This window comes from Pseudophryne corroboree, chromosome 3, assembly GCF_028390025.1.
Source record: "Pseudophryne corroboree isolate aPseCor3 chromosome 3, aPseCor3.hap2, whole genome shotgun sequence".
Lineage (NCBI taxonomy): Eukaryota > Metazoa > Chordata > Amphibia > Anura > Myobatrachidae > Pseudophryne > Pseudophryne corroboree.
The window spans coordinates 783,613,619-783,757,797 of NC_086446.1; positions in this window are offsets into that span (position 1 = coordinate 783,613,619).

A 144,179-nucleotide genomic window follows, 5' to 3' on the forward strand; every position below is an offset into this window, starting at 1 on the left:
CCACTGCTGTACCTACCTCTGTGTCGTCACTCGTCGTCCATAAGTATACTATCCATCCATCTACATTGTATACCTGTGGTTGCTTTTTTCTTTATACTAGTAGTACTAGTTTAGCAGTCTACTGACAGTGTCCACCAGGTCCATTATACTGTATATAGCAGTACGGTAGGCCACTGCTGTACCTACCTCTGTGTCGTCACTCGTCGTCCATAAGTATACTATCCATCCATCTACATTGTATACCTGTGGTGGCTTTTTTTTTTTATACTAGTAGTACTAGTTTAGCAGTCTGCTGACAGTGTCCACCAGGTCCATTATACTGTATAAAGCAGTACGGTAGGCCACTGCTGTACCTACCTCTGTGTCGTCAGTCACTCTTCATCCATTAATAATAAGTATACTATCCATCCATCTACATTGTATACCTGTGGTGGCTTTTTTTTTTATACTAGTTTAGCAGTTTGCTGACAGTGTCCACCAGGTTCATTTATTATACTGTATATAGCAGTACGGTAGGCCACTGCTGTACCTACCTCTGTGTCATCACTCGTCGTCCATAAGTATACTATCCATCCATCTACATTGTATACCTGTGGTGCCTTTTTTTCTTTATACTAGTAGTACTAGTTTAGCAGTCTGCTGACAGTGTCCACCAGGTCCATTATACTGTATATAGCAGTACGGTAGGCCACTGCTGTACCTACCTTTGTGTCGTCACTCGTCGTCCATAAGTATACTACCATCCATCTACATTGTATACCTGTGGTGGCTTTTTTTTATACTAGTAGTACTAGTTTAGCAGTCTGCTGACAGTGTCCACCAGATCCATTATACTGTATATAGCAGTACGGTAGGCCACTGCTGTACCTACCTCTGTGTCGTCAGTCACTCGTCATTCATTAATAATAATAAGTATACTATCCATCTACATTGTATACCTGTGGTGGCTTTTTTTATTTATACTAGTTTAGCAGTTTGCTGACAGTGTCCACCAGGTCCATTTATTATACTGTATATAGCAGTACGGTAGGCCACTGCTGTACCTACCTCTGTGTCGTCACTCGTCGTCCATAAGTATACTATCCATCCATCTACATTGTATACCTGTGGTGGCTTTTTTTTTTATACTAGTAGTACTAGTTTAGCAGTCTGCTGACAGTGTCCACCAGGTCCATTATACTGTATATAGCAGTACGGTAGGCCACTGCTGTACCTACCTCTGTGTCGTCACTCGTCGTCCATAAGTATACTATCCATCCATCAACATTGTATACCTGTGGTGGCTTTTTTTTTTATACTAGTAGTACTAGTTTAGCAGTCTGCTGACAGTGTCCACCAGGTCCATTATACTGTATATAGCAGTACGGTAGGCCACTGCTGTACCTACCTCTGTGTCGTCAGTCACTCGTCATCCATTAATAATAATAAGTATACTATCCATCCATCTACATTGTATACCTGTGGTGGCTTTTTTTCTTTATACTAGTTTAGCAGTTTGCTGACAGTGTCCACCAGGTCCATTTATTATACTGTATATAGCAGTACGGTAGGCCACTGCTGTACCTACCTCTGTGTCGTCACTCGTCGTCCATAAGTATACTATCCATCCATCTACATTGTATACCTGTGGTGGCTTTTTTCTTTATACTAGTAGTACTAGTTTAGCAGTCTACTGACAGTGTCCACCAGGTCCATTATACTGTATATAGCAGTACGGTAGGCCACTGCTGTACCTACCTCTGTGTCGTCACTCATCGTCCATAAGTATACTATCCATCCATCTACATTGTATACCTGTGGTGGCTTTTTTTTTTATACTAGTAGTACTAGTTTAGCAGTCTGCTGACAGTGTCCACCAGGTCCATTATACTGTATAAAGCAGTACGGTAGGCCACTGCTGTACCTACCTCTGTGTCGTCAGTCACTCTGCATCCATTAATAATAATAAGTATACTATCCATCCATCTACATTGTATACCTGTGGTGGCTTTTTTTTTTATACTAGTTTAGCAGTTTGCTGACAGTGTCCACCAGGTTCATTTATTATACTGTATATAGCAGTACGGTAGGCCACTGCTGTACCTACCTCTGTGTCATCACTCGTCGTCCATAAGTATACTATCCATCCATCTACATTGTATACCTGTGGTGCCTTTTTTTCTTTATACTAGTAGTACTAGTTTAGCAGTCTGCTGACAGTGTCCACCAGGTCCATTATACTGTATATAGCAGTACGGTAGGCCACTGCTGTACCTACCTTTGTGTCGTCACTCGTCGTCCATAAGTATACTACCATCCATCTACATTGTATACCTGTGGTGGCTTTTTTTTATACTAGTAGTACTAGTTTAGCAGTCTGCTGACAGTGTCCACCAGATCCATTATACTGTATATAGCAGTACGGTAGGCCACTGCTGTACCTACCTCTGTGTCGTCAGTCACTCGTCATTCATTAATAATAATAAGTATACTATCCATCTACATTGTATACCTGTGGTGGCTTTTTTTATTTATACTAGTTTAGCAGTTTGCTGACAGTGTCCACCAGGTCCATTTATTATACTGTATATAGCAGTACGGTAGGCCACTGCTGTACCTACCTCTGTGTCGTCACTCGTCGTCCATAAGTATACTATCCATCCATCTACATTGTATACCTGTGGTGGCTTTTTTTTTTATACTAGTAGTACTAGTTTAGCAGTCTGCTGACAGTGTCCACCAGGTCCATTATACTGTATATAGCAGTACGGTAGGCCACTGCTGTACCTACCTCTGTGTCGTCACTCGTCGTCCATAAGTATACTATCCATCCATCAACATTGTATACCTGTGGTGGCTTTTTTTTTTATACTAGTAGTACTAGTTTAGCAGTCTGCTGACAGTGTCCACCAGGTCCATTATACTGTATATAGCAGTACGGTAGGCCACTGCTGTACCTACCTCTGTGTCATCAGTCACTTGTCATCCATTAATAATAATAAGTATACTATCCATCCATCTACATTGTATACCTGTGGTGGCTTTTTTTCTTTATACTAGTTTAGCAGTTTGCTGAGAGTGTCCACCAGGTCCATTTATTATACTGTATATAGCAGTACGGTAGGCCACTGCTGTACCTACCTCTGTGTCGTCACTCGTCGTCCATAAGTATACTATCCATCCATCTACATTGTATACCTGTGGTGGCTTTTTTCTTTATACTAGTAGTACTAGTTTAGCAGTCTACTGACAGTGTCCACCAGGTCCATTATACTGTATATAGCAGTACGGTAGGCCACTGCTGTACCTACCTCTGTGTCGTCACTCATCGTCCATAAGTATACTATCCATCCATCTACATTGTATACCTGTGGTGGCTTTTTTTTTTTATACTAGTAGTACTAGTTTAGCAGTCTGCTGACAGTGTCCACCAGGTCCATTATACTGTATAAAGCAGTACGGTAGGCCACTGCTGTACCTACCTCTGTGTCGTCAGTCACTCTGCATCCATTAATAATAATAAGTATACTATCCATCCATCTACATTGTATACCTGTGGTGGCTTTTTTTTTTATACTAGTTTAGCAGTTTGCTGACAGTGTCCACCAGGTTCATTTATTATACTGTATATAGCAGTACGGTAGGCCACTGCTGTACCTACCTCTGTGTCATCACTCGTCGTCCATAAGTATACTATCCATCCATCTACATTGTATACCTGTGGTGCCTTTTTTTCTTTATACTAGTAGTACTAGTTTAGCAGTCTGCTGACAGTGTCCACCAGGTCCATTATACTGTATATAGCAGTACGGTAGGCCACTGCTGTACCTACCTTTGTGTCGTCACTCGTCGTCCATAAGTATACTACCATCCATCTACATTGTATACCTGTGGTGGCTTTTTTTTATACTAGTAGTACTAGTTTAGCAGTCTGCTGACAGTGTCCACCAGATCCATTATACTGTATATAGCAGTACGGTAGGCCACTGCTGTACCTACCTCTGTGTCGTCAGTCACTCGTCATTCATTAATAATAATAAGTATACTATCCATCTACATTGTATACCTGTGGTGGCTTTTTTTATTTATACTAGTTTAGCAGTTTGCTGACAGTGTCCACCAGGTCCATTTATTATACTGTATATAGCAGTACGGTAGGCCACTGCTGTACCTACCTCTGTGTCGTCACTCGTCGTCCATAAGTATACTATCCATCCATCTACATTGTATACCTGTGTGTTAGGGTCTCCTGCCCTGTGCTGCCACGTCGTCATGGCAACCGGGAGACAAGTGCTAGTGGAGTAACCTGAGCGCAGCTGATACTCCGGTTCGGGTCTTTTGCTGTGCAGTGGTTATAGGCTCTGTGCACGGCAGGGGATCCGGTGCTGGTTTTTGTGCTCACAGTCTGTGAGGTCTGAGTGGGGCGTGGACAGCACCTGCTTTATAAGGCCTCTTTTCAGGGTAAGCAGATGCTGCTGAATCTCTGTTGGTTAGTCAGTTCATGAAAGTTAGCCAGTACTGTGTAGCTTTGTATTTGTTTGTTGCTTACTGCAAATAGGCCTGGGGATTTGGTATTACACTCTGCCAATCCAGACCTAGCAGTAAGACTGGAGTCAGTCGTTTAGCTTGCTGGGGTTCTGTTATTACTCTGTGAACTTAGCAAGTTTGCGGCTGTATTCTAACACTTGCCTGTCTAATCCTGTCTCACTGTGCTAGGTGTCAGGGGTCAGTTTAGTGGCAGTAAGCTTAAACCTGTGCACTGCAAGTGAGAATCAGGATTGTGGAGGCTCTCCTTGTGTCTATCATTCCATCTCTGACCAAGGAGTTTACTGCCACACCCGTTGGTAACCCTTTAGGGTTTTGCTGTTGCCCTTAGCAACAGCATTTCGGGTTCTCTACGTATTAAAACACAACATCTTGCTTTTTACATCTGGGCAGTTCTAGTGCAAGGGAGATACCCAGTTCCTTAGCCTCTGGGCTTCTCTGTTCGCTGTGTGTGTGTTTTGTTGCCCTATCGCCTTCTGTGTACGTTGTGTCATGTTCCCCAGTTTGTCTGTGGGTCCATTTGTTTTGCATGGCGGTTCAGGCACCAGTGCATTCCTGCGGACACTGGAGTGCATGGCAGTTCTGACACTAGTACTTTCCTGCAGGCACTGGTGTGCATAACATATTCAGCAGCCTAATACTCCTGTTGAAATTTTGTGGGAATATGGAGCATACCCCTCAAAATACGTTGCAACAGGTGGTCGATCAGGTGCAGGTCCTGACTCGGCAATTTAATGATTTGTCCATTAAAATGCACACCTCCCAGGCTGCTGGCGGAGCTCCCGCAGCAGCAGCACCTGCAGGGGTTAAGGAGCCGAAAGTGAATCTCCCGGATCGTTTTTTTGGAGATCGCTCGCAGTTCTTTTGTTTCAAGGAGAGCTGCAAGCTATACTTCCGGCTTAGGCCTCAGTCTTCTGGGTCGGAGATTCAGCGGGTGGGCATAGTGATTTCCTTGCTACAAGGAGACCCACAGGTCTGGGCATATGGGTTGCAGCCTGACTGTCCGTCGCTTAAAAGTGTTGATGCTTTTTTTACGGCACTGGGCATGTTGTATGATGACCCTGACAAGACGGCCTCAGCCGAGGCTCAGATTTCGATCCTTAAGCAAGGGCGAAGGCCAGTTGAGGTTTACTGTACGGAGTTTCGGAGGTTGGCCCATGATACCCAGTGTAATGACCCAGCCCTGAGACACCAGTACCGAAGAGGTCTTTCTAACCAGATAAAGGACCAACTGGTACAATATCCCTTGCCTGATAGCTTGGATCAGCTCATGCAGTTATCCATCCGGGTGGATAGACGGCTGAGAGAGCGTAGGCTTGAAAGGGAGACTGAGATTTCCTTCCTTCCCAAGGGAACCTCAGACTCTGAGGAATTTTCTGAGGAGCCTATGCAGATTGGGGCTACCCGCCTCTCCTCGCGTGAGAAGACGCGGAGGAGACAGCAGGGGTTGTGTTTGCACTGTGGGAATAAAGGTCATGTGGTAGTATCATGCCCAGAAAAGCCGGAAAACTTCAGGGCCTGAGGGTGATGGGAAATATCCTGTCAGGCCAGAAGTCAGAATTTCCCAAGAAGACTTTTATCATTCCGGTGACCTTGAAGATCCTCGGTCAAACTGTCAAGACTGAGGCCTTTGTGGACAGTGGGGCCGACGGGGTTTTTATGGACCGCCAATTCGCCCTAAAACACTCTGTTCCCTTAGTACCCTTGGCATCGGAATTTGAGATTTGTGGGTTAAACGGGGAACCATTATCCCAAGGTAAAATTACCTCTTGCACTAGCCAGATTTCTTTGTTTATTGGAGCCACACACTCTGAAAAATTGTCCTTTTATGTGACTGTCTGTACTTTTGCCCCATTGGTGTTGGGGTTACCCTGGTTAAGGGCCCACAATCCTCAATTTGACTGGGTCTCTGGGGAGATTCTTAGTTGGGGTACTGATTGTTTCAGGAGTTGCTTGAGCCTTCCAGTCAGGCTCTCGCAGCTAAGTTTGCCAGGATTGCCAGGGTGTTATGCAGATTTTGCGGACGTGTTCTCCAAAAAAGTTGCAGAGGTACTACCTCCCCATCGCCCCTATGACTGTGCCATTGATTTGTTGCCAAATGCTAAGCTTCCCAAGAGCAGGTTGTACTCCCTGTCACGTCCTGAGACTCAGGCTATGGCAGAGTACATTCAGGAGAACTTGCCTAAGGGATTTATCAGACCTTCACAGTCTCCAGTTGGGTCGGGGTTCTTCATCGTGGGTAAAAAGGACGGTTCGTTGCGACCCTGCATCGACTTCAGGGAATTGAACCGTATCACGATTAAAAACTCATACCCACTGCCTCTCATTTCGGTCTTGTTTGACCAGCTTCGTACTGCCACCATTTTTTCTAAGATTGACCTACGCGGTGCGTACAATCTAATCCGAATAAGAGAGGGGGATGAATGGAAGACTGCCTTTAATACCCACTCAGGGCATTATGAATATTTGGTGATGCCTTTTGGGCTCTGTAATGCCCCGGCAGTCTTCCAGGATTTCATGAATGATGTGCTCAGGGAATATTTGGATAGATTCTTAGTTGTATACTTAGATGACATCCTAATCTTCTCCCATTCCCTGGAGGAACATCGGAAGCATGTACGCTTAGTCCTCCAGAAACTCAGAGACCACCGGCTTGGGGCGAAGCTGGAGAAGTGCGAATTTGAAGTTCAGCAAATCGCATTTCTAGGATATATTATCTCCCCAGAAGGTTTCCAAATGGAGGGTTCCAAGGTACAGGCAGTCCTGGATTGGGTGCAGCCCACTAGTTTGAAGGCGCTTCAGCGTTTCCTGGGCTTTGCGAATTTTTATAGACGATTTATCGCTGGATTTTCGTCTATAGTGGCGCCCTTGGTGGCACTCACTAAGAAAGGGGCGGATGTTGCTCACTGGTCTTGTGAGGCTAAAGCGGCTTTTGCCCGTCTCAAAAGGGCATTTGTTTCGGCCAAGGTGCTGCGACACCCAGATCCAGAGCGTCCTTTTGTGGTGGAGGTGGATGCCTCTGAGATGGGTATTGGGGCAGTGCTTTCTCAGATGGGAGTGTCTGATAATCGCCTTCATCCCTGTGCTTACTTTTCCCGTAAATTTTCGCCTGCCGAGATGAATTATGACGTGGGTAACCGGGAATTGTTGGCTATTAAGGATGCACTCGAGGAGTGGAGACACTGGCTTGAGGGGGCTAAGTTTGTGGTCTCAATTCTCACTGACCATAAGAATCTGGCATATTTAGAGTCAGCGAAGCGTCTCAATGCCAGGCAGGCACGATGGGCTTTGTTTTTTGCTCGCTTTAATTTTTTGATAACATATCGCCCTGGGTCAAAAAACATCAAGGCTGATGCGCTCTCGCGGAGTTTTGCTCCAATCCAGGAGACCACCGAGGAGCCGTTGCCCATTGTTTCCCCATCATGTATTAAAGTGGGCATTACCCAGGACCTCTTATCATTAGTCCTTAGAGCACAGGAGCAGGCTCCTCCAGACCTTCCGGTAGGTCTTTTGTTTGTGCCTCCTAGGTTAAGACAGCGAGTGTTCCTGGAATTCCATGCCAAGAAGTCGGCAGGTCACCCGGGTATTGCCAGAACTCGGGAGTTGCTATCTAGGGCGGTGTGGTGGCCCTCGGTGGCTAAGGATGTGGATCAGTGGGTTCGGGCATGTGACATCTGTGCCCGAAATAAGACTCCTAGAGGGGTTCCTGTTGGCCCATTACATCCACTCTCTATCCCATCTAAGCCATGGACCCACATTTCAATGGATTTTGTGGTGGACTTGCCCAAATCCTCGGGGATGACAGCCATCTGGGTTGTCGTTGACAGGTTTTCGAAGATGGCGCACTTCGTTCCACTGGTTGGGCTGCCATCAGCCAGACGCCTGTCTGAATTATTTATGCTGCATGTTGTGCGTCTCCACGGGTTGCCACTTGATGTGGTCTCTGACCGCGGATCCCAGTTTGTGGCCAAATTCTGGAGGGCATTTTGTTCCGATCTCCAGATTTCTGTCAGCTTGTCGTCAGGCTACCATCCGCAGTCTAATGGGCAGACTGAAAGGGTGAACCAGTCCTTGGAGCAGTTCCTCAGGTGTTATGTCTCCAAGTGTCAGACTGACTGGGTTGCTCATCTGTCCATGGCGGAGTTTGCCTATAACAACGCGGCTCACTCTGCTACAGGGATCTCTCCCTTCCTTTGTGTGTATGGGCATCATCCTAAGGCCAATTCTTTTGACCCCCTGGACTCCACGCCTGGTGGTTCCTCTGTGGTTTCGGTCCTTAGAGGTATTTGGCGGAAAGTGAAGAAAGCCCTTGTATCTGTGTCATTAGTGACCAAAAGGGTTTTTGATAAGCGGAAAAGACCCTGCAGCTTCAAATTAGGAGACTTCGTCTAGTTGTCTACCAAGAATTTGAAGTTGAGACAGCCATCTCATAAGTTAGGGCCCCGGTTCATCGGCCCTTATAAGATCACCAGGGTTATCAATCCGGTGGCATTTCAGTTAGATCTGCCCCGTTCTTTGGGTATCAATAAAACATTTCATTGTTCCCTTTTAAAACGGGCGATTAGTAATCCTTCTTCCAGTGGAAGACCTTCCCCTCTTCTGATACGTGGCCAGAGGGAGTTTGTTGTTGAAAGGATTCTTGACTCCAAGGTGGTTCGGGGTCGGCTGTCATTTTTGGTGCACTGGAAGGGGTATGGCCCGGAGGAGCGGTCGTGGGTGCGCAGTTGTGATCTTCATGCCCCCAGACTGATACGCTCTTTCTTCTCGCAGTTCCCCGATAAACCCGGTGGTAGGGGTTCTTTGACCCCTCGTCAGAGGGGGGGTACTGTTAGGGTCTCCTGCCCTGTGATGCCACGTCGTCATGGCAACCGGGAGACAAGTGCTAGTGGAGTAACCTGAGCGCAGCTGATACTCCGGTTCGGGTCTTTTGCTGTGCAGTGGTTATAGGCTCTGTGCACGGCAGGGGATCCGGTGCTGGTTTTTGTGCTCACAGTCTGTGAGGTCTGAGTGGGGCGTGGACAGCACCTGCTTTATAAGGCCTCTTTTCAGGGTAAGCAGATGCTGCTGAATCTCTGTTGGTTAGTCAGTTCATGAAAGTTAGCCAGTACTGTGTAGCTTTGTATTTGTTTGTTGCTTACTGCAAATAGGCCTGGGGATTTGGTATTACACTCTGCCAATCCAGACCTAGCAGTAAGACTGGAGTCAGTCGTTTAGCTTGCTGGGGTTCTGTTATTACTCTGTGAACTTAGCAAGTTTGCGGCTGTATTCTAACACTTGCCTGTCTAATCCTGTCTCACTGTGCTAGGTGTCAGGGGTCAGTTTAGTGGCAGTAAGCTTAAACCTGTGCACTGCAAGTGAGAATCAGGATTGTGGAGGCTCTCCTTGTGTCTATCATTCCATCTCTGACCAAGGAGTTTACTGCCACACCCGTTGGTAACCCTTTAGGGTTTTGCTGTTGCCCTTAGCAACAGCATTTCGGGTTCTCTACGTATTAAAACACAACATCTTGCTTTTTACATCTGGGCAGTTCTAGTGCAAGGGAGATACCCAGTTCCTTAGCCTCTGGGCTTCTCTGTTCGCTGTGTGTGTGTTTTGTTGCCCTATCGCCTTCTGTGTACGTTGTGTCATGTTCCCCAGTTTGTCTGTGGGTCCATTTGTTTTGCATGGTGGTTCAGGCACCAGTGCATTCCTGCGGACACTGGAGTGCATGGCAGTTCTGACACTAGTACTTTCCTGCAGGCACTGGTGTGCATAACACTGTGGTGGCTTTTTTTTTTATACTAGTAGTACTAGTTTAGCAGTCTGCTGACAGTGTCCACCAGGTCCATTATACTGTATATAGCAGTACGGTAGGCCACTGCTGTACCTACCTCTGTGTCTTCAGTCACTCGTCATCCATTAATAATAATAAGTATACTATCCATCCATCTACATTGTATACCTGTGGTGGCTTTTTTTCTTTATACTAGTTTAGCAGTTTGCTGACAGTGTCCACCAGGTCCATTTATTATACTGTATATAGCAGTACGGTAGGCCACTGCTGTACCTACCTCTGTGTCGTCACTCATCGTCCATAAGTATACTACCATCCATCTACATTGTATACCTGTGGTGGCTTTTTTTTTATACTAGTAGTACTAGTTTAGCAGTCTGCTGACAGTGTCCACCAGGTCCATTATACTGTATATAGCAGTACGGTAGGCCACTGCTGTACCTACCTCTGTGTCGTCAGTCACTCGTCATCCATTAATAATAATAAGTATACTATCCATCCATCTACATTGTATACCTGTGGTGGCTTTTTTTCTTTATAATAGTTTAGCAGTTTGCTGACAGTGTCCACCAGGTCCATTTATTATACTGTATATAGCAGTACGGTAGGCCACTGCTGTACCTACCTCTGTGTCGTCACTCGTCGTCCATAAGTATACTATCCATCCATCTACATTGTATACCTGTGGTGCCTTTTTTTCTTTATACTAGTAGTACTAGTTTAGCAGTCTGCTGACAGTGTCCACCAGGTCCATTATACTGTATATAGCAGTATGGTAGGCCACTGCTGTACCTACCTCTGTGTCGTCACTTGTCGTCCATAAGTATACTATCCATCCATCTACATTGTATACCTGTGGTGGCTTTTTTTTATACTAGTAGTACTAGTTTAGCAGTCTGCTGACAGTGTCCACCAGGTCCATTATACTGTATATAGCAGTACGGTAGGCCACTGCTGTACCTACCTCTGTATCGACAGTCACTCGTCATCCATTAATAATGATAAGTATACTATCCATCCATCTAAATTGTATACCTGTGGTGGCTTTTTTTCTTTATACTAGTTTAGCAGTTTGCTGACAGTGTCCACCAGGTCCATTTATTATACTGTATATAGCAGTACGGTAGGCCACTGCTGTACCTACCTCTGTGTCGTCACTCGTCGTCCATAAGTATACTATCCATCCATCTACATTGTATACCTGTGGTGCCTTTCTTTCTTAATACTAGTAGTACTAGTTTAGCAGTCTGCTGACAGTGTCCACCAGGTCCATTATACTGTATATAGCAGTACGGTAGGCCACTGCTGTACCTACCTCTGTGTCGTCACTCGTCGTCCATAAGTATACTACCATCCATCTACATTGTATACCTGTGGTGGCTTTTTTTTATACTAGTAGTACTAGTTTAGCAGTCTGCTGACAGTGTCCACCAGGTCCATTATACTGTATATAGCAGTACGGTAGGCCACTGCTGTACCTACCTCTGTGTCGTCAGTCACTCGTCATCCATTAATAATAATAAATATACTATCCATCCATCTACATTGTATACCTGTGGTGGCTTTTTTTCTTTATACTAGTTTAGCAATTTGCTGACAGTGTCCACCAGGTCCATTTATTATACTGTATATAGCAGTACGGTAGGCCACTGCTGTACCTACCTCTGTGTCGTCACTCGTCGTCCATAAGTATACTATCCATCCATCTACATTGTATACCTGTGGTGCCTTTTTTTCTTTATACTAGCTTAGCAGTTTGCTGACAGTGTCCACCAGGTCCATTTATTATACTGTATATAGCAGTATGGTAGGCCACTGCTGTACCTACCTCTGTGTCGTCACTCGTCGTCCATAAGTATACTATCCATCCATCTACATTGTATACCTGTGGTGCCTTTTTTTCTTTATACTAGTAGTACTAGTTTAGCAGTCTGCTGACAGTGGTCCACCAGGTCCATTATACTGTATATAGCAGTACGGTAGGCCACTGCTGTACCTACCTCTGTGTTGTCACTCGTCGTCCATAAGTATACTATCCATCCATCTACATTGTATACCTGTGGTGCCTTTTAGTTGTGCGCATTAAAATATGGAGAACATAAATGTGGAGGTTAAAAAAATAGGGAAAGATCAAGATCCACTTCCACCTCGTGCTGAAGCTGCTGCCACTAGTCATGGCCGAGACGATGAAATGCCATCAACGTCGTCTGCCAAGGCCGATGCCCAATGTCATAGTACAGAGCATGTAAAATCCAAAACACAGAAGATCAGTAAAATGACCCAAAAATCAAAATTAAAAGCGTGAGAGGAGAAGCGTAAACTTGCCAATATGCCATTTACGACACGGAGTGGCAAGGAACGGCTGAGGCCCTGGCCTATATTCTAGAGATGAGCGCCTGAAATTTTTCGGGTTTTGTGTTTTGGTTTTAGGTTCGGTTCCGCGGCCGTGTTTTGGGTTCGACCGCGTTTTGGCAAAACCTCACCGAATTTTTTTTGTCGGATTCGGGTGTGTTTTGGATTCGGGTGTTTTTTTCAAAAAACCCTAAAAAACAGCTTAAATCATAGAATTTGGGGGTCATTTTGATCCCAAAGTATTATTAACCTCAAAAACCATAATTTCCACTCATTTTCAGTCTATTCTGAATACCTCACACCTCACAATATTATTTTTAGTCCTAAAATTTGCACCGAGGTCGCTGTGTGAGTAAGATAAGCGACCCTAGTGGCCGACACAAACACCGGGCCCATCTAGGAGTGGCACTGCAGTGTCACGCAGGATGTCCCTTCCAAAAAACCCTCCCCAAACAGCACATGACGCAAAGAAAAAAAGAGGCGCAATGAGGTAGCTGACTGTGTGAGTAAGATAAGCGACCCTAGTGGCTGACACAAACACCGGGCCCATCTAGGAGTGGCACTGCAGTGTCACGCAGGATGTCCCTTCCAAAAAACCCTCCCCAAACAGCACATGACGCAAAGAAAAAAAGAGGCGCAATGAGGTAGCTGACTGTGTGAGTAAGATAAGTGACCCTAGTGGCCGACACAAACACCGGGCCCATCTAGGAGTGGCACTGCAGTGTCACGCAGGATGTCCCTTCCAAAAAACCCTCCCCAAACAGCACATGATGCAAAGAAAAAAAGAGGCGCAATGAGGTAGCTGACTGTGTGAGTAAGATAAGCGACCCTAGTGGCTGACACAAACACCGGGCCCATCTAGGAGTGGCACTGCAGTGTCACGCAGGATGTCCCTTCCAAAAAACCCTCCCCAAACAGCACATGACGCAAAGAAAAAAAGAGGCGCAATGAGGTAGCTGACTGTGTGAGTAAGATAAGCGACCCTAGTGGCCGACACAAACACCGGGCCCATCTAGGAGTGGCACTGCAGTGTCACGCAGGATGTCCCTTCCAAAAAACCCTCCCCAAACAGCACATGACGCAAAGAAAAAAAGAGGCGCAATGAGGTAGCTGACTGTGTGAGTAAGATAAGCGACCCTAGTGGCCGACACAAACACCGGGCCCATCTAGGAGTGGCACTGCAGTGTCACGCAGGATGTCCCTTCCAAAAAACCCTCCCCAAACAGCACATGACGCAAAGAAAAAAAGAACCGCAATGAGGTAGCTGACTGTGTGAGTAAGATAAGCGACCCTAGTGGCCGACACAAACACCGGGCCCATCTAGGAGTGGCACTGCAGTGTCACGCAGGATGACCCTTCCAAAAAACCCTCCCCAAACAGCACATGACGCAAAGAAAAAGAAAAGAAAAAAGAGGTGCAAGATGGAATTGTCCTTGGGCCCTCCCACCCACCCTTATGTTGTATAAACAGGACATGCACACTTTAACCAACCCATCATTTCAGTGACAGGGTCTGCCACACGACTGTGACTGATATGACGGGTTGGTTTGGACCCCCCCCAAAAAAGAAGCAATTAATCTCTCCTTGCACAAACTGGCTCTACAGAGGCAAGATGTCCACCTCATCATCATCCTCCGATATATCACCGTGTACATCCCCCTCCTCACAGATTATCAATTCGTCCCCACTGGAATCCACCATCTCAGCTCCCTGTGTACTTTGTGGAGGCAATTGCTGCTGGTCAATGTCTCCGCGGAGGAATTGATTATAATTCATTTTAATGAACATCATCTTCTCCACATTTTCTGGATGTAACCTCGTACGCCGATTGCTGACAAGGTGAGCGGCGGCACTAAACACTCTTTCGGAGTACACACTTGTGGGAGGGCAACTTAGGTAGAATAAAGCCAGTTTGTGCAAGGGCCTCCAAATTGCCTCTTTTTCCTGCCAGTATAAGTACGGACTGTGTGACGTGCCTACTTGGATGCGGTCACTCATATAATCCTCCACCATTCTTTCAATGTTGAGAGAATCATATGCAGTGACAGTAGACGACATGTCCGTAATCGTTGTCAGGTCCTTCAGTCCGGACCAGATGTCAGCATCAGCAGTCGCTCCAGACTGCCCTGCATCACCGCCAGCGGGTGGGCTCGGAATTCTGAGCCTTTTCCTCGCACCCCCAGTTGCGGGAGAATGTGAAGGAGGAGATGTTGACAGGTCGCGTTCCGCTTGACTTGACAATTTTCTCACCAGCAGGTCTTTCAACCCCAGCAGACTTGTGTCTGCCGGAAAGAGAGATCCAAGGTAGGCTTTAAATCTAGGATCGAGCACGGTGGCCAAAATGTAGTGCTCTGATTTCAACAGATTGACCACCCGTGAATCCTTGTTAAGCGAATTAAGGGCTCCATCCACAAGTCCCACATGCCTAGCGGAATCGCTCCGTGTTAGCTCCTCCTTCAATGTCTCCAGCTTCTTCTGCAAAAGCCTGATGAGGGGAATGACCTGACTCAGGCTGGCAGTGTCTGAACTGACTTCACGTGTGGCAAGTTCAAAGGGCATCAGAACCTTGCAGAACGTTGAAATCATTCTCCACTGCGCTTGAGACAGGTGCATTCCACCTCCTATATCGTGCTCAATTGTATAGGCTTGAATGGCCTTTTGCTGCTCCTCCAACCTCTGAAGCATATAGAGGGTTGAATTCCACCTCGTTACCACTTCTTGCTTCAGATGATGGCAGGGCAGGTCCAGTAGTTTTTGGTGGTGCTCCAGTCTTCTGTACGTGGTGCCTGTACGCCGAAAGTGTCCCGCAATTCTTCTGGCCACCGACAGCATCTCTTGCACGCCCCTGTCGTTTTTAAAAAAATTCTGCACCACCAAATTCAAGGTATGTGCAAAACATGGGACGTGCTGGAATTTGCCCATATTTAATGCACACACAATATTGCTGGCGTTGTCCGATGCCACAAATCCACAGGAGAGTCCAATTGGGGTAAGCCATTCCGCGATGATCTTCCTCAGTTGCCGTAAGAGGTTTTCAGCTGTGTGCGTATTCTGGAAAGCGGTGATACAAAGCGTAGCCTGCCTAGGAAAGAGTTGGCGTTTGCGAGATGCTGCTACTGGTGCCGACGCTGCTGTTCTTGCGGCGGGAGTCCATACATCTACCCAGTGGGCTGTCACAGTCATATAGTCCTGACCATGCCCTGCTCCACTTGTCCACATGTCCGTGGTTAAGTGGACATTGGGTCCAGCTGCATTTTTTAGGACACTGGTGAGTCTTTTTCTGAGGTCCGTGTACATTTTCGGTATCGCCTGCCTAGAGAAGTGGAACCTAGGTGGTATTTGGTAACGGGGGCACACTGCCTCAATAAATTGTCTAGTTCCCTGTGAACTAACGGCGGATACCGGACGCACGTCTAACACCAACATAGTTGTCAAGGCCTCAGTTATCCGCTTTGCAGCAGGATGACTGCTGTGATATTTCATCTTCCTCGCAAAGGACTGTTGAACAGTCAATTGCTTACTGGAAGTAGTACAAGTGGGCTTACGACTTCCCCTCTGGGATGACCATCGACTCCCAGCAGCAACAACAGCAGCGCCAGCAGCAGTAGGCGTTACACGCAAGGATGCATCGGAGGAATCCCAGGCAGGAGAGGACTCGTCAGAATTGCCAGTGACATGGCCTGCAGGACTATTGGCATTCCTGGGGAAGGAGGAAATTGACACTGAGGGAGTTGGTGGGGTGGTTTGCGTGAGCTTGGTTACAAGAGGAAGGGATTTACTGGTCAGTGGACTGCTTCCGCTGTCACCCAAAGTTTTTGAACTTGTCACTGACTTATTATGAATGCGCTGCAGGTGACGTATAAGGGAGGATGTTCCGAGGTGGTTAACGTCCTTACCCCTACTTATTACAGCTTGACAAAGGGAACACACGGCTTGACACCTGTTGTCCGCATTTCTGTTGAAATAGTTCCACACCGAAGAGCTGATTTTTTTGGTATTTTCACCAGGCATGTCAACGGCCATATTCCTCCCACGGACAACAGGTGTCTCCCCGGGTGCCTGACTTAAACAAACCACCTCACCATCAGAATCCTCCTGGTCAATTTCCTCCCCAGCGCCAGCAACACCCATATCCTCCTCATCCTGGTGTACTTCAACACTGACATCTTCAATCTGACTATCAGGAACTGGACTGCGGGTGCTCCTTCCAGCACTTGCAGGGGGCGTGCAAATGGTGGAAGGCGCATGCTCTTCACGTCCAGTGTTGGGAAGGTCAGGCATCGCAACCGACACAATTGGACTCTCCTTGTGGATTTGGGATTTCGAAGAACGCACAGTTCTTTGCGGTGCTACTGCTTTTGCCAGCTTGAGTCTTTTCATTTTTCTAGCGAGAGGCTGAGTGCCTCCATCCTCATGTGAAGCTGAACCACTAGCCATGAACATAGGCCAGGGCCTCAGCCGTTCCTTGCCACTCCGTGTGGTAAATGGCATATTGGCAAGTTTACGCTTCTCCTCCGACAATTTTATTTTAGGTTTTGGAGTCCTTTTTTTACTGATATTTGGTGTTTTGGATTTGACATGCTCTGTACTATGACATTGGGCATCGGCCTTGGCAGACGACGTTGCTGGCATTTCATCGTCTCGGCCATGACTAGTGGCAGCAGCTTCAGCACGAGGTGGAAGTGGATCTTGATCTTTCCCTAATTTTGGAACCTCAACATTTTTGTTCTCCATATTTTAATAGGCACAACTAAAAGGCACCTCAGGTAAACAATGGAGATGGATGGATACTAGTATACAATTATGAATGGACTGCCGAGTGCCGACACAGAGGTAGCTACAGCCGTGGACTACCGTACTGTACTGTGTCTGCTGCTAATATAGACTGGATGATAATGAGATGTAGTATGTATGTATAAAGAAGAAAGAAAAAAAAACCACGGGTAGGTGGTATACAATTATGGATGGACTGCCGAGTGCCGACACAGAGGTAGCTACAGCCGTGGACTACCGTACTGTACTGTGTCTGCTGCTAATATAGACTGGTTGATAATGAGATGTAGTATGTATAAAGAAGAAAGAAAAAAAAACCACGGGTAGGTGGTATACAATTATGGATGGACTGCCAAGTGCCGACACAGAGGTAGCTACAGCCGTGGACTACCGTACTGTACTGTGTCTGCTGCTAATATAGACTGGATGATAATGAGATGTAGTATGTATGTATAAAGAAGAAAGAAAAAAAACCACGGGTAGGTGGTATACAATTATGGACGGACTGCCGAGTGCCGACACAGAGGTAGCTACAGCCGTGGACTACCGTACTGTACTGTGTCTGCTGCTAATATAGACTGGATGATAATGAGATGTAGTATGTATAAAGAAGAAAGAAAAAAAAACCACGGGTAGGTGGTATACAATTATGGATGGACTGCCGAGTGCCGACACAGAGGTAGCTACAGCCGTGGATTACCGTACTGTACTGTGTCTGCTGCTAATATAGACTGGTTGATAATGAGATGTAGTATGTATGTATAAAGAAGAAAGAAAAAAAAACCACGGGTAGGTGGTATACAATTATGGACGGACTGCCGAGTGCCGACACAGAGGTAGCTACAGCCGTGGACTACCGTACTGTACTGTGTCTGCTGCTAATATAGACTGGATGATAATGAGATGTAGTATGTATAAAGAAGAAAGAAAAAAAAACCACGGGTAGGTGGTATACAATTATGGACGGACTGCCGAGTGCCGACACAGAGGTAGCTACAGCCGTGGACTACCGTACTGTACTGTGTCTGCTGCTAATATAGACTGGATGATAATGAGATGTAGTATGTATAAAGAAGAAAGAAAAAAAAACCACGGGTAGGTGGTATACAATTATGGATGGACTGCCGAGTGCCGACACAGAGGTAGCTACAGCCGTGAACTACCGTACTGTGTCTGCTGCGACTGGATGATAAATAATGATATAAAAAATATATATATATCACTACTGCAGCCGGACAGGTATATATTATATAATGACGGACCTGCTGGACACTGTCTGTCAGCAGAATGAGTTTTTTATAGAATAAAAAAAAAAACACCACACAAGTCACACAACGAGTGTTTAACTTTTTCAGGCAATCACAATATAGTATACTATACTGGTGGTCAGTGTGGTCAGGTCACTGGTCAGTCACACTGGCAGTGGCACTCCTGCCTGCAGCAAAAGTGTGCACTGTTTAATTTTAATAATATGTATGTACTCCTGGCTCCTGCTATAACCTATAACTGCTCCCCAGTCTCCCCCACAATTAAGCTGTGTGAGCACAGTCAGATATTATACATAGATGATGCAGCACACTGGGCTGAGCACAGATATGGTATGTGACTGAGTCACTGTGTATCGTTTTTTTCAGGTAGAGAACGGATTATATTAAATAAAACTGCACTGGTGGTCACTGGTCAGTGGTCAGTCACTAGTAAACTCTGCACTCTCTAGTACTCCTAAGCTCCAGTAAATCAAGTGTCTCTGTCTCAATCTCACTCTCTCTCTTCTAATCTAAATGGAGAGGACGCCAGCCACGTCCTCTCCCTATCAATCTCAATGCACGTGTGAAAATGGCGGCGACGCGCGGCTCCTTATATAGAATCCGAGTCTCGCGATAGAATCCGAGCCTCGCGAGAATCCGACAGCGTCATGATGACGTTCGGGCGCGCTCGGGTTAACCGAGCAAGGCGGGAAGATCCGAGTCGCTCGGACCCGTGTAAAAAAACATGAAGTTCGGGCGGGTTCGGATTCCGAGGAACCGAACCCGCTCATCTCTACTATATTCATGGCTAGTGGTTCAGCTTCACATGAGGATGGAAGCACTCATCCTCTCGCTAGAAAAAAGAAAAGACTTAAGCTGGCAAAAGCACAGCAAAGAACTGTGCGTTCTTCGAAATCACAAATCCCCAAGGAGAGTCCAATTGTGTCGGTTGCGATGCCTGACCTTCCCAACACTGGACGGGAAGAGCTTGCGCCTTCCACCATTTGCATGCCCCCTGCAAGTGCTGGAAGGAGCACCCGCAGTACAGTTCCTGATAGTCAAATTGAAGATGTCAGTGTTGAAGTACACCAGGACGAGGATATGGGTGTTGCTGGCGCTGGGGAGGAAATTGACAAGGAGGATTCCAATGGTGAGGTGGTTTGTTTAAGTCAGGCACCCGGGGAGACGCCTGTTGTCCGTGGGAGGAATATGGCCATTGACATGCCTGGTCAAAATACAAAAAAAATCAGCTCTTCGGTGTGGAATTATTTCAACAGAAATGCGGACAACAGGTGTCAAGCCGTGTGTTGCCTTTGTCAAGCTGTAATAAGTAGGGGTAAGGACGTTAACCACCTCGGAACATCCTCCCTTATACGTCACCTGCAGCGCATTCATCATAAGTCAGTGACAAGTTCAAAAACTTTGGGCAACAGCGGAAGCAGTCCACTGACCAGTAAATCCCTTCCTCTTGTAACCAAGCTCTTGCAAACCACACCACCAACTCCCTCAGTGTCAATTTCCTCCTTACCCAGGAAAGCCAATAGTCCTGCAGGCCATGTCACTGGCAAGTCTGACGAGTCCTCTCCTGCCTGGGATTCCTCCGATGCATCCTTGAGTGTAACGCCTACTGCTGCTGGCGCTGCTGTTGTTGCTGCTGGGAGTCGATCGTCATCCCAGAGGGGAAGTCGGAAAGACCACTTGTACTACTTCCAGTAAGCAATTGACTGTACAACAGTCCTTTGCGAGGAAGATGAAATATCACAGCAGTCATCCTGCTGCAAAGCGGATAACTGAGGCCTTGGCAGCCTGGGCGGTGAGAAACGTGGTTCCGGTATCCATCGTTAATTCAGAGCCAACTATAGACTTGATTGAGGTACTGTGTCCCCGGTACCAAATACCATCTAGGTTCCATTTCTCTAGGCAGGCGATACCGAAAATGTACACAGACCTCAGAAAAAGACTCACCAGTGTCCTAAAAAAAGCAGTTGTACCCAATGTCCACTTAACCACGGACATGTGGAGCAGGGCAGACTCAGGACTATATGACTGTGACAGCCCACTGGGTAGATGTATTACCTCCCGCTGCAAGAACAGCGGCGGTGGCACCAGTAGCAGCATCTCGCAAATGCCAACTCGTTCCTAGGCAGGCTACGCTTTGTATCACCGCTTTCCAGAATACGCACACAGCTGAAAACCTCTTACGGCAACTGAGCAAGATCATCGCAGAATGGCTTACCCCAATTGGACTCTCCTGGGGATTTGTGACATCGGACAACGCCAGCAATATTGTGCGTGCATTACATCTGGGCAAATTCCAGCACGTCCCATGTTTTGCACATACCTTGAATTTGGTTGTGCAGAATTATTTAAAAAACGACAGGGGCGTGCAAGAGATGCTGTCGGTGGCCCGAAGAATTGCGGGCCACTTTCGGCGTTCAGGCACCGCGTACAGAAGACTGGAGCACCACCAAAAATACCTGAACCTGCCCTGCCATCATCTGAAGCAAGAGGTGGTAACGAGGTGGAATTCAACCCTCTATATGCTTCAGAGGATGGAGGAGCAGCAAAAGGCCATTCAAGCCTATACATCTGGCCACGATATAGGCAAAGGAGGTGGAATGCACCTGTCTCAAGCGCAGTGGAGAATGATTTCAACGTTGTGCAAGGTTCTGCAACCCTTTGAACTTGCCACACGTGAAGTCAGTTCAGACACTGCCAGCCTGAGTCAGGTCATTCCCCTCATCAGGCTTTTGCAGATGAAGCTGGAGACATTGAAGGAGGAGCTAAAACAGAGCGATTCCGCTAGGCATGTGGGACTTGTGGATGGAGCCCTTCATTCGCTACCAGGATTCACGGGTGGTCAATCTGTTGAAATCAGAGCACTACATTTTGGCCACCGTGCTCGATCCTAGATTTAAAACCTACGTTGTATCTCTCTTTCCGGCAGACACAAGTCTGCTGGGGTTGAAAGACCTGCTGGTGAGAAAATTGTCAAGTCAAGCGGAACGCGACCTGTCAACATCTCCTCCTTCACATTCTCCCGCAACTGGGGGTGCGAGGAAAAGGCTAAGAATTCCGAGCCCACCCGCTGGCGGTGATGCAGGGCAGTCTGGAGCGAGTGCTGACATCTGGTCTGGACTGAAGGACCTGGCAACGATTACTGACATGTCGTCTACTGTCACTGCATATGATTCTCTCACCATTGAAAGAATGGTGGAGGATTATATGAGTGACCACATCCAAGTAGGCACGTCAGACAGTCCGTACGTATACTGGCAGGAAAAAGAGGCAATTTGAAGGCCCTTGCAGAAACTGGCTTTATTCTACCTAAGTTGCCCTCCCTCCAGTGTGTACTCCGAAAGAGTGTTTAGTGCAGCCGCTCACCTTGTCAGCAATTGGCGTACAAGGTTACTTCCAGAAAATGTGGAGAAGATGATGTTCATTAAAATGAATTATAATCAATTCCTCCGTGGAGACATTCACCAGCAGCAATTGCCTCCAGAAAGTACACGGGGACCTGAGATGGTGGATTCCAGTGGGGACGAATTAATAATCTGTGAGGAGGGGGATGTACACAGTGAAAGGGGTGATGAATCGGAGGATGAGGAGGAGGTGGACATCTTGCCTCTGTAGAGCCAGTTTGTGCAAGGAGAGATTGATTGCTTCTTTTTTGGTGGGGGCCCAAACCAACCAATCATTTCAGTCACAGTCGTGTGGCAGACCCTGTCACTGAAATGATGGGTTCGTTAAAGTGTGCATGTCCTGTTTATACAACATAAGGGTGGGTGAGAGGGCCCAAGGACAATTCCATCTTGCACCTCTTTTTTCTTTCATTTTCCTTTGCATCATGTGCTGTTTGGGGAGTATTTTTTTGAAGGGCCATCCTGCGTGACACTGCAGTACCACTCCTAGATGGGCCAGATGTTTGTGTCGGCCACTTGAGTCGCTTATCTTAGTCACACAGCTACCTCATTGCGCCTCTTTTTTTCTTTGCATCATATGCTGTTTGGGGAGTATTTTTTTTGAAGTGCCATCCTGCGTGACACTGCAGTGCCACTCCTAGATGGGCCAGGTGTTTGTGTCGGCCACTTGTGTCGCTTAGCTTAGTCACACAGCGACCTTGGTGCGCCTCTTTTTTTCTTTGCATCATGTGCTGTTTGGGGAGTATTTTTTTGAAGTGCCATCCTGTCTGACACTGCAGTGCCACTCCTAGAAGGGCCAGGTGTTTGTGTCGGCCACTTGGGTCGCTTAGCTTAGTCACACAGCTACCTCATTGCGCCTCCTTTTTTCTTTGCATCATGTGCTGTTTGGGGACAATTTTTTTGAAGGGCCATCCTGTCTGACACTGCAGTGCCACTCCTAGATGGGCCAGGTGTTTGTGTCGGCCACTTGGGTCGCTTAGCTTAGCCATCCGGCGACCTCGGTGCAAATTTTAGGACTAAAAATAATATTGTGAGATGTGAGGTGTTCAGAATAGACTGAAAATGAGTGGAAATTATGGTTATTGATGTTAATAATACTTTGGGATCAAAATGACCCCCAAATTCTATGATTTAAGCTGTTTTTGAGGGTTTTTTGAAAAAAACACCCGAATCCAAAACACACCCGAATCCGACAAAAAATTTTCGGTGAGGTTTTGCAAAAACGCGTCCGAATCCAAAACACGGCCGCGGAACCGAACCCAAAACCAAAACACAAAACCCGAAAAATTTCCGGTGCACATCACTAGTGTGTGTGTGTGTGTGTGTGTGTGTGGTGTGCATATGTGTGTGTATACTAGGGTTCCGGTACGAATGGCCGACCATGTTATGGTCGACAGTCATTAGGTCGACCACTATTGGTCGACATTGACATGGTCGACATGGACACATGGTTGACACACAAAAATGGTCGACACATGAAAGGTCGACACATGAAAAGGTCGACATGAGTTTTTTTTTACTTTTTTGTGTCGTTTTTTGCGTAAAGTGACTGGGAACCCCAATTAGTGCACCGCGTCCCCTCGCATGGCTCGCTTCGCTCGCCATGCTTCGGGCATGGTGCCTTCGCTCCGCTACCGCTTCGCTCGGCAAAGATTACCGTTCCAATCGTAGTCCACGTGGATCGTAAAGTATGGAAAAGTTCCCCAAAAGAAAAAAAAGTTAAAAAACTCATGTTGACCTTTTCATGTGTCGACCTTTCATGTGTCGACCATGTCAATGTCGACCAATAGTGGTCGACCTAATGACTGTCGACCATAACATGGTCGACCATGTGAACGGATACCGTATACTAGGTGTGTGTTTTTGTTTTATTGTCCAGTCGGTTACTTGTCAGCATGTCCTCATAAAAACACAACAACACAATGTTCTTAGCTCCAGAGGAATGTAATGATTTGAAGCAAATAAACAAGCTAAATTTGGCCAAGGACGAGAGAGGAAGTGTTATGTTACAATTATAATTCTCATTATTATTGTCCTTTATTTATAGGGCACTGCACGGAGACCGCAGCGCTGTGCAAAGTGTATACAAAAGTATACGACTGACATAAAAGGTCACAAAACAACAACACACAGCCCGGGATGAATTTGTACCTCCGATTGATGGAAGCAGTGGTCAGGTTTAGGGCCACAGAGAATGAATCATTGTAAATAACAAATAAGACAATTAAAGCAGCATGCTGTGGAAATACAAGGTTCACAGCGCTCGGAGTATATATAAACTACTTAAGGCTTCTGAAGCCGGCTTGTACCTCTTATAAAAAACATCTTTATTAACCATTATAACAACTTAACTCTAATAACTCTACTGGTTGTAAAGTTGGAACTGATGGTATATAATTCCAAATGGTAAAGGACGCAGAGTGCCAGCCCAGAAATGCCACCTGATGATGACATCATTGCGCCTTAAGAACTGTCCGTTGCCAGTTCTTAAGCCTGCCGGTAATTATTAGCTTTCAGACACTTTAGTATTCTCTGTGTTTGGTGTGCTCCATCTTTTGGCCTCTGTTGTGTGGATTTGTTTGTATATGTTTTTATAATAAAATGTGTTACACTATGGCCCTCATTCCGAGTTGTTCGCTCGCTAGCTGCTTTTAGCAGCCGTGCAAACGCTAAGCCGCCGCCCTCTGGGAGTGTATCTTAGCTTAGTAGAAGTGCGAACGAAAGGATCGCAGAGCGGCTACAAAATAATTTTGTGCAGCTCCAGACCTACTCCTAGCTTGCCATCACTGCAGACTATTTAGTTCCTGTTTTGACGTCACGAACACGCCCTGCGTTCGGCCAGCCACGCCTGCGTTTCACCAGTCACGCCTGCGTTTTTATCTGGCACGCCTGCGTTTTTTCACTCACTCCCTGAAAACAGTCAGTTGACACCCAGAAACACCCACTTCCTGTCAATCACTCTGCGGTCAGCAGTGCGACTGAAAAGCTTCGCTAGGCCTTGTGTGAAACGACATCATTCGTTGTAATAGTACGACGCGTGTGCGCATTGTGCCGCATACGCATGCGCAGAACTGCTGTTTTTTTTGTCTAATCGCTGCGCGGCAAACGAAAGCACCTAACGATCAACTCGGAATGACCACCTCTACTACTTCTGTTTCCTTTACATATATTATGGAAACCCTGCATGATCATTCTGCATAATGAAGTGCAGGTCTATCCACTTAAGAAAATTGTGAAAATATGAAATTGGATTTCTGCCATCCTAACAAACCACCCAGGGATGTATTAATCTCTCTTTTTATTTCAAATATACATGGTTGCACATGAATAGCCCCTTTATCCACACGATGCACCACCATAAGACATAAGACATTACCATTTGTTTCTTTATACTGTATGTGTTCATTTTAGAGGTGTGGGGATCTCCTCAGGGATACTGAAGTTAATAGGCAGCCACTCAGGTTGCACAACTCATCAATTAATCCAGTTTTTATCTGTTTATTCAATTTAGGAATTTATCTAATTTTTTCCCCTCACAATACAGAAGTGTTCCTATTGATATCTTTTAGTAGAAGACCCTATGTAAAAAGGAAGAAAGTACAACGCGATTGCAAGTGAGAGAAGAGCTTTAAGACCCCTCCCTTGTAATTAAAACCTGCAGACAAGGGGGAGGGGGTATATTTCTACAAGATGCAGAGGACTAAGGAAGCAGTAATGGCAGGTACACACCTGAACGACTCGCAAACAGGCAATGTCATTTCCCTTGAACTCACCGGCAGCTCCCCAGCGGTCCTTGACAAACGATAGAGTGCAATACACAAAAGGTAGATCTCAAAGATTTTGCAAAAGATTTAGGAGTGGCAACATCCAGGAGCATGCTGTCGTTAACGACAAAGATACGACAAACAACCGATGGGACCGCGCATCGGATCGTTATCATTAGTAAAAACTGCATAATAATAAGGGAAGAATCTGGTTATTTGATTCCTATACTCATAGTCATACCCACTTATTATCACCTCTCCAAAATTCACAAATTACTTGATACACCCCCACGACGTATTATTTTTTCTAATGTTGGGTCCCTCACTGCTCATTTGTCACTTTTTTTATTACTTTTTGCAAGCCTGCGCAACCTCATTATGGGGTAGATTTATTAAGCTCGGTGAAGTGATAAAGTGGAAGGTGATAAAGGACCAGCCAATCAGATCCTAACTGCCATGTCAACGGCTGGGGTTGAAAAATGACAGTTAGGATTTGATTGGCTGGTCCTTTATCACATTCCAGTTTATCCCTTCACCGAGCTTAATAAATCTGCCCCACTGTTCCTATATTAAAGAAACAACTTTTTTTTAATCAAATATCTAAAATTCAATGGAAAAATGAATATTGTTTTGTGACAAGTGATGTCCAATCTCTATATTCCGCATAAGAGAGGACTTTTAACTGGAATGGTTTCTGACAGATTCTGAGGAAATGTCTGAGGGGTTGTACATGAATCTATTTATTTTATTCTTTCACACACTTACACTGGTAATTGTACTTTACAATCCACTAGTTGTGTGCATAAACAGTCAATTCCTTTCCTTGATATTTCCCTTTCTGTGGAGAATAATCAGATTATCACCAAAACCTTCAGAAAGGAGGTTGCTAATTAAAAAATTTTTACATTATGAGAGTTTGCATCTGTCAAAGTTGGAAAAATATCATGCTACACGCTGCCATATATTCACCCCATGCGCTTGCCCGCTGCACGTACACATTCTCTCCCGTGCGTGCGCATATTCGCAGTTGCGTGACGGCGCCTCCTCGGCCATGCGCTCGAGCGCATGGTATGTGCATTTACGGTAGAGTTTGTGTGCGTCTAGCGGGCGCCTCAATTGTTACATAATAAATTCAAATAGTATGTTTTATAGGTAATGTTCCCCTCAATAATAACAGTAAGTTTGTTTAATGTAACTGGTCGCTGGACAGAGGAATTCCTCTTTGCATGGTACGAAGGGTCAGACAGGGTTTGAGCAGTTGTGTTTGGTACCTAACTAAAGAACATTTTATTAGAAACAATCCGGTGCTGGTTAGGTAAAGATTAATCGCTCCTGCGTATAGTTATGTCTATTAGTAGTTTCTGGACATTTACTATATTTGCGGTTCATTATCCATGCGGCGGGAATTCTGAGATTCCCTCCCACCTGAGCAGTTTGATATAGTCACAGCCCACCTGTTCAAACTAACCTATGACCTTTTGTTATGGTGCGAGGAGACATTCCTGTGTCCAATGAACAATGAGATTATAGGTCCCTTTGTAGTATACTGTACGCAGTGTATATAAGGACAGCCAGCCTGGCCAGCTCAGTCTTCTCTCCACAAACGGTTTTCATCATTGACTAACTCGGAGCTGGTACCAGCACTGCGCAGCGATCATTCCCCAGTGTGTGTAAGTTATTCTCTGTGACCAACTTATTCCCTGTTTGTATTTGCCATATTCTCTCTCTCTGTTATTGTATAAGATTGTGACGCTATTGTATATTTATGTGTAGTTATTCTGCTTAGATATTGATGTTAGCCTGTAGTGTATGAACTGTTAACTGTTTTCCCCTTTTTACATAGCTAGATATTGTTAGTAAAGGTGATGGAACCTTAGCAAGGTATCGTGTGTTTATTACAGTGCAGAGGGTAATCGGAGCATCTCAATCGCTCAAACAGCTTTCACATTAACAAGGTTAAGCAGCGTTATATCGCTACAGTATTTCAGTAGTAAGGTTTACAGTACAAACTCAATCTTTCACTGTTTTGCATACAAGGTTTACTGAGTGTCATCCCGTGAGCGTCTGCGCCGCTCGTGTTCCCCTCGTGGTCACGAGCGTACGCTGCGCTAGTAGCGTAGCATTACGGTAGTCGGCCGCCTATAGCGTGCTCGACACCAAGCGTTAAGCTGTGAGCGAGCGTGCCGCATGTGCGTCTCGACCACGGATAAGCGTCTGCTACGCTAAGTGCGTACCCTTACGGTACTCCATACGCCAATTGCGTACTGAATCTCTTACCAGTATATAGTGAAGGTTATAAGGTAATAAATCGGCATTATCAATTGGAGCCTCGTCCGTCCTCCACATATCCGCACTAGCGAACACAGACTTTATCTGTCAGCAAGGGCGGGAAGGCAGTATCCCTTCGTATCCGTATTGGTGGTGAGGGATACAGTAGTGCTGGCTAGATAAGCGTCTGTTTCGCTACGCTGTAGGAGTGCTGGTGGAATCCGGAACCGGAAGGTAAGAACAGTACGCTATTGTCTTTTAAAAACTGTTTTATTTCTGTTTGGTACACATTGCGTACGCAACACATGCACACACCTGCATTTTCTTTTCATTTGTGTATTTTCACACCTCACTTTCCTGTTTGCCATTTCACAATTGATAACGTGCTGAGAAAGATTTGTTGCTATTGGTAGTTAAAAGTAATATTAATACGTTAAGGAGTAATTTGTAAAACACGCACATGGCTTTGCCTAAAGATACAAGGAAAGATCTGTGTGGTGCTCGGTAGATGATTACAGTTAAAGATCATCTACATTGATATAAACGTGTTAGTTGTATTTCTGTGGATATACCTGGCTTGCGTACACGTGTCTCTAACAAAAGGTGGGACTAGCGTACGGGACGCAAGGGCCGACGCACGGAGCGTATATTATGCAACGGAGCGTCTGGGTATGCCCACGTAATACAAATCGCACGATAGTATTGTTTTAGTAGGCGATACGGAGGCAACGCGATAATAGCGCAGATCAATCACAGTGTCCAAAATTTTAAGCTAATAGATCCTTCTCTAGTTGCAACTCCTCGGGATTAGCCTGCGATACTGAATGAAAGGGATTTCTGCGCAAAAACGAAAGTAAAGAGTATATGAGGTAAAAGAGTGTGTATACATATATATAAGTTTCTAAATTTTGGGTGGAACCACAGGAAATCATCGAGTTCTCGTGAGGTACATACGTGTAAGTGACGGCACGGTGGCTTGCGAGGCATCCCTTGTTAAACATATTAAAAGAAGAGCATTAGAGTATAGCAGACCAGGAGGTCTACTGTAGCACAGACCAGGAGGTCACGGACCAGGAGGTCCAGGTACAGCAGACTAGGAAGTCTGCTATAGATAAAGAGTAAAGGAGCACAACACCAGGAAGGGTTGGTGCGGTACCCATATAGGCCATTAAGCTCTGGCTGAAGGAATTCGCAGCCACAATTTTCGATTCCACTGGTCGCTCCGCATATAAGAAAAGTTGCTTATGTGCAGAACGATTGTACCGCACGTAATTGTGTGCATTAGTTAGTAACTTGACCCAGTACCATTAGAGGGGTCATAAACGCTATTTGTACATTCTAACGTGATTTGTGTAATTTTTTTTATTTTAAGGGAGGTTCGCTGGTCACTCGGGAATTCTCTAACAACCGATACTTGCTGGGGACTGGTAGGTCTAACATGCCACAGTAAATAAAGGTTCATAGGGGCCCTAGGTTGGGTACAGCAGCTCTGAGTCAGTGATTGCAGTACTGGCCAACGTGGGCGAGGAGTGAGTGGAGGTACTCGGTAAACTTCCGCCGCCGGCCTACCCCGGACATCTTGGTTTTTGTAAGGGTTCGCTGAAGACCCTGATTTGAAGGTCAGAGGTAGTGAAAGCAACACCTGCAAAGATGGGGGCAAGTTGTTCAGGTAGGGGGCGATCAACCTCGGTTCAGGTTGACTTAGTAAACCGACCAATTGGGTCGGCAAGGTATAGCATGTGTGAGAAATATGGTTCACACACAGAGGTTTTGTTCGATGAATGGGAAAGAATGACTGTGCATGACGGGGAAAAGTTCCCACGGGTAGGCAGTTTTAGTCCCGAGGTGTTGCAAAATCTAAGGAGAAGGATATGTCTCATTAAATCTGCAAAGAGACGGATCTAACATTATGATTATTTACAGTTATGGCAACAGGAAGGTGAACTACAAAGAGGATTGGCTCAAGCGGCTGGATCTAACCCTATCAGGAAACTGATAGCCACCGCGCCACCACCACCATACATAACGGGAGAGAAAGTGGTTACAGAGAATGACACACTGGTATATGATAAACATGCACTTAGTAACTGTATAAATGTTAAGAATAATGTAACCAAGATTGTTGATGCTAATATTAACCCGTGCAAGCTGTACCCTGTTTTAAACTTTCCCCAGGATTGTGACCAAGAGGATGAGCCAACAACAATATCGGCACTCTCTCTAGCAGCCACCATAGCAGAAACAACAGTGGGCACGGCCCAACCAGTAAGAGCAGTATCAAAGGCCCCTAGTGGAGGGACAGGTGAGGTCGTATCAACTGGTAAGTACGGCACTATACACTATGCTGAAACCATTACACCACATGTTGTAGAATCTACTCAGAATGATGTTATTGAACTTAATCCCGTTAGGGTAATTGCAGTACCAAATGGGAAAACTGACACTTCAGGAGTCACTCCTGTCAGACACATCGCCATGCACTGCCCCTTTTCCCGAACGGAATTAAGATCAATGGTGTCTGAATTCCCTGATCCTAGGAAAGATCTAGTTGCAAGCCAGAAGTACACTAGAGAGCTAGGAAATACTGTGGAGCCCAATAACAAAGACTGGCAGATATTGCTGAGGGCATGTTTACCCTCCAATGTCGACTCAGCGAGATTTATAGCTGACTGTAAATTAGATGAAGACGTACCCCTTACGGATGTGTACAACCAAGATAATGTAAAGAGAATAAATTTACAGTTAAGAGAGTATTTCCCAGCTGTTGCCAAATGGAACAAAATTTTCTCCATCAAACAAAAAGAGGGAGAAACAGCTGCTGATTATTTTCATCGGGCACTACAGGAAATGGCTAAGTATACAGGAATAGAAGACATTAAGACAAATGTGAATCATAGAGAAGTAGCAGTATCTGTGTTAATGGATGGTTTAAAGGAAGTATTGAGGACGAGGGTACAGACCACCCAACCATGTTGGCGAGGTTTGTCGGTGGCTACTTTGAGAGAGGCCGCTATTGATCATGATCGAAACATCACTAGACACAGGGAGTCACAGAGTGATAAGTTAATGGCCGTAAGTATACAGGCCCTGACCACAAGGCCACCTCAGTATAAGTCTCCGACCCCTGTGGGTAAGTCAAATGTGGTAACTTGTTATTACTGTCATAAAGAGGGACATTTTGCATGAGACTGTAGATCGAAAAATGCACAAAAATCATATCAACCCCCTAGACAACGACATGACTCACGAAATTGGGAACAAGGACCGCAGAGACGGAGTTATGAGCCACACGCAGGGTAAACAAAAAGGTATCCCCCAAGAAGAGACTGGCAAGTCTCTGATAGTCCCCATTTACCCCCTTCACAGGTAATAGCTGCCAGCGCAATGCAGGGAGGCCACCACATACAAAAGGGGTGGGCCACACCTGTAGTCTGCAGCCAGTGAAATTAATTGCGAGCCTTGGAAATGAACCTGAGGTCACAATTGATGTAGCTGGTAAATCTCTAAATTTCCTTGTAGATACGGGGGCGGCCAAGTCAGTGATAAATTCGACCGTGGGCATGAGAACCACTGGTAAAACAATTCCAGCCATGGGAGTAACAGGAGTAGTACAGCACTACCCTTTAAGCAAACCTGCAGAGATTACGATAGGGCCTTTGCATACCAAGTATTCTTTTCTGCTGGCTGCATCGGCTCCGACTAATCTCCTAGGGAGAGATTTACTGTGCAAAATGGGATGTGTCATATATTGTACTCCTGAAGGTGTGTTCTTGAACATACCCGAAAACCACGCTCAGGAAGTGCAGGATATGCTAGATTCCCCAACAAGATTAATGTCACACACTGTTGTTGTAAATAGGTGTCCGTCCAAGGTAGAGGAAATGATTTCCCAGATACCGGAATCACTTTGGACCAAGGATGGACAAGACACTGGATTAATGGCAAACGTAGCCCCAGTAGTTGTGCAAGTAAAAGATGGTAGGATAGCTCCAAAAATCCCACAATACCCTCTGAAGTCAGAGGTTGAGTTAGGAGTTTACCCTGTAATAGAGCGCTTGCTACAACAGGGCATTCTGGTAAGGACGTCCAGCACTGCCAATAGTCCCATCTTCCCTGTTAAAAAGAGTGGGGGGAGGGGTTACAGATTAGTGCAGGATCTAAGAGGGATCAACAAAATAGTTGAGAGTCAATTCCCCGTAGTGCCAAATCCAGCTGTCATCCTTATGCAAATCCCTCCCACTGCCAAATTTTTCACTGTGATTGACCTCTGCTCCGCTTTTATTCTCGGTACCTCTGCACCCTGACAGTCAATACTTATTCGCATTTACATACAGAGGAGTTCAGTACACTTGGACTCGATTACCACAAGGTTTCATAGACAGTCCAAGTATTTTCTCACAGGCCCTGCATGGTTGTTTACAGTCTTTCCAACCAGAGAGTGGATCAATATTGATACAGTATGTGGATGATTTACTGCTGTGTTCAGATTCACTGGAAGCGTCCCTGAGAGATACGAAACAACTCCTGTTTCATCTTTCAGACACAGGACACAAGGTTTCCAAGGACAAGTTGCAATTATGCCAGACCCGTGTGAAGTATTTGGGACACTGTCTAACACAAGGACTGAGACACCTTACCGCTGATAGAATTCAAGCAATTCGTGACATGACCCTGCCACAAACCCAGCAACAGATTAGAACGTTTTTAGGAATGTGTGGGTATTGCCGTAACTGGATCCCAGGTTTTTCCATACTAGCCTTGCCTTTACAGGAGATGGTCTCCTCAAACAAACCTGATCGGATTTCGCACACAGACGAGTCTGAGATGGCATTTGAGAGACTTAAACAGTGCCTAACGCAGGCACCGGCATTAGGTATGCCTGACTATGGGAAACCCTTTGAGCTGTACGGAACAGAGAGTGCTGGGTGCGCAGCAGGTGTCTTAACCCAGAAGCATGGTGATGCCAGCAGGCCGGTAGCCTACTATAGCGCCAAGCTAGACACGGTAGCGCGATCCCTCCCCACATGCTTGCGAAGTGTTGCAGCAATAGCATTGCTAGTAAGTAAAAGCGAAGATGTAGTGCTAGGACACAACCTCACAATTCATACACCCCATGCAGTGTCAGCCTTACTGAATTCGGCCCAAACCAGACACGTCTCATCAGCGCGGTTTACAAGATGGGAATTGGCATTAATGGCCCCCGTAAACATCACCATAAGGAGATGCAGTGCATTAAACCCTGCAACATATCTCCCAGGTGTGCCTGGACAGGCACAAAGGGTGGAGGATGAGAGTGATGGTGAAGGAGGATTTAGTAAGGACAGCGACACACATGATTGTATGGAATATTTGACCAAAATTTCACGGCAAGACCTGACATCAGTGACAACCCACTGGAAGATGTAGATTTTACTTTCTACACTGACGGTAGTTGTCACAGACAGACGGACTCTGGAGACTTGTGTACTGGATACGCAGTCGTAGATGACCAAGGCACCATAGAAGCGGAACCGCTAGGCCCACCACACTCAGCACAAGTTGCTGAACTGGTTGCCCTAACCAGAGCATGCGAATTGGCTAAGGGCAAGTCAGCCAATATTTACACAGATTCTAGGTACGCCTTCGGAGTAGTCCATGATTTCGGAGCCCTATGGCGCCTCAGAAATTTCATGACGGCAGCTGGCACACCCGTAGCGCATGCAGCCCACATCAAAAGACTTCTAACAGCGATACAGGAACCCGACAGAGTGGCTGTTATCAAGTGTAAAGCTCACACGTATAGCCAAGACCCGGTATCACTTGGTAACAGCCGAGCAGACGAAGCTGCTAAATCAGCAGCTGGTAACCCCAGACAGACAGACAGCACACAACTGATGGTATTTAATACTGTAAATACACAGAAATTATATGAAATGCAAAATTTGTGTTCCCCACAAGAAAAGGCAGTCTGGAGGTCAAAAGGATATGGCCAGGAGTCCTCAGGACTCTGGACAGACGGACAAGATAAGCCAGTGGCACCCAGAGCATACCTTCCAAGTCTAGCGGAAGCGGCACATGGGCTGACTCATCTAGGCAAAGAAGGAATGTGTAAGTTGGTAAGAGCTTATTGGTGCGCCCCAGGATTTTCTTCCCATGCGGGTAAAAGAGCGATGACATGTCTCACCTGCTTGAGGTAGAATATCGGAAAGGCAATACTGACAGAGCCATCCCATATCCCTCCGACAGATGGTCCTTTCCAGGTAATACAAATTGATTTCATACAATTGCCACCTTGTAGAAATTTAAAGTATGTATTGGTCTGTATTGACGTGTTCTCAAATTGGGTTGAAGCATTTCCCGCGGCCACAAATACCGCTGTGTTTACTGCAAAGAAAATTGTGCAGGAATTTGTGTGCAGGTATGGTATCCCCAGAATCATTGAGAGTGATAGGGGTACACATTTTACAGGTGAAGTCTTTCAAACAATGTGTAAGTTGATGGGAATTAATAGTAAGCTGCACACTCTGTACCGCCCCCAGGCGAGTGCGAAAGTGGAAAGAGTAAACAGCACTATTAAAAACAAATTAAGCAAGGTAATGGCTGAAACAGGATTGTTGTGGCCCGAAGCTTTGCCAATCGTATTATACAGCATCAGAACCACTCCCAGGTCCCCTCTTAATCTGTCTCCTTTTGAAATTCTGTTTGGTCGACAACCCCATGTTATGATTAACCCCCAGGATGATTTGAAATGTAACAATGAAGTAACCGTAAAGTACTTGGTTAAGATGAGTAAGCAATTGAGGAATCAAAATGATAATCTAAAGTTGGTGATTCCTGATCTGCCAGACAGTAATTGTCATGACATTGAACCTGGGGATTATGTAATGATACGGAATTTTCTACACTCAGGTTGCCTTATTGACAGATGGGAAGGACCATATCAAGTCTTATTGACCAGCACAACAGCATTGAAGGTTGCCAAGAGGGAGACTTGGGTCCATTCGTCTCATTGTAAAAAGGTCACCGACCCAGAGAGGTCCCGTGATAAAGAACAGACGGTAGAGGTTGTATCACTAGAGTGTCTGTTCAGGGAGGATTGAGACGACACCTGAGCGCTGAGAATAATAAGACCAGAGGCGTTTGTCGAGCCGGATTTCTTTTTCCCATTTGTTATTTTCTCCAGTTCCCATCTCCCTTCTATTTCCCTTCCCCCTTCTTATTTTTCTCCTTTTACTCCTCTAAGATGGACTTGCCCCAAGAGACTGTGATCCGGATTTTCCTGTTGACCATGATGTTGACCAGAACAGTCTGTTTCGGTGAGAGTACCATGGAGGTCGAGAAAGGATCTGGAATGGGTTCTGATGACCAGGATGGAGGCATAAATTTCCAAGAGCAACATAATCACCGAGTAAAGGCGAGTATCAGAAAACGATCTGGTAGCATTGACAATAGAAGGAATTGTGAAGGATTGTTAGCTGAAGAAAGCTGCATCTGTAGGCATTGTGACAATATAGTTGAGGATGGGTGCATCAAGAAATGTCAGTCCAGTTTTAATATCCACATGGACCGGCATCCATTGAGTGACTATCACTCCTTAGTGGGTAAAGTGTTAAATCAGACAGACTGTTGGGTATGCTCTCAAGTACCTCAAGGTCATAGCAAATCAGGACTAGTACCATTCCCTTTAACTGTAGGAGAGGTACTTGAGCTAAGTGGTGGGAGGCCGGTGGACAAGAGGTTTAATATCTCTAGTCCTCCTAGTTTGAAGCTCCACCAATATCACGTGGATAGGTCCTTAGTGTGCTTTAACATTTCCAATCCCCGAAAGCCGGGAAATTGGGAAGTGTCATTTAGTAATCAAACCATGACCTTTTCATACAGAGCCGACAGAATGCCCATAGACACAGAACTTATACGCCAGATAGCCGACCATGGAAGATTTTTCCGGTATAGGTACACTTTAGGAAGTAGGACCATGCGAGTTGGAGAAGTATCACCAGGATACTGTGCATATATCGTACAACCTGATACGTGTACTAGGTAGATGGGAGAGTTAGGGTTAGGAGATTTCACATGGAAAATTTGTAACATGGTAATGTCATACTCTGTCCCATATGTTCTCCCCGATGATGCATATTTCATATGCGGGAGAAAGGCGTATAAGTGGCTTGCCCCAAAATCAGAGGGATTGTGTTATATTGGAAAAGTACTGCCAGAAGTAATGACTGTATCACATAACAAAATGAAAGATATTCACCGCAGTGCCCAAGCTCCTTATACTCACACTCATTACGAGCACATCATTAAACGGCACCTGATAGAGAGGACAGAGCATCAGGCCTCTGATCTGATCCACGAATCCACCGGGATTCAATTCCTACTCGCGTTAGATATCACTCGTACCGCCAGAGGAGTGATAAATTATAGATATATATCTGCGCTTGCAAATTTATTAGACAATATCACCGAAATGTATGACGACACATTCAGGTACACTGGGAAAGAGTTACAAGCCTACAAAACAGAACTGGTTCAGCATAGAATGATTCTTAATTACTTCACAGCTGTGACAGGCGGGTATTGTGTTACCCTAGCAACTCAATATGGAATAAAGTGCTGCACGTACATTACAAACAGCACGGAGGACCCAGCCGAGGTCATAGACCAAAAGATGGATGACATTCTACAATTAAAGTGGGAGTTCCGAAGGAGACATAATCTCACTCTCGCCGCTGTGGGCAATGAGCTGACCGGTTGGGTGTCATGGTTGAACCCACGAAATTGGTTCTCAGGCTTCGGAGAATGGGCCCAAGGTATTATTATGGATGTAGGAAAACTTCTTCTGTGTATTCTGGGAGTCGTCATATTGGTTGGACTGATATTTAGATGCGTTCGGGCTTTAACGAAGTGTAAAGGTAGTACTAGAGTGATGAGTCTGAGGAGCGAGGACACTGTAATAACAACAACTAATTTGATTTATGACCCAACGATAGAGACAATGTTGTGATGAAAATGTGATTCCACGGTCCGTTTCTTTCACCCGTTTCTCCTTTGTTTTCCTCCAAGGTACAAAGACATCTGCTTGGAAGAAGAATTTGACAACCTCTTTTATACAGACCATTGATGGACTATGCCACATACCCCCAATATCCCTAGTGACTTTAACTTTTACGATAGCCCAATACCTTAGAGACTGTAACTTTATGGACAATGGAACAACTTTTGCTCGCTATTTATAGCAAAAGCACCGAGAGACATCAGACAACATATACATCAAGACAAGACCTCAATCGGCGACTGTTTATTTAAACTCACATAGTTTATGACTGCATTTATAACGATTGCTTCTTATCTTCACCTCTACAACCTTCAGGTAATAACACACATAGTCGATAGGGAATATAGACACAGATATCAACACTCACATACCCCCCCCATTCATGTATCATCAACTAAATGTGCTCCCCCATTTGTTGCAACCAAAAGCCGAAAAGAGCTCGGTAAAGTTTGACAGCCCATCCACAGACCCGTAATACGGGATAAGAAGGATTCAAATGTATACTTCGCAATACCTCGAAGCTTGATATAAAACACGTACGGCACGATGATACATGACCCCTCAAACATGGATTCATACATACATGCTTCTACTATCTCACTAGGTCATACTTTTTCCCACCTGCTCCTCTCCTCCCTTTACCCAATCATAAAATGGTATTTACATGATGACATATAGTCGGAAAAATATCATGCTACACGCTGCCATATATTCACCCCATGCGCTTGCCCGCTGCACGTACACATTCTCTCCCGTGCGTGCGCATATTCGCAGTTGCGTGACGGCGCCTCCTCGGCCATGCGCTCGAGCGCATGGTATGTGCATTTACGGTAGAGTTTGTGTGCGTCTAGCGGGCGCCTCAATTGTTACATAATAAATTCAAATAGTATGTTTTATAGGTAATGTTCCCCTTAATAATAACAGTAAGTTTGTTTAATGTAACTGGTCGCTGGACAGAGGAATTCCTCTTTGCATGGTACGAAGGGTCAGACAGGGTTTGAGCAGTTGTGTTTGGTACCTAACTAAAGAACATTTTATTAGAAACAAATCCGGTGATGGTTAGGTAAAGATTAATCGCTCCTGCGTATAGTTATGTCTATTAGTAGTTTCTGGACATTTACTATATTTGCGGTTCATTATCCATGCGGCGGGAATTCTGAGATTCCCTCCCACCTGAGCAGTTTGATATAGTCACAGCCCACCTGTTCAAACTAACCTATGACCTTTTGTTATGGTGCGAGGAGACATTCCTGTGTCCAATGAACAATGAGATTATAGGTCCCTTTGTAGTATACTGTACGCAGTGTATATAAGGACAGCCAGCCTGGCCAGCTCAGTCTTCTCTCCACAAACGGTTTTCATCATTGACTAACTCGGAGCTGGTACCAGGACTGAGCAGCGATCATTCCCCAGTGTGTGTAAGTTATTCTCTGTGACCAACTTATTCCCTGTTTGTATTTTCCATATTCTCTCTCTCTGTTATTGTATAAGATTGTGACGCTATTGTATATTTATGTGTAGTTATTCTGCTTAGATATTGATGTTAGCCTGTAGTGTATGAACTGTTAACTGTTTTCCCCTTTTTACATAGCTAGATATTGTTAGTAAAGGTGTTGGAACCTTAGCAAGGTATCGTGTGTTTATTACAGTGCAGAGGGTAATCGGAGCGTCTCAATCGCTCAAACAGCTTTCACATTAACAAGGTTAAGCAGCGTTATATCGCTACAGTATTTCAGTAGTAAGGTTTACAGTACAAACTCAATCTTTCACTGTGTTGCATACAAGGTTTACTGAGTGTCATCCCGTGAGCGTCTGCGCCGCTCGTGTTCCCCTCGTGGTCACGAGCGTACGCTGCGCTAGTAGCGTAGCATTACGGTAGTCGGCCGCCTATAGCGTGCTCGACACCAAGCGTTAAGCTGTGAGCGAGCGTGCCGAATGTGCGTCTCGACCACGGATAAGCGTCTGCTACGCTAAGTGCGTACCCTTACGGTACCCCATACGCCAATTGCGTACTGAATCTCTTACCAGTATATAGTGAAGGTTATAAGGTAATAAATCGGCATTATCACATCATAAGCTATGAGCCAACAACGGGGGTCATTCCGAGTTGTTCGCTCATTGATGATTTTCGCAACGGAACGATTAAGGCAAAAATGCGCATGCGCATGGTACGCAGTGCGCATGTGCTAAGTAATTTAGCACAAAACTTAGTAGATTTACTCACGTCCGAATAAAGAAATTTCATCGTTGAAGTGATCGGAGTGTGATTGACAGGAAGTGGGTGTTTCTGGGCGGAAACTGACCATTTTCTGGGAATGTGCGGAAAAACGCAGGCGTGCCAGGATAAAATGCGGGAGTGTCTGGAGAAACGGGGGAGTGGCTGGCCGAACGCAGGGCGTGTTTGTGACGTCAAACCAGGAACAAACGGGCTGAGCTGATCGCAGTGTAGGAGTAAGTCTCGAGCTACTCAGAAACTGCTAAGAATTTTCTATTCGCAATTCTGCTAATCTTTCGTTCGCAATTCTGCTAAGCGAAGATACACTCCCAGAGGGCGGCGGCTTAGCGTGTGCAATGCTGCTAAAAGCAGCTAGAGAGCGAACAACTCGGAATGAGGGCCAACATTCCATGCGGACAGTTAGACGTAGCTGTAGAAACTGCACGAATGCTTAGACTTTTGAGTTACAAGCCAAAGAATTAGTTAAGTTCTTTAAAACTAAAGGCTACCCTGATAAACTTTTAGACTCAGCGCTACAAGAGACCAAGAGTCTCAATAGAAATGACCTTTAAGTGTACTGTATAGAGAGAAAAAGACTACTTTCAGCTCGGATCAACCTCATTTTATCTCCAAATACAATGGAGAATCAAGGAAAATTAAAAAATATTATCACTTACAATTACACCATTCTTCAAACTGACCCTCTCTTAAAAACATGTATTTCTGATAGACCATCATCAATTTTTTTTAAATAAGAAAATGAAAAAAACTCTTTTGTACCAAGGTCTTTTGTTGATAAAAGACCAACAGAAACTTCCATTAGAGATGCAGTGGCTACCCAATAAGCCTAAATGATGCTATTAATGTGACTCTATAGCCTGTAAAACCTGCTCCTTTATAAGGAATAATGTATATGTTTTTCAATCAACAACTGAGGATGAAAAACGGTTTAACACTGACAGCAGATTCACACTTTTCTAATTTCTCTACTCTTAATTTTACTCACTTATCACCTTCTTTTGGCGGCTCTTATTGTCTGACCGAACTGATAATGTCGATATTATCTTAGACCGAAAAGCTATACCTCTAGGTACACTATTACCGTGGAGCCGCTATGGCCGCTAGACTGAATACACGTGCTACGCACTTTGTACGCTATTTGCGTACAGAGTCCCGCACGTGGTACGTACTTGGCGTACACACGCCGCGCTGAGTGTACAGAGTACACACAGCGTGCGCACACAAATTGATAACTTTTAAACCTTGCTAATGATACAATGCAATGATATGATTACACTTTAAACTCTTAACAGCAAAGTACTGCAACGATGTTATACCTTAAACCTTAAGTAGCGCTGACGGTATAAAGTAACCGCAGTGCGTACACCTTATCAATACTTATACACCTTATACAGATAAATACACTCTAAAACCCTTGCAGGAAAGTGAAGACACAACACTGATTTGTAGTTGCAACCACAGGGTTCTAAGGCCACAGTGGATCAATTCCAAAAGGTAAACAGTACAAATCATACACTACAGGCTAACAAGATAAATCTAAACAGAATAATGGCTACAGAGAATGTACATACGTGAGAATGTTCGCAAGCGCAACCCGGCAGCTCCTCCGCTGGTCATACAGATAGCGTTCAGAGTCTTCTGACCGGCCAGGCAACAATGGGCTTTTTATACACAACATGCATACACAATACAATGGTCACTGTAATCTCATTGTCCATTGGACACAGGGATGTGTCTTTACATTACAGAAGAGGTCATAGGTGGATTTGAATAGGTGGGCGATGTCTTTCCCCAACTGCTCTTGTGGGTGGTATCCTCTGGAATCCCGCCGCATACATAATATACAGTAAATACAGTTAATGTTCATATTCTACTTTTGCACATAACTATACGCAGGAACATGCGATCTTTCTCTAACTAACACCGGAATGTTACCCTCAAAATACCCTACAGCTGGATACTAGACATCACCTTACAACCTTTATCTGATCCTTCCTATCATGCAAAGGCGAATCTCTTAGTCCAGGAACTGTTTAAACTATTAATACTCGCTGACGTGGTGCAAGGGAACTATGGGTACAAAATGCACTATTTGGGTTAAATATGTAATGTTCTAATAACCCTCTACGCGCTCACAAACTCCGCCGTAAATACCCATATCAGGCGCAAGATCGCCGGAGCGATCCTACGCAAATTGCGGATATGTGCATGCACGGAGGACTGAGTGCACGAGCAGCGGGCATGTGCATGGGGTTAGTACAAGGCATATGTATTACAATATTTTTCGACTTTGACAGAACAGACGTCTTGAAATTATTGCGTAGGCTCAGGTGTGTGACATATATTCGTTTGATCATCAAATTTGATTAAATTATGTACTGTGATCAATCTGTGAACCTACCACATGCAGGATAATTCCCAATTAACTACCAGGGCATGGCAGACAGTAGTGATTTGTGAATTATCACCAATCTTTATTGTTAATTTTGTTATTATCATTAATTTTGTTATCTTTAAATAATCAAACTACTGATATATTTTACTAGGAATTTAATAAAACTGAATTAATTTTATATTCTTTTCATGATTCATTACTTCTATTGACTTTCCTATGATACAAAGAGTGCACCCACAAAAGAGTCTTTTTCTTCTCCCTCTGTGTCTGCAAAGCTTTACACTGACTCAGGGTGCACCACCAAATGTAGATCTGGATAGAAAATATTATTTTCTCAGATTCCATTACTCTATCTTGGTACTTAGAATTTATAATTATATCTAGCCTGTGCGGTATACCTCCATTGCTAAAATGTACAGTAGCTGTAATCTAATTCATGTAGGTTGAACAAAGAAATGCCTGAAGGTTAGATTCCTGGAGCACAGGAGGAATATACTGAAAGGATATTGTGTCCATGGAATCTCCAGGCGTTTTTTTAGAACATCTTGATGAAAAAAATCCAACAGGCATTATGCTAGCTGGGATGGAGCGGATTAATCCGACTCCCAGAGGAGGTGACAGATCCAGGAAATTATGTGCCAGGGAGAACTGCTGGATTCATAAATTGAGGACTCTTGTTGCCGAGGAACTTAATGAATCCATTGAAGTTGAGCTCTGACCACCTCCATAGTATCCCGCATTTTTTAAGGGAGGTTAGTAGGTAATTGAATATCCCCCCCCCTTTATGCGTCCCATTTTTTATAATCTTTGTGTTTATATTGGTTGTCCTTTACTATTTTTAAGATTCAGATAATTTATTGCTCATTTTGTGTATATCTGTCATGTAATAAATAATAAGAATTTACTTACCGATAATTCTATTTCTCGGAGTCCGTAGTGGATGCTGGGGTTCCTGAAAGGACCATGGGGAATAGCGGCTCCGCAGGAGACAGGGCACAAAAAGTAAAGCTTTCCGATCAGGTGGTGTGCACTGGCTCCTCCCCCTATGACCCTCCTCCAGACTCCAGTTAGGTACTGTGCCCGGACGAGCGTACACAATAAGGGAGGAATTTTGAATCCCGGGTAAGACTCATACCAGCCACACCAATCACACTGTACAACCTGTGATCTGAACCCAGTTAACAGTATGATAACAGCGGAGCCTCTGAAAAGATGGCTCACAACAACAATAACCCGATTTAGTTAGCAATAACTATGTACAAGTATTGCAGATAATCCGCACTTGGGATGGGCGCCCAGCATCCACTACGGACTCCGAGAAATAGAATTATCGGTAAGTAAATTCTTATTTTCTCTATCGTCCTTGTGGATGCTGGGGTTCCTGAAAGGACCATGGGGATTATACCAAAGCTCCCAAACGGGCGGGAGAGTGCGGATGACTCTGCAGCACCGAATGAGAGAACTCCAGGTCCTCTTTTGCCAGGGTATCAAATTTGTAGAATTTTACAAACGTGTTCTCCCCCGACCACGTAGCTGCTCGGCAAAGTTGTAATGCCGAGACCCCTCGGGCAGCCGCCCAAGATGAGCCCACCTTCCTTGTGGAATGGGCCTTAACAGATTTAGACTGTGGCAGGCCTGCCACAGAATGTGCAAGTTGAATTGTGCTACCAATCCCACGAGCAATCGACTGCTTAGAAGCAGAAGCACCCAGCATTGTTGGGTGCATACAGGATAAACAGCAAGTCAGATTTCCTGACTCCAGCCAACCTGGAAACTATATTTTCAGGGCCCTGATAACATCCAGCAACTTGGAGTCCTCCAAGTCCCTAGTAGCCGCAGGTACCACAATAAGCTGGTTCAGGTGAAACGCTGACACCACCTTAAGGAGAAACTGGGGACGAGTCCGCAGCTTTGCTCTGTCCGAATGGACAATCAGATATGGCTTTGTGAGATAAAGCCGCCAATTCTGACACTCGCCTGGCCGAGGCCAGGACCAACAGCATGGTCATTTTCCATGTGAGATATATCAAATCCACAGATTTGAGTTGTTTAAACCAATGTGATTTTTTAGGAATCCCAAAACTACGTTGAGATCGCCCAGTGCCACTGGAGACATCAAAGGGGCTGTATATGCAGTACTCCCTTAACAACTTCTGGACTTCAGGAACTGAAGCCAATTTCTTTCTGGAAGAAAATCAACAGGCCGAAATTTGAACCTTAATGGACCCAATTTGAGACCCATAGACACTCCTGTTTGCAGGAAATGTAGAAATTAACCTAGTTGAAATTCTTCCGTGGAGCCTTCCTGGACTCACACCCTGGCACATATTTTCACCTAAGTGGTGATAATGTTGTGCGGTCACCTCCTTCCTGGCTCTGACCAGGGTAGGGATGACCTCTTCCGGAATGCCTCTTTCCCTTAGGATCCGGCGTTCACCCGCCTTGGCGTCAACGCAGCTGCGGTAAGTCCCGGAACAGACACGGTTCTTGCCGAATCAAGACCCTTCTTAGTATCTCTTGAAGTTCCGGGAACCAAGTCCTTCTTGGCCAAACCGGAGCCACGAGTATAGTTCTTACTCCTCTCCTTCCTATCATTTTCAATACATTGGGTATGAAAAGCAGAGGATGGAACACATACACCGACTGGTACACCGACGGTGTTACCAGAGCGTCCCAGCTATTGCCTGAGTGTCTCTTGACCTGGCGCTTCAGGTGGGACGCCATCATAACCACCTTTGGTCTTTCCCAACGGTTTACAATCATGTGGAAACTTCCAGATTAAGTTTCCATTTTTCCGGGTGGAATTCATTTATGCTGAGGAAATCTTCCCAGTTGCCCACTCCCGGAATGAACACTGCTGACAGTGTTATCACATGATTTTCCGCCCAGCGAAGAATCCTTGCTGTCATTGCCCTCCTGCTTCTTGTGTCGCCCCGTCTGATAACGTGGGCGACCGCCATGATGATGTCCTACTGGATCAGCACCGGTTGACTTTGAAGCAGGAGTCTTCCTAGGCTCAGAGCATTGTAAATTGCCCTTAGCTCCAGTATATTCATGTGGAGAGAAGTCTCCAGACTTGACCACACTTCCTTGGAAATTTTTTCCCTGTGTGACTACTCCCCAGCCTCTCAGGCTGGTATCCGTGGTCCCCAGAACACAGTCCTGAATGCTGAGTGTGCTGCCCTCTAAAAGATGAGCACTCTGCAGCCTCCACAGAAGAGACACCCTTGTCCTTGGAGACAGGATTATCCGCTGATGCATCTGAAAATGCGATCCGGACCATTCGTCCAGCAAATCCCCTGAGATCTGCCGAATGGAATCGCTTCGTAAGAAGCCACCATTTTTCCCAGGACTCCTGTGCATTGATGCACTGATACTTGGCCTGGTTTTAGGAGGTTTCTGACTAGGTCGAATAACTCCTTGGCTTTTTCCTCCCGGAGGAACACCTTTTTCTGGACTATGCCCAGAATCATTCCTAGGAACAGCAGACGTATCGTCGGAAAACAGCTGCGATTCTTGGAATATTTAGAATCCAGTCGTGCTGTCGTAGAACTACTTTAGATAGTGCTCTTCCGACCTCCAACTGTTCTCTGGAACTTGCCCTTTTCAGGATATCGTCCAAGTAAGGGATAATTTAGATGCCTTTTTTCTTTGAAGAAACATCTTTTCGGCCATTACCTTGGTAAAAGGCCCGGGGTGCCGTGGATAATTCAAACGGCATCGTCTGAAACTGATATTGACAGTTCTGTACCACGAACCAGAGGTACCCTTGTTGAGAAGGGCAAATTTGGACATGGAGGTAATCCTTGATGTCCAGGGACACCATATAGTCCCCTTTTTTCCGGTTCGCTATCACTGCTCTGAGTGACTCCATCTCGATTTGAACCTTTTATGTAAGTGTTCAAAGATTTCAGTTTAGACTATGTCTCACCAAGCCGTCTGGCGTCAGTACCACAATATAGTGTGGAAAAATAATACCCTTTTCCTTGTTGTAGGAGGGGTACTTTGATTATCACCTGCTGGATATACAGCTTGTGAATTGTTTCCAATGCTGCCTCCCTGTCGGAGGGAGCCGTTGGTAAAGCAGACTTCAGAAACCTGCGAGGAGAAGATGTCTCGACTCTCCAATCTGTACCCCTGGGATAATACTTGTACTATCTAGGGGTCAACCTGCGAGTGATCCCACTGCGCGCTGAGACTCTTGAGACTACCCCCCCACCTTGAGTCCGCTTGCATGGCCCCAGCGTCATGCTGAGGACTTGGCAGACGCGGTGGAGGGCTTCTTTTCCTGGGAAGGGGCTGCCTGCTGCAGTCTACTTCCCTTACCTCTATGTCTGGGCAGATATGACTGGCCTTTTGCCTGCATGCCCTCATGGGAAAGGAAGGATTGAGGCTGAAAAGACGGTGTCTTTTTCAGCTGAGATGTAACTTGGGGTAAAAAGGTTGGATTTCCCAGCTGTTGCCGTGGTCCCCAGGTCCGATGGACCGACCCCAACTAACTCCTTCCCTTTATACGGCAATACTTCCATGTGCCGTATGGGATCTGTATCACCTGACCACTGTCGTGTCCATGACATCTTCTGGGTGATATGGACAACGTACTTATCTTGATGCCAGAGAGCAAATATCCCTCTGTGCATCTCACGTACATATATATAGAATGCATCCTATTAAATGATCTATATGAATAAAATATTTTCAGTCAGGGAATCCGACCAAGCCAACCCAGCACTGCATCTCCAGGCTGATGGCGATCGCTGGTCGCAGTATAACCACCGTATGTGTGTATATACTTTTTAGGATATCTTTCCAGCTTCCTATCAGCTGGCTCCTTGAGGGCGGCCGTATCTGGAGACGGTAACGCCACTTGATAAGCGTGTGAGCGCCTTATCACCCTAAGGGGTGTTTCCCAACGCGCCCTAATTTCTGGCGGGAAAGGGTATAACGCCAATATTTGCTATCGGGGTAACCCCACGCATCATCACACACTTCATTTTATTTTATCTGATTCAGGAAAAACTACAGGTAGTTTTTTCACTCCCACATAATACCCTTTTTTGTGGTACTTGTAGTATCAGAAATATGCAACACCTCCTTCATTGCCCTTAACGTGTGGCCCTAATGAGAAATACGTTTGTTTATTCACCTTCGACACTGGATTCAGTGTCCGTGTCTGTGTCTGTGTCGACCGACTGAGGTAAATGGGCGTTTTTAACGCCCCTGACGGTGTTTCTGAGACGCCTGGACCGGTACTAATAGTTTGTCGGCCGTCTCACGTCGTCAACCGACCTTGCAGCGTGTTGACATTCTCACGTAATTCCCTAAATAAGCCATCCATTCCGGTGTCGACTCCCTAGAGAGTGACATCACCATTACAGGCAATTTCTCCGCCTCCTCACCAACATCGTCCTCATACATGTCGACACACACGTACCGACACACAGCACACACACCGGGAATGCTCTGACAGAGGACAGGACCCACACTAGCCCTTTGGGGAGACAGAGGGAGAGTTTGCCAGCACACACCAAAACGCTATAATTATATAGGGACAACCTTATATAAGTGTTTTCCCTTATAGCATCTTTATATATATCTCAATATCGCCAAAATCAGTGCCCCCCCTCTCTGTTTTAACCCTGTTTCTGTAGTGCAGTGCAGGGGAGAGCCTGGGAGCCTTCTCTCCAGGCTTTCTGTGAGAGAAAATGGCGCTGTGTGCTGAGGAGATAGGCCCCGCCCCTTTTTCGGCGGGCTCGTCTCCCGCTATTTAGTGAATCTTGGCAGGGGTTAAATATCTCCATATAGCCTCTGGGGGCTATATGTGAGGTATTTTTCGCCAAAAAAGGTTTTCATTTGCCTCCCAGGGCGCCCCCCTCCCAGCGCCCTGCACCCTCAGTGACTGCCGTGTGAAGTGTGCTGAGAGGAAAATGGCGCACAGCTGCAGTGCTGTGCGCTACCTTTAGAAGACTGCAGGAGTCTTCAGCCGCCGATTCTGGACCTCTTCTTACTTCAGCATCTGCAAGGGGGCCGGCGGCGCGGCTCCGGTGACCATCCAGGCTGTACCTGTGATCGTCCCTCTGGAGCTGATGTCCAGTAGCCAAGAAGCCAATCCATCCTGCACGCAGGTGAGTTCACTCCTTCTCCCCTAAGTCCCTCGTTGCAGTGATCCTGTTGCCAGCAGGACTCACTGTAAAATAAAAAACCTAAGCTAAACTTTCTCTAAGCAGCTCTTTAGGAGAGCCACCTAGATTGCACCCTTCTCGGCCGGGCACAAAAATCTAACTGGAGTCTGGAGGAGGGTCATAGGGGGAGGAGCCAGTGCACACCACCTGATCGGAAAGCTTTACTTTTTGTGCCCTGTCTCCTGCGGAGCCGCTATTCCCCATGGTCCTTTCAGGAACCCCAGCATCCACAAGGACGATAGAGAAAATGATTGTAAAAATACCTCAGTATTAATTCAACCATGATATATGGATTTTGTTATACTATGGCTAGTGCCCTTACTATATTTATTATTCATACGTCTGGATTTTGGATATACGTTTGAAAGTCAAATACATTCATCATTCAATGAGTAAAATTATCTCTTGATCTTTATCTAATGTGCCTGCTGCTATTGTTTAAAATTATGGAAAATTGCTTGTCTCCTTTATAATATTCTTCAGATTAGAGACAGCAACATTTTTTTTAGTTTTAGTATCAGAGAAGAGCTATTATAGGCCTTCATTTATGTTCGACTGCATGCCTCCCAACATTCTCCATGGTGAAATAGGATCTCTCTGAGAAGGAGGCGTGACTTTGGCAAAAGGGGCATGGCTAGACGGGAAAATTGAACTGTCCCGCAAAAACTTTGGACAGATGGGAGTTATTTCCGATTTATAGTAAGTCGGGTACGTTTGCCACTACTACCACATAGTGGTGAAATAGAATCTGATTACAGTACGCATAGTTTCTTGAGGAACCATTATTCTAGAAAACAGTGTATGTCTGATGATATTACACATTGGATATTTTTTATCTCTTTTCCTATGAATGAGTCCAATATTGGTACTGGGACAACCGGAGGAGATATAAGGGGACAAACATGAAAGATACCTTGATGCGCTTCCTAATCTCCAGTGACAGTGTGAGTGGGGTACGCCTACCTTCTTTTGGTTAAAGATACCTTTACAAGTTTGACCCTTCCTGTGTCTATAGTGAGTGTGGTACGCTCCATCTATTGAATCTCGTTTTATAAACCCCCCTGTTTCATATATACAGAAGTTTGCACAAAGACTGTATTACACTATATATATTTTTTTCCTCTTTCTTCACATTCAAAACTCCGACTACATACCGTATCACTTTGAGTGGAATCAAGCGCAGAGTGGAGTAAAAGGGAAGCACGAAGACACCTAATAACAAAGAGAAGGAACGTATTCTCATATATATGAACTTTTAAAGCGCCCAGGGTTGTATATCTCCCATTTTTATTGTATAATGCAACCATAAATGTTGTGGACATGAAGCCGTTATAATTACTTAAGTCTATATATTTGTCTGATGGTACTGAAAATAGGGCTCTTTAATAACAAAAGGGGCAGGTGTGGCCCCGAAACTTTGGTGTTAGTAAGCATGTGTATCTATTACACTAGTCTTATTTACAGCCTCCGAGTGCCGCCTGTGATTCTTTATATTTTTATATTATAGCTCTTTAATAACTGATATGAGGCAACAAATGATCTCAGGTTTAAATATGACTATCAGAGGAGATGGAGTCATACCTTTTGAAAATGAGGAAACGCTTAAAGGACTCTGACCCCTACCTACTCTTTCACCTTTCTGCACCCCAAAAGAATTCTCAAGTGTAAAAACTAGTTTCTTGGCTGCTGTCAAAAATAAAATGAATCATGGATCAGTTGATAGAAGAGCAGGAGTAGCAACCCACTACTAGTAGTGTGGCTGCTGACAGGAAAAAATTACCTTTTACGATAGGCCAACTGATTGAGGATGTATACAAAAGATTGGCGCTCTACAATACACACACTATATGTGGTTGGATTCAGACGGCTGCTCACCAGTTGTGGGCGGGCTGCCCCAACAATGGATCAAAGTAAGTGTGAAAAAAGAAAGAGTGGGAGCGCAGAATGAATCCAATATATTGTTTTATTTAAAATATTAATATGTCATCCACATAAAAATGCAATACATGAACTAGCCTAAGAATAAACAATTGATATTATATAAATGTAAACGAGACTGCCATATCTCCTAAACAAATATGAATAAAAAACCTTTAATAAACCCTAGTTAGGGCTGCATTAATGCTTCATGAAAATCAGCCGTGCGTCCACGAGCTGAAATGATTGTAAAAAGGAGACTGATAAAAAGTGCCTCTGTTATAAGTCACTGTCCTCCTTATACACAATAGAATCTCATTGGTAAAGAGTGTCCCAGTACTGGACTTGCGGACAACCGTGCTGTGGTATTATGTGGCAAATGGATAGTGATGGTCAAATTCACTTTGTGGTATATCACCTGATGTAGAAGCCTCTCCGTCAAAGGCGCTGTACTGAGCCGGGTTTGCAGCGGCTCTGTGCAGTGAACGTACAGCTGGTCTCGTCACCGGTGAACCATCCAGATGAACACGGTTGTTTAATTCTGCTGAAGGATGCTGTACCAGTCTGGATATGCAACAGTGTAAAAAGACTGGAGCAGCAGATTCTCCGGCCGCTGGTGGAAAAATCCGTATTAATTGCGGCTACGGTCCACTCGATGCATGCGGCTCACAGGGTGTCAGGAGAATATAGCAGTCCAAATGAGGTCCTTCAAAGGAGTACCTTAACGCGTTTCTCGGCCCACAACGCTGGCCGTTTCATCAGAAGGAAATGAAACGGCCAGCGTTGTGGGCCGAGAAACGCGTTAAGGTACTCCTTTGAAGGACCTCATTTGGACTGCTATATTCTCCTGACACCCTGTGAGCCGCATGCATCGAGTGGACCGTAGCCGCAATTAATACGGATTTTTCCACCAGCGGCCGGAGAATCTGCTGCTCCAGTCTTTTTACACTGTTGCATATCCAGACTGGTACAGCATCCTTCAGCAGAATTAAACAACCGTGTTCATCTGGATGGTTCACCGGTGACGAGACCAGCTGTACGTTCACTGCACAGAGCCGCTGCAAACCCGGCTCAGTACAGCGCCTTTGACGGAGAGGCTTCTACATCAGGTGATATACCACAAAGTGAATTTGACCATCACTATCCATTTGCCACATAATACCACAGCACGGTTGTCCGCAAGTCCAGTACTGGGACACTCTTTACCAATGAGATTCTATTGTGTATAAGGAGGACAGTGACTTATAACAGAGGCACTTTTTATCAGTCTCCTTTTTACAATCATTTCAGCTCGTGGACGCACGGCTGATTTTCATGAAGCATTAATGCAGCCCTAACTAGGGTTTATTAAAGGTTTTTTATTCATATTTGTTTAGGAGATATGGCAGTCTCGTTTACATTTATATAATATCAATTGTTTATTCTTAGGCTAGTTCATGTATTGCATTTTTATGTGGATGACATATTAATATTTTAAATAAAACAATATATTGGATTCATTCTGCGCTCCCACTCTTTCTTTTTTCACACTTACTTTGATTGAGGATGTGCCAGAGTGACACAACATAAAATAATTGTCCAAAATAATTACACCTCTACCGTGACTCAATCTGATACAGTAACCATCAATAGAATGGTGGAGGATTATTTTAATGACAATGTACAAATGAGCAAATCAGACAGTCCTTTTGAATACTGGGAGAGAAAAAAAGGCAATTTGGAGTCCCTTGTACAAACTAGCTTTGCTTTACTTAACCAGCCCACTCTCAAGGGTGAACTCAGAAAGAGTTTTTAGCACAGCTGGGAAACAATTACAAAACAACATTTCTGGTACACCTCATACTGTAAATGTACTACAGGGGTGTGTTACCCAATTAGAAAAGAGTGGGAAGGGGGTAGTATGGCAAGCAGGCCAGGCTCCTAATATTTGTTAGTGTAAGATAGGCTGATTTGGAGTATGCAGCTCTGCAGCGCAACTATTCATTTTTTTGGCTTCTTTTTCAACCCTAGTCAGGAATCCTTGGCTATTAACATTGAATTATTTTCTGGCATTTTCTATTCTTAATTGCTGCAAAACAGTCTTCTAACTCTCTCACATTTTGTTTTCTAACATGAATGAATGAATGAATTAATCAATCAATTATCAACCAATCAATCCTTTACCTGCCTTCCACTACATACTCCACCTCCATTTTCCTGGATTGCCCTTGGGCCATTTTTTGATTAATGAAAATATTAATTCTATAGAGTTAAATAGTTTATTAAAATGCCATCATGTCTGCCCCTAATGTGCCGCAATGTTTCATAGATGTTCTATATCCTTTTAAACTGCTGTGTGTTTGTGCCACTGTTCTGTCACTTAGTCTAGCCAGCAAGCCTCTAGCCAATATTGGTGAACATTATTATGAGCCACAAAGTGGTCAAAATTCACTAGAAATGATTGTCATTGAGGTTGATAATATGGTAAGAACAAAAACAGGACCAAATTAAATATGGTTGAATGGATAAGATCTTGTTTGCAGGATAGAAAACAGAGAGTTGTGGTAAATGGAGTGCATTCACAGGAGGGAAATGTCACCAGTAGAGTACCCCAGGGATCTGTACATGGACCAGTTCTTTTTAATATATTTAATGGTGACATTACAAATGGCATTAAAGGGAAAGTATGCCTTTTTGCAGATGACACAAAGATATGCAACAGGGTAGACACACCAGGTGGGGTAAAACAAATCATTGATGATCTAGGTAGACTAGAGGAATGGTCAAGAGTGTGGCAATTACAGTTTAATGCCAAAAAAATGCAAAATCATGCACTTGGATCTGAAAAATCCAAAAGCTAAATATAGTATTAATGGCACTATACTGGAAACTACTGAGGAGGAAAGGGATCTAGGAGTCACTATTTCAGGTGACATAAAGGATAAATATAGTATTAACTAGGTGATTCATCGCGCCCTACAGGCGCTCTTCACACCGTCGTTTGGGGCTACGCCCCGTTAACCCCTGCAGGCCTTTGAACATACGCAGGTCGGTAGATAACAGATCCAAAAAGTTTATGCTAGTGGGTAAATATTGCAAGGGGGAAGGGCGTGCGATTGTCAAGGGGGCGTAGCCCTTTTTGAGGACATGAAGAGTGGCCACAGGGGACAATGAATAACATAGTGTAGTATATACTGCTAGTGTATGCAGCGCAGCTTATACACACAGTGGCCACAGGTATCAGAGCCACATATACACACAATGGACACAGGTAGCAGCGCAGCTTATACACACAGTGGCCAGAGGTAGCAGGGCAGCTTATACACACAATACTCACAGGTAGCAGAGCCGCTTATACACACAATACCCACAGGTAGCAGAGCCGCTTATACACACAATACCCACAGGTAGCAAAGCCGCGTATACACACAATACCCACAGGTAGCAGAGGCGCTTATACACACAGTGGCCACAGGTAGCAGCGCAGCTTATACACACACAGTGGCCACAGGTAGCAGAGCCGCTTATACACACAGTGCCCATAGGTAGCAGAGCAGCTTATACACACAGTGGCCACAGGTAGCAGAGCCGCTTATTCACACAGTGCCCACAGGTACTGTAGCAGAGCCGCTTATACATACAGAGCCCACAGGTAGCAGAGACGCTTACACACAACGTGCCAACAGGTAGCAAAGCAGTTTATACACACAATGGCCCCCGGTAGCAGTGCGACTTCTACACACAATTCCCTTAGGTAATAGAGGCGCTTATACACACAGTGGCCACAGGTAGCAGTGTCGCTTATACACACAATGGCCACAGGTAGCAGAGCCGCTAATACACACAGTGGCCACAGGTAGCAGAGCCGCTTATACACACAATGGCCACAGGTAGCAGGGCCACTTATACACACAATGGCCACAGGTAGCAGAGTCACTTATACACACAATGGCCACAGGTAGCAGTGTCGCTTGTACACACAATGGCCACAGGTAGCAGTGTCGCTTATACACACAATGGCCACTGGTAGCAGAGCCGCTTATATACACAGTGGCCACAAGTAGCAGAGTTGGTTGTAGACACAATGGCCACAGGTAGCAGAGTTGGTTGTAGACACAATGGCCACAGGTAGTAGCTGCGTTTATACGTAAAGTGCCCAAAGGTAGCAGTGTCGCTTAGACACATAATGGCCACAGTATTAATTTTTTTTATTAATCCAATGTCCATTGGTAGCAACTATACTCACAGAAGTTCAGTGTGTGTGTGTGTGGGGGTATGGAAAGGGGGTGGGTTCAGTGAGGTGGAGGTGCCTATCTGTAGCGCTGATAGCGGCTGCGGATGGTGTCCAAGATGCTACGTGTGGTGGATGGGTGGGTGCGGGACGGGGTCCAGAGGTGTTGCGGGTGGTGGAGGGGTAGGTGCAGTGGCACGGATGGCGGAAAAGGAGCAGAGGTGCTGTGGGTGGGGGAGGGGTAGGTGTGGAGGGGGCGCGGATGGGGGAGGGGGTCTAGAGGTGCTGCGGGTGAGGGAGGTGCGGGTGCGGAAGGGGAGTGTAGATGCTGTTGGTGGGGAGGGGTGGATGAAGGAGGGGGTCTGGAGGTGGTGTGAGTGGGGGAGGGGCGATGTAGTGGGGGGGGTGTTTGGAAAGGTGGGGTTGCAGGGGGGGGTGAGGTTGGGTGATAGGTTCTAGAAGTGCTGCGAGTGGAGGAGGGGTGGCTGCAGGGGAGCCGTGGATGGGGTCCGGAGGTGCTGTGGGAGGTGGTCCAGAGGTGCTGCGGGTGGGGGAGGTGTGGTAGGTCCACGAATGGGGGAAGGTATCTATAGATGATGTGGGTGGGGGAGGGGGCCGGAGGTGCTGTGGTTGGGGGAGTGGCGGCTTCGGGGGTGTGGTGGGGGGCCGGATGCGCAGCAGGCAGGGGAGGGGGCGGGGGTGCTGCGGGTGTGGGTGCTACGGGTGGGGGAGGGGGCGGGAGTGCCGCGGGTGGGAGGGGGATGTGGTGGATGCTGTAGGTGGGAGGGGGGCGTGTGCCGCGGGTTGGGGCGGATGTTGGGGCTGTTGGTGCCGTGGGTGGTGGAGGGTGCGTGGGTGTAGCGGTGGTGGAGAGGTGGGTATGGGGGTGCAGGAGAGGTGGTGGGTGCTGCGGGTGCTACGGGTGGGGGAGGGGCGTGTGCAGCGGGTGGGTGGCAGATGTGATGGATGCTGTGGGTGCCGTGGGTGGGGGAGGTGCGGGTGGTGTAGAGGGTGTGGGGGGTGGGAGAGGTGTAGAGGGTGTGAGGGGTGGGAGATGTGGGTATGGGGGTGGGGGAGAGTGAGGTGGAGGTTGCGGGGTGTAGCGGGGAGAGAAGTGGGTATGGGGGTGGGGGAGGAGCGGGGGTGCCACGGGTCGGGGAGGGGCGGGGTTTTGCAGGTTGTGGGTGATACTGGTGGGGGAGGGAGTGCCGCTGGTGGGGGAGGGGCGTGTGCCGTGGGTGGGGAATAGATGTGGTGGATGCTGCGGGTGGGGGAGGGGCTGGGGTGCTGCAGGTGGGGGCGGGAGTGCCGTGGGTGGGCGAGGGGTGCTGCGGGTGTGGGTGCTACGGGTGGGGGAGGGGGCGCGAGGCGGATGTGGTGGATGCCGCGTGTGGGGCAGATGTGGTGGATACTATGGGTGCCGCGGGAGGGGGAGGGGCGGGTGCGGTGGAGGGAAAGGGGGTGTAGCGGGGGGGAGAGGTGGGTATGTGGGTGGGGAAGGGGACGGGAATGCTGCAGGTGGGGGAGGGGCGGGTGCTGTGAGTGGGGGATGGATGTGGTGGGTGCTGTGAATGCCGCGGGTGGGGGAGGGGCGGGGAGTGCTGCAGGTGTGGGTTCTATGGGTGGGGGAGGGAGTGTCGTTGTTGGGGGAGGGGCGTGTGCTGTGGGTGGGGGAGGGGCGGGAGTGTCGCGGGTGGGGGAGTAGCGGGGGGTGCTGCAGGTGTGGGTGCCGCGGGTTGGGGAGGGGGCGGGAGTGCCGCGGGTGGGGGAGGGGCGTGTGCCGCGGGTGGGGGAGGGGGCGGGGGTGCCGCTGGTGGGGGAGGGGGATGCTGCAGGTGTAGGTGCTACGGCTGGGGGAGGGAGTGCCGTGGGTGGGGAAGGGGCATGTGCTGTGGGTGGGGGAGGGGCGAGAGTGTCGCGGGTAGGGGAGGTGCGGGGGGTGCTGCAGGTGTGGGTGCAACGGGTGGGGGAGGGGGCTGAAGTGCCTCGGTTGGGGGAGGGGAGTGTGCCGTGGGTGGGGGGAGGGGTGTGAGTGCCGCGGGTGGGCTGCAGATGTGGGTGCTATGGGTAGGGGAGGGGGCGGAGTGCCGCGGGTGGGGGAGGGGTGGGGGGTGCTGCAGATATGGGTGCTATGGGTGGGGGAGGGGGTGGGAGTGCCGCGGGTGGGGGAGGGGCAGGTGGGGGGTGCTGCAGATGTGGGTGCTATGGATGGGGGAGGGGGCGGGAGTGCCGCGGGTGGGGGAGTTGCAGGTGGGGGGTGCTGCAGATGTGGGTGCTATGGGTGGGGGAGGGGGCGGGAGTGCAGCGGGTGGGGGAGGGAGTGCCGCGGGAGGGGTGGGGGGAGCTGCAGATGTGAGTGCTATACGTGGGGAAGGGGGCGGGAATGCCCCGGGTAGGGGAGGGGCGGGAGTGCCGTGGGTGGGGGAGGGGTGGGGGGTGCTGCAGATGTGGGTGCTATGGGTGGGGGAGGGAGTGCCGCGGGTGGGGGAGGGGCGGGATTGCCGTTGGTGGGGGAGAGGTGGGGGGTGCTGCAGGTGTGGGTGCTATAGGTGGGGGAGGGGCTGGGAATGCCGCGGGTGGGGGAGGGGCGTGAGTGCCGCGGGTGGGGGAGGGGTAGGGGGGCTGCAGATGTGGGTGCTATGGGTGGGGGAGGGAGTGCCGCGGGTGGGGGAGGGGCTGAAGTGCCGTGGGTGGGCGAGGGGCAGGGGTGCTGCAGGTGTGGGTGCCGCGGGTGGGAGGGTGCGGGGAGGAGGGAGGCGTGTGCTGCAGGTAGGGGGCAAATGTTTTGGAGGCTGTGGGTGCCGCGGGTGGGAGGGGGGCGGCAGTCAGTGGTCGTCCACGGCATTCTCCTCCGGACTGTGCGGCAGCTGAGCAGTCACCGGCTGCAGTGTCACCAGGGGCAGGGAGTGTACGGGGAGGGAGGAGAGAGGGGAGTGGGCGGAGATGGGGAGGGGACTGGGTGGGGATGGGCGGACCGAGGGAGGGGACTGTTCCTGGGCTGCATCCAGCCACCCAGATCTGTGCCTGTGACTCCACCCAGCGTTAGAAATGCAGGCACAGAGTCACAAGGCTAATATATAGTAGATGGCACTATACTGGAACTACTGAGGAGGAAAGGGATCTAGGAGTCACTATTTCAGGTGACATAAATGATAAATATAGTATTAATGGCACTATACTGGAACTACTGAGGAGGAAAGGGATCTAGGAGTCACTATTTCAGGTGACATAAAGGATAAATATAGTATTAATGGCACTATACTGGAATCTACTGAGGAGGAAAGGGATCTAGGAGTCACTATTTCAGGTGACATAAAGTATAAATATAGTATTAATTAGAGATGAGCGGGTTCGGTTTCTTTGAATCCGAACCCGCACGAACTTCACTTTTTTTTTCACGGGTCCGAGCGACTCGGATCTTCCCGCCTTGCTCGGTTAACCCGAGCGCGCCCGAACGTCATCATGACGCTGTCGGATTCTCGCGAGACTCGGATTCTATATAAGGAGCCGCGCGTCGCCGCCATTTTCACACGTGCATTGAGATTGATAGGGAGAGGACGTGGCTGGCGTCCTCTCCATTTAGATTAGATTTAGAAGAGAGAGAGAGAGAGAGATTGCTGTGATACTGTAGATTAGAAGAGAGTGCAGACAGAGTTTAGTGACTGACGACCACAGTGACCAGTGACCACCAGAGACAGTGCAGTTGTTTGTTTTATTTAATATATCCGTTCTCTGCCTGAAAAAAACGATACACAGTCACACAGTGACTCAGTCTGTGTGCACTGCTCAGCCCAGTGTGCTGCACATCAATGTATTGTATATAAAGCTTATAATTGTGGGGGAGACTGGGGAGCACTGCAGGTTGTTATAGCAGGAGCCAGGAGTACATGATAAATAATATTATATTAAAATTAAACAGTGCACACTTTTGCTGCAGGAGTGCCACTGCCAGTGTGACTAGTGGTGACCAGTGCCTGACCACCAGTATATTAGTAGTATTGTATACTATCTCTTTATCAACCAGTCTATATTAGCAGCAGACACAGTACAGTGCGGTAGTTCACGGCTGTGGCTACCTCTGTGTCGGCACTCGGCAGGCAGTCCGTCCATCCATAATTGTATTATAATATATACCACCTAACCGTGGTTTTTTTTTCATTCTTTATACCGTCGTCATACTAGTTGTTACGAGTATACTACTATCTCTTTATCAACCAGTGTACAGTGCGGTAGTTCACGGCTGTGGCTACCTCTGTGTCGGCACTCGGCAGGCAGTCCGTCCAACCATAATTGTATTATATACCACCTAACCGTGGTTTTTTTTTCATTCTTTATACCGTCGTCATACTAGTTGTTACGAGTATACTACTATCTCTTTATCAACCAGTGTACAGTGCGGTAGTTCACGGCTGTGGCTACCTCTGTGTCGGCACTCGGCAGGCAGTCCGTCCATCCATAATTGTATTATAATATATACCACCTAACCGTGGTTTTTTTTTCATTCTTTATACCGTCGTCATACTAGTTGTTACGAGTATACTACTATCTCTTTATCAACCAGTGTACAGTGCGGTAGTTCACGGCTGTGGCTACCTCTGTGTCGGCACTCGGCAGGCAGTCCGTCCAACCATAATTGTATTATAATATATACCACCTAACCGTGGTTTTTTTTTCATTCTTTATACCGTCGTCATACTAGTTGTTACGAGTATACTACTATCTCTTTATCAACCAGTGTACAGTGCGGTAGTTCACGGCTGTGGCTACCTCTGTGTCGGCACTCGGCAGGCAGTCCGTCCAACCATAATTGTATTATATACCACCTAACCGTGGTTTTTTTTTCATTCTTTATACCGTCGTCATACTAGTTGTTACGAGTATACTACTATCTCTTTATCAACCAGTGTACAGTGCGGTAGTTCACGGCTGTGGCTACCTCTGTGTCGGCACTCGGCAGGCAGTCCGTCCAACCATAATTGTATTATAATATATACCACCTAACCGTGGTTTTTTTTTCATTCTTTATACCGTCGTCATACTAGTTGTTACGAGTATACTACTATCTCTTTATCAACCAGTGTACAGTGCGGTAGTTCACGGCTGTGGCTACCTCTGTGTCGGCACTCGGCAGGCAGTCCGTCCATCCATAATTGTATTATAATATATACCACCTAACCGTGGTTTTTTTTTCATTCTTTATACCGTCGTCATACTAGTTGTTACGAGTATACTACTATCTCTTTATCAACCAGTGTACAGTGCGGTAGTTCACGGCTGTGGCTACCTCTGTGTCGGCACTCGGCAGGCAGTCCGTCCAACCATAATTGTATTATAATATATACCACCTAACCGTGGTTTTTTTTTCATTCTTTATACCGTCGTCATACTAGTTGTTACGAGTATACTACTATCTCTTTATCAACCAGTGTACAGTGCGGTAGTTCACGGCTGTGGCTACCTCTGTGTCGGCACTCGGCAGGCAGTCCGTCCAACCATAATTGTATTATAATATATACCACCTAACCGTGGTTTTTTTTTCATTCTTTATACCGTCGTCATACTAGTTGTTACGAGTATACTACTATCTCTTTATCAACCAGTGTACAGTGCGGTAGTTCACGGCTGTGGCTACCTCTGTGTCGGCACTCGGCAGGCAGTCCGTCCAACCATAATTGTATTATAATATATACCACCTAACCGTGGTTTTTTTTTCATTCTTTATACCGTCGTCATACTAGTTGTTACGAGTATACTACTATCTCTTTATCAACCAGTGTACAGTGCGGTAGTTCACGGCTGTGGCTACCTCTGTGTCGGCACTCGGCAGGCAGTCCGTCCAACCATAATTGTATTATAATATATACCACCTAACCGTGTTTTTTTTTTTCATTCTTTATACCGTCGTCATACTAGTTGTTACGAGTATACTACTATCTCTTTATCAACCAGTGTACAGTGCGGTAGTTCACGGCTGTGGCTACCTCTGTGTCGGCACTCGGCAGGCAGTCCGTCCATCCATAATTGTATTATATACCACCTAACCGTGGTTTTTTTATACCACCTAACCGTGGCAGTCCGTCCATAATTGTATACTAGTATCCAATCCATCCATCTCCATTGTTTACCTGAGGTGCCTTTTAGTTCTGCCTATAAAATATGGAGAACAAAAAAGTTGAGGTTCCAAAATTAGGGAAAGATCAAGATCCACTTCCACCTCGTGCTGAAGCTGCTGCCACTAGTCATGGCCGAGACGATGAAATGCCAGCAACGTCGTCTGCCAAGGCCGATGCCCAATGTCATAGTACAGAGCATGTCAAATCCAAAACACCAAATATCAGAAAAAAAAGGACTCCAAAACCTAAAATAAAATTGTCGGAGGAGAAGCGTAAACTTGCCAATATGCCATTTACCACACGGAGTGGCAAGGAACGGCTGAGGCCCTGGCCTATGTTCATGGCTAGTGGTTCAGCTTTACATGAGGATGGAAGCACTCAGCCTCTCGCTAGAAAACTGAAAAGACTCAAGCTGGCAAAAGCACCGCAAAGAACTGTGCGTTCTTTGAAATCCCAAATCCACAAGGAGAGTCCAATTGTGTCGGTTGCGATGCCTGACCTTCCCAACACTGGACGTGAAGAGCATGCGCCTTCCACCATTTGCACGCCCCCTGCAAGTGCTGGAAGGAGCACCCGCAGTCCAGTTCCTGATAGTCAGATTGAAGATGTCAGTGTTGAAGTACACCAGGATGAGGAGGATATGGGTGTTGCTGGCGCTGGGGAGGAAATTGACCAGGAGGATTCTGATGGTGAGGTGGTTTGTTTAAGTCAGGCACCCGGGGAGACACCTGTTGTCCGTGGGAGGAATATGGCCGTTGACATGCCAGGTGAAAATACCAAAAAAATCAGCTCTTCGGTGTGGAGGTATTTCACCAGAAATGCGGACAACAGGTGTCAAGCCGTGTGTTCCCTTTGTCAAGCTGTAATAAGTAGGGGTAAGGACGTTAACCACCTCGGAACATCCTCCCTTATACGTCACCTGCAGCGCATTCATAATAAGTCAGTGACAAGTTCAAAAACTTTGGGTGACAGCGGAAGCAGTCCACTGACCAGTAAATCCCTTCCTCTTGTAACCAAGCTCACGCAAACCACCCCACCAACTCCCTCAGTGTCAATTTCCTCCTTCCCCAGGAATGCCAATAGTCCTGCAGGCCATGTCACTGGCAAGTCTGACGAGTCCTCTCCTGCCTGGGATTCCTCCGATGCATCCTTGCGTGTAACGCCTACTGCTGCTGGCGCTGCTGTTGTTGCCGCTGGGAGTCGATGGTCATCCCAGAGGGGAAGTCGTAAGCCCACTTGTACTACTTCCAGTAAGCAATTGACTGTTCAACAGTCCTTTGCGAGGAAGATGAAATATCACAGCAGTCATCCTACTGCAAAGCGGATAACTGAGGCCTTGGCATCCTGGGTGGTGAGAAACGTGGTTCCGGTATCCATCATTACTGCAGAGCCAACTAGAGACTTGTTGGAGGTACTGTGTCCCCGGTACCAAATACCATCTAGGTTCCATTTCTCTAGGCAGGCGATACCGAAAATGTACACAGACCTCAGAAAAAGAGTCACCAGTGTCCTAAAAAATGCAGCTGTACCCAATGTCCACTTAACCACGGACATGTGGACAAGTGGAGCAGGGCAGGGTCAGGACTATATGACTGTGACAGCCCACTGGGTAGATGTATGGACTCCCGCCGCAAGAACAGCAGCGGCGGCACCAGTAGCAGCATCTCGCAAACGCCAACTCTTTCCTAGGCAGGCTACGCTTTGTATCACCGCTTTCCAGAATACGCACACAGCTGAAAACCTCTTACGGCAACTGAGGAAGATCATCGCGGAATGGCTTACCCCAATTGGACTCTCCTGTGGATTTGTGGCATCGGACAACGCCAGCAATATTGTGTGTGCATTAAATCTGGGCCAATTCCAGCACGTCCCATGTTTTGCACATACCTTGAATTTGGTGGTGCAGAATTTTTAAAAAAACGACAGGGGCGTGCAAGAGATGCTGTCGGTGGCCAGAAGAATTGCGGGACACTTTCGGCGTACAGGCACCACGTACAGAAAACTGGAGCACCACCAAAAACTACTGAACCTGCCCTGCCATCATCTGAAGCAAGAAGTGGTAACGAGGTGGAATTCAACCCTCTATATGCTTCAGAGGTTGGAGGAGCAGCAAAAGGCCATTCAAGCCTATACAATTGAGCACGATATAGTAGGTGGAATGCACCTGTCTCAAGTGCAGTGGAGAATGATTTCAACGTTGTGCAAGGTTCTGATGCCCTTTGAACTTGCCACACGTGAAGTCAGTTCAGACACTGCCAGCCTGAGTCAGGTCATTCCCCTCATCAGGCTTTTGCAGAAGAAGCTGGAGGCATTGAAGGAGGAGCTAACACGGAGCGATTCCGCTAGGCATGTGGGACTTGTGGATGCAGCCCTTAATTCGCTTAACAAGGATTCACGGGTGGTCAATCTGTTGAAATCAGAGCACTACATTTTGGCCACCGTGCTCGATCCTAGATTTAAAGCCTACCTTGGATCTCTCTTTCCGGCAGACACAGGTCTGCTGGGGTTGAAAGACCTGCTGGTGACAAAATTGTCAAGTCAAGCGGAACGCGACCTGTCAACATCTCCTCCTTCACATTCTCCCGCAACTGGGGGTGCGAGGAAAAGGCTCAGAATTCCGAGCCCACCCGCTGGCGGTGATGCAGGGCAGTCTGGAGCGACTGCTGATGCTGACATCTGGTCTGGACTGAAGGACCTGACAACGATTACGGACATGTCGTCTACTGTCACTGCATATGATTCTCTCAACATTGATAGAATGGTGGAGGATTATATGAGTGACCGCATCCAAGTAGGCACGTCACACAGTCCGTACTTATACTGGCAGGAAAAAGAGGCAATTTGGAGGCCCTTGCACAAACTGGCTTTATTCTACCTAAGTTGCCCTCCCACAAGTGTGTACTCCGAAAGAGTGTTTAGTGCCGCCGCTCACCTTGTCAGCAATCGGCGTACGAGGTTACATCCAGAAAATGTGGAGAAGATGATGTTCATTAAAATGAATTATAATCAATTCCTCCGCGGAGACATTGACCAGCAGCAATTGCCTCCACAAAGTACACAGGGAGCTGAGATGGTGGATTCCAGTGGGGACGAATTGATAATCTGTGAGGAGGGGGATGTACACGGTGATATATCGGAGGGTGAAGATGAGGTGGACATCTTGCCTCTGTAGAGCCAGTTTGTGCAAGGAGAGATTAATTGCTTCTTTTTTGGGGGGGGTCCAAACCAACCCGTCATATCAGTCACAGTCGTGTGGCAGACCCTGTCACTGAAATGATGGGTTGGTTAAAGTGTGCATGTCCTGTTTTGTTTATACAACATAAGGGTGGGTGGGAGGGCCCAAGGATAATTCCATCTTGCACCTCTTTTTTCTTTTCTTTTTCTTTGCATCATGTGCTGATTGGGGAGGGTTTTTTGGAAGGGACATCCTGCGTGACACTGCAGTGCCACTCCTAGATGGGCCCGGTGTTTGTGTCGGCCACTAGGGTCGCTAATCTTACTCACACAGCTACCTCATTGCGCCTCTTTTTTTCTTTGCGTCATGTGCTGTTTGGGGAGGGTTTTTTGGAAGGGACATCCTGCGTGACACTGCAGTGCCACTCCTAGATGTGCCCGGTGTTTGTGTCGGCCACTAGGGTCGCTAATCTTACTCACACAGCTACCTCATTGCGCCTCTTTTTTTCTTTGCGTCATGTGCTGTTTGGGGAGGGTTTTTTGGAAGGGACATCCTGCGTGACACTGCAGTGCCACTCCTAGATGTGCCCGGTGTTTGTGTCGGCCACTAGGGTCGCTAATCTTACTCACACAGTCAGCTACCTCATTGCGCCTCTTTTTTTCTTTGCGTCATGTGCTGTTTGGGGAGGGTTTTTTGGAAGGGCCATCCTGCGTGACACTGCAGTGCCACTCCTAGATGGGCCCGGTGTTTGTGTCGGCCACTAGGGTCGCTAATCTTACTCACACAGCTACCTCATTGCGCCTCTTTTTTTCTTTGCGTCATGTGCTGTTTGGGGAGGGTTTTTTGGAAGGGACATCCTGCGTGACACTGCAGTGCCACTCCTAGATGGGCCCGGTGTTTGTGTCGGCCACTAGGGTCGCTTATCTTACTCACACAGCGACCTCGGTGCAAATTTTAGGACTAAAAATAATATTGTGAGGTGTGAGGTATTCAGAATAGACTGAAAATGAGTGTAAATTATGGTTTTTGAGGTTAATAATACTTTGGGATCAAAATGACCCCCAAATTCTATGATTTAAGCTGTTTTTTAGTGTTTTTGGAAAAAAACACCCGAATCCAAAACACACCCGAATCCGACAAAAATAATTCGGTGAGGTTTTGCCAAAACGCGTTCGAACCCAAAACACGGCCGCGGAACCGAACCCAAAACCAAAACACAAAACCCGAAAAATTTCAGGCACTCATCTCTAGTATTAATGGCACTATACTGGGAACTACTGAGGAGGAAAGGGATCTAGGAGTCACTATTTCAGGTAACATAAAGGATAAATATAGTATTAGTGGCACTATACTGGAAACTACTGAGGAGGAAAGGGATCTAGGAGTCACTATTTCAGGTGACATAAAGGATACATATAGTATTAATGGCACTATACTGGAAACTACTGAGGAGGAAAGGGATCTAGGAGTCACTATTTCAGGTGACATAAAGGATAAATATAGTATTAGTGGCACTATACTGGACACTACTGAGGAGGAAAGGGATCTAGGAGTCACTATTTCAGGTGACATAAAGGATAGATACAGTATTAATGGCACTATACTGGGAGCTACTGAGGAGGAAAGGGATCTAGGAGTCACTATCTCAGGTGACATAAAGGCAGGTAAGCAATGTAACAAAGCAATGAGGAAGACTAGTCAGATGCTTGGCTGCATTGGGAGAGGAATCAGCAGCAGAAAGAAAGAAGTAATAATGCCGCTGTATAGGTCACTGGTACGGCCTCATCTAGAATACTGTGTTCAATTCTGGAGGCCATATTTTCAAAACGATATTAATACATTAGTGACTGTACAAAGAAGGGCAACTACAATGGTGCATGGCCTACATCACACAACGGGTGTGGTTCATCAAATCGACAGTGTCTAGGTCGACAATGTTTAGGTCGACCACTATAGGTCGACAGTCACTAGGTCGACATGGATGGAATGTCGACAGGGTTTCTAGGTCGACATGTGCTAGGTCGACAGGTCTAAAGGTCGACATGATGTTTTTGTTTTTTTTCATTTTCTTCGTAGAGTGACCGGGATCCCAAGTTAGTGCACCGCGTCCCCTCGCATGGCTCGCTTCGCTCGCCATGCTTCAGGCATGGTGCCTTCGCTTCGCTCGGCACACTTTACCGTTCCAATCGTAGTCCACGTGTATCATTAAGTATGAAAAAATTCAAAAAAAGAAAAAAATGTGAAAAACTCCTGTCGACCTTTAGACCTGTCGACCTAGCACATGTCGACCTAGAAACCCTGTCGACCTTCCATCCATGTCGACCTAGTGACTGTCGACCTATAGTGGTCGACCTAAACATTGTCGACCTAGACACTGTCGATCTTCAGACCGGATCCCCACACAACATACCCAGAAAGACTAAACAATCTCAAAATATATAGTCTGGAGCAGAGAAGGGAAAGGGGGTACATGATAGAAACTTTCACATATATCAAGGGTTTTACCAAGGTACAGTACAGGAGAGAAACATCATTCAAATGAAGAGAAGTAATAGAACTTGAGGACATACACTGAGACTGGAGGGAGGTAGATTCAGGGGAACTCTGAGGAAAAACTACTTCACAGAAAGGGTAGTGGACTAGTGGAATAGCCTGCCATCAGAGGTGGTAGAGGCTAAGACAGTAGAGCAATGTAAACTAGAGATGTGCACTTGAAATTTTTCGGGTTTTGTGTTTTGGTTTTGGGTTCGGTTCCGCGGCCGTGTTTTGGGTTCGACCGCGTTTTGGCAAAACCTCACCGAATTTTTTTTGTCGGATTCGGGTGTGTTTTGGATTCGGGTGTTTTTTTCAAAAAACACTAAAAAAACAGCTTAAATCATAGAATTTGGGGGTCATTTTGATCCCACAGTATTATTAACCTCAAAAACCATAATTTCCACTCATTTTCAGTCTATTCTGAATACCTCACACCTCACAATATTATTTTTAGCCCTAAAATTTGCACCGAGGTCGCTGGATGACTAAGCTAAGCGACCCTAGTGGCCGACACAAACACCGGGCCCATCTAGGAGTGGCACTGCAGTGTCACGCAGGATGGCCCTTCCAAAAAACACTCCCCAAACAGCACATGACGCAAAGAAAAAAAGAGGCGCAATGAGGTAGCTGTGTGAGTAAGCTAAGCGACCCTAGTGGCCGACACAAACACCTGGCCCATCTAGGAGTGGCAGTGCAGTGTCACGCAGGATGGCCCTTCCAAAAAACACTCCCCAAACAGCACATGACGCAAAGAAAAAAAGAGGCGCAATGAGGTAGCTGTGTGAGTAAGATAAGCGACCCTAGTGGCCAACACAAACACTGGGCCCATCTAGGAGTGGCACTGCAGTGTCACGCAGGATGGCCCTTCCAAAAAACACTCCCCAAACAGCACATGACGCAAAGAAAAAAAGAGGCGCAATGAGGTAGCTGTGTGAGTAAGATAAGCGACCCTAGTGGCCGACACAAACACCTGGCCCATCTAGGAGTGGCACTGCAGTGTCACGCAGGATGGCCCTTCCAAAAAACACTCCCCAAACAGCACATGACGCAAAGAAAAAAAGAGGCGCAATGAGGTAGCTGTGTGAGTAAGATTAGCGACCCTAGTGGCCGACACAAACACCGGGCCCATCTAGGAGTGGCACTGCAGTGTCACGCAGGATGGCCCTTCCAAAAAACACTCCCCAAACAGCACATGACGCAAAGAAAAAAAGAGGCGCAATGAGGTAGCTGTGTGAGTAAGCTAAGCGACCCTAGTGGCCGACACAAACACCTGGCCCATCTAGGAGTGGCAGTGCAGTGTCACGCAGGATGGCCCTTCCAAAAAACACTCCCCAAACAGCACTTGACGCAAAGAAAAAAAGAGGCGCAATGAGGTAGCTGTGTGAGTAAGATAAGCGACCCTAGTGGCCGACACAAACACCGGGCCCATCTAGGAGTGGCACTGCAGTGTCACGCAGGATGGCCCTTCCAAAAAACACTCCCCAAACAGCACATGACGCAAAGAAAAAAAGAGGCGCAATGAGGTAGCTGTGTGAGTAAGATAAGCGACCCTAGTGGCCGACACAAACACCTGGCCCATCTAGGAGTGGCACTGCAGTGTCACGCAGGATGGCCCTTCCAAAAAACACTCCCCAAACAGCACATGACGCAAAGAAAAAAAGAGGCGCAATGAGGTAGCTGTGTGAGTAAGATAAGCGACCCTAGTGGCCGACACAAACACCGGGCCCATCTAGGAGTGGCACTGCAGTGTCACGCAGGATGGCCCTTCCAAAAAACACTCCCCAAACAGCACATGACGCAAAGAAAAAAAGAGGCACAATGAGGTAGCTGTGTGAGTAAGATAAGCGACCCTAGTGGCCGACACAAACACCTGGCCCATCTAGGAGTGGCACTGCAGTGTCACGCAGGATGGCCCTTCCAAAAAACACTCCCCAAACAGCACATGACGCAAAGAAAAAAAGAGGCGCAATGAGGTAGCTGTGTGAGTAAGATAAGCGACCCTAGTGGCCGACACAAACACCGGGCCCATCTAGGAGTGGCACTGCAGTGTCACGCAGGATGGCCCTTCCAAAAAACCCTCCCCAAACAGCACATGACGCAAAGAAAAAAAGAGGCGCAATGAGGTAGCTGTGTGAGTAAGATAAGCGACCCTAGTGGCCGACACAAACACCTGGCCCATCTAGGAGTGGCACTGCAGTGTCACGCAGGATGGCCCTTCCAAAAAACACTCCCCAAAGAGCACATGACGCAAAGAAAAATTAAAGAAAAAAGAGGTGCAAGATGGAATTGTCCTTGGGCCCTCCCACCCACCCTTATGTTGTATAAACAGGACATGCACACTTTAACCAACCCATCATTTCAGTGACAGGGTCTGCCACACGACTGTGACTGAAATGACGGGTTGGTTTGGACCCCCACCAAAAAAGAAGCAATTAATCTCTCCTTGCACAAACTGGCTCTACAGAGGCAAGATGTCCACCTCATCATCATCCTCCGATATATCACCGTGTACATCCCCCTCCTCACAGATTATCAATTCGTCCCCACTGGAATCCACCATCTCAGCTCCCTGTGTACTTTGTGGAGGCAATTGCTGCTGGTCAATGTCTCCACGGAGGAATTGATTATAATTCATTTTAATGAACATCATCTTCTCCACATTTTCTGGAAGTAACCTCGTACGCCGTTTGCTGACAAGGTGAGCGGCGGCACTAAACACTTTTTCGGAGTACACACTTGTGGGAGGGCAACTTAGGTAGAATAAAGCCAGTTTGTGCAAGGGCCTCCAAATTGCCTCTTTTTCCTGCCAGTATATAAGTACGGACTGTGTGACGTGCCTACTTGGATGCGGTCACTCATATAATCCTCCACCATTCTTTCAATGGGGAGAGAATCATATGCAGTGACAGTAGACGACATGTCCGTAATCGTTGACAGGTCCTTCAGTCCGGACCAGATGTCAGCATCAGCAGTCGCTCCAGACTGCCCTGCATCACCGCCAGCGGGTGGGCTCGGAATTCTGAGCCTTTTCCTCGCACCCCCAGTTGCGGGAGAATGTGAAGGAGGAGATGTTGACAGGTCGCGTTCCGCTTGACTTGACAATTTTCTCACCAGCAGGTCTTTGAACCCCAGCAGACTTGTGTCTGCCGGAAAGAGAGATCCAAGGTAGGTTTTAAATCTAGGATCGAGCACGGTGGCCAAAATGTAGTGCTCTGATTTCAACAGATTGACCACCCGTGAATCCTTGTTAAGCGAATTAAGGGCTCCATCCACAAGTCCCACATGCCTAGCGGAATCGCTCTGTGTTAGCTCCTCCTTCAATGTCTCCAGCTTCTTCTGCAAAAGCCTGATGAGGGGAATGACCTGACTCAGGCTGGCAGTGTCTGAACTGACTTCACGTGTGGCAAGTTCAAAGTAGAGATGAGCGCCTGAAATTTTTCGGGTTTTGTGTTTTGGTTTTGGGTTCGGTTCCGCGGCCGTGTTTTGGGTTCGAACGCGTTTTGGCAAAACCTCACCGAATTATTTTTGTCGGATTCGGGTGTGTTTTGGATTCGGGTGTTTTTTTCCAAAAACACTAAAAAACAGCTTAAATCATAGAATTTGGGGGTCATTTTGATCCCAAAGTATTATTAACCTCAAAAACCATAATTTACACTCATTTTCAGTCTATTCTGAATACCTCACACCTCACAATATTATTTTTAGTCCTAAAATTTGCACCAAGGTCGCTGTGTGAGTAAGATAAGCGACCCTAGTGGCCGACACAAACACCGGGCCCATCTAGGAGTGGCACTGCAGTGTCACGCAGGATGTCCCTTCCAAAAAACCCTCCCCAAACAGCACATGACGCAAAGAAAAAAAGAGGCGCAATGAGGTAGCTGTGTGAGTAAGATTAGCGACCCTAGTGGCCGACACAAACACCGGGCCCATCTAGGAGTGGCACTGCAGTGTCACGCAGGATGGCCCTTCCAAAAAACCCTCCCCAAACAGCACATGACGCAAAGAAAAAAAGAGGCGCAATGAGGTAGCTGACTGTGTGAGTAAGATTAGCGACCCTAGTGGCCGACACAAACACCGGGCCCATCTAGGAGTGGCACTGCAATGTCACGCAGGATGGCCCTTCCAAAAAACCCTCCCCAAACAGCACATGACGCAAAGAAAAAAAGAGGCGCAATGAGGTAGCTGACTGTGTGAGTAAGATTAGCGACCCTAGTGGCCGACACAAACACCGGGCCCATCTAGGAGTGGCACTGCAGTGTCACGCAGGATGTCCCTTCCAAAAAACCCTCCCCAAACAGCACATGACGCAAAGAAAAAAAGAGGCGCAATGAGGTAGCTGTGTGAGTAAGATTAGCGACCCTAGTGGCCGACACAAACACCGGGCCCATCTAGGAGTGGCACTGCAGTGTCACGCAGGATGTCCCTTCCAAAAAACCCTCCCCAAACAGCACATGACGCAAAGAAAAAAAGAGGCGCAATGAGGTAGCTGACTGTGTGATTAAGATTAGCGACCCTAGTGGCCGACACAAACACCGGGCCCATTTAGGAGTGGCACTGCAGTGTCACGCAGGATGTCCCTTCCAAAAAACCCTCCCCAATCAGCACATGATGCAAAGAAAAAGAAAAGAAAAAAGAGGTGCAAGATGGAATTATCCTTGGGCCCTCCCACCCACCCTTATGTTGTATAAACAAAACAGGACATGCACACTTTAACCAACCCATCATTTCAGTGACAGGGTCTGCCACACGACTGTGACTGATATGACGGGTTGGTTTGGACCCCCCCCAAAAAAGAAGCAATTAATCTCTCCTTGCACAAACTGGCTCTACAGAGGCAAGATGTCCACCTCATCTTCACCCTCCGATATATCACCGTGTACATCCCCCTCCTCACAGATTATCAATTCGTCCCCACTGGAATCCACCATCTCAGCTCCCTGTGTACTTTGTGGAGGCAATTGCTGCTGGTCAATGTCTCCGCGGAGGAATTGATTATAATTCATTTTAATGAACATCATCTTCTCCACATTTTCTGGATGTAACCTCGTACGCCGATTGCTGACAAGGTGAGCGGCGGCACTAAACACTCTTTCGGAGTACACACTTGTGGGAGGGCAACTTAGGTAGAATAAAGCCAGTTTGTGCAAGGGCCTCCAAATTGCCTCTTTTTCCTGCCAGTATAAGTACGGACTGTGTGACGTGCCTACTTGGATGCGGTCACTCATATAATCCTCCACCATTCTATCAATGTTGAGAGAATCATATGCAGTGACAGTAGACGACATGTCCGTAATCGTTGTCAGGTCCTTCAGTCCGGACCAGATGTCAGCATCAGCAGTCGCTCCAGACTGCCCTGCATCACCGCCAGCGGGTGGGCTCGGAATTCTGAGCCTTTTCCTCGCACCCCCAGTTGCGGGAGAATGTGAAGGAGGAGATGTTGACAGGTCGCGTTCCGCTTGACTTGACAATTTTGTCACCAGCAGGTCTTTCAACCCCAGCAGACCTGTGTCTGCCGGAAAGAGAGATCCAAGGTAGGCTTTAAATCTAGGATCGAGCACGGTGGCCAAAATGTAGTGCTCTGATTTCAACAGATTGACCACCCGTGAATCCTTGTTAAGCGAATTAAGGGCTGCATCCACAAGTCCCACATGCCTAGCGGAATCGCTCCCTTTTAGCTCCTTCTTCAATGCCTCCAGCTTCTTCTGCAAAAGCCTGATGAGGGGAATGACCTGACTCAGGCTGGCAGTGTCGGAACTGACTTCACGTGTGGCAAGTTCAAAGGGCATCAGAACCTTGCACAACGTTGAAATCATTCTCCACTGCACTTGAGACAGGTGCATTCCATCTCCTATATCGTGCTCAATTGTATAGGCTTGAATGGCCTTTTGCTGCTCCTCCAACCTCTGAAGCATATAGAGGGTTGAATTCCACCTCGTTACCACTTCTTGCTTCAGATGATGGCAGGGCAGGTTCAGTAGTTTTTGGTGGTGCTCCAGTCTTCTGTACGTGGTGCCTGTACGCCGAAAGTGTCCCGCAATTTTTCTGGCCACCGACAGCATCTCTTGCACGCCCCTGTCGTTTTTTAAAAAATTCTGCACCACCAAATTCAAGGTATGTGCAAAACATGGGACGTGCTGGAATTTGCCCATATTTAATGCACACACAATATTGCTGGCGTTGTCCGATGCCACAAATCCACAGGAGAGTCCAATTGGGGTAAGCCATTCCGCGATGATCTTCCTCAGTTGCCGTAAGAGGTTTTCAGCTGTGTGCGTATTCTGGAAAGCGGTGATACAAAGCGTAGCCTGCCTAGGAAAGAGTTGGCGTTTGCGAGATGCTGCTACTGGTGCCGCCGCTGCTGTTCTTGCGGCGGGAGTCCATACATCTACCCAGTGGGCTGTCACAGTCATATAGTCCTGACCCTGCCCTGCTCCACTTGTCCACATGTCCGTGGTTAAGTGGACATTGGGTACAACTGCATTTTTTAGGAGACTGGTGAGTCTTTTTCTGACGTCCGTGTACATTCTCGGTATCGCCTGCCTAGAGAAGTGGAACCTAGATGGTATTTGGTAACGGGGGCACACTGCCTCAATAAATTGTCTAGTTCCCTGTGAACTAACGGCGGATACCGGACGCACGTCTAACACCAACATAGTTGTCAAGGACTCAGTTATCCGCTTTGCAGTAGGATGACTGCTGTGATATTTCATCTTCCTCGCAAAGGACTGTTGAACAGTCAATTGCTTACTGGAAGTAGTACAAGTGGGCTTACGACTTCCCCTCTGGGATGACCATCGACTCCCAGCGGCAACAACAGCAGCGCCAGCAGCAGTAGGCGTTACACGCAAGGATGCATCGGAGGAATCCCAGGCAGGAGAGGACTCGTCAGACTTGCCAGTGACATGGCCTGCAGGACTATTGGCATTCCTGGGGAAGGAGGAAATTGACACTGAGGGAGTTGGTGGGGTGGTTTGCGTGAGCTTGGTTACAAGAGGAAGGGATTTACTGGTCAGTGGACTGCTTCCGCTGTCACCCAAAGTTTTTGAACTTGTCACTGACTTATTATGAATGCGCTGCAGGTGACGTATAAGGGAGGATGTTCCGAGGTGGTTAACGTCCTTACCCCTACTTATTACAGCTTGACAAAGGGAACACACGGCTTGACACCTGTTGTCCGCATTTCTGGTGAAATACCTCCACACCGAAGAGCTGATTTTTTTGGTATTTTCACCTGGCATGTCAACGGCCATATTCCTCCCACGGACAACAGGTGTCTCCCCGGGTGCCTGACTTAAACAAACCACCTCACCATCAGAATCCTCCTGGTCAATTTCCTCCCCAGCGCCAGCAACACCCATATCCTCCTCATCCTGGTGTACTTCAACACTGACATCTTCAATCTGACTATCAGGAACTGGACTGTGGGTGCTCCTTCCAGCACTTGCAGGGGGCGTGCAAATGGTGCTACAGTAAGCTACTATACTATAGTAGTATGTACAAAGAAGAAAGAAAAAAAAAACCACGGGTAGGTGGTATACAATTATGGATGGACGAGCGACTTCCGACACAGAGGTAGCTACAGCCGTGGACTACCGTACTGTGTCTGCTGCTAATATAGACTGGATGATAATGAGATGAAATCAATATATATATATATAATATCACTAGTACTGCAGCCGGACAGGTATATATATTTATTATGTAATGACTGATGACGGACCTGCTGGACACTGTCAGCTCAGCAGCACCGCAGACTGCTACAGTAAGCTACTATAGTAGTATGTATAAAGAAGAAAGAAAAAAAAAAACCACGGGTAGGTGGTATACAATTATGGATGGACGAGCGACTGCCGACACAGAGGTAGCTACAGCCGTGGACTACCGTACTGTGTCTGCTGCTAATATAGACTGGATGATAATGAGATGAAATCAATATATATATATATAATATCACACTAGTACTGCAGCCGGACAGGTAGATATATTTATTATGTAATGACTGATGACGGACCTGCTGGACACTGTCAGCTCAGCAGCACCGCAGACTGCTACAGTAAGCTACTATAGTAGTATGTATAAAGAAGAAAGAAAAAAAAAAAACACGGGTAGGTGGTATACAATTATGGATGGACGAGCGACTGCCGACACAGAGGTAGCTACAGCCGTGGACTACCGTACTGTGTCTGCTGCTAATATAGACTGGATGATAATGAGATGAAATCAATATATATATATATAATATCACACTAGTACTGCAGCCGGACAGGTAGATATATTTATTATGTAATGACTGATGACGGACCTGCTGGACACTGTCAGCTCAGCAGCACCGCAGACTGCTACAGTAAGCTACTATAGTAGTATGTATAAAGAAGAAAGAAAAAAAAAACCACGGGTAGGTGGTATACAATTATGGATGGACGAGCGACTGCCGACACAGAGGTAGCTACAGCCGTGGACTACCGTACTGTGTCTGCTGCTAATATAGACTGGATGATAATGAGATGAAATCAATATATATATATATAATATCACACTAGTACTGCAGCCGGACAGGTAGATATATTTATTATGTAATGACTGATGACGGACCTGCTGGACACTGTCAGCTCAGCAGCACCGCAGACTGCTACAGTAAGCTACTATAGTAGTATGTATAAAGAAGAAAGAAAAAAAAAACCACGGGTAGGTGGTATACAATTATGGATGGATGAGCGACTGCCGACACAGAGGTAGCTACAGCCGTGGACTACCGTACTGTGTCTGCTGCTAATATAGACTGGATGATAATGAGATGAAATCAATATATATATATATATAATATCACACTAGTACTGCAGCCGGACAGGTAGATATATTTATTATGTAATGACTGATGACGGACCTGCTGGACACTGTCAGCTCAGCAGCACCGCAGACTGCTACAGTAAGCTACTATAGTAGTATGTATAAAGAAGAAAGAAAAAAAAAACCACGGGTAGGTGGTATACAATTATGGATGGATGAGCGACTGCCGACACAGAGGTAGCTACAGCCGTGGACTACCGTACTGTGTCTGCTGCTAATATAGACTGGATGATAATGAGATGAAATCAATATATATATATATAATATCACTAGTACTGCAGCCGGACAGGTATATATATTTATTATGTAATGACTGATGACGGACCTGCTGGACACTGTCAGCTCAGCAGCACCGCAGACTGCTACAGTAAGCTACTATAGTAGTATGTATAAAGAAGAAGAAAGAAAGAAAAAAAAACGGGTAGGTGGTATACAATAATATATATATATTATATACAATTATATATATATATATATATATATATATTAAACTGGTGGTGATTATTAAACTGGTGGTCAGGTCACTGGTCACACTATCAGCAACTTGCAAGTAGTACTCCTAAGCAGACAATCACAATATATATTATACTGGTGGTCAGTGTGGTCACAATGGCAGTGTGGCACTCTAGCAGCAAAAGTGTGCACTGTACGTTATATGTACTCCTGAGTCCTGCTCTCAGACTCTAACTGCTCCCCACTGTCAGTGTCTCCCCCACAAGTCAGATATACATTATACAGTCACACTATCTATCTATCACTTCAGCAAGTAGTAGTACTCCTCCTAATGCTCCCCAAAATTACTACTGTGTCTCTCTCTACTCTAGTCTCACTCTCTTCTCTATAAACGGAGAGGACGCCAGCCACGTCCTCTCCCTATGAATCTCAATGCACGTGTGAAAATGGCGGCGACGCGCGGCTCCTTATATAGAATCCGAGTCTCGCGATAGAATCCGAGCCTCGCGAGAATCCGACAGCGGGATGATGACGTTCGGGCGCGCTCAGGTTAACCGAGCAAGGCGGGAAGATCCGAGTCGCTCGGCCCCGTGTAAAAAAAAATGACGTTCGGGCGGGTTCGGATTCCGAGGAACCGAACCCGCTCATCTCTAATGTAAACATGCACGGGATAGACATAAGGATCTCCTTACAAAGAAATAAGGATCAAATAGGATTTGAGGTAAAATATGCTAAAAAAACAGTCTGACTAGATGAGCCAAGTGGTTCTTATCTGCCGTCACATTCTATGTTTCAATGTAAATTACATGATTTAAACTGTTTAGCTTATTTTTTTTTAAAGTCCAGATCCAAAGCCAAATCACTTCAAGGTGTTTTTCCAAAAATAAAACATGGTGGTCCGTGTACATCTCTAGTTTATTCACTTTTTGCCTCCATGGTTCTGTTTCAACCAATCTTCTCTTTTACCCATAGTGCACTCAGGCGATAACTCTCCATGACACCGTGTCTCCAGGGATCTGTGAAATCATCGCACCTAGCTGGATCATGTAGTACTATGTCACCATAGATAGTTTATTTGTTTATTCCATATGCGCTGATAAAGCTAAATATTTACCTTTTAACAAAAGCTATTTATTAATACCGTGGAGCCGTAATGGGCGCTAAACCACGTGCACGTGCTACGCACTTTGTACGCTATTTGCGTACAAAGACCTTGCACGTGGTACGCAAGTTACGTACACACGCTGCGCTGGGTGTACGGAATACACACAGCGAGCGTACACACAGACAATAACCTTTTTAAACCTTAAACAGAATATGCTTACACTGTAAACCTTAATACCGTGATATTGTGATGATGTAACACTAAACCTTGTGAGTATGCAAGCTGTTTGAGCGATTGAGATGCTCAGAAACCCTTAGTAATTAATGGTGAAACACACAGACACTTGTTAAGGTTCCAACACCTTTCTAGATGATTTTAGTAAGTAAAAGGGAAAAGAAAACAGTTTACAGCTTATACACTACAGTCCTAACATTAATAACTAAACAGAATAACTAACAGAAATATACACAATAGCGAACGATCGCAAACACAAATACATAGAATAAGAATTTTAAACGGGTAGCAAAGTGGCCAGAGAACATACCATACGGGGGAACACTCGCTAGCGCAACCGGATCCAGTCCTCCAATTATCCGACAGATAAATGTTGATGAGAGAGAGAGTACTGGCCGGTCAGGGGACAGTGGCCTTTATATACACCACATACAGTACACTACAATGGGCCCTACAATCTCATTGTTCATTGGACACTGGAATGTGTCTCTGCATTATAACAAAAGGTCATAGGTGGATTTGAACAGGTGGGCTGTGACTATTTCAAACTGCTCAGGTGGGAGGTATCCACAGGATTCCCGCCGCATGGATAATGAGCTGCAAATACAGTAAATGTCCATAAACTTCTTATAGACATAACTATACGCAGGAGCGATTAATCTCTTCCTAACCAACACCGGAATGTTTCTAATAAAATACTCTTCAGTTAGGTACTAGACACCACCGTTCAACCTTTGCCTGACCCTTCATATCATGCAAAGAGGAATTCCCAAGTCCCCGAACCATTTACACTAAACATACTTGCAGATATTATTAAGGGGAATACTATCTACAAAACACGCTATATGGTTAACTATGCTATAAACGAGTCGCCAGCTACAGGCTCACAAACTCCGCCGTAAATACCCACATTATGCGCACTATCGCTGGAGCGATATTACGCAACTTGCGGATGTGTGCACGTACGGCGGACTGAGTGCACGCGCAGCGGGCCTGTGCATGGGGTTAGTATATGGCAATGTGAAGCATGATATTTTTCGACTTTGACAGTCCACCCTTTGGCAGTCACCAATAACTGCCACTTTCTAAACAATTCAAACAGAAAAATATATGTCATCATGGAATACCTTTTTATGATTGGGTAGAGGGAGGAGAGGAGAAGGTGGGAAAGATATGACCTAGTGAGATAGTGAAAGCATGTGTGTATGAAATCCATGTCTGAGGGGTCATGTATCATCGTGCCGTACGTGTTCTAAATCAAGCTTCGAGGTATTGCGAAGTATACATTTGAATCCTTCTTATCCCGTATTAAGGGTCTGTGGATGGGCTGTCAAACTCTACCGAGCTCTTTCCGGCTTTTGGTTACAACAAATGGGGTGCACATTAGTTGATGATACATGAAGGGGGAGAATATGTGAATGCTAATATGTGAAAATCACCTGTCGACTATGTGGGGTACTACCTGGGGGTTGTAGAGATGAAGATAAGAAACAAGCGTATAAATGCAGTCATATGATTATGTGAGATTTAGTATGCAGTCGCCGATTGGGGTCTTGTCGATGTCTTGTCTGATGTCTTGTCCGGATCGTCGTATCTTTACTGTAGCTTTGAGGTTTATTGGCAAACAGAAAGCTTCTTCAAGTGTCCATAAAAAAAAAGAATTACAGTCTCTAAAAGCTCGTTAGGTGTCTGTGACACAGTTCATCAGTGGTCTTGTATAAACGGTCATCAAATTCTTCTTCCAGGCAGATCTCTTGGTACCTCTGAGAAAAGCAAAGGAGAAACGGGTGAAAGAAACGGACCGTGGAATTACATTTTATCACAACATTGTCTCGATTGCCGGGTCATAAATTAAATTAGTTGTTGTTACAATGCCCTCACTCCTCAGATTCATCACCTTGGTACTACGCTTGCAATTCATTAAACTCCGAACACATCTGAATATCAGACCAATCAATATGATAACTCCCAGGATACACAAGAGGAATTTCCCTACGTCCATGATGATGCCCTGAGCCCATTCTCCTAAACCTGAAAACCAATGTCGTGGGTTCAACCATGACACCCAGCAAGTCAATTCATTACCCACAGCAGCGAGTGTAAGATTGTGCCTCCTTCGAAACTCCCACTTTAATTGCAATATATCATCCATTTTTCGATCTATAACCTCGGTTGGGTCCTCAGTGCTGTTAGTGATATATGTACAACATTTCACGCCATACTGAGTTGCTAGGGTGACACAATACCCGCCTGTTACCGCTGTGAGGTAATTGAGAACCATTCTATGCTGGACCAGCTCTGTTTTGTAGGCTTGCAGCTCTCTCCCAGTATATCTGAAGGTGTCATCATACATCTCGGTGATATTGTCTATCAGGTTTGCTAGCGCATTAATATACCTATAATTTATAACTGCTCTGGCGGTACGGGTGATATCTACCGCGAGAAGGAATTGAATCCCGGTGGATTCATAAATCAAATCAGAGGCCGCATGCTCTGTCCTATCTACAAGGTGCCTTTTAACGATGTGTTCGTAATGAGTGTGAGTGTAAGGAGCTTGGGCACTGCGGTGAATGTCTTTCATTTTGTTATGGGTAATGGTCATTACTTCAGGCAATACTTTTCCAACGTAACACAATCCCTCTGAGTTTGGGGCAAGCCACTTATACGCCTTCCTCCCACATATGAAATATGCTTCATCGGGGAGAACATATGGGATGGAAAATGACATAACCATATTACAAACCTTCCATGAAAACAGTCCTATCCCTAACTCTCTCATTTGTCTAGTACACGTATCAGGCTGTATGACATGTGCACAGTATCCTGGTGATACTTCTCCAACTCGCATGATCCTACTTCCTAGAGTACCTATACCGGAAATATTTTCCACTGTCGGCTATTTGGCGTATAAGTTCTAAGTCTAGGGGCATTCTGTCGGCTCTGTGTGAGAATGTCATGGTTTGGTTGTTCCATGACACTTCCCAATTTCCCGGCTTTTGGGGATTGGAAATGTTAAAACATATGAGGGACCTATCTACATGGTATTGGTGGAGCTTCAAACTAGGAGGACTAGAAATATTAAATCTCTTGTCCACCGGTCTCGCACCCTTTAACTCAAGTACCTCATCTACCGTTAAAGGATATGGCACTAGTCCTTACTTTCTATGACCTTGAGGTACTTGTGAGCATACCCAACAGTCTGTCTGATTTAACACTTTACCCACCAATGAGTGATAGTCACTCAATGGATGCCGGTCCATGTTGATATTAAAACTGGACTGACATTTCTTGATGCAATCGTCCTCAACTATATTTTTACAATTTCTACAGATGCAGTTCTCTTCAGCTAACAATCCTTCACAATGTCTATTAATGTCATGGCTACCAGATCGTTTTCTGATACTCGCCTTTGCTCGGTGATTGTGTTGCTCTTGGAATTCTACGCCTCCATCCTGATCATCAGAACCCATTCCAGATCCTTTCTCGACCTCACTGGTACTCTCACCGAAACAGACTGCTCTGGTCAACAACACGGTCAACAGGAAAATCCGGAACACAGTCTCTCGGGGTAAGTCCATCTTATAGGAGGGAAAGGAGAAGAATGAGAAGAGGGAAGGAGAAAAGGAGGGAGATGGGAGCTGGAGAAAATAACAAAAGGGAAAAAGAAATCTGGCTCGACAACCGCCTCCGATCTTATTGTTTTCAGTGCTCAGGTGCCGTCTCAACCTTCCTGGAACAGACACTCTAACGATACAATTTCCTCTACCGTCTGTTCTTTGTCACGGGACCTCTCTGGGTCAGCGACCTTCTTACAGTTAGACGAATGGACCCAAGTCTCTCTCCCGGCAACCTTTAACGCTGTCGTGCTGGTCAATAAGACTTGATATGGTCCTTCCCATCTGTCAATAAGGCAACCTGAGCGTAGAAACTTGTGAATCATTACATAATCCCCAGGTTCAATGTCATGACAATTACTGTCTGGCAGATCAGGAATCACTAGCTTTAAGTTGTCGTTTTGATTCCTTAACTGCTTACTCATCTTAACCAGATACTTTACAGTTACTTCATTGTTACATTTCAAATCATCCTGGGGGTCAATCATTACATGAGGTTGTCGACCAAACAGAATCTCAAAGGGAGACAGATTAAGAGGGGACCTGGGAGTGGTTCTGATGCTGTACAATACAATTGGCAAAGCTTCCGGCCACAACAATCCTGTTTCAGCCATCACTTTGCTCAACTTGTTCTTAATAGTGCTGTTTACTCTTTCCACTTTCGCACTCGCCTGGGGGCGATACGGAGTATGCAGCTTACTATTAATTCCCATTAATTTACACATTACCTGGAAGACTTCACCTGTAAAATGGGTACCCCTATCGCTTTCAATTATCCTAGGGATACCATACCTGCAAACAAATTTCTGCACAATTTTCTTTGCGGTAAGTGTAGCGGTATTTGTGGCAGCGGGGAATGCTTCTACCCAATTTGAAAATACATCAATACAAACCAATACATACTTTAAATTTCTACAAGGTGGTAATTGTATGAAATCAATTTGTATTACCTGGAAAGGACCATCTGTAGGAGGGATATGGGATGGTTCTGTTGGTATTGTCTTTCTGATATTCTTCCTCAAGCAGGTGAGACATGTCATCGCTCTTTTACCCGCATGGGAAGAAAATCCTGGTGCGCACCAATAAGCTCTTACCAACTTACACATTCCTTCTTTGCCTAGATGAGTCAGCCCATGTGCCGCTTCTGCTAGACTTGGAAGATATGCTCTGGGTGCCACTGGCTTACCCTGTCCATCTGTCCAGAGTCCTGAGGACTCCTGGCCATATCCTTTTGACCTCCAAACTGCCTTTTCTTGTGGTGAACACAGATTTTGCATTTCACACAATTTCTGTGTGCTTACAGTATTAAATACCATCAGTTGTGTGGTGTCTGTCTGCATGGGGGTACTGGCTGCTGATTTAGCAGCTTCGTCTGCTCGGCTGTTACCAAGTGACACTGGGTCTTGGCTGTATGTGTGGGCTTTACACTTGATAACAGCCACTCTGTCAGGTTCCTGTATTGCTGCTAAAAGTCTTTTGATGTGGGTTGCATGTGCCACGGGTGTGCCAGCTGCCGTCATGAAATTTCTAAGGCGCCATAGGGCCCCGAAATCATGAACTACTCCAAAGGCGTACCTAGAATCCGTGTAGATATAGGCTGATTTTCCTTTAGCCAATTCACACGCTCTGGTTAGGGCGACCAGTTCAGCAACTTGTGCTGAGTGAGGTGGGCCCAGGGGTTCCGCTTCTATGGTACCTTTGTCATCTACGACTGCGTATCCAGTACACAAGTCTCCCGAGTCCGTCTGTCTGTGACAACTACCGTCAGTGTAGAAAGTAAAATCTACACCTTCCAGTGGGTTGTCACTGATGTCAGGCCTTGCCATGAAATTTTGGGTCAAATATTCCATACAATCATGTGAGTTAGTGTCTATACTAAATCCTCCTTCACCATCATTCTCATCCCCCACCCTTTGTGCCTGTCCAGGCACACCTGGGAGATACGTTGCCGGATTTAGTGCACTGCATCTCTTTATGGTGATGTTTACAGGGGCCATTAGTGCTAATTCCCATCTTGTAAACCGTGCGGATGAGACGTGTCTGGTTTGGGCAGAATTTAATAAGGCTGACACTGCATGAGGTGTATGGATTGTGAGGTTGTGTCCTAGCACTACATCTTCGCTTTTACTTACTAGCAATGCTATCGCTGCAACACTTCGCAAGCATGTGGGGAGGGATCGTGCTACCATGTCTAGCTGAGCGCTGTAGTAGGCTACCGGCCTGCTGGCATCACCGTGCTTCTGGGTTAAGACACCTGCCGCACATCCAGCATTTTCCGTACCGTACAGTTCAAAGGGTTTCCCATAATCTGGCATACCTAATGCTGGTGCCTGCGTTAGGCACTGCTTGAGTTTCTCAAATGCCAGCTCGGACTCATCTGTATGTTAGATCCGATCTGGTTTGTTTGATGAGACCATCTCCTGCAAAGGTAGAGCTAGTATGGAAAACCCTGGGATCCAGTTATGACAGTACCCACACATTCCTAGGAATGTGCGAATCTGTTGCTGAGTTTGCGGTAGAGTCATGTCGTGAATTGCCTGTACTCTATCAGTAGTGAGGTGTCTCAGTCCTTGTGTCAAACAATGCCCCAAATATTTTACCTTGGTCTGGCATAATTGCAACTTGTCCTTTGAAACCTTGTGTCCTGTATCAGAAAGATGAAACAGAAGCTGTTTCGTGTCTCTCAAGGACGATTCGAGTGAATCAGAACACAGCAGTAAGTCATCTACATACTGTATTAATATTGATCCACTCTCAGGTTGAAAGGATTGTAAACAATCATGCAAAGCCTGTGAGAATATACTTGGGCTGTCAATGAAACCTTGTGGTAAACGAGTCCAGGTGTACTGTATTCCTCTATATGTAAATGCGAACAAGTATTGGCTGTCAGGGTGCAGATGTACCGTGAAGAAGGCGGAGCAGAGGTCAATTACAGTGAAAAATTTCGCAGTGGGAGGGATTTGCATCAGTATGACAGCTGGATTTGGTACTACAGGGAATTGTCTCTCAACTATTTTGTTGATCTCCCTTAGATCCTGCACTAGCCTGTAACCCCTCCCCCCACTCTTTTTCACAGGGAAGATGGGACTATTGGCAGTGCTGGACGTTCTAACCAGAATGCCCTGTTGTAGCAAGCGCTCTATTACTGGGTAAACTCCTAACTCCACCTCTGGCTTCAGAAGATATTGTGGGATTTTTGGAGCTATCCTACCATCTTTTACTTGAACTACTACAGGAGCTACATTTGCCATCAATCCAGTGTCTTGTCCATCCTTGGTCCAAAGTGATTCCGGTATTTGGGAAATCATTTCCTCTACCTTGGACGGACATTTATCTGTAACAGCAGTATGCGTCCAGGGCCGAAACTAGGGTTTCTGTCACCCTGGGCAAGGCAGTCATTTGGCGCCCCCCCCCCAATATACAGAAATACATCCTCCCGTACATCAATACACAGTACGGTACATATATACACAGCCCCTGAATATACACATACCACCCAAATAAACATATATATACATGCACCTGTATATACACTTACCCCAATACACTGTGATTAAATACATCCCTCCTATACTGTATATACAAATTAAGTACCCACCCTGGGTACTCCAGCATACACACACACACACACACACACACACACACAACACACACAACACCGGGTTACGCTGCACTGCTTCAGTACACACACACACTGGGTTGCACTGCACTTCTCCAGCACACACACAGGGTTACACTGAACTGCTCCAACACACATACACACAGGGTTACACTGCACTGCTCTAACACACACAAACAGGGTTACACTGAACTGCTGCAACACACATACTCACAGGGTTACACTGCACTGCTCTAACACACACAAACAGGGTTACACTGAACTGCTGCAACACATACACACAGGGTTACACTGAACTGCTCCAACACACATACACACAGGGTTACACTGCACTGCTCCAGCACACATACACACAGGGTTACACTGCACTGCTCTAACACACACAAACAGGGTTACACTGAACTGCTGCAACACATACACACAGGGTTACACTGAACTGCTCCAACACACATATACACAGGGTTACATTGCACTGCTCTAACACACACAAACAGGGTTACACTGAACTGCTGCAACACACATACACACAGGGTTACACTGCACTGCTCTAACACACACAAACAGGGTTACACTGAACTGCTGCAACACACATACACACAGGGTTTCACTGCACTGCTCTAACACACACAAACAGGGTTACACTGAACTGCTGCAACACATACACACAGGGTTACACTGAACTGCTCCAACACACATACACACAGGGTTACACTGCACTGCTCCAGCACACATACACACAGGGTTACACTGCACTGCTCTAACACACACAAACAGGGTTACACTGAACTGCTGCAACACATACACACAGGGTTACACTGAACTGCTCCAACACACATATACACAGGGTTACACTGCACTGCTCTAACACACACAAACAGGGTTACACTGAACTGCTGCAACACACATACACACAGGGTTACACTGCACTGCTCTAACACACACAAACAGGGTTACACTGAACTGCTGCAACACACATACACACAGGGTTACACTGCACTGCTCTAACACACACAAACAGGGTTACACTGAACTGCTGCAACACATACACACAGGGTTACACTGAACTGCTCCAACACACATACACACAGGGTTACACTGCACTGCTCCAGCACACATACACACAGGGTTACACTGCACTGCTCTAACACACACAAACAGGGTTACACTGAACTGCTGCAACACATACACACAGGGTTACACTGAACTGCTCCAACACACATATACACAGGGTTACACTGCACTGCTCTAACACACAAACAGGGTTACACTGAACTGCTGCAACACACATACACACAGGGTTACACTGCACTGCTCTAACACACACAAACAGGGTTACACTGAACTGCTCCAACACACATACACACAGGGTTACACTGCACTGCTCCAGCACACATACACACAGGGTTACACTGCACCGCTCCAACACACATACACACAGGGTTGCACTGCACTGCTCCAACATACACACACAGGGTTACACTGCACTGCTCCAGTTCACTCACAGGGTTACACTGCACTGCTCCATCAGACACACACTGGGTAACACTGAACTGCGCCAGCACATGCATGCACACACACAGGGTTACACTGCACTGCTCCAACACTCATACACACAGGGTGACACTGCACTGCTCCAACACACATACACAAAGGGTTACACTGCACTGCTTCAACACACACACACGCACACAGGGTTACACTGCACTGCTCCAACACACACACACACACACACACACACACACACTCACTCAGGGTTACACTGCCCTGCTCACACACACTAGGTTAAAGTACAACACTGCACACACACATATTATACATATATAGCTGTCCGCCTCTCCCTACCTTTACACACATCTAGTGATGATCAGTCAGGGCCCCCGTCCTCTCCGTTTCTGAAGATGGCCGTCACACACACACACCGCTGGCAGATGATTATGTGAGTGTGAAGTGGCGCCTCTGTGTTTCCGGAAGCAGACTCTAACGGAGCATCCTGGCGCAGCGGAGCGGGGAGGCGCGACTTCAGCCCTGCGCCGTCCTACACTGCATGTTTCCGCTTACCGCCCGCGCCGGCGCCCTCTCTCATTCCGCGCCCAGGTCGCGTGCCCCCCTAGCCCCCCCTTAGTTTCGGCCCTGATGCGTCATTAACTTTTGTGGGGTATCTAACATATCTTGTACTTCCTGAGCGTGATTCTCAGGTATATCTAAGAACACACCTTCAGGAGTACAATATATGACACATCCCATTTTGCACAGTAAATCTCTACCAAGTAGATTAGTCGGAGCCGATGCAGCCAGCAGAATAGAATGCTTAGTCTGTAAAGGCCCTATCGTAATCTCTGCTGGTTTGCTTAACGGGTAGTATTGTACTACTCCTGTTACTCCCATGGCTGGAATTGTCTTACCAGTGGTCTTCATACCCACTGTTGAATTTAACACTGACTTGGCCGCCCCCGTGTCTACAAGGAAAGGTAGAGACCTACCAACTACATCAATTGTGACCTCGGGTTCACTTCCAAGGCTCGCAATTATTTTCACTGGCTGCAAACTACAGGTGTGGCCCCACCCCTATTGTAAATTGTGACCTTCCCGCAGCGCATTGGTTGCTACAATATGTGAGGGAGGTAACTGGGAATTTTCAAAGACTTGCCAGTCTCTTTTTGATGGGTACCTTCTCGTTTCCCCTGCATGTGGCTCATAACTCCGTCTCTGCGGTCCCTGATCCCATCTACGTGTGTCATACTGTGTGTCATGCTCTGATCTAAGGGGTCGATATACATTGTGTGAGTTTCTATTGGTGCAGTTACGTGCAAAATGTCCTTCCCTGCTACAATTGTAACATTTTACCATATACGGCTTACCACCAGGGGTCTGAGATTTAGACTGAGGCGGCCTTGTTGTAAGGGCTTGGATACTTATGGCCATCAGCTTATCACCCTGTGACTCCCTGCATCTTGTGATGTTCCTGTCGTGCCCGACAGCAGTCTCTCTTAAGGTGGCCACCGACATACCTCTCCAGTTAGGTTGAGTGGTTTGTACCCTATTCCTTAATACTTCCTTTAAACCGTCCATCAATACGGACACCGCTACCTCTCTATGATGTACATTTGCCTCAATGTCCATAATCCCCGTATATCTAGCCATTTCCTCCAGTGCCCGGTGGAAATAGTCAGAAGCAGCTTCCCCTTCCATTTGCTTAATGGAGAAAATTTTGTTCCATTTTACAATGGCTGGGAAGTATACTCCTAACTGCAGATTGATCTGTCTAACATTTTCCTGATTGTACTCGTCAGTGAGAGCTACTTCTGCATCTAACTTACAATCCGTAATGAATTTCACAGGGTCAATACTAGAGGGCAGGCATGCCCGCAGTAGTGTCCGCCAATCTTTGTTGTTAGGTTCAGTGGAGTTACCTAGGTCCTTAATGAACCTTTGACATGCGGCTAGATCTTTTCTGGGATCAGGAAATTCAGACAAAATTGCTCTTAATTCTGCCCGGGACCAAGGACAATGCATTGCAATATTCCTTATGAGTGTGACTCCATTTGTGTCGGTCTTGCCATTGGGGACCGCTATCACCCTGACAGGATTAAGATCAATTACCTCACTCTGGGTTGATTCTACACTGTGTGGTGTAACAGTTTCAGCATATTGTACAGTGCCGTACTTACTTGTAGACACAACCTCACCTGTCCCTGCACTATGGGCCTTCGCTACCGCTCTTACTGGTTGGGCCGTGCCCACTGGAGTATCGTTTATGGTGGCCGCTAGAGAGAGAGCTGAAATCGTAGTGGGCTCATCTTCCTGGTCGCATTCCTGAGGGAAGTTTAAAATGGGATACAACTTGCACGGGTTAGCATTAGCATCAACATTTGCATTAACATTCATTTTACTCTTATCACTACTATGTTTGTTAAGTGCACTCTTTTCGTACACCCGTATGCCATTCTCTGCAGCCACTTTTTCCCCTACTATATACGGTGGTGGTGCCGTTGCTATCAGACTTCTACCAGGATTTGAATTTGCTTTTTGAGCTAATTCCTATTGTATTTCACTCTCCTGTTGCCATAACTGTAAACAATCATAATGTCTAATCCTCTGTTTTGCTGATTTTATTAGACCTATCCTTTTTCTTAGATTTTGCAATACCTCAGGGTTCAAACTGCCTACCCGGGGAAACTGTTCCCCATCATCCTCAGTCATTCGTTCCCATTCTTTGCATAATGCCTGTGTGTGTGATCCATATTTCTCACACATTATATACCGTGCTGACCCTTTGGGCCAACAAACACCAACGTGAGCCCTTGTTGGTCGTCCCTTACTTGAGCAACTGGCCCCCATTGTTTGCAGATATTGCTGTCTCAGCGAATTCTTACAAAACAAACCAAGTTCCCAGAGATAAGGCGACGGTGAAAGTTCAACGAGTGCCTTCCCCTATTGGCCAATACGAATTCCAGCAATGTGCCCACCACTGGTCGTACCCAATCTCTGGATCTTTTTGTAACCTCTATTTACTGGGGCATGTGGGAGTATGCTACCCTCCCCAGTAAATATTGGTTGTTGGAGATTTCCTGAGTGAACAGCGAAACTCCCTTAAAATAACAAAAACCTACACAAATCACGTTAAAGTGTACAAATAGCGTCTATGTTCCCACAGTAAATTTTAGTGGGTATCAAGGTAACCAACTAATGCACACAATTATGTGCGGTACAGTCGCACTGCGTATAAGTATCTTTTACTTATTCGCCTTGCGACCAACAGAATTGGTTGTTTAGGCTGCAAAACCTTCAGCCGGAGCTTTTTCCTATATGGGTAATACGTCAACCCATGGGCTGCGCTTTAACCTTCGCAGTTCTTTTTGTCTGCGAATACTACTTGCTCCTTTACCTTATACAATGTTAACGCGGGCAAGCCAGTCCCACGCCACCAAGTGTCCACTCACCTGATGTGGTCTCCGACGGGATCCCGATTTCTGGGTTCACAAAAGAATACCTTTATTTGCACACTCACTCCTATTCACTCATATGCACTCTGATTTTTTTCTGTACAGAATTTACTTTCATTCGGGCAACAGTTCAATCCCCGGGTTTTGCAATAGAAAAAGGTTCTCTTTAAACTAAAACTTTTGGAAACTGAACAAATTTGTGCTATTATCGCATGGCTACTATACCGCCCACACTAAAACAATGTTACCGTGTGATTTGAGTTTAGTGGGCGTATCTGTACGCACGTTGCGTAATATACGCTATGTGTGTACGCCTTTGCGTCGCGTACGTAATCTCGCACGTTGCCCGAGACACGTATGCACAAAGTCCAGATACGTTCACAGTAACACAAATAACACGCTTCTATAAATGTAAACGATGTCCAACTGTAATCGCTTACCGAGCACCACACAGTATCTGCTATGCTGCGTGCGTGCTTTTTATAATTACTCCCTTTAAATTACTCTTTATAATATCAACTAAATAGCACCAAATTTCCTCAACACGTGTCTAGCAATCACTTTTTAATAGCAACAAGAGAGTGACTATGCGAGAATACACAAATAAGCTAAAAAAAAATATATGGAGGTGTGTGTGCATGTATTACGTGCGCATTTGGCGCCAAAAGAGAGAGAGAGAAAAGAAAAACAGATTTAAAACAATAGCTGTATGTTCTTACCTTCCTCGGATTCCACCAGCATCCCTACAAACCAAGAGAAGCAGACGCAGACGCTCATCCGATCAGCACTACTGTATACTACCTTTCCGCCCTTTGCTGATCGATAAAGTCTGCGTGCTTCCGCCTGACTGCGGATATGAGGTGGGCCGGACGCGCCCCCAATTGATAAAGCTAAATATTTACCTTTTAACATAAGCTATTTATTAATACCGTGTAGCCGTAATGGCCGCTAAACCACGTGCACGTGCTACGCACTTTGTACGCTATTTGCGTACAAAGACCTCGCACGTGGTACGCAAGTTACGTACACACACTGCGCTGGGTGTACGGAATACACACAGCGAGCGTACACACAGACAATAACCTTTTTAAACCTTAAACAGAATATGCTTACACTGTAAACCTTAATACCGTGATATTGTGATGATGTAACACTAAACCTTGTGATTAAGCAAGCTGTTTGAGCGATTGAGATGCTCAGAAACCCTTAGTAATAAATGGTGAAACACACAAACACTTGTTAAGGTTCCAACACCTTTCTAGATGATTTTAGTAAGTAAAAGGGAAAAGAAAACAGTTTACAGCTTATACACTACAGTCCTAACATTAATAACTAAACAGAATAACTAACAGAAATATACACAATAGCGAACGATCGCAAACACAAATACATAGAATAAGAATGAATGGCTTACATTAAACGGGTAATAAAGTGGCCACAGAGAAACATACCATACGGGGGAACACTCGCTAGCGCAACTTGATCCAGTCCTCCAATTATCCGACAGATAAATGTTGATGAGAGAGAGAGTACTGGCCGGTCAGGGGACAGTGGCCTTTATATACACCACATACAGTACACTACAATGGGCCCTACAATCTCATTGTTCATTGGACACAGGAATGTGTCTCTGCATTATAACAAAAGGTCATAGGTGGATTTGAACAGGTGGGCTGTGACTATTTCAAACTGCTCAGGTGGGAGGTATCCACAGGATTCCCGCCGCATGGATAATGAACTGCAAATACAGTAAATGTCCATAAACTTCTTATAGACATAACTATACGCAGGAGCGATTAATCTCTTCCTAACCAACACCGGAATGTTTCTAATAAAATACTCTTCAGTTAGGTACTAGACACCACCGTTCAACCTTTGCCTGACCCTTCATATCATGCAAAGAGGAATTCCCAAGTCCCCGAACCATTTACACTAAACATACTTGCAGATATTATTAAGGGGAATACTATCTACAAAACACGCTATATGGGTTAACTATGCTATAAACGAGTCGCCAGCTACAGGCTCACAAACTCAGCCGTAAATACCCACATTATGCGCACTATCGCTGGAGCGATATTACGCAACTTGCGGATGTGTGCACGTACGGCGGACTGAGTGCACGCGCAGCGGGCATGTGCATGGGGTTAGTATATGGCAATGTGAAGCATGATATTTTTCGACTTTGACAGCGCCCTGATGAAAAATTTTGAACATTCAAACGTTCTTTACAACTTTTGCAGTATGTCAGAATTTGTGGAAGTTCTGCCGGGAGAGTAGTCAACCTTGCCGTTGCATTCTGCCACTTTTCTGATTCATGGTATTGTTGACATGTAGTTAAATGGTTAGATGCCACAAGCTGTCTCTTAAATCAGTGTTATTGTGCATGATTCATCAGCCACAGAAACATCAAATGTCTGAGTCACTTGATTTAAAGGATAGGCTGCAGGTACATGTTGTTGGCTCTATAAAAGAGTCTGCAGATGCCCAAGCCTGTCACTGTGCTATTGGAGCATCACAGTGCTGTGCGGCTGTACAGTACTTAACTGAGGAGATATTGATAGTTTATCATATTGACTGCTGTTTATCTTCTGTCACCTGTATCCAGTTATCTGCAATAAAACCTACTCTGGTTTGGAGTCAACATCACAATACTCACATCCATTATACACCTACCAACTTGTAGGCATCTGCCAATAGGTATTATTTATGGGGAGGGGTCACTGTGATGCAGTTCATAGTGCCATGCCCCACCTCTTCCATCTGGACCTCTCACTCCCCAGAACTCCTGGAGGCCATGTTGGTAAGTATGAAATACAGTAGTCATGGCCTATGTAGGAACAAAGTGTAGGTGAAAGAGTTATCAGTGCAATTTGTGTCTGCAATTTCTGCAAAGTGTGGGCATCTGTGTAGCAAACAGTTGCCAGGGTTAAGCCCAGCCTACCGGTGACATCCACTGTCATTCACAGGAGGGCACAGAAAGTGTAGGCTGCATAGCTAGTGCAGTGCCGCAGACTATCCACTTCACTGCAAGGGGGCGTGGCCATGCACCTGGTGTAATTACATACCATCCGCAACATTAGGGCATTGGGTTTCTCGTATCAGAAGGACAGTCGGGTTTTGAGCTGGAATCACAGGGAGGGAGGAGGGAAGTCCCATGGTACCCTGACACTGTAAGATATGGCCACTAGAGAGGATGCCAGAGTATACTCAGGGCCGGTTCAACACCTTGTGGCGCCCAGTGCAAAAGTTTCCACTGGCACCCCCCCATCTGCAAAACAGTTAGTGCGCGCCAGAAAATAGGGGCGTGGCTTCATAGGGGTGGGGCGTGGTCACAGTTATGCCACCAGAAGTTGTGCCCCCAGTAGCTGTGCCCCCAGTAGATTTGCCCCAAGTAGCTGTGCCCCCAGTAGATTTGCCCCAAGTTGTTGTGCCCCCAGTTGATTTGCCCCCAGTAGATTTGCCCCCTGTAGCTGTGCCCCCAGTAGATTGCTCCCTGTAGCTGTGCCCCCAGTAGATTGCTCCCGGTAGCTGTGCCCCCAGTAGATTGCTCCCTGTAGCTGTGCCCCCAGTATATTGCTCCCTGTAGCTGTGCCCCCAGTATATTGCTCCCTGTAGCTGTGCCCCCAGTAGATTTCTCCCTGTAGCTGTGCCCCCAGTAGATTGCTCCCTGTAGCTGTGCCCCCAGTAGATTGCTCCCGGTAGCTGTGCCCCCAGTAGATTGCTCCCTGTAGCTGTGCCCCCAGTATATTGCTCCCTGTAGCTGTGCCCCCAGTATATTGCTCCCTGTAGCTGTGCCCCCAGTAGATTGCCCCCTGTTGCTGTGCCCCCAGTAGATTGCTCCCTGTAGCTGTGCCCCCAGTAGATTGCTCCCTGTAGCTGTGCCCCCAGTAGATTGCCCCCTGTTGCTGTGCCCCCAGTAGATTGCTCCCTGTAGCTGTGCCCCCAGTATATTGCTCCCTGTAGCTGTGCCCCCAGTAGATTGCTCCCTGTAGCTGTGCCCCCAGTAGATTGCTCCCTGTAGCTGTGCCCCCAGTAGATTTCTCCCTGTAGCTGTGCCCCCAGTATATTGCTCCCTGTAGCTGTGCCCCCAGTAGATTTCTCCCTGTAGCTGTGCCCCCAGTAGATTGCCCCCTGTTGCTGTGCCCCCAGTAGATTGCTCCCTGTAGCTGTGCCCCCAGTATATTGCTCCCTGTAGCTGTGCCCCCAGTAGATTGCTCCCTGTAGCTGTGCCCCCAGTAGATTGCTCCCTGTAGCTGTGCCCCCAGTAGATTTCTCCCTGTAGCTGTGCCCCCAGTATATTGCTCCCTGTAGCTGTGCCCCCAGTAGATTTCTCCCTGTAGCTGTGCCCCCAGTAGATTGCCCCCTGTAGCTGTGCCCCCAGTAGATTGCTCCCTGTAGCTGTGCCCCCAGTAGATTTCTCCCTGTAGCTGTGCCCCCAGTAGATTGCCCCCTGTAGCTGTGCCCCCAGTAGATTGCTCCCTGTTGCTGTGCCCCCAGTAGATTGCTCCCTGTAGCTGTGCCCCCAGTATATTGCTCCCTGTAGCTGTGCCCCCAGTAGATTGCTCCCTGTAGCTGTGCCCCCAGTAGATTGCTCCCTGTAGCTGTGCCCCCAGTAGATTTCTCCCTGTAGCTGTGCCCCCAGTATATTGCTCCCTGTAGCTGTGCCCCCAGTAGATTTCTCCCTGTAGCTGTGCCCCCAGTAGATTGCCCCCTGTAGCTGTGCCCCCAGTAGATTGCTCCCTGTAGCTGTGCCCCCAGTAGATTGCCCCCTGTTGCTGTGCCCCCAGTAGATTGCTCCCTGTAGCTGTGCCCCCAGTAGATTGCTCCCTGTAGCTGTGCCCCCAGTAGATTGCTCCCTGTAGCTGTGCCCCCAGTAGATTGCTCCCTGTAGCTGTGCCCCCAGTAGATTGCCCCCTGTTGCTGTGCCCCCAGTAGATTGCTCCCTGTAGCTGTGCCCCCAGTAGATTTCTCCCTGTAGCTGTGCCCCCAGTAGATTGCTCCCTGTAGCTGTGCCCCCAGTAGATTGCTCCCTGTAGCTGTGCCCCCAGTATATTGCTCCCTGTAGCTGTGCCCCCAGTAGATTGCCCCCTGTTGCTGTGCCCCCAGTAGATTGCTCCCTGTAGCTGTGCCCCCAGTAGATTTCTCCCTGTAGCTGTGCCCCCAGTAGATTGCCCCCTGTAGCTGTGCCCCCAGTAGATTGCCCCCTGTAGCTGTGCCCCCAGTATATTGCTCCCTGTAGCTGTGCCCCCAGTAGATTTCTCCCTGTAGCTGTGCCCCCAGTAGATTGCCCCCTGTAGCTGTGCCCCCAGTAGATTGCTCCCTGTAGCTGTGCCCCCAGTAGATTTCTCCCTGTAGCTGTGCCCCCAGTAGATTGCCCCCTGTAGCTGTGCCCCCAGTAGATTGCTCCCTGTAGCTGTGCCCCCAGTAGATTTCTCCCTGTAGCTGTGCCCCCAGTAGATTGCCCCCTGTAGCTGTGCCCCCAGTAGATTGCTCCCTGTTGCTGTGCCCCCAGTAGATTGCTCCCTGTAGCTGTGCCCCCAGTATATTGCTCCCTGTAGCTGTGCCCCCAGTAGATTGCTCCCTGTAGCTGTGCCCCCAGTAGATTGCTCCCTGTAGCTGTGCCCCCAGTAGATTGCTCCCTGTAGCTGTGCCCCCAGTAGATTGCTCCCTGTAGCTGTGCCCCCAGTAGATTTCTCCCTGTAGCTGTGCCCCCAGTATATTGCTCCCTGTAGCTGTGCCCCCAGTAGATTTCTCCCTGTAGCTGTGCCCCCAGTAGATTGCCCCCTGTTGCTGTGCCCCCAGTAGATTTCTCCCTGTAGCTGTGCCCCCAGTATATTGCCCCCAGTAGCTGTGCCCCCAGTAGATTGCTCCCTGTAGCTGTGCCCCCAGTAGATTTCTCCCTGTAGCTGTGCCCCCAGTAGATTGCTCCCTGTAGCTGTGCCCCCAGTAGATTGCTCCCTGTAGCTGTGCCCCCAGTAGATTGCTCCCTGTAGCTGTGCCCCCAGTAGATTTCTCCCTGTTGCTGTGCCCCCAGTAGATTGCTCCCTGTAGCTGTGCCCCCAGTAGATTGCTCCCTGTAGCTGTGCCCCCAGTAGATTGCTCCCTGTAGCTGTGCCCCCAGTAGATTGCTCCCTGTAGCTGTGCCCCCAGTAGATTGCTCCCTGTAGCTGTGCCCCCAGTAGATTTCTCCCTGTTGCTGTGCCCCCAGTAGATTGCTCCCTGTAGCTGTGCCCCCAGTAGATTTCTCCCTGTAGCTGTGCCCCCAGTAGATTGCCCCCTGTAGCTGTGCCCCCAGTAGATTGCTCCCTGTAGCTGTGCCCCCAGTATATTGCTCCCTGTAGCTGTGCCCCCAGTAGATTTCTCCCTGTAGCTGTGCCCCCAGTATATTGCTCCCTGTAGCTGTGCCCCCAGTAGATTGCTCCCTGTAGCTGTGCCCCCAGTATATTGCTCCCTGTAGCTGTGCCCCCAGTAGATTTCTCCCTGTAGCTGTGCCCCCAGTAGATTGCTCCCTGTAGCTGTGCCCCCAGTATATTGCTCCCTGTAGCTGTGCCCCCAGTATATTGCTCCCTGTAGCTGTGCCCCCAGTAGATTTCTCCCTGTAGCTGTGCCCCCAGTAGATTGCTCCCTGTAGCTGTGCCCCCAGTAGATTTCTCCCTGTAGCTGTGCCCCCAGTAGATTGCTCCCTGTAGCTGTGCCCCCAGTAGATTTCTCCCTGTAGCTGTGCCCCCAGTAGATTGCTCCCTGTAGCTGTGCCCCCAGTATATTGCTCCCTGTAGCTGTGCCCCCAGTATATTGCTCCCTGTAGCTGTGCCCCCAGTAGATTTCTCCCTGTAGCTGTGCCCTCAGTAGATTGCCCCCTGTAGCTGTGCCCCCAGTAGATTTCTCCCTGTTGCTGTGCCCCCAGTAGATTGCTCCCTGTAGCTGTGCCCCCAGTAGATTGCTCCCTGTAGCTGTGCCCCCAGTAGATTGCTCCCTGTAGCTGTGCCCCCAGTATATTGCTCCCTGTAGCTGTGCCCCCAGTAGATTGCTCCCTGTAGCTGTGCCCCCAGTAGATTTCTCCCTGTAGCTGTGCCCCCAGTAGATTGCTCCCTGTAGCTGTGCCCCCAGTAGATTTCTCCCTGTAGCTGTGCCCCCAGTATATTGCTCCCTGTAGCTGTGCCCCCAGTAGATTGCTCCCTGTAGCTGTGCCCCCAGTAGATTTCTCCCTGTAGCTGTGCCCCCAGTAGATTGCTCCCTGTAGCTGTGCCCCCAGTATATTGCTCCCTGTAGCTGTGCCCCCAGTATATTGCTCCCTGTAGCTGTGCCCCCAGTAGATTTCTCCCTGTAGCTGTGCCCTCAGTAGATTGCCCCCTGTAGCTGTGCCCCCAGTAGATTGCCCCCTGTAGCTGTGCCCCCAGTAGATTGCCCCCTGTAGCTGTGCCCCCAGTAGATTGCTCCCTGTAGCTGTGCCCCCAGTAGATTGCTCCCTGTAGCTGTGCCCCCAGTAGATTGCCCCCTGTAGCTGTGCCCCCAGTAGATTGCTCCCTGTAGCTGTGCCCTCAGTAGATTGCCCCCTGTAGCTGTGCCCCCAGTAGATTGCCCCCTGTAGCTGTGCCCCCAGTAGATTGCTCCCTGTAGCTGTGCCCCCAGTAGATTGCTCCCTGTAGCTGTGCCCCCAGTATATTGCTCCCTGTAGCTGTGCCCCCAGTATATTGCTCCCTGTAGCTGTGCCCCCAGTAGATTGCTCCCTGTAGCTGTGCCCCCAGTAGATTGCCCCCTGTAGCTGTGCCCCCAGTAGATTGCCCCCTGTAGCTGTGCCCCCAGTAGATTGCTCCCTGTAGCTGTGCCCCCAGTAGATTGCTCCCTGTAGCTGTGCCCCCAGTAGATTGCCCCCTGTAGCTGTGCCCTCAGTAGATTGCCCCCTGTAGCTGTGCCCCCAGTAGATTGCCCCAGTAGTTGTGCCCCCTGTCGCTGTGCCCCCAGTAGATTGCCCCCTGTAGCTGTGCCCTCAGTAGATTGCCCCCTGTAGCTGTGCCCCCAGTAGATTGCCCCCTGTTGCTGTGCCCCCAGTAGATTGCTCCCTGTAGCTATGCCCCCAGTAGATTTGCCCCAGTAGTTGTGCCCACTATAGCTATGCCCTGCCCCAGTAGTTGTGCCCACTATAGCTATGCCACCAGTAGATTTGCCCCAGTAGTTGTGCCCCCTGTCGCTGTGCCCCCAGTAGTTGTGCCCCCTGTTGCTGTGCCCCTTAGTGGCTGCTTACACACACAAAAAAAACAAAACAAAACAATACTTACCACTGCCCCGCTTCCCGACTGCTGCTGCTGCTGCTGCTCTGTCTGGCCGCCTGCAGCTCCTCTCTATGGGAGAGACGCCATGACATCTCTCCCATAGCAGCGCTGCACAGACACTAGAGGTCAATAATGACCTCTAGCATGTGACAGGTGCGCCGGCTGCTGCGGATGCCCACACAGCCCACGGCGTCTGCTGCAGCCGGGGAGCGGGGTAACTGCGGCCACGCACCCAGGCCGCAGCGCCCCAGGTGGAGGCACTGCTTGCCTGCACTAAGAACCGCTTTAGAGTGTACTAGGGGGAAAGCCCCTCTGTAAATAACCCGTCGCAGTGGCACAGCCAGGAGGGGGATTCTCTACTATGATGCCAAGGAAAGGGGCAGCCCCATTAAGCAAGAGGACCCTTGGAAGTCATCCTTAACATTTACAAGAAGTGGAGAGCCCCTTTATAGATAAGGGCCCCTGACGAGACCCCTCTAATAAAGTGTCCTTTCCTGATACTCTAGATTAGCTCCCATGGTATTCTGTAAGAGGAAGAGCGTCATAAGACCACCATACTTCGTAAACTCCAGCCCCAACCAATCTTGCCCAGTGGTCCCAGTCCAGAGCTCAAACAAAATACAGATCCTGACAGAGGCTGTAAGATAAACATTTTTGAAGTGACACTCTTACTCTGTCCTCACAGTGGTGAATGTCTCATGAGGCACCAGCCTAGAGGCACCACATGCTGGGGGGGGGGCGGTACTTGGATGCTTGTTTTATTGCTACCAGTCCAGTAAATACAAAATATTTCCATTGGAGCGTGGACCGTAGGACAAGTGCAGACTTAATCAGACATGAAATGATCCAGACATTAAACGATCATATTTATATGTGTGACTGCATTGTACAATCAGTGCTTACATTACATACTGTGTGCCCAGTCTAGTAAATGCAGACCCAAACAACGACCTGCAGAGGATTCAGTCATGGCAGCACGTGCTATAGTGTCCAGTAGCTGTTTGATGCCATTAAGTAACTGGAAGGATATTCGGCCCCATTGCTGCTGCCATAGTAACGCTACAGGAAATTGTGTGTCAGTTTTACTGGGTCTCACCGGCCACTTCCACCGCCAGACAATAATGCATTACTAAGTATCTTAGCTGTCACAGTAGCCTGTTACTGCTAACAAATTGTGTTCATGGGTCACTGACTTGTGTTAGCCCCCCCAAGGAAATACTTTGTCAGGCTGCCGCTGATGTGCTTGTCCGATACTACTGTACACAGTATATGCCTCAATCAATTGTGTTTATTTTTCTTTTCAATGTATACGTTATCCATTATAAAAGACACTCAGGATTCTTCGGATGAATAAATGGAGACAAGTGTTGAGTAATGCTGGTTCCTTACCAGTTTTCCGGTATACATCGCTGCGCCAGAAGGAATGTCTCTACACCCTGCATCACCAGTCACCATTCAACGTTCCCTGTTCTCTCTGAAGCCCGACGGGTCTTTCAAATAATTATTTCAAAGGCAAATATTTTATCAAGTCTCTTGAGTAGGGCTTTAACTCCCAGCAAAGTTTCGCTCATGTTGAATACTTAATTGAGAATAAATCATCGAGCACAGGGCCAGATGAAAGGGAAGGATAGACTGCGCTGATCCGCGTTTCATGTGACTTCATCACCAGTCAATAAGAGTCCGTGATGGATGGGATGAAAGCATCAAGCAGACACAAAAGAAAGGGTTTCGCTAAGAGATGATGAATGGAGACGATTGAATCCAATTCCTTGGAAATCACAGGAATTAGGGCAGTGTACATTCATCTGCACAAAGACCCAATAACTTTTCATTCTATAGAATATTGCCATCAGAGAGCAAATGCTTAATAATCAAACTGCAGTGGTGACTGATTATAGGTTATTTCTGAAACTGCAGAAACATGGCCCTGTGTTACCCTTCATCAGGTATCACTGCACCTATATTTTTGTCTCGCACATATGGGGTTATTCAGAGTTATTAGCAAACCAAAAAGTTAGCAATTGGGCAAAACCATGGGCCTATTTCATACCTGATCGCAGCAGCAAATTTGTTAGCCAATGGGCAAAACCATGTGCACTGCAGGTGGGGCAGATGTAACATGTGCAGAGAGAGTTAGATTTGGGCGAGTTATATTGTTTCTGTGCAGGGTAAATACTGGCTGCTTTATTTTTACACTGCAATTTACATGCCCCACCCAAATCTAACTCTCTCTGCACATGTTAAATCTCGCCCCCTCCCCTTCCCTTATGGTTAGCACCTCATCCCTTTAATTCTGGACACATTAATTATAGAGATGAGCTCCTGAAATTTTTCTGGTTTTGTGTTTTGGTTTTGGGTTCGGTTCCGCGGCCGTGTTTTGGGTTCGAACGCGTTTTGGCAAAACCTCACCGAATTTTTTTTGTCGGATTCGGGTGTGTTTTGGATTCGGGTGTTTTTTTCAAAAAACACTAAAAAACAGCTTAAATCATAGAATTTGGGGGTCATTTTGATCCCAAAGTATTATTAACCTCAAAAACCATAATTTACACTCATTTTCAGTCTATTCTGAATACCTCACACCTCACAATATTATTTTTAGTCCTAAAATTTGCACCGAGGTCGCTGTGTGAGTAAGATAAGCGACCCTAGTGGCCGACACAAACACCGGGCCCATCTAGGAGTGGCACTGCAGTGTCACGCAGGATGTCCCTTCCAAAAAACCCTCCCCAAACAGCACATGACGCAAAGAAAAAAAGAGGCGCAATGAGGTAGCTGTGTGAGTAAGATTAGCGACCCTAGTGGCCGACACAAACACCGGGCCCATCTAGGAGTGGCACTGCAGTGTCACGCAGGATGGCCCTTCCAAAAAACCCTCCCCAAACAGCACATGACGCAAAGAAAAAAAGAGGCGCAATGAGGTAGCTGACTGTGTGAGTAAGATTAGCGACCCTAGTGGACGACACAAACACCGGGCCCATCTAGGAGTGGCACTGCAGTGTCACGCAGGATGTCCCTTCCAAAAAAACCCTCCCCAATCAGCACATGATGCAAAGAAAAAGAAAAGAAAAAAGAGGTGCAAGATGGAATTGTCCTTGGGCCCTCCCACCCACCCTTATGTTGTATAAACAAAACAGGACATGCACACTTTAACCAACCCATCATTTCAGTGACAGGGTCTGCCACACGACTGTGACTGATATGACGGGTTGGTTTGGACCCCCCCCAAAAAAGAAGCAATTAATCTCTCCTTGCACAAACTGGCTCTACAGAGGCAAGATGTCCACCTCATCTTCACCCTCCGATATATCACCGTGTACATCCCCCTCCTCACAGATTATCAATTCGTCCCCACTGGAATCCACCATCTCAGCTCCCTGTGTACTTTGTGGAGGCAATTGCTGCTGGTCAATGTCTCCGCGGAGGAATTGATTATAATTCATTTTAATGAACATCATCTTCTCCACATTTTCTGGATGTAACCTCGTACGCCGATTGCTGACAAGGTGAGCGGCGGCACTAAACACTCTTTCGGAGTACACACTTGTGGGAGGGCAACTTAGGTAGAATAAAGCCAGTTTGTGCAAGGGCCTCCAAATTGCCTCTTTTTCCTGCCAGTATAAGTACGGACTGTGTGACGTGCCTACTTGGATGCGGTCACTCATATAATCCTCCACCATTCTTTCAATGTTGAGAGAATCATATGCAGTGACAGTAGACGACATGTCCGTAATCGTTGTCAGGTCCTTCAGTCCGGACCAGATGTCAGCATCAGCAGTCGCTCCAGACTGCCCTGCATCACCGCCAGCGGGTGGGCTCGGAATTCTGAGCCTTTTCCTCGCACCCCCAGTTGCGGGAGAATGTGAAGGAGGAGATGTTGACAGGTCGCGTTCCGCTTGACTAGACAATTTTGTCACCAGCAGGTCTTTCAACCCCAGCAGACCTGTGTCTGCCGGAAAGAGAGATCCAAGGTAGGCTTTAAATCTAGGATCGAGCACGGTGGCCAAAATGTAGTGCTCTGATTTCAACAGATTGACCACCCGTGAATCCTTGTTAAGCGAATTAAGGGCTGCATCCACAAGTCCCACATGCCTAGCGGAATCGCTCCCTTTTAGCTCCTCCTTCAATGCCTCCAGCTTCTTCTGCAAAAGCCTGATGAGGGGAATGACCTGACTCAGGCTGGCAGTGTCTGAACTGACTTCACGTGTGGCAAGTTCAAAGGGCATCAGAACCTTGCACAACGTTGAAATCATTCTCCACTGCGCTTGAGACAGGTGCATTCCATCTCCTATATCGTGCTCAATTGTATAAGCTTGAATGGCCTTTTGCTGCTCCTCCAACCTCTGAAGCATATAGAGGGTTGAATTCCACCTCGTTACCACTTCTTGCTTCAGATGATGGCAGGGCAGGTTCAGTAGTTTTTGGTGGTGCTCCAGTCTTCTGTACGTGGTGCCTGTACGCCGAAAGTGTCCCGCAATTTTTCTGGCCACCGACAGCATCTCTTGCACGCCCCTGTCGTTTTTTAAAAAATTCTGCACCACCAAATTCAAGGTATGTGCAAAACATGGGACGTGCTGGAATTTGCCTATATTTAATGCACACACAATATTGCTGGTGTTGTCCGATGCCACAAATCCACAGGAGAGTCCAATTGGGGTAAGCCATTCCGCGATGATCTTCCTCAGTTGCCGTAAGAGGTTTTCAGCTGTGTGCGTATTCTGGAAAGCGGTGATACAAAGCGTAGCCTGCCTAGGAAAGAGTTGGCGTTTGCGAGATGCTGCTACTGGTGCCGCCGCTGCTGTTCTTGCGGCGGGAGTCCATACATCTACCCAGTGGGCTGTCACAGTCATATAGTCCTGACCCTGCCCTGCTCCACTTGTCCACATGTCCGTGGTTAAGTGGACATTGGGTACAACTGCATTTTTTAGGAGACTGGTGAGTCTTTTTCTGACGTCCGTGTACATTCTCGGTATCGCCTGCCTAGAGAAGTGGAACCTAGATGGTATTTGGTAACGGGGGCACACTGCCTCAATAAATTGTCTAGTTCCCTGTGAACTAACGGCGGATACCGGACGCACGTCTAACACCAACATAGTTGTCAAGGACTCAGTTATCCGCTTTGCAGTAGGATGACTGCTGTGATATTTCATCTTCCTCGCAAAGGACTGTTGAACAGTCAATTGCTTACTGGAAGTAGTACAAGTGGGCTTACGACTTCCCCTCTGGGATGACCATCGACTCCCAGCGGCAACAACAGCAGCGCCAGCAGCAGTAGGCGTTACACGCAAGGATGCATCGGAGGAATCCCAGGCAGGAGAGGACTCGTCAGACTTGCCAGTGACATGGCCTGCAGGACTATTGGCATTCCTGGGGAAGGAGGAAATTGACACTGAGGGAGTTGGTGGGGTGGTTTGCGTGAGCTTGGTTACAAGAGGAAGGGATTTACTGGTCAGTGGACTGCTTCCGCTGTCACCCAAAGTTTTTGAACTTGTCACTGACTTATTATGAATGCGCTGCAGGTGACGTATAAGGGAGGATGTTCCGAGGTGGTTAACGTCCTTACCCCTACTTATTACAGCTTGACAAAGGGAACACACGGCTTGACACCTGTTGTCCGCATTTCTGGTGAAATACCTCCACACCGAAGAGCTGATTTTTTTGGTATTTTCACCTGGCATGTCAACGGCCATATTCCTCCCACGGACAACAGGTGTCTCCCCGGGTGCCTGACTTAAACAAACCACCTCACCATCAGAATCCTCCTGGTCAATTTCCTCCCCAGCGCCAGCAACACCCATATCCTCCTCATCCTGGTGTACTTCAACACTGACATCTTCAATCTGACTATCAGGAACTGGACTGCGGGTGCTCCTTCCAGCACTTGCAGGGGGCGTGCAAATGGTGGAAGGCGCATGCTCTTCACGTCCAGTGTTGGGAAGGTCAGGCATCGCAACCGACACAATTGGACTCTCCTTGTGGATTTGGGATTTCAAAGAACGCACAGTTCTTTGCGGTGCTTTTGCCAGCTTGAGTCTTTTCAGTTTTCTAGCGAGAGGCTGAGTGCTTCCATCCTCATGTGAAGCTGAACCACTAGCCATGAACATAGGCCAGGGCCTCAGCCGTTCCTTGCCACTCCGTGTGGTAAATGGCATATTGGCAAGTTTACGCTTCTCCTCCGACAATTTTATTTTAGGTTTTGGAGTCCTTTTTTTACTGATATTTTGTGTTTTGGTTTTGACATGCTCTGTACTATGCCATTGGGCATCGGCCTTGGCAGACGACGTTGCTGGCATTTCATCGTCTCGGCCATGACTAGTGGCAGCAGCTTCAGCACGAGGTGGAAGTGGATCTTGATCTTTCCCTAATTTTGGAACCTCAACATTTTTGTTCTCCATATTTTAATAGGCACAACTAAAAGGCACCTCAGGTAAACAATGGAGATGGATGGATTGGATACTAGTATACAATTATGGACGGGCTGCCGAGTGCCGACACAGAGGTAGCCACAGCCGTGAACTACCGCACTGTACTGTGTCTGCTGCTAATATATAGACTGGTTGATAAAGAGATAGTATACTCGTAACTAGTATGTATGTATAAAGAAAGAAAAAAAAACCACGGTTAGGTGGTATATACAATTATGGACGGGCTGCCGAGTGCCGACACAGAGGTAGCCACAGCCGTGAACTACCGCACTGTACTGTGTCTGCTGCTAATATATAGACTGGTTGATAAAGAGATAGTATACTCGTAACTAGTATGTATGTATAAAGAAAGAAAAAAAAACCACGGTTAGGTGGTATATACAATTATGGACGGGCTGCCGAGTGCCGACACAGAGGTAGCCACAGCCGTGAACTACCGCACTGTACTGTGTCTGCTGCTAATATATAGACTGGTTGATAAAGAGATAGTATACTCGTAACTAGTATGTATGTATAAAGAAAGAAAAAAAAACCACGGTTAGGTGGTATATACAATTATGGACGGGCTGCCGAGTGCCGACACAGAGGTAGCCACAGCCGTGAACTACCGCACTGTACTGTGTCTGCTGCTAATATATAGACTGGTTGATAAAGAGATAGTATACTCGTAACTAGTATGTATGTATAAAGAAAGAAAAAAAAACCACGGTTAGGTGGTATATACAATTATGGACGGGCTGCCGAGTGCCGACACAGAGGTAGCCACAGCCGTGAACTACCGCACTGTACTGTGTCTGCTGCTAATATATAGACTGGTTGATAAAGAGATAGTATACTCGTAACTAGTATGTATGTATAAAGAAAGGGAAAAAAAACCACGGTTAGGTGGTATATACAATTATGGACGGGCTGCCGAGTGCCGACACAGAGGTAGCCACAGCCGTGAACTACCGCACTGTACTGTGTCTGCTGCTAATATATAGACTGGTTGATAAAGAGATAGTATACTCGTAACTAGTATGTATGTATAAAGAAAGAAAAAAAAACCACGGTTAGGTGGTATATACAATTATGGACGGGCTGCCGAGTGCCAACACAGAGGTAGCCACAGCCGTGAACTACCGCACTGTACTGTGTCTGCTGCTAATATATAGACTGGTTGATAAAGAGATAGTATACTCGTAACTAGTATGTATGTATAAAGAAAGAAAAAAAAACCACGGTTAGGTGGTATATACAATTATGGACGGGCTGCCGAGTGCCGACACAGAGGTAGCCACAGCCGTGAACTACCGCACTGTACTGTGTCTGCTGCTAATATATAGACTGGTTGATAAAGAGATAGTATACTCGTAACTAGTATGTATGTATAAAGAAAGAAAAAAAAACCACGGTTAGGTGGTATATACAATTATGGACGGGCTGCCGAGTGCCGACACAGAGGTAGCCACAGCCGTGAACTACCGCACTGTACTGTGTCTGCTGCTAATATATAGACTGGTTGATAAAGAGATAGTATACTCGTAACTAGTATGTATGTATAAAGAAAGAAAAAAAAACCACGGTTAGGTGGTATATACAATTATGGACGGGCTGCCGAGTGCCGACACAGAGGTAGCCACAGCCGTGAACTACTGCACTGTACTGTGTCTGCTGCTAATATAGACTGGTTGATAAAGAGATAGTATACTACTAATATTATATATACTGGTGGTCAGGTCACTGGTCACTAGTCACACTGGCAGTGGCACTCCTGCAGCAAAAGTGTGCACTGTTTAATTTTAATATAATATTATGTACTCCTGGCTCCTGCTATAACCTATAACTGGCACTGCAGTAGTGCTCCCAAGTCTCCCCCACAATTATAAGCTGTGTGAGCTGAGCAGTCAGACAGATATATAATATATATAGATGATGCAGCACACTGGCCTGAGCCTGAGCAGTGCACACAGATATGGTATGTGACTGACTGAGTCACTGTGTGTATCGCTTTTTTCAGGCAGAGAACGGATATATTAAATAAACTGCACTGTGTGTCTGGTGGTCACTCACTATATAATATATTATGTACTCCTGGCTCCTGCTATAACCTATAACTGGCACTGCAGTAGTGCTCCCCAGTCTCCCCCACAATTATAAGCTGTGTGAGCTGAGCAGTCAGACAGATATATAATATTATATATAGATAATAGATGATGCAGCACACTGGCCTGAGCCTGAGCAGTGCACACAGATATGGTATGTGACTGAGTCACTGTGTGCTGTGTATCGCTTTTTTCAGGCAGAGAACGGATTATAAATAAAAGTGGTGGTCACTGGTCACTATCAGCAAAACTCTGCACTGTACACTACTGAGTACTCCTAATGCTCCCCAAAATTAGTAAATCAAGTGTCTAAACGGAGAGGACGCCAGCCACGTCCTCTCCCTATCAATCTCAATGCACGTGTGAAAATGGCGGCGACGCGCGGCTCCTTATATAGAATCCGAGTCTCGCGATAGAATCCGAGCCTCGCGAGAATCCGACAGCGTCATGATGACGTTCGGGCGCGCTCGGGTTAACCGAGCAAGGCGGGAAGATCCGAGTCGCTCGGACCCGTGAAAAAAAACATGAAGTTCTGGCGGGTTCGGATTCAGAGAAACCGAACCCGCTCATCTCTAATTAATTATACAGGTTCTGTGGCTGATTAAAACCAGGTGAAATGGAGTCTTGAAGTTAGCCAGCCACAGAACCTGTATAATTAATATGTCTCCAGAATTAAAGGGATGAGGTGGTAACTAGAGATGAGCGCCTGAAATTTTTCGGGTTTTGTGTTTTGGTTTTGGGTTCGGTTCCGCGGCCGTGTTTTGGGTTCGAACGCGTTTTGGCAAAACCTCACCGAATTTTTTTTGTCGGATTCGGGTGTGTTTTGGATTCGGGTGTTTTTTTCAAAAAACACTAAAAAACAGCTTAAATCATAGAATTTGGGGGTCATTTTGATCCCAAAGTATTATTAACCTCAAAAACCATAATTTACACTCATTTTCAGTCTATTCTGAATACCTCACACCTCACAATATTATTTTTAGTCCTAAAATTTGCACCGAGGTCGCTGTGTGAGTAAGATAAGCGACCCTAGTGGCCGACACAAACACCGGGCCCATCTAGGAGTGGCACTGCAGTGTCACGCAGGATGTCCCTTCCAAAAAACCCTCCCCAAACAGCACATGACGCAAAGAAAAAAAGAGGCGCAATGAGGTAGCTGTGTGAGTAAGATTAGCGACCCTAGTGGCCGACACAAACACCGGGCCCATCTAGGAGTGGCACTGCAGTGTCACGCAGGATGGCCCTTCCAAAAAACCCTCCCCAAACAGCACATGACGCAAAGAAAAAAAGAGGCGCAATGAGGTAGCTGTGTGAGTAAGATTAGCGACCCTAGTGGCCGACACAAACACCGGGCCCATCTAGGAGTGGCACTGCAGTGTCACGCAGGATGTCCCTTCCAAAAAACCCTCCCCAAACAGCACATGACGCAAAGAAAAAAAGAGGCGCAATGAGGTAGCTGTGTGAGTAAGATTAGCGACCCTAGTGGCCGACACAAACACCGGGGCCCATCTAGGAGTGGCACTGCAGTGTCACGCAGGATGTCCCTTCCAAAAAACCCTCCCCAAACAGCACATGACGCAAAGAAAAAAAGAGGCGCAATGAGGTAGCTGACTGTGTGAGTAAGATTAGCGACCCTAGTGGCCGACACAAACACCGGGCCCATTTAGGAGTGGCACTGCAGTGTCACGCAGGATGTCCCTTCCAAAAAACCCTCCCCAATCAGCACATGATGCAAAGAAAAAGAAAAGAAAAAAGAGGTGCAAGATGGAATTGTCCTTGGGCCCTCCCACCCACCCTTATGTTGTATAAACAAAACAGGACATGCACACTTTAACCAACCCATCATTTCAGTGACAGGGTCTGCCACACGACTGTGACTGATATGACGGGTTGGTTTGGACCCCCCCCAAAAAAGAAGCAATTAATCTCTCCTTGCACAAACTGGCTCTACAGAGGCAAGATGTCCACCTCATCATCACCCTCCGATATATCACCGTGTACATCCCCCTCCTCACAGATTATCAATTCGTCCCCACTGGAATCCACCATCTCAGCTCCCTGTGTACTTTGTGGAGGCAATTGCTGCTGGTCAATGTCTCCGCGGAGGAATTGATTATAATTAATTTTAATGAACATCATCTTCTCCACATTTTCTGGATGTAACCTCGTACGCCGATTGCTGACAAGGTGAGCGGCGGCACTAAACACTCTTTCGGAGTACACACTTGTGGGAGGGCAACTTAGCTAGAATAAAGCCAGTTTGTGCAAGGGCCTCCAAATTGCCTCTTTTTCCTGCCAGTATAAGTACGGACTGTGTGACGTGCCTACTTGGATGCGGTCACTCATATAATCCTCCACCATTCTATCAATGTTGAGAGAATCATATGCAGTGACAGTAGACGACATGTCCGTAATCGTTGTCAGGTCCTTCAGTCCGGACCAGATGTCAGCATCAGCAGTCGCTCCAGACTGCCCTGCATCACCGCCAGCGGGTGGGCTCGGAATTCTGAGCCTTTTCCTCGCACCCCCAGTTGCGGGAGAATGTGAAGGAGGAGATGTTGACAGGTCGCGTTCCGCTTGACTTGACAATTTTGTCACCAGCAGGTCTTTCAACCCCAGCAGACTTGTGTCTGCCGGAAAGAGAGATCCAAGGTAGGCTTTAAATCTAGGATCGAGCACGGTGGCCAAAATGTAGTGCTCTGATTTCAACAGATTGACCACCCGTGAATCCTTGTTAAGCGAATTAAGGGCTCCATCCACAAGTCCCACATGCCTAGCGGAATCGCTCCGTGTTAGCTCCTCCTTCAATGTCTCCAGCTTCTTCTGCAAAAGCCTGATGAGGGGAATGACCTGACTCAGGCTGGCAGTGTCTGAACTGACTTCACGTGTGGCAAGTTCAAAGGGCATCAGAACCTTGCACAACGTTGAAATCATTCTCCACTGCGCCTGAGACAGGTGCATTCCACCTACTATATCGTGCTCAATTGTATAGGCTTGAATGGCCTTTTGCTGCTCCTCCAACCTCTGAAGCATATAGAGGGTTGAATTCCACCTCGTTACCACTTCTTGCTTCAGATGATGGCAGGGCAGGTTCAGTAGTTTTTGGTGGTGCTCCAGTCTTCTGTACGTGGTGCCTGTACGCCGAAAGTGTCCCGCAATTCTTCTGGCCACCGACAGCATCTCTTGCACGCCCCTGTCATTTTTTAAAAAATTCTGCACCACCAAATTCAAGGTATGTGCAAAACATGGGACGTGCTGGAATTTGCCCATATTTAATGCACACACAATATTGCTGGCGTTGTCCGATGCCACAAATCCACAGGAGAGTCCAATTGGGGTAAGCCATTCCGCGATGATCTTCCTCAGTTGCCGTAAGAGGTTTTCAGCTGTGTGCGTATTCTGGAAAGCGGTGATACAAAGCGTAGCCTGCCTAGGAAAGAGTTGGCGTTTGCGAGATGCTGCTACTGGTGCCGCCGCTGCTGTTCTTGCGGCGGGAGTCCATACATCTACCCAGTGGGCTGTCACAGTCATATAGTCCTGACCCTGCCCTGCTCCACTTGTCCACATGTCCGTGGTTAAGTGGACATTGGGTACAACTGCATTTTTTAGGACACTGGTGAGTCTTTTTCTGACGTCCGTGTACATTCTCGGTATCGCCTGCCTAGAGAAGTGGAACCTAGATGGTATTTGGTAACGGGGGCACACTGCCTCAATAAATTGTCTAGTTCGCTGTGAACTAACGGCGGATACCGGACGCACGTCTAACACCAACATAGTTGTCAAGGCCTCAGTTATCCGCTTTGCAGCAGGATGACTGCTGTGATATTTCATCTTCCTCGCAAAGGACTGTTGAACAGTCAATTGCTTACTGGAAGTAGTACAAGTGGGCTTACGACTTCCCCTCTGGGATGACCATCGACTCCCAGCAGCAACAACAGCAGCGCCAGCAGCAGTAGGCGTTACACGCAAGGATGCATCGGAGGAATCCCAGGCAGGAGAGGAATCGTCAGAATTGCCAGTGACATGGCCTGCAGGACTATTGGCATTCCTGGGGAAGGAGGAAATTGACACTGAGGGAGTTGGTGGGGTGGTTTGCGTGAGCTTGGTTACAAGAGGAAGGGATTTACTGGTCAGTGGACTGCTTCCGCTGTCACCCAAAGTTTTTGAACTTGTCACTGACTTATTATGAATGCGCTGCAGGTGACGTATAAGGGAGGATGTTCCGAGGTGGTTAACGTCCTTACCCCTACTTATTACAGCTTGACAAAGGGAACACACGGCTTGACACCTGTTGTCCGCATTTCTGGTGAAATACCTCCACACCGAAGAGCTGATTTTTTTGGTATTTTCACCTGGCATGTCAACGGCCATATTCCTCCCACGGACAACAGGTGTCTCCCCGGGTGCCTGACTTAAACAAACCACCTCACCATCAGAATCCTCCTGGTCAATTTCCTCCCCAGCGCCAGCAACACCCATATCCTCCTCATCCTGGTGTACTTCAACACTGACATCTTCAATCTGACTATCAGGAACTGGACTGCGGGTGCTCCTTCCAGCACTTGCAGGGGGCGTGCAAATGGTGGAAGGCGCATGCTCTTCACGTCCAGTGTTGGGAAGGTCAGGCATCGCAACCGACACAATTGGACTCTCCTTGTGGATTTGGGATTTCGAAGAATGCACAGTTCTTTGCTGTGCTGCTTTTGCCAGCTTGAGTCTTTTCATTTTTCTAGCGAGAGGCTGAGTGCTTCCATCCTCATGTGAAGCTGAACCACTAGCCATGAACATAGGCCAGGGCCTCAGCCGTTCCTTGCCACTCCGTGTCGTAAATGGCATATTGGCAAGTTTACGCTTCTCCTCCGACAATTTTATTTTAGGTTTTGGAGTCCTTTTTTTTCTGATATTTGGTGTTTTGGATTTGACATGCTCTGTACTCTGACATTGGGCATCGGCCTTGGCAGACGACGTTACTGGCATTTCATCGTCTCGGCCATGACTAGTGGCAGCAGCTTCAGCACGAGGTGGAAGTGGATCTTGATCTTTCCCTAATTTTGGAACCTCAACATTTTTGTTCTCCATATTTTAATAGGCACAACTAAAAGGCACCTCAGGTAAACAATGGAGATGGATACTAGTATACAATTATGGACTGCCTGCCGAGTGCAGACACAGAGGTAGCCACAGCCGTGAACTACCGTACTGTACTGTGTCTGCTGCTAATATAGACTGGTTGATAAAGAGATGTCTATGTAACTATGTATGTATAAAGAAGAAAGAAAAAAAAACCACGGTTAGGTGGTATACAATTATGGACGGACTGCCTGCCGAGTGCAGACACAGAGGTAGCCACAGCCGTGAACAACCGTACTGTACTGTGTCTGCTGCTAATATAGACTAGTTGATAAAGAGATGTCGTAGTAGTATGTATGTATAAAGAAGAAAAAAAAACCACGGTTAGGTGGTATATACAATTATGGACGGGCTGCCGAGTGCCGACACAGAGGTAGCCACAGCCGTGAACTACCGCACTGTACTGTGTCTGCTGCTAATATATAGACTGGTTGATAAAGAGATAGTATACTCGTAACTAGTTGTTAGGGTCTCCTGCCCTGTGCTGCCACGTCGTCATGGCAACCGGGAGACAAGTGCTAGTGGAGTAACCTGAGCGCAGCTGATACTCCGGTTCGGGTCTTTTGCTGTGCAGTGGTTATAGGCTCTGTGCACGGCAGGGGATCCGGTGCTGGTTTTTGTGCTCACAGTCTGTGAGGTCTGAGTGGGGCGTGGACAGCACCTGCTTTATAAGGCCTCTTTTCAGGGTAAGCAGATGCTGCTGAATCTTTGTTGGTTAGTCAGTTCATGAAAGTTAGCCAGTACTGTGTAGCTTTGTATTTGTTTGTTGCTTACTGCAAATAGGCCTGGGGATTTGGTATTACACTCTGCCAATCCAGACCTAGCAGTAAGACTGGAGTCAGTCGTTTAGCTTGCTGGGGTTCTGTTACCACTCTGTGAACTTAGCAAGTTTGCGGCTGTATTCTAAGACTTCCTGTCTAAACCTGTCTCACTGTGCTAGGTGTCAGGGGTCAGTTTAGTGGCAGTAAGCTAAAACCTGTGCACTGCAAGTGAGAAATAGGATTGTGGAGACTCTCCTTGTGTCTATCATTCCATCTCTGACCTAGGAGTTTACTGCCACACCCGTTGGTAACCCTTTAGGGTTTTGCTGTTGCCCTTAGCAACAGCATTTCGGGTTCTCTATGTATTAAAACACAACATCTTGCTTTTTCCATCTGTGCAGTTCTAATACAAAGGAGATACCCAGTTCCTTAGCCTCTGGGCTTCTCTGTTCACTTTGTGTGTATTTTGTCTATTACCTTCTGTGTACGTTATGTCATATTCCCCAGTTTGTCTGTGAGTCCATTTGTTTTGCATAACAGTTCAAACACCAGTACATTCCTGCAGACACTGGAGTGCATAACAGTTCTGACACCAGTACTTTCCTGCAGGCACTGGTGTGCATAACATATTCAGCAGCCTAATACTCCTGTTGAAATTTTGTGGGAATATGGAGCATACCCCTCAAAATACGTTGCAACAGGTGGTCGATCAGGTGCTGGTCCTGACTCGACAATTTAATGATTTGTCCATTAAAATGCACACCTCCCAGGCTGCTGGTGGAGCTCCCGCAGCAGCAGCACCTGCAGGGGTTAAGGAGCCGAAAGTAAATCTCCCGGATCGTTTTTCTGGAGATCGCTCGCAGTTCTTTTGTTTCAAGGAGAGCTGCAAGCTATACTTCCAGCTTAGGCCTCAGTCTTCTGGGTCGGAGATTCAGCGGGTGGGCATAGTGATTTCCTTGCTACAAGGAGACCCACAGGTCTGGGCATATGGGTTGCAGCCTGACTGTCCGTCGCTTAAAAGTGTTGATGCTTTTTTTACGGCACTGGGCATGTTGTATGATGACCCTGACAAGACGGCCTCAGCCGAGGCTCAGATTTCGATCCTTAAGCAAGGGCGAAGGCCAGTTGAGGTTTACTGTACGGAGTTTCGGAGGTTGGCCCATGATACCCAGTGGAATGACCCAGCCCTGAGACACCAGTACCGAAGAGGTCTTTCTAACCAGATAAAGGACCAACTGGTACAATATCCCTTGCCTGATAGCTTGGATCAGCTCATGCAGTTATCCATCCGGGTGGATAGACGGCTGAGAGAGCGTAGGCTTGAAAGGGAGACTGAGATTTCCTTCCTTCCCAAGGGAACCTCAGACTCTGAGGAATTTTCTGAGGAGCCTATGCAGATTGGGGCTACCCGCCTCTCCTCGCGTGAGAAGACGCGGAGGAGACAGCAGGGGTTGTGTTTGTACTGTGGGAATAAAGGTCATGTGGTAGTATCATGCCCAGAAAAGCCGGAAAACTTCAGGGCCTGAGGGTGATGGGAAATATCCTGTCAGGCCAGAAGTCAGAATTTCCCAAGAAGACTTTTATCATTCCGGTGACCTTGAAGATCCTCGGTCAAACTGTCAAGACTGAGGCCTTTGTGGACAGTGGGGCCGACGGGGTTTTTATGGACCGCCAATTCGCCCTGAAACATTCTGTTCCCTTAGTACACTTGGCATCGGAAATTGAGATTTGTGGGTTAAACGGGGAACCATTATCCCAAGGTAAAATTACCTCTTGCACTAGCCAGATTTCTTTGTTTATTGGAGCCACACACTCTGAAAAATTGTCCTTTTATGTGACTGTCTGTACTTTTGCCCCATTGGTGTTGGGGTTACCCTGGTTAAGGGCCCACAATCCTCAATTTGACTGGGTCTCTAGGGAGATTCTTAGTTGGGGTACTGATTGTTTCAGGAGTTGCTTGAGCCTTCCAGTCAGGCTCTCGCAGCTAAGTTTGCCAGGATTGCCAGGGTGTTATGCAGATTTTGCGGACGTGTTCTCCAAAAAAGTTGCAGAGGTACTACCTCCCCATCGCCCCTATGACTGTGCCATTGATTTGTTGCCAAATGCTAAGCTTCCCAAGAGCAGGTTGTACTCCCTGTCACGTCCTGAGACTCAGGCTATGGCAGAGTACATTCAGGAGAACTTGGCTAAGGGATTTATCAGACCTTCACAGTCTCCAGTTGGGTCGGGGTTCTTCTTCGTGGGTAAAAAGGACGGTTCGTTGCGACCCTGCATCGACTTCAGGGAATTGAACCGTATCACGATTAAAAACTCATACCCACTGCCTCTCATTTCGGTCTTGTTTGACCAGCTTCGTACTGCCACCATTTTTTCTAAGATTGACCTACGCGGTGCGTACAATCTAATCCGAATAAGAGAGGGGGATGAATGGAAGACTGCCTTTAATACCCACTCAGGGCATTATGAATATTTGGTGATGCCTTTTGGGCTCTGTAATGCCCCGGCAGTCTTCCAGGATTTCATGAATGATGTGCTCAGGGAATATTTGGATAGATTCTTAGTTGTATACTTAGATGACATCCTAATCTTCTCCCATTCCCTGGAGGAACATCGGAAGCATGTACGCTTAGTCCTCCAGAAACTCAGAGACCACCGGCTTGGGGCGAAGCTGGAGAAGTGCGAATTTGAAGTTCAGCAAATCGCATTTCTAGGATATATTATCTCCCCAGAAGGTTTCCAAATGGAGGGTTCCAAGGTACAGGCAGTCCTGGATTGGGTGCAGCCCACTAGTTTGAAGGCGCTTCAGCGTTTCCTGGGCTTTGCGAATTTTTATAGACGATTTATCGCTGGATTTTCGTCTATAGTGGCGCCCTTGGTGGCACTCACTAAGAAAGGGGCGGATGTTGCTCACTGGTCTTGTGAGGCTAAAGCGGCTTTTGCCCGTCTCAAAAGGGCATTTGTTTCGGCCAAGGTGCTGCGACACCCAGATCCAGAGCGTCCTTTTGTGGTGGAGGTGGATGCCTCTGAGATGGGTATTGGGGCAGTGCTTTCTCAGATGGGAGTGTCTGATAATCGCCTTCATCCCTGTGCTTACTTTTCCCGTAAATTTTCGCCTGCCGAGATGAATTATGACGTGGGTAACCGGGAATTGTTGGCTATTAAGGATGCACTCGAGGAGTGGAGACACTGGCTTGAGGGGGCTAAGTTTGTGGTCTCAATTCTCACTGACCATAAGAATCTGGCATATTTAGAGTCAGCGAAGCGTCTCAATGCCAGGCAGGCACGATGGGCTTTGTTTTTTGCTCGCTTTAATTTTTTGATAACATATCGCCCTGGGTCAAAAAACATCAAGGCTGATGCGCTCTCGCGGAGTTTTGCTCCAATCCAGGAGACCACCGAGGAGCCGTTGCCCATTGTTTCCCCATCATGTATTAAAGTGGGCATTACCCAGGACCTCTTATCATTAGTCCTTAGAGCACAGGAGCAGGCTCCTCCAGACCTTCCGGTAGGTCTTTTGTTTGTGCCTCCTAGGTTAAGACAGCGAGTGTTCCTGGAATTCCATGCCAAGAAGTCGGCAGGTCACCCGGGTATTGCCAGAACTCGGGAGTTGCTATCTAGGGCGGTGTGGTGGCCCTCGGTGGCTAAGGATGTGGATCAGTGGGTTCGGGCATGTGACATCTGTGCCCGAAATAAGACTCCTAGAGGGGTTCCTGTTGGCCCATTACATCCACTCTCTATCCCATCTAAGCCATGGACCCACATTTCAATGGATTTTGTGGTGGACTTGCCCAAATCCTCGGGGATGACAGCCATCTGGGTTGTCGTTGACAGGTTTTCGAAGATGGCGCACTTCGTTCCACTGGTTGGGCTGCCATCAGCCAGACGCCTGTCTGAATTATTTATGCTGCATGTTGTGCGTCTCCACGGGTTGCCACTTGATGTGGTCTCTGACCGCGGATCCCAGTTTGTGGCCAAATTCTGGAGGGCATTTTGTTCCGATCTCCAGATTTCTGTCAGCTTGTCGTCAGGCTACCATCCGCAGTCTAATGGGCAGGCTGAAAGGGTGAACCAGTCCTTGGAGCAGTTCCTCAGGTGTTATGTCTCCAAGTGTCAGACTGACTGGGTTGCTCATCTGTCCATGGCGGAGTTTGCCTATAACAACGCGGCTCACTCTGCTACAGGGATCTCTCCCTTCCTTTGTGTGTATGGGCATCATCCTAAGGCCAATTCTTTTGACCCCCTGGACTCCACGCCTGGTGGTTCCTCTGTGGTTTCGGTCCTTAGAGGTATTTGGCGGAAAGTGAAGAAAGCCCTTGTGTCTGTGTCATTAGTGACCAAAAGGATTTTTGATAAGCGGAAAAGACCCTGCAGCTTCAAATTAGGAGACTTCGTCTGGTTGTCTACCAAGAATTTGAAGTTGAGACAGCCATCTCATAAGTTAGGGCCCCGGTTCATCGGCCCTTATAAGATCACCAGGGTTATCAATCCGGTGGCATTTCAGTTAGATCTGCCCCGTTCTTTGGGTATCAATAAAACATTTCATTGTTCCCTTTTAAAACGGGCGATTAGTAATCCTTCTTCCAGTGGAAGACCTTCCCCTCTTCTGATACGTGGCCAGAGGGAGTTTGTTGTTGAAAGGATTCTTGACTCCAAGGTGGTTCGGGGTCGGCTGTCATTTTTGGTGCACTGGAAGGGGTATGGCCCGGAGGAGCGGTCGTGGGTGCGCAGTTGTGATCTTCATGCCCCCAGACTGATACGCTCTTTCTTCTCGCAGTTCCCCGATAAACCCGGTGGTAGGGGTTCTTTGACCCCTCGTCAGAGGGGGGGTACTGTTAGGGTCTCCTGCCCTGTGCTGCCACGTCGTCATGGCAACCGGGAGACAAGTGCTAGTGGAGTAACCTGAGCGCAGCTGATACTCCGGTTCGGGTCTTTTGCTGTGCAGTGGTTATAGGCTCTGTGCACGGCAGGGGATCCGGTGCTGGTTTTTGTGCTCACAGTCTGTGAGGTCTGAGTGGGGCGTGGACAGCACCTGCTTTATAAGGCCTCTTTTCAGGGTAAGCAGATGCTGCTGAATCTTTGTTGGTTAGTCAGTTCATGAAAGTTAGCCAGTACTGTGTAGCTTTGTATTTGTTTGTTGCTTACTGCAAATAGGCCTGGGGATTTGGTATTACACTCTGCCAATCCAGACCTAGCAGTAAGACTGGAGTCAGTCGTTTAGCTTGCTGGGGTTCTGTTACCACTCTGTGAACTTAGCAAGTTTGCGGCTGTATTCTAAGACTTGCCTGTCTAATCCTGTCTCACTGTGCTAGGTGTCAGGGGTCAGTTTAGTGGCAGTAAGCTAAAACCTGTGCACTGCAAGTGAGAAATAGGATTGTGGAGACTCTCCTTGTGTCTATCATTCCATCTCTGACCTAGGAGTTTACTGCCACACCCGTTGGTAACCCTTTAGGGTTTTGCTGTTGCCCTTAGCAACAGCATTTTGGGTTCTCTATGTATTAAAACACAACATCTTGCTTTTTCCATCTGTGCAGTTCTAATACAAAGGAGATACCCAGTTCCTTAGCCTCTGGGCTTCTCTGTTCACTTTGTGTGTATTTTGTCTATTACCTTCTGTGTACGTTATGTCATATTCCCCAGTTTGTCTGTGAGTCCATTTGTTTTGCATAACAGTTCAAACACCAGTACATTCCTGCAGACACTGGAGTGCATAACAGTTCTGACACCAGTACTGTCCTGCAGGCACTGGTGTGCATAACACTAGTATGTATGTATAAAGAAAGAAAAAAAAACCACGGTTAGGTGGTATATACAATTATGGACGGGCTGCCGAGTGCCGACACAGAGGTAGCCACAGCCGTGAACTACCGCACTGTACTGTGTCTGCTGCTAATATATAGACTGGTTGATAAAGAGATAGTATACTCGTAACTAGTATGTATGTATAAAGAAAGAAAAAAAAACCGCGGTTAGGTGGTATATACAATTATGGACGGGCTGCCGAGTGCCGACACAGAGGTAGCCACAGCCGTGAACTACCGCACTGTACTGTGTCTGCTGCTAATATAGACTGGTTGATAAAGAGATAGTATACTCGTAACTAGTATGTATGTATAAAGAAAGAAAAAAAAACCACGGTTAGGTGGTATATACAATTATGGACGGGCTGCCGAGTGCCGACACAGAGGTAGCCACAGCCGTGAACTACCGCACTGTACTGTGTCTGCTGCTAATATAGACTGGTTGATAAAGAGATAGTATACTCGTAACTAGTATGACTATAAAGAAAGAAAAAAAAAACACGGTTAGGTGGTATATACAATTATGGACGGGCTGCCGAGTGCCGACACAGAGGTAGCCACAGCCGTGAACTACCGCACTGTACTGTGTCTGCTGCTAATATAGACTGGTTGATAAAGAGATAGTATACTACTAATATTATATATACTGGTGGTCAGGTCACTGGTCACTAGTCACACTGGCAGTGGCACTCCTGCAGCAAAAGTGTGCACTGTTTAATTTTAATATAATATTATGTACTCCTGGCTCCTGCTATAACCTATAACTGGCACTGCAGTGCTCCCCAGTCTCCCCCACAATTATAAGCTGTGTGAGCTGAGCACAGTCAGATATATATATACATTGATGCAGCACACTGGGCTGAGCAGTGCACACAGATATGGTATGTGACTGAGTCACTGTGTGTATCGTTTTTTTCAGGCAGAGAACGGATATATTAAATAAAACAAACAACTGCACTGTCTGGTGGTCACTGTGGTCGTCAGTCACTAAACTCTGCACTCTCTTCTACAGTATCACAGCCTCAGGTCAATCTCTCTCTCTCTCTCTCAACCCTAATCTAAATGGAGAGGACGCCAGCCACGTCCTCTCCCTATCAATCTCAATGCACGTGTGAAAATGGCGGCGACGCGCGGCTCCTTATATAGAATCCGAGTCTCGCGAGAATCCGACAGCGTCATGATGACGTTCGGGCGCGCTCGGGTTAACCGAGCAAGGCGGGAGGATCCGAGTCTGCTCGGACCCGTGAAAAAAACATGAAGTTCGTGCGGGTTCGGATTCAGAGAAACCGAACCCGCTCATCTCTAGTGGTAACCCTAGCCCACCTGCAGTGCACATGGGCCCTAATTCAGACCTGACCACTCGCTAGCTATTTTTTGCAGCGCTACGATCAGATAGTCGCCGCCTATGGGGGAGTGTATTTTCGCTTTGCAAGTGTGCGAACGCATGTGCAGCCGAGCGGTACAAAAAAGTTTTGTGCAGTTTCTGAGTAGGTCTGGACTTACTCAGCCGCTGCGATCACTTCAGCCTGTCCGGGCCCAGAATTGACGTCAGACACCCGCCCTGCAAACGCTTGGACACGCCTGCGTTTTTCAAACCACTCCCTGAAAACGGTCAGTTGCCACCCACAAACGCACTCTTCCTGTCAATCTGCTTGCAATCGGCTGTGCGAATGGATTCTTTGTTAAATCCATCGCTCAGCATTGATCCTCTTTGCACCCGTACGATGCACCTGCGCATTGCGGTGCATACGCATGCGCAGTTCTGACCTGATCGCAGTGCAGCGAAAAAACCTAGCGTGCGATCAGGTCTGAATGACCCCCATGGTTTTGCCCAGTTGCTAACTTTTTTGGTTTGCTAATACCTCTGAATAACCCAATAAGAAGTGTACTTTTTGGGGAACTGAGCCCATAAAATTGCTCTGCTATAACATTTTCATTTTCTCTATGGGCCTGGTTCAGATGTGGTTGGAGGTGCAATCACTTCCTTGGAAGCAGCGGTGATAGCCCTGTCTGGAGATGCAGCAGCAGGTGTCTATTACATGCAGGCGCCTCCTGCTGCAGTTGTGATCCGACCTGCGTCGCATCGAATCTCTCACTCACCATGAGGCAGCTTGCAGCAGCAATGTGGTTGCGCAAACCTCCCGTTGCTCAGGAGATGGAGATCCCAAACTTATTCCCTTAAACAGTGGCGACACACCTCTGTTTTCACAAACGGAGGCCATTGCCACTCCCTCCCCGTGCCTCAGAGGGCAGCACACTGTCAATCTGTTGTCGCTCTGTGTCTTGTGTCGTAGGACACTTTTGCGCACGCGCACCTCCACCTCCTGCGGCACAGGGCACACCTCCAAGTCCAACCACATCTGAATTAGGCTCTTAGGGGTACATGTACCAAGCAGTGGAGGAGTGAGCCAGTGGAGAATTTGCCCTTGGCAACCAATCAGCTGCTCTGTATACTTTTTAGTATGTAAATTGCAACTGTTACGACAATGCTGATTGGTTGCCATGGGCAACTTCTCCACTGCCTCACTTCTCCACTTTTATCACTGCTTAGCACATGTCCCCCTTAGGGGTCTATTCATGAAGCTGTGAAAAGTGTGGAGAAGTGAGCCAGTGTAGAAGTTGCCTATAACAACCAGATCCCAGAATTCTCTGCCACAGTTTTAGCATTCACTAATAGCAAATCTGTGGCAGGGCATGCTGGGACTAGTAGTTTCACAACACTTGGAGAGCCACAGGTTGGCCAGGCCTGCCCTATAACATGAAGGGTGCCGGATGTGACTCCATAAGAAGTAAAGACCCAATTAAGGGGAGAAACGCGTTGGCGGCAGCAGGCGGACGTGGTCACTATCCGGGAGACAGCAGAAAGCATTCCGTAACGGGAGGAGAGCAGAGCGGTCGAAGGCGCGTGCAGCGCCGGGAGGTTCACAGCCGGAGGACAGCCAGCGGAGGGAACGGTTACGATTCACGGGTAACGCAATTCCCGAATAGAAAGCCCCCGCATTAGACATCGGCGTCCAGCGGATTTGGTGAGCTCCCACCTGGGAATATCCATCCATCCCAGAACTTAACTGCCAAACCCAATGTTTCTGATTGCTGCTGTGTACGAGAAAGAAGATATATATTCATGTACTGGATAATGAAAGTACGGATTGATTTTTAATGGTGGATTTTTAATGGTGGATTTTTTAAAAATAAAGTGTGTCTTTTTAACTTTCCCTGACATCATATTGGAAAATCATTCACTTTTAAGTGGACATATAACTGATTATTATTTGAACAACCTGGTATACACTGGAGAAATAATACCATTCAAATATACCAGAGTATAATTGCCCTTTTTTGGATCAGATATATGAATAATTTATATTGATTTCGAAATCCTGGTATCCTTCAGAGACTGGTTTTAAGAACAGCGCTGTGAAAGTCTTTTTTTGTTCTGGTGTAAGATACAAGTCCATAAGAAGTAAGGCCACTAAAGTTCTCACTTTTTAACCGGTAACAAGAAAATCAGTCTTTACGTGCTATATACTGCAAAGATATAATCAGAGTCAGGGTTTTACTGTGCCGGCTAAATGTCTCAGAGTTGCATTAGGAAATCTAAACAAATGTTGGCCAGCACAAAATTCACTATAATAGTCTTTCCTTCCTGTTGTGTACAGGGCCGGATTAAGGCAGGTGGGGGCCCAGGGCGATGGAGGTTGGGGGGCCCCCACTATCGCTGGCAAAGCACCCCCTGACAAAGGCGCGTGCGAGCGTGCACACACACACACCACACTAATACACACATGCACACAGACAGCACACCAGAGCACACTCACCTACCCACCTCTGGACGTCTGGAGTGGAGTAGCGCTGCAGCAGTGTGACAGCGCGCCGGAGCACCCAGACTGTCTTGCGGAATCTTCCCTCATGATCCCGTGAGATTGCCTGTGCACGGAGGAGCTCCCTTGTGCGCGCTGTTAATGAACAGCTGAGCAGCCGGAGGGCACTCCTCCTTTTCCAAAACAGAATGTGTGGAGGGCCCCTAGTTTGTGGGGTCCCCGGGATGGCCGCCCCTGTTGTCCCTTACTTAATTCGGCTCTGGTTGTGTTTACATTTAAAATTAAGCCCTTTATAATATGTCAGGGTTTGGCAGCTTAACTGTTTGGGCTAAATGTAATAGGGTGAGAGTTCTAAAAAGGTGCGAGTTTAGCGCTAAACTTTTACATTTTTAGAACTCGCACATGTAATAGTCTGCGGGAACATGCAAACTTGTATTTCCACTATTCGCAGGGGGCAAACTCACATCCAGGTGTTTCCCCATTTAAAACATGCAACTCGCACAATATAATTCACACAGAACTAGTAAAACAACAACAACTGATCAACGACATTCGTTCAGACTTCTTGGTGTAAAAGTTAAAAAATATTTAAAAATCTTTTTTTTTTTAATTGTTTTTTTTTCCCCCTGGGTACTTAAGCCGGTCCTAGTTAAAAAAATATGGAGAACAAAATATGTGGGGGTCCACTGTATTTAATGACCAAGCACCGGGCTCTTGGAGCCAGCCCTGGTTCTAAATATATGGGTAACAAAACGAGTAGGGGTCCCCTCTATTTGTAGAACCAGCAGCAGGCACAGGGGTAAAATGTCACAGCCGGGGGACACACTTGACAGGGTCCCTTGGCCAAAGAATTCTCCCCCCTAACTAGTCAGACCGGGGATTCTTAGGGAAGTGAGGACCCACCCCTGATTAAAGGGGCCCACCCTCCAGGTCACCCAAGGCCTGGAGCTATCCCCGGTACACCTAGGTTGTGGCTGCCAAGCTGATACCAATCAGTGCTCTCCGGAGGTCTGCTGGCTGCACGATGTCCTTCGCTGCTGCTCCGTCTCCAGTGTCACCTGCAGTGGTGGCTTTCTTTACCTGTTCCTGCCTGCGCCTTGCACTGTCCACGTGTACCCCCAGCACTGTCCCATGACACAAACACTCCCTGTTTTATTCAATATCTGCTTTTGCTTCACATACTCCTGCTTCCAATTATAAAATTCACCAGGAAGGACTTTAGTCGATAGGAAAAAGCCTAAAGACCAACAAAACTGTTGCCTTTGATAAATACATACCCCTCAATGTAGTCAAGATCAATAGACTATCATTATCTGAGAAGCAGACACTATTTGGAATAAACCATTGGAAGCTGAAGCCTAATTTTAGGGTCACCAGTGTCCTACAATGAATACAGATGGGCACGGATCCCCATGCTTTGTTTTGGGATCTACTTCATCATCATGTTTTGATTTTGCCAAAACCACCTTAAAGTGTTTTGGTTCGGATTCGGTTTTTGGTTTTGTTAAAAAGCGCTAAAAAAATTGCTAATCATTTATTTTTTTTAAATGATAAAAACAGCTAAAATCATTTAATTTTTGCAATCCAAAACCGCAAACTTGTATTTAAAATCCAAATTCCGAACAGAGGGAAGATCCAAACCGGGACTCGATTCAGATCGGATGTCTTCGGTTTGGAGCCACAAAATTCGGGTGAATTTGGATTTCTGGAGAACCGAACCGCAAATCTCTAACAAGGGGGGTCATTCCGACCCGGTCGCACGCAGCGTTTCTTCGCTGCAGTGCAAACAGGTTGGAACTGTGCATGCGCGGTGTGCGCATTCCGCACGCGCATCGTTGGGTCGCTGGGCAACAGCGCGCACAGCAAAAAAGAAGATGCAGTGCCGATTGCAAGAAGATTGACAGCGTAGAGGCGTTCCGGGGTGGATACTCACCGTTGGATGCCGTTTTCGAGGAGTGGTCGTCCAAACGCAGGCATGTTCAGGCAAACGGAGGGCGGATGTCTGACGTGAAAGCCGGGAGGAACGTCGCTGGATCCGTCGCACAGGGTAAGTAGCTCCAGCCTTACTCTTCCACTGCACAAAACTTTTTTTAGCTTAGCAGGGCTGCACAAGTGATCGCAGCCCTGCTAAGCTAAAATACACTCCTCCATAGGCGGGGATTAGTTGATCGCACCAGCAGCAAAAAGTTGCTGGCTGCGATCAACTCGGAATGACCCCCAATGATACTACATCTAATTACATTAATTACCCACAATTGTCTCATCAGCTCAGAAAATGATCCCTACATTCTTCTACCTTTCCCTCTGGAAGTGACACATTGGGGGAGGCTCATTAATCAGAATAAAGAAAACAGTACGTTTCTGTGTTGAGAAACAGAGGACGATGCCAGTTGTGTGACAAGACGCTATAACCGCAGCACGTGTACCTGGTAACGCACTGATATTCTACCATTAATGTGATTGTCACACTGTTACATTATGACTCGTGCTGGAACACAGAAGGACACCCACAGGCAACCAGCCGCCAATAACACAGTCGTTTATTATATACATAAATACATACCACTGAACTAAACCCAGTACGATCCTATTTACAAGTATAGTTTACTTCTGTAACGTGACAGATAAACATCAGCCAATGATTCCGTGATAGACATCTCCGTGTTCCCAAATGTTCTGTATGTGTCAGATAACAAGCGTGTTTTATAGGAAATACAAATTCCTGTAAGTATTCTAGTCCCTGTTATTGTCCTTTTATTTCTGCAAGTGGATTGTGGATGGAAGTCTCAGTGGCAATTAGTATTCCGTGTGTATGTACAATAGCCCAGTATTGCTTGTCATGCTCTTATGTTTAATTCCCATCATTATCCATTCATTGTATGCATCTGGTGACTCTGTATGTGCGGAGTAATTCTCAGTACTACTGTATATACGGGAGGACGAGCGCGTGGCTCTGCTTCTGTCGTTTGTGTAACTCTCAGCATCTGTATATACAGGTAATTGTTAGAGATGAGCGGGTTCGATTTTCAGAAAACCGAACCCTACCGGACTTCATGCTCCGAGTCCAGATCCGAGTCAGGCTTGGGTTTTCCCGCCTGACTTGGAAACCAGAACGAGGCAAAACGTCATCATCCCGCTGTCAGATTCTTGCAGGGTTTTGATTCCATATAAGGAGCCGCGCGTCTCCGCCATTTTCACTCCGGCATTGGAGAGTGTAGAGAGGACGTGTCTCCGTTCTCTCAGTGTCCTCAGTGTCCGTGTCTTGTGCTGAATCTGTCCAGTCACAGTGGTGGTGTCCTCTGCTGCCATATGTCCAGTGCTGCTGTATAATAAGTCCCTTACAGTGTTGCTGTGTTGTCCTGCATCAGACCAGTGGTAGTGTCCTGTGCATCAGTCAGTCCAGCGACCAGTCACAGTGGTGGTGTCCTCTGCTGCCATATGTCCAGTGCTGCTGTATAAATCCAGTCCATTGCAGTGGTGCTGTGTTATCCTGCATCAGTCCAGTGGTGGTGTCCCTGTGCTGCCGTATGTGTCCAGTGGTACTGCCGTATAATTCCAGTGATCCTGCTGTATAATTCCAGTGATCCTGACGTATAATTCCAGTGATCCTGCCATATAATTCCAGTAATCCTGCCGTATAATTCCAGTGATCCTGCCATATAATTCCAGTGATCCTGCCGTATAATTCCAGTAATCCTGCCATATAATTCCAGTGATCCTGATGTATAATTCCAGTGATCCTGCCGTATAATTCCAGTAATCCTGCCGTATAATTCTAGTGATCCTGCCGTATAATTCCAGTAATCCTGCCATATAATTACAGTGATCCTGCTGTATAATTACAGTAATCCTGCCGTATAATTCCAGTGGTACTGGCGTATAATTGCAGTAATCCAGCCGTATAATTCCAGTAATCCTGCCGTATAATTCCAGTGATCCTGCCGTATAATTCCAGTAATCCTGCTGTATAATTACAGTGGTACTGGCGTATAATTGCAGTAATCCTGCCGTATAATTCCAGTAATCACGCCGTATAATTCCAGTGATCCTGCCGTATAATTCCAGTAATCCTGCCATATAATTCCAGTAACCCTGACGTATAATTCCATATAAATCCATATAATTCCGTATAAATCCAGTCCAGTGGTGCTGCCATATTCATAATTTTTATTCTTTCTTTGTAATCCATTGTAATACATTCACTGGAAGGGTGCACACAGGTTTCACATAAATCAGAGTACATCTGCTGGAGCTTCTGATTCCGCTATCTAAAATACACAGCGGTAATGATCACCCGTAGACATACCAATAAATATAAATTAGTGTATCTGACGCAATCCACTGTTCGACCATCATAGTACTGTAGATCATCGGTGATAGAGAATCTGTGTTGTAATGTGTATAGAGCTCGAATAGCCCTATTGCCCCTGTGTATTTTAGCTAGGGGATTGTGACGCTCCTTCAGCATTACCCCGTAGCCTGCAAAACCTATGCCGTCGCTCACTCCATAGCTGAGGGCTGCCATGAGGCAGGGGGAGTCGGCTGGTGGCTATTTTGTCAACTTACTAGTCGATCGAGTTCGGTGTATCCGTAATGTGCATAGAGCTCGCCTAGCCTTATCGCCCCTGTGTATTTTAGCTAGGGGATTGTGACGCTCCTTCAGCATTGCCCCGTAGCCTGCAAAACCTATGCCATCACTTGCTCCATAGCTGAGGGCTGCCACGAGGCAAGGAGTCACAGGTGGTAGCCATTTCAATCGAGTCTGCCCTGCTACAGAATTGTATGTGTACTGTATGGATAATAGAACCTTATCCTCGTAGCCGCTGTGTATTTTACAGTAGAAACGCTCCTGCAGGTTTGCCCTGCTTTATGTAAAACTTGTGTGCAAACTTCTATTGAATGTGAAAGTATAGTACAGTACGATAGATACAAAAATAAAAACATTAATAAAGTGTCTGGAAAAAACTAACATGCATTAGTACTTTGGGAATCGAACCCGGGACTCTAAGCATGGGAAGTGGAACACTTCACCACTCGGACACGTCGCCGCCAACAGATGAATAAGCCCAGTGGTTTTAATTATGCCATAATAGCTGCGGGATTAGGATGCTAACATATCCCTAACATCAATAGACCACACTGTACCTGTAACACGTTCATTTGCGTCTGTGTACACTACTGGTTTAATTTGTTGATTTGTCTGCGGGACTTGGACGCTCACATATTCCTAATGTCAGTGGACTATACTATGGCTTTATCATGTTCGTTTGCATCTGTATATACTGTACTACTGTAATTACGGCTGTACACTGTAATATACTGTAGCATATTGTAGCATAATGAGACGCACCAGTAAAGTAGTTCTTACTATGTATTTCGGTATTGTATTTTAATGGAGACCACATGCATGTGCAGTGGTGATTTTAAAAAGCGACTTCTGGTGGATGAACGCAGGTATTACACTTAAAGGTAACACCAAACGCTCTGTGCGCCTCCCTACGACTAGGCGCGACTCCCTACGACTAGGCGTGCCTCCTTGCGCCCAGGCACGCTGCGTATGCCCGATCGCGACTAATGCCTCAGCCAGCCAAGATAACGGAGGACCCATCTGTATGGCAGCAGAGGACACCACCACTATGACTGGACTGATGCAGCACAAGACACCACCACTGTACATATGCAGGACAACACAGCACCACTGCACTGGACTTATACAGCTACACTGGATATATGGCAGCAGAGGACACCACCACTGTGACTGGACTGATGCAGCACAAGACACTACACTGGACTGAGCTGCACAAGACAGCACTGGAATTTGCCACCCCTCTTTCCCTCCCGCACAGACACTGAGGACGGAGACACGTCCTCTCGTTACACTCTCCAGGACTGGAGTGAAAATGGCGGCAACGCGCGGCTCCTTATATGGAATCCAAACCACGTGAGAATCCGACAGCAGGATGATGACGTTTTGCCTCATTCTGGTTTCCGAGTCAGGCGGGAAAACCCGAGCCGGGCTCGGATCCCAGCTCAGGTAGTGAAGTACGGTAGGGTTTGTTTCTCAGGGAACCGAACCCGCTCATCTCTAATTCTGAACAGAGGGAAGATCCGAACTGGGACTCGATTCAGATTGGATCTCTTCGGTTTGGATCCACAAAATTCGGGTGAATTTGGATTTCTGAAGAACTGAACCACAAATCTCTAACTATAAATACTGCATTTAGGGGAACATTTACTAAGCAGTGATAAGAGCAGAGAAGTGAGCCAGTGGAGAAATTTCCCCATCAACCAATCAGCAGCTCTGTATCATTTTATAGCATGCAAATTATAGATGTTACTTCAGTGCTGATTGGTTGCCATGGGCAACTTCTCCACTGGCTCACTTCTCTGCTCTTATTACTGCTTAGTAATTGTACCCCTTAATAACATAAATTACCCACAATTGTCTCATCAGCTCAGAAAATTATCCCTACATTCTTCTACCTTTCCCTCTGGAAGTGGGGGAGGCTCATTAATCAGAATAAAGAAAACAGTACGTTTCTGTGTTGAGAAACAGAGGACGATGCCAGTTGTGTGACAAGACGCTATAACCGCAGCACGTGTACCTGGTAACGCACTGATATTCTACCATTAATGTGATTGTCCCACTGATACATTATGACTCGTGCTGGAACACAGAAGGACACCCACAGGCAACCAGCCGCCAATAACACAGTCGTTTATTATATACATAAATACATACCACTGAACTAAACCCAGTACGATCCTATTTACAAGTATAGTTTTACTTCTGTAACGTGACAGATAAACATCAGCCAATGATTCCGTGATAGACATCTCCGTGTTCCCAAATGTTCTGTATGTGTCAGATAACAAGCGTGTTTTATAGGAAATACAAATTCCTGTAAGTATTCTAGTCCCTGTTATTGTCCTTTTATTTCTGCAAGTGGATTGTGGATGGAAGTCTCAGTGGCAATTAGTATTCCGTGTGTATGTACAATAGCCCAGTATTGCTTGTCATTCTCTTATGTTTAATTCCCATCATTATCCATTCATTTTATGCATCCGGTGGCTCTGTATGTGCGGAGTAATTCTCAGTACTACTGTATATACGGGAGGACGAGCGCGTGGCTCTGCTTCTGTCGTTTGTGTAACTCTCAGCATCTGTATATACAGGTAATTGTTCAGTAGGGATACATACAATATAACGGCGGATAGCATGCCAGTGGTCATATGACCGATACCGGTATTCAGACCGGGGACGGGTAAGCATGTGTACCCTTACCCCCCAACCCTCACCAGTGGTGCCCAAACCTACCCCCCCCCAACCCCCTTCACAGCCAAACCCTTACCCCTTCCCTGCAGCCTAACCTTCCCCCCACAGCCTAAACCTATCTCCCCCCCATGGCTTATCAAGCAGGAGTCCCGGCTGAGGTCGATTTGGATGCCGACATTTGGGATCCCAGAGCCGGCATTTTGAACAATGGGAGTAACTCAGACCTGTTCGCTAGCAGGCGATTTTTGCAGCCCTGTGATCAGATAGACGCCGCCTACAGGGGAGTGTATTTTAGCCGTGCGGGTATGAGAACGCCTGTGTAGCCGAGCTGTACATACAGATTTTGTGCAGTCTCTGCGCAGGCCAGGACTTACTCAGCCGCTGCGATCACTTCAGCCTGTCCAGGACCGGAATTGATGTCAGACACCCACCCTGCAAATGCCTGGACACGCCTGCGTTTTTCCAAACACTCCCTGAAAACGTCCAGTTGACACCCACAAACGCCCTCTTCCTGTCAATCACCTTGCGATCGCCCATGCGAACGGATCCTTTGCACAAACCCATCGCTGAGCGACCATCTGCTTTGTACCCATTCTACGCGCCGGCACATTGCGGTGCATACGCATGCGCAGTTTAGACCTGATCGCCTGCTGTACCAAAACGCAGTCTAGCGATCAGGTCTGAATTACCCCCCATGTCGGATCTTTGTGTTGGCATTCCAAGCAGTGGGGGTCATTCCGAGTTGTTCGCTCGGTACGCAACGGAGCGATTAGTCGCTAATGCGCATGCGCAATGTCCGCAGTGCGACTGCGCCAAGTAAATTTGCTATGCAGTTAGGTATTTTACTCACGGCATTACGAGGTTTTCTCTTCGTTCTGGTGATCGGAGTGTGATTGACAGGAAGTGGGTGTTTCTGGGCGGAAACTGGCCGTTTTATGGGTGTGTGCGAAAAAACGCTACAGTTTCTGGGAAAAACGCGGGAGTGGCTGGAGAAACGGGGGAGTGTCTGGGCGAACGCTGGGTGTGTTTGTGACGTCAAACCAGGAACGACAAGCACTGAACTGATCGCAGATGCCGAGTAAGTCTGGAGCTACTCAGAAACTGCTCAGAAGTGTCTATTCGCAATTCTGCTAATCTTTCGTTCGCAATTTTGAGAAGCTAAGATTCACTCCCAGTAGGCGGCGGCTTAGCGTGTGCAAAGCTGCTAAAAGCAGCTTGCGAGCGAACAACTCGGAATGACCCCCAGTGTCAGGATTTTGGCGTCGGCATTCCGACTGCCCGGATGCCAACCACCAGTATTCTGAATGGATCCCGCACAGTATACTCCTGTAACTACTCTTGTCCGGCAGTGTACTTCTCAGTATCTGTTTGCTTAAAAAGTTTTATTTTATTTTTTTCATTTTTAGACGGTAAGGGCTATTTATTAATGTAGCAGTTGTGGTCAATCCTCCAGAACCCCCAGTTTTTGGAGGCTCTTCTTCAGGACCAATTTAACAGTGGGGCAGCACTGGAAACGCAGGATGTCTAGAGGGGGGTTTCCAAATGCAATCCACAATCTCCCAGTCTGCGGAAATGTATTAATATTTAACGCTATACATGATTTATAGTACTAGGCTCTATCAAACATATTTAAATAATATAAATAAGATAAGTGGTCAGGAAAAGGTTAAACATACTATAATAAATACACAATCATAATTGAACCAGTACTGCACTTTCTAATAACACATTCTCCCACCTCACGGTAAGGCTCCTGTCTCTCCCTCCTGGCAGCTACTCTCTGGTTCAGGGCACTGATTAAGGACTCAGATCCACACACACAGCAAACTCAGTAGAAGAAGCTTCTACCACTGGGCATGTGCAGCAGCTCTGCTCTGTCTCTTACGCTGGATGATGTGGCGGCAGCTCTAATAATCATATTATATATCATTGCTATTGTAGTCATAACTTGAGCCACTTGAAAAGGGGAGACCCGGAAAACCCTCTGAAGTTGCCAATGGGCAGACGGGATTATAGCCTCAGGCCTTCATATAAAAATAGGTCCATCGTCATGACAGCAGGATCATAAGTATTAAAATTGTGTTTCGATTCTCCTCACAAAATTATGCAATTTTTCCAGTTTTACACAATTTTATTCAGTTTTACATACTTATCAATTATTATGTGCTGGAAATTCACCCAAAACACCAGCTTTACACATTAAAGCATCCCTGAAATATATTTAACACCCTGCCTACAGTGCCCACCTATCACCTATATGCCACATGGTGACCCCCCCCCCTCAATATTACCCACAGTGCCCCCCAATCCCCCTTAATATGCCCAACTATCGACACCGACCCTGTGGGGGTGGGGCAGGCAGGACGACCGGTTCTCTGCCCGCAGGGCCTACGCGCTGTGGGACAGGCACACTGGACACACACCTAGTTACGGCCCTGCGTACATGATGAGGTCACTGTTGTTCATCTGCGGCTAGTAACACCAGGCTCTGCTCACTGTACATTATAGTAATTCAGTCCATTTTTTGTGTGGCAACTCGCACAATTGCGCATAGTGTAATTGTATTTAAAACACTACTTGGGCCATTTCTATCAAAATCTACAACATAACGCACTGACATCTCACGTCTGTCCTATAGGTGCAGATTATTATTATTATCCTTTATTTATATGGCGCCACAAGGGTTCCGCAGCGCCCAATTACAGAGTACATAAACAAATAATCAAAACAGGAGAACGGCAACTTACAGTTGATGACAGTATAGGACAAGTACAGGGTAAATAAACATAGTTACATCAGCAGATGACACTGAAATAAGTATCAGGTGGCAGAAGACTGCTGGATTCGGTGCAGTTGAAGATTATTAAAGTAAGAAAAAGGATAAGCACATGAGGGAAGAGGACCCTGCTCGTGAGAGCTTACATTCTAAAGGGGAGGGGTAGACAGACAGTGGTGACATAGATGAGGTACATAGAGAGCATGGAACAGAGGGTTAGGCTGAGATTTGGCTGGGCTTGGTGAAGAAGTGGGTTTTGAGAGCCCGTTTGAAGTTTTGTAGAGAGGTGGAGAGTCTGAGGGGGGAGGTAGGGATTCCAGAGAAGTGGTGCAGCACGTGAAAAATCTTAGAGGTAGGAGTGGGAGGAAGTAATCCGTAGGCAGGAGAGTTGGCGTGCATTAGCAGAGCGAAGAGGACGGGTGGGAATGTAAAGGGAGATAAGGTCAGAGATGTAGATGGGAGAGGAGTGGGTGAGTGCTTTGTAAGCGAGTGTGAGAAGCTTGAAATGGATTCTGAAAGGGAAGAGGAGCCAGTGAAGGTCTTGTAAGAGAGGAGAGGAGAGGTGGACGTAGTGCATTTGGTGAGGAAAATGAGCCGGGCAGCAGCATTGAGGATAGACTGGAGTGGAGAGAGGTATTGGTCCGTAATGCCAGTCAGGAGGAGATTACAGTAGTCCAGTCTGGAGATGACCAGTGAGTGGATAAGGGTCTTAGTAGCGTCCTGCGTCAGAAAGGGTCTGATCCTGGAAATAATTTTTAGATGAAAACGGCAGGATTGTGAGAGGTGCTGAATGTGTGGTTTGAAGGAGAGGGAGGAGTCAAGGATTACTCCAAGACAGCGCACTTGGGGGCTAGAGGAGATAGTAGTGCCATCAATAGATAATGAGATTGTAGGAGGTGAGGTTATGCGGGAGGGAGGGAAGATGATCAGCTCGGTCTTAGACATGTTAAGTTTAAGAAAGCGCTGGGACATCCAAACAGAGATAGCAGAGAGACAGTTATTATTCATTATCAACACGATATTGGTTTCTTTGTGGCTCATTATGAGGTCTATCTCTGGAACCGCAGAGCACTCCAATAATTATGGAGTCTTGCAAAACATACAAAACCAAAAATATTTCACACTAAAACTACAGTATAGCGCAGTGGTTCCCAAACTTTTTTTAATCACGGCGCCCTAGAGTATCAGAATTTTTATCACGGCACCCCTAGTCCAAAAGTTTCTAATTGGGAAATTTATAAAAAATATGAAATTTAGTAAATTATGTTTATATGTCATACTTAGGTTCAGTTATGTGGTGAGGGACAAGATTTGCTTCTGTTTGTACACATATTTTATGACTGGCAGCCACAAGTACTAGTTTTTCCTATTACATGGATAATAAATATTTTGAATTGGTCCTGGACCACCAACCCGAGGCACCCCTGCAAGTGTCCCGCGGCACCCCAGGGTGCCACGGCACACAGTTTGGGAACCACTGGTATAGCGGAATACAAGGTATTTCATCACTGATGACATCCAGCAGACCAATATGGCGACAGTTACGGGCTAACTAATAAATTGTATCTCACAAAGCATAAAGAGACAGATTAAACCAGGCTGACGAGTGCTTCATTTTTTTGGGTACCCACCAAGAAACATCTGTTGTCAGGAAATGCAGTCGCCATGTTGACATTCAAAATGTTAGCAGCAATCATTATTTTCAAAATAACAATGTTATTGTGTCAACATTGTTGAAATGTTGACATATGCAGCGAGAGAAGGGTTAGGCTGTGGTACCGGAGTGTTAGGGTTACACTGCTGGACTAGCGGGTTACACTTACACTGCGGGACCGGAGGGCTAGGATCAGTGGCAGCTCCAGAGGTGGGACTGCAGTCCAAAATTCAAATTGGGGAGCCACGCCAACTGTCAGTTTGGAATGGCAGTTGGTGTGGCTCTCCTATTTGAATTTTGGACTGCACTGCAGCCCCACCTCTGGAGCTGCCACTGGCTAGGACGTGGGAGGGGAGGTTTAGGATTATGCTAAAGGAGAGCTAGGGTTATGATGCTGTAATGGAGAGTTAGGCACTAGAGGAAGGTTTAGGATTTAGTGTTAATCACTGCTGTTAATCATTGGAACCTATACTGTAGATCAGTTGGACTCCAGACCTAGAAGACACCACTGCATCACCAGAACTGTCGAAGCCGCTACTAGGTACGTGATCACCTCACGACTGGGGCACACAGTTTGGTCGACATTCTAATCATGTTGATGTTTCATAAGTTTCGACATGGTTATTGTTGACATGTAAAGCATATCGAAATCACAACTACATTATGTTGATTTTATGAATGACGACATGATGGATGTCCATAAAATAAAACCAACCCGTTGTTGGGGGGCTTCATGCAACTTTTCTTTATTAAATACACCTCATTAAGTTCCTATGCCCACTCTCTATGTGTCAGGCACTGACATTGAGGGAAAAGCCGACAGCTACCCAACAACCACCACCATCACCACCATCATGGTTGCCCACTGTCCTGGAATGGAATGTCCATAAGACTTTTGAGAAGGTAACCCAGACTCTAGAGAGAATAGGCTAGCTCCCGAGACAGCCCATTTCCTCAAGTTAAATTGGTGGGTCCAGGACCACCATGACGGGATTCACCACACCATGTCCCCCACATTTTCTCCACCGGCATCTTCTCAACAAGAGAAATGTCTAATTCATTTGTTAAATGTCCATGTTGTATATCCATGATGGTTTCATTTTTCAATTCGTGCCTCAAAGAAATGAACTGAACTTTTTGTTCCTGTCTACTAAATCCAGCACCTGCCATTACTTTCCTCAGCTCTCACATTGACAGGTTCTCACAGGCGCTGACGTCCATAATGTCACCATCGCTGGTTCTACACATCAATGTTGCAGCAGTCACCTGTCACGTTCTCTCTGAAACACGGGGGCTGCGTTGTTTTTAATTGGACACTAAGAAGATGGCTCACTGCAGCACATTGAGAAGCCTGGTTTAATAGACTGTTCTAACCTTTCCCTTATTACCGTGAACCGTTCCCGTACTATCCTAAAGTACTGATCATGTGACCCTCATTCTGCTCTTAAGTAAGCAGAGCAATATGTTATTCTTTTCTATATTATATTATTTTGCATAAGTAAATACACCAGTATATGAGTGTAGACCAGATACAATATGTGTACCAAGGCTGCACTGATGTAACTCCGCTCAAAGCAAGTAATAATGGGGGGGGTTATTCAGAGTTGTTAGTAGAGATGTGCGGCGGACACTTTTCGTGTTTTGGTTCTGATTCAGGTTACATGCTCGTGTTTTGGATCTGGATTGCTTTTGCCAAAACCACCCTTTCGGGTTTTGGTTTTGGATCTGGATGATTTCTGAAAAAAACATAAAGCAACTAAAATCACAGAATTTGGGGGTAATTTTTATCCTATAGTATTATTAACCTCAATAACCATAATTTCCACTCATTTCCAGTCTGTTCTGAACACCTCACACCTCACAATATTATTTTTAGTCCTAAAATTTGCATCAAGGTCGCTGGATGACTAAGCAAAGCGACCCAAGTGGCCGGCACAAACACCTGGCCCATCTCGGAGTGGCACTGCAGTGTCAGACAGGATGGCACTTAAAAAAATTAGCCCCAAACATCACATGATGCAAAGATAAATACAATTAAAAAAAGGTGCAAGATGGAATTGTCCTTGGGCCCTCCCACCCATCCTTATGTTGTATAAACAGGACATGTACACTTTAACAAACCCATCATTTCAGTGACAGGGTCTGCCACACGACTGTGACTGAAATGACTGGTTGGTTTGGGCCCCCACCAAAAAAGAAGCAATCAATCTCTCCTTGCACAAACTGGCTCTAAAGAGGCAAGATGTCCACCTCCTCCTCATCCTCCGATTCATCACCCTTTTCACTGTGTACATCCCCCTCCTCACAGAGTATTAATTTGTCCCCACTGGAATCCACCATCTCAGGTCCCTGTGTACTTTCTGGAGGCAATTGCTGGTGAATGCCTCCATGGAGGAATTGATTTTAATTCATTTTGATGAACATCATCTTCTCCACATTTTGTGGAAGTAACCTCGTACGCCGATTGCACACAAGGTGACCGGCTGCACTAAACACTCTTTCGGAGTACACACTGGAGGGAGGGCAACTTAGGTAGAATAAAGCCAGTTTGTGCAAGGGCCTCCAAATTGCCTCTTTTTCCTGCCAGTATACGTACGGACTGTCTGACGTGCCTACTTGGATGCGGTCACTCATATAATCCTCCACCATTCTTTCAATGGTGACAGAATCATATGCAGTGACAGTAGACGACATGTCAGTAATCGTTGGCAGGTCCTTCAGTCCGGACCAGATGTCAGCACTTGCTCCTGACTGCCCTGCATCGCAGCCAGCGCGTGGTTTTGGAAATCTGATCCTTTTCCTGGCAGCTCCAATGGCGGTAGAAAATGAAGGAGGAGCTGTTGGCGGGTCACGTTCCGCTTGACTTGACAAGTGTCTCGCCAGCAGGTCTTTGAACATCTGCAGACTTGTGTCTGACGGAAAGAGAGATACAACGTAGGCTTTAAACCTAGGATCGAGCACGGTGGCCAAAATGTAGTGCTCTGATTTCAACAGATTGACCACCCGTGAATCCTGGTTAAGCCGATGAAGGGCTCCATCCACAAGTCCCACATGCCTACCGGAATCGCTCCGTTTTAGCTCCTCCTTCAATCTCTCCAGCTGCTTCTGCAAAAGCCTGATGAGGGGAATGACCTGACTCAGGCTGGCAGTGTCTGAACTGACATCATGTGTGGCAAGTTCAAAGGGTTGCAGAACCTTGAATAACGTTGAAATCATTCTCCACTGCGCTTGAGTCAGGTGCATTCTAGAGATGAGCGGGTTCGGTTCCTCTGAATCCGAACCCGCCCGAACTTCATGTTTTTTTACACGGGTCCGAGCGACTCGGATCTTCCCGCCTTGCTCGGTTAACCCGAGCGCGCCCGAACGTCATCATCACGCTGTCGGATTCTCGCGAGGCTCGGATTCTATCGCGAGACTCGGATTCTATATAAGGAGCCGCGCGTCGCCGCCATTTTCACACGTGCATTGAGATTGATAGGGAGAGGACGTGGCTGGCGTCCTCTCCGTTTAGAAATAGATAGGAGAGTGAGAGTGAGACACTTCATTTACTGGAGCTTAGGAGGAGTACTCAGAGAGTGCAGAATTTTGCTGATAGTAGTTAGTTAGTTATACTAGTGACTGACCAGTGAGACCACCAGTGCAGTTTTATTATTATTTAATATAATCCGTTCTCTGCCTGAAAAAAACGATACACAGTGACTCAGTCACATACCATATCTGTGCTCAGCCCAGTGTGCTGCATCATCTATGTATAATATCTGACTGTGCTCATACAGCTTAATTGTGGGGGAGACTGGGGAGCAGTTATAGGTTATAGCAGGAGCCAGGAGTACATATTAAACAGTGCACACTTTTGCTGCCAGAGTGCCACTGCCAGTGTGACTGATCAGTGACCTGACCACACTGACCACCAGTATATTGTGATTGTCTGCCTGAAAAAGTTAAACACTCGTCGTGTGACTTGTGTGGTGTTTTTTTATTCTATAAAAAACTCATTCTGCTGACAGACAGTGTCCAGCAGGTCCGTCATTATATAATATATACCTGTCCGGCTGCAGTAGTGATATATATATATTTTTTATATCATACTTATCATCCAGTCTATATTAGCAGCAGACACAGTACGGTAGTCCACGGCTGTAGCTACCTCTGTGTCGGCACTCGGCAGTCCATCCATAATTGTATACCACCTACCCGTGGTTTTTTTTCTTTCTTCTTTATACATACTACATCTCATTATCAACCAGTCTATATTAGCAGCAGACACAGTACGGTAGTCCACGGCTGTAGCTACCTCTGTGTCGGCACTCGGCAGTCCATCCATAATTGTATACCACCTACCCGTGGTTTTTTTTTCTTTCTTCTTTATACATACTACATCTCATTATCATCCAGTCTATATTAGCAGCAGACACAGTACGGTAGTCCACGGCTGTAGCTACCTCTGTGTCGGCACTCGGCAGTCCATCCATAATTGTATACCACCTACCCGTGGTTTTTTTTTTCTTTCTTCTTTATACATACTACATCTCATTATCAACCAGTCTATATTAGCAGCAGACACAGTACGGTAGTCCACGGCTGTAGCTACCTCTGTGTCGGCACTCGGCAGTCCATCCATAATTGTATACCACCTACCCGTGGTTTTTTTTTTCTTTCTTCTTTATACATACTACATCTCATTATCAACCAGTCTATATTAGCAGCAGACACAGTACGGTAGTCCACGGCTGTAGCTACCTCTGTGTCGGCACTCGGCAGTCCATCCATAATTGTATACCACCTACCCGTGGTTTTTTTTTTCTTTCTTCTTTATACATACTACATCTCATTATCAACCAGTCTATATTAGCAGCAGACACAGTACGGTAGTCCACGGCTGTAGCTACCTCTGTGTCGGCACTCGGCAGTCCATCCATAATTGTATACCACCTACCCGTGGTTTTTTTTTTCTTTCTTCTTTATACATACTACATCTCATTATCATCCAGTCTATATTAGCAGCAGACACAGTACGGTAGTCCACGGCTGTAGCTACCTCTGTGTCGGCACTCGGCAGTCCATCCATAAATGTATACTAGTATCCATCCATCTCCATTGTTTACCTGAGGTGCCTTTTAGTTGTGCCTATTAAAATATGGAGAACAAAAATGTTGAGGTTCCAAAATTAGGGAAAGATCAAGATCCACTTCCACCTCGTGCTGAAGCTGCTGCCACTAGTCATGGCCGAGACGATGAAATGCCAGCAACGTCGTCTGCCAAGGCAGATGCCCAATGTCATAGTACAGAGCATGTCAAATCCAAAACACCAAATATCAGTAAAAAAAGGACTCCAAAACCTAAAATAAAATTGTCGGAGGAGAAGCGTAAACTTGCCAATATGCCATTTACCACACGGAGTGGCAAGGAACGGCTGAGGCCCTGGCCTATGTTCATGGCTAGTGGTTCAGCTTCACATGAGGATGGAAGCACTCAGCCTCTCGCTAGAAAAATGAAAAGACTCAAGCTGGCAAAAGCAGTAGCACCGCAAAGAACTGTGCGTTCTTCGAAATCCCAAATCCACAAGGAGAGTCCAATTGTGTCGGTTGTGATGCCTGACCTTCCCAACACTGGACGTGAAGAGCATGCGCCTTCCACCATTTGCACGCCCCCTGCAAGTGCTGGAAGGAGCACCCGCAGTCCAGTTCCTGATAGTCAGATTGAAGATGTCAGTGTTGAAGTACACCAGGATGAGGAGGATATGGGTGTTGCTGGCGCTGGGGAGGAAATTGACCAGGAGGATTCTGATGGTGAGGTGGTTTGTTTAAGTCAGGCACCCGGGGAGACACCTGTTGTCCGTGGGAGGAATATGGCCGTTGACATGCCTGGTGAAAATACCAAAAAAATCAGCTCTTCGGTGTGGAAGTATTTCAACAGAAATGCGGACAACAGGTGTCAAGCCGTGTGTTGCCTTTGTCAAGCTGTAATAAGTAGGGGTAAGGACGTTAACCACCTCGGAACATCCTCCCTTATACGTCACCTGCAGCGCATTCATAATAAGTCAGTGACAAGTTCAAAAACTTTGGGCGACAGCGGAAGCAGTCCACTGACCAGTAAATCCCTTCCTCTTGTAACCAAGCTCACGCAAACCACCCCACCAACTCCCTCAGTGTCAATTTCCTCCTTCCCCAGGAATGCCAATAGTCCTGCAGGCCATGTCACTGGCAATTCTGATGATTCCTCTCCTGCCTGGGATTCCTCCGATGCATCCTTGCGTGTAACGCCTACTGCTGCTGGCGCTGCTGTTGTTGCTGCTGGGAGTCGATGGTCATCCCAGAGGGGAAGTCGTAAGCCCACTTGTACTACTTCCAGTAAGCAATTGACTGTTCAACAGTCCTTTGCGAGGAAGATGAAATATCACAGCAGTCATCCTGCTGCAAAGCGGATAACTGAGGCCTTGACAACTATGTTGGTGTTAGACGTGCGTCCGGTATCCGCCGTTAGTTCACAGGGAACTAGACAATTTATTGAGGCAGTGTGCCCCCATTACCAAATACCATCTAGGTTCCACTTCTCTAGGCAGGCGATACCGAGAATGTACACGGACGTCAGAAAAAGACTCACCAGTGTCCTAAAAAATGCAGTTGTACCAAATGTCCACTTAACCACGGACATGTGGACAAGTGGAGCAGGGCAGGGTCAGGACTATATGACTGTGACAGCCCACTGGGTAGATGTATGGACTCCCGCCGCAAGAACAGCAGCGGCGGCACCAGTAGCAGCATCTCGCAAACGCCAACTCTTTCCTAGGCAGGCTACGCTTTGTATCACCGGTTTCCAGAATACGCACACAGCTGAAAACCTCTTACGGCAACTGAGGAAGATCATCGCGGAATGGCTTACCCCAATTGGACTCTCCTGTGGATTTGTGGCATCGGACAACGCCAGCAATATTGTGTGTGCATTAAATATGGGCAAATTCCAGCACGCCCCATGTTTTGCACATACCTTGAATTTGGTGGTGCAGAATTTTTTAAAAAACGACAGGGGCGTGCAAGAGATGCTGTCGGTGGCCAGAAGAATTGCGGGACACTTTCGGCGTACAGGCACCACGTACAGAAGACTGGAGCACCACCAAAAACTACTGAACCTGCCCTGCCATCATCTGAAGCAAGAAGTGGTAACGAGGTGGAATTCAACCCTCTATATGCTTCAGAGGTTGGAGGAGCAGCAAAAGGCCATTCAAGCCTATACAATTGAGCACGATATAGGAGGTGGAATGCACCTGTCTCAAGCGCAGTGGAGAATGATTTCAACGTTGTGCAAGGTTCTGATGCCCTTTGAACTTGCCACACGTGAAGTCAGTTTAGACACTGCCAGCCTGAGTCAGGTCATTCCCCTCATCAGGCTTTTGCAGAAGAAGCTGGAGACATTGAAGGAGGAGCTAACACGGAGCGATTCCGCTAGGCATGTGGGACTTGTGGATGGAGCCCTTAATTCGCTTAACAAGGATTCACGGGTGGTCAATCTGTTGAAATCAGAGCACTACATTTTGGCCACCGTGCTCGATCCTAGATTTAAAGCCTACCTTGGATCTCTCTTTCCGGCAGACACAAGTCTGCTGGGGTTGAAAGACCTGCTGGTGAGAAAATTGTCAAGTCAAGCGGAACGCGACCTGTCAACATCTCCTCCTTCACATTCTCCCGCAACTGGGGGTGCGAGGAAAAGGCTCAGAATTCCGAGCCCACCCGCTGGCGGTGATGCAGGGCAGTCTGGAGCGACTGCTGATGCTGACATCTGGTCCGGACTGAAGGACCTGACAACGATTACGGACATGTCGTCTACTGTCACTGCATATGATTCTCTCAACATTGAAAGAATGGTGGAGGATTATATGAGTGACCGCATCCAAGTAGGCACGTCACACTGTCCGTACTTATACTGGCAGGAAAAAGAGGCAATTTGGAGGCCCTTGCACAAACTGGCTTTATTCTAGCTAAGTTGCCCTCCCACAAGTGTGTACTCCGAAAGAGTGTTTAGTGCCGCCGCTCACCTTGTCAGCAATCGGCGTACGAGGTTACATCCAGAAAATGTGGAGAAGATGATGTTCATTAAAATGAATTATAATCAATTCCTCCGCGGAGACATTGACCAGCAGCAATTGCCTCCACAAAGTACACAGGGAGCTGAGATGGTGGATTCCAGTGGGGACGAATTGATAATCTGTGAGGAGGGGGATGTACACGGTGATATATCGGAGGATGATGATGAGGTGGACATCTTGCCTCTGTAGAGCCAGTTTGTGCAAGGAGAGATTAATTGCTTCTTTTTTGGTGGGGGTCCAAACCAACCCGTCATATCAGTCACAGTCGTGTGGCAGACCCTGTCACTGAAATGATGGGTTGGTTAAAGTGTGCATGTCCTGTTTATACAACATAAGGGTGGGTGGGAGGGCCCAAGGACAATTCCATCTTGCACCTCTTTTTTCTTTAATTTTTCTTTGCGTCATGTGCTGTTTGGGGAGTGTTTTTTGGAAGGGCCATCCTGCGTGACACTGCAGTGCCACTCCTAGATGGGCCCGGTGTTTGTGTCGGCCACTAGGGTCGCTTATCTTACTCACACAGCTACCTCATTGCGCCTCTTTTTTTCTTTGCGTCATGTGCTGTTTGGGGAGGGTTTTTTGGAAGGGACATCCTGCGTGACACTGCAGTGCCACTCCTAGATGGGCCCGGTGTTTGTGTCGGCCACTAGGGTCGCTTATCTTACTCACACAGCTACCTCATTGCGCCTCTTTTTTTCTTTGCGTCATGTGCTGTTTGGGGAGGGTTTTTTGGAAGGGACATCCTGCGTGACACTGCAGTGCCACTCCTAGATGGGCCCGGTGTTTGTGTCGGCCACTAGGGTCGCTTATCTTACTCACACAGTTACCTCATTGCTCCTCTTTTTTTCTTTGCGTCATGTGCTGTTTGGGGAGGGTTTTTTGGAAGGGACATCCTGCGTGACACTGCAGTGCCACTCCTAGATGGGCCCGGTGTTTGTGTCGGCCACTAGGGTCGCTTATCTTACTCACACAGCTACCTCATTGCGCCTCTTTTTTTCTTTGCGTCATGTGCTGTTTGGGGAGGGTTTTTTGGAAGGGACATCCTGCGTGACACTGCAGTGCCACTCCTAGATGGGCCCGGTGTTTGTGTCGGCCACTAGGGTCGCTTATCTTACTCACACAGCTACCTCATTGCGCCTCTTTTTTTCTTTGCGTCATGTGCTGTTTGGGGAGGTTTTTTTGGAAGGGACATCCTGCGTGACACTGCAGTGCCACTCCTAGATGGGCCAGGTGTTTGTGTCGGCCACTAGGGTCGCTTAGCTTAGTCATCCAGCGACCTCGGTGCAAATTTTAGGACTAAAAATAATATTGTGAGGTGTGAGGTATTCAGAATAGACTGAAAATGAGTGGAAATTATGGTTTTTGAGGTTAATAATACTTTGGGATCAAAATGACCCCCAAATTCTATGATTTAAGCTGTTTTTTAGGTTTTTTGGAAAAAAACACCCGAATCCAAAACACACCCGAATCCGACAAAAAAAATTTGGTTAGGTTTTGCCAAAACGCGGTCGAACCCAAAACACGGCCGCGGAACCGAACCCAAAACCAAAACACAAAACCCGAAAAATTTCCGGCGCTCATCTCTAGTGCATTCCCCCTCCTTTGCCTATATCGTAGGCAGATGTATAGGCTTGAATGGCCTTTTGCTGCTCCTCCATCCTCTGAAACATATAGAGGGTTGAATTCCACCTCGTTAGCACCTCTTGCTTCAGATGATGGCGGGGCAGGTTCAGGAGTGTTTGCTGCTGCTCCAGTCTTCGGCACGCGGTGGCTGAATGCCGAAAGTGGCCCGCAATTCTACTGGCCACCGAAAGCATCTCTTGCACACCCCTGTCGTTTTTTAAATAATTCTGCACCACCAAATTCAATGTATGTGCAAAACATGGGACGTGCTGGAATTTGCCCAATTGTAATGCACGCACAATATTAGTGTCAATGTCCGATGTCACAAATCCCCATTAGAGTCCAAATGGGGTAAGCCAATCTGCGATGATGTTTCTCAGTTTCCGTAAGAGGTTGTCAGCTGTGTGCCTCTTATGGAAAGCGGTGATACAAAGCGTAGCCTGCCTAAGAACGAGTTGGCGTTTGCGAGATGCTGCTACTGGTGCCGCCACTGCTGTTGTTGCTGCGGGAGGCAATACATCTACCCAGTGGGCTGTCACAGTCATATAGTCCTGAGTCTGCCCTGCTCCACTTGTCCACATGTCCGTGGTTAAGTGGACACTGGGTACAACTGCATTTTTTAGGACACTGGTGAGTCTTTTTCTGACGTCTGTGTACATTCTCGGTATCGCCTGCCTAGAGAAGTGGAACCTAGATGGTATTTGGTACCGGGTACACACTACCTCAAGATATTCTCTAATTGCCTGTGAACTAACGCCGGATACCGGACACACGTCTAACACCAACACAGCTGCCAAGGCTTGAGTTATCCACTTTGCAACAGGATGACTGCTGTGATATTTCATCTTCCTCGCAAAGGACTGTTGGACAGTCAATTGCTTACTGGAAGTAGTACAAGTGGTCTTCCGATTTCCCCTCTGAGATAACGATCGGCTCCCAGCAGCAACAACAGCAGCGCCAGCAGTAACAACAGCAGCAGTAGGCGTTCCACTCAAGGATCCATCAGAGGAATCCCAGTCAGGAGAGGACTCGTTAGACTTGCCAGTGACATGGCCTGCAGGACTATTGGCGTTCCTGTCTATGGGGGAAATTGACATTGAGGGAGTTGGTGGTGTGGTTTGCAGGAGCTTTGGTACAAGAGGAAGAAGGGATTTAGTTGTCAGTGGACTGCTTCCACTGTCACCCAAAGTTTTTGAACCTGTCAATGACTTCTGATGAATGCGCTCCAGGTGACGTTTAAGGGAGGATGTTCCTAGGTGGTTAACGTCCTTACCCCTACTTATTACGGATTGACAAAGGCAACACATGGCTTGATACATGTTGTCCGGATTTGTGGAGAAATAATTCCAGAGGTGGCTTTTTTGGTATTTTGCCCAGGCATGGCAATGGGCTTTCTCATCCCATGGACAACAACTGTCTCCACTTTTGCCTTGTTCAAACAAACCACATTACCATCAGAATCCTCATAGTCAACTTCCTCCTCAGCGCCAGCTACACCCATATCCTCCTCATCCTGGTGTACTTCTACAGTGACATCCTCAGTCTCAATATCAGAAACTGGACTGTGGGTGCTCTTCCCAGCACTTGCAGGGGGGGTGCAAATGGTGGTAGGAGCTTCCTCTTTCCATACAGTCTTGGGAAGATCAGGCTTAGACATCGCAACCGTGGACACACTTGGACTCTCCTTCGGGATTTGTGATATCTGAACGCACAGTTGTTTTTTCCTGTGCCTTAACAAGCTTA